This window comes from Carya illinoinensis, chromosome 16 (assembly GCF_018687715.1).
Source record: "Carya illinoinensis cultivar Pawnee chromosome 16, C.illinoinensisPawnee_v1, whole genome shotgun sequence".
Taxonomy (NCBI): Eukaryota; Viridiplantae; Streptophyta; class Magnoliopsida; order Fagales; family Juglandaceae; genus Carya; species Carya illinoinensis.
This window is the reverse complement of record NC_056767.1, coordinates 11,482,108-11,600,219: the sequence shown is the minus strand read 5'-3', so window position 1 is coordinate 11,600,219 and position 118,112 is coordinate 11,482,108. Positions and strand designations below refer to the sequence as shown.

The following is a 118,112-nucleotide window of genomic DNA, read 5'->3' as shown; positions in this document are numbered from 1 at the left end:
GGGAGCTTTCACTACTAAGAAATCGGTCATTGTAGTTGCCGTCCAAGCTCCAATTCCTATTGTTATTGGGAGGGTGATTGCCCTTACGGGCTGGATGGTATCTCCTAAAAAAACCCTTTAATGGTGTTGGGGAGAGCCTTAACTTGCCAACATCGATGCCCATCTTAACGAATGCCTCCCAGAATAATATATCGGCAGAGCTCCCATTGTCAACTAGCACTCGCCTTGTTATGTAGTTGGCTATTACGAGGGTGATTACTAAAGCGTCGTCATGCGGGTATAGCACTCATTGTCTATCCACCTAATCAAAGGATATTACCATCCACTCATTGCTAATTTTTGGTAGCTTGTGTGCCCTATCTGCTAAAAACTCATCTTCATACCTTACCTTTCGTGCATACGCTTTCCGATTGGAAGCGGAAATACCTCCCCCAGCAAAAACCCCTGCTATGGTCCTTATCTCTCCTATGGGAGCCCTGTTTCCGTTACCTCTTGGGCGTGTTCTATCCCTCTCATTCTGGCGGCCACCAGCTTGGCGACTTTTTTCTGGATTACAACTTCACCGAGTTTCTTGCCTAAACTCCTGGCACCTTCTGGGCTTCGACTGCTTTGCGACCATTTGCTCCAACGCACCGGTCTCTGCTAACTCAGCTACCCTTTTTTTCATGGTCGTGTAGTCTTTAGTTCAGTGTGAGCTTGTCCGGTGATATTTGCAATATCGACTGCCCGTCTTGATAGGGCAACAACCTCCTCTCTCCTTCTCTTCTTCTCATATGCCTAGATTATTATGCTCCAGCATAGGGTTGTGATCTACGGGCCCCTCCTGCGCTCTTTCTCGTCTACCTGCCTTAACTTTCTTGTCAACTTGCCCACTCCTTCACTCGACTCCCCTATCTTCCTTACCATGATCCACTAATGCTTGCAGAGTATCCTCTGCATTAACAAAGTCATCAGCCCTGTCCATGAATTCTCTGAGGGTGGAATGAGTCCTTCGGGCCAACTCTACCATAAAAGGACTACATAGCCATATCCCTCCCAGAAGGGTGGCCAAAGTGATCTTTTCATCTTAGTCATCCGTTGTTAAGCGTTCCTTGTTGAAACGGGCCAAGTAAGCCTTCAAATTCTCATCTTCCCTTTGATTGACCGTTAACAGGTAGGCGGCTAGGCATCGACGTCTCCTGCTAGGCATAAATTGGGTTAGGAACTGTTTTTCCAATTCTTCAAAAATGTCTATTGATTTTGACTTGAGAGTTCCGAACCACCCCCTTGCCGTCCTCTTCAAGGTCAAAGGGAAAGCCTGTCAAGCAATCTCCCCTGGGAAACCGTGGAGCGTGATATGAGCTTTAAAGTTTTCCAAATGATCTACTGGGTCTCTAGACCCATCATACATGTCTACTTAGGGAACCTTGAACTTTGGCGGGAGCGGCATGGCCATAATCCGTGCACTGTATGGCAGATCTATCTGGTGTAGCTTTTTACCAGAGTTGGCATTCTTTTGTTTCAAGTCATCGTTTTCTTTTTGCAAGATTTCCATGGCCTCCAATGCCTTTCTTAATCTTTCCTCCGCTACCGCTAGTCATGCTTCCATAGATAGCGGCAATGCATCCATTGCTCGGCTTGCTACTAAGTGTGTTACAATTGGCATGTGAGAACCATGCTAAATCACAGAGATCCCACATACGGTGCCAAATGTTAAGGATGTGTCCCACTGCCAATCTGCAACCATTCACCTTTGAAACGTCAAGGAGCCTTGCGGAGCTTTGGCTGAAAACACTCCGATGCTTAAGTCAATGAAAAGAAAATCATAATGAATCTTAATTTTTTACTTGCCTTTACTATTAAAGGTTACCTGGTGTATATATATAGGCTCGCTTGCAATACTTATCTTACCCATAACTTATCGATGTGGATCACTATTTAGTATTTTGAGTAATCATGTAACTTCCCAACGTCTCTATCCTTCCGTCAAAGGTGGCGCGATATACATCTTCTTTAGATTCTCCTTATTTTCTCACATTGGCCCCTGGACCTATCCTTTGGGCTTTTATAGTATAATGGGCCTTTTTAGGTGTTTATGGCAGAATGGGCCTTCCGGTTCAAATAGTCCCTCTAGTATGCATGAAAGGTTTTAGTTTTATGAAGGAAAGTGCAAGGTAGGAAAATGTTTCGAAGAATGAAAACCTTTTTTTTAAATGAAAAAATCTCAGCTTGTAATATTCTAAAGAAAAGAAAACATTTAACGTAAAGTATGTATAGGAGTGAGAATGCATGAATGAAAACATATGTTCTTATATTTTTATGGCATAAAGTAATACTTATTGAGTATTCGAGTCATTTTATTTTTATATGTGCCCCACCCAGGAAGGAAATGAGAACGATGCATCAAGACAGACATGCCCAAGGAAAGGGTGATGGAAGCTTAAACCCCTTTGTAATCTTTGAAACCCATTTCGTAAAAAGACTTTATATTTTTAATCTAATGATTTTCTGCTGCAAACTTCTCTCTTAGATTTGTAAATTTGAGTTTTTATTTTTAACTAAGGAATATTTTACATCCTAGGAAGGGAAAGAAATGTTATTTTTTTTTTTTAAATGTAAGTACTTCTCGTCTTAATTTCTAAAATTATTTTCTAAAAATTTCACCATAAGGACAGGTGTTACAAGATGTTGCAATTCTTTTCGTATAACTTCTATCTTATTGTCGAAGAGATTAAATATTTTTAATTCTCATAATTTTGTTTTAAGGATGTTGTGTTGGGATCTGGATGATTTTTTTGTTGGGAGTTTTTGTCCACTCAGGAAAGATCCAACTCTATCCAGACCAAATCTGACTTATCGAAAGGGGGTGTCCAATTTTAAATGTTTGAAAGTGGCTTCGGATGATTGAGACAAGTATCGTATTTTCCATAGATATAGATAAGAATGGTACGTACGCTGATAATATTGGCACCTTTTGATTTTTCCTGTACATGAGATTCAACAAATGGTCCAAAAGAAAAAATAATTATGGTAGTTCACTTACGGGCAGTTTTTTTTTTTTTTTTTTTTTTTGGGGAAGCAGACCAAGCAAAGTGGAAGATAATCTATAGGCAATACTACAGTTGTTCCTATATAGTTTATAAAAGAATATTGTCAATATTATAAATTATTCGTATTCAACGATAGTCTTATTTAATATTTAATCAATTTTTTATTTTTAATTTGAATTTTGAATTTTAAAATTTTTATACTTTTCATTATTAACATGTCAGTACGTAAGATTATGTGCCTAAAATTATAAATATAAACAATATTTTGTTTTATAAAATTTACATTATTCCCATTATCATGCGGATCTATTCTTTTCATCAGTGTTAAATCGTTACAAAAATGAATATCTATATTTACCATTTAACTGTATCAATAATTGTATCATCAAATAATGGAAAAGTATTTTGCTGGACGCTGACACTAAGGGCTGCTTTGGGTGACGAAGTATCTTAGAATACTTTATTATTATTTATTATTTTATCATTATTTTTATCTGCTTTTTACTATTTTGTATTACTATTTACTACTATTTAATATTTTTTATTTTTTCACTATTATTCATAGAATATTTCACAAAAGAAAGTGGGATCAAATACCGACAACATTATCTGAATTATCAAGTCCTCGTCCTTTGCTTGACTGATCGACAAAGGGGTATGACATGTATATTTGATTGATTGTATGGATATGCTCGGTTGGCTTGTGTTATGCATTTGAATGTGAAAAAATGAATTGAGACTTTGGATTAGTGTTGGATTGGATTATGTATGATGGAAGAATGTTATTTAAAAAGCTGTTATTGTGACTGCAATTGGGTTGCACAGTAAAGTGAGGTTCAATTACAAGCTAATAAATAATGATTGGAGATTAAAGTGAACCATGGAAGCTCACTTTATGAGCTAGAAAATGAAGTTAGGATTTTTAGATTATAGTCTAGGTCTAAGATTTATGGCAAGGGTTATACCTCAAGGATTGGATGATGATATGTTTACATGAAATAAACGGATATTTGGAATACGTAGAGATATAAGTTTGTACAATTAGGGATGTTATGAAGAAACATGCGACTAAATGGTTAAGAGATAAATTGGACAATGACTAGTCTAAGTGAATGGAGAGAATGGACTAAGAGTTAACGCTAGCTTATTATGTAAGTTTTATGTTTAGTGTTCTTTTAAATGGAAAATAAATGACGTGAGGTTACAAATGTATTTAAGTTGCCATCTGACACACACATGAACAAATTGGACAAAATGTGTTTGGCATGGAGTCTAGGTAAGTATTACGTTCATATTTTTTCAGAGTTTTTTAAAAGTATGAAAATGAAAATCAATACTTTATGAAATGCTTTTATAAAAAATGTTCTTTTATGAAATGAATAAATATGAAGTGTATTGGGGGGATTTTTGTCTCAAAGGGGTTTCAAGACCCAGCCCATCAAAGGACTTGAGCTAGAGGGCAAAAGAGAGGAAAATGAAAGAGGACGGAGAAAGGAGGGAAGGCAAAGTGATGTTAGGATGGCAAGAGGAAAAGAGTGGAGGGGACATAAATGAGGGTGACATGACATAAAGCAAGTGACTGGAAGAGATAAAAGGGAAGGGACTGACAACTTGAGGGGATCTTCTGATAGTACTTTTGATAGGCATCTAGGGAAAGCCTTCTCAGGAAGGATTCTTCAACCTCTAGACATGGGTTCCAGCTATGAAGTTGAGATCGGGAAGAGAGATCTACGAAATATATTGTACAATGAGAATGAGAGACCTTGGGAGACTGTAAATCAAGCTTATTATAGTGGATTCTTCCCTCCTTAAGCCTCCCGTGGACGTAGGCCCAGTGCTGAACTACATAAATCTGCATTTCTATCTCTCTTTATTTTCCTTATATTTATTTACTATTTACCACTATAGGTATACTCACTGATACCGCACAGCCGCACCATATCAGCCGAGGCCCCACATAGCACCGAGGGCCCACATAGCACCGACCCAAGCCCAACACACCGCAGACAGCACTGATCTAGACCCAACATCACCTCAGCCCGATCAGGGATGGATCCTTCCACTCGCCCGTCTCTAGATATAAGACCCCAAGCTACTGAAGGCCTGGTCCAAGAGCATATGAAACACATTGTCAACAAAGTATTTTCTTTATGAATCTAAGCTAAGGTATAAGTTTAAGTATACGTATGTACTAACCCTCTTTGAAAGTCCCTTTTTACGCACCCAAAGAATAGTTATATGTATGTGATTAGATAATATACGTAGTATGTATTGTATGTATGTTTTATGAAATGAACAATGAAGTCTTATGTTATGAGAAAGGTTTTATGAAATAATTTGATGCACCTAGGAATGAAAGGAAAGGAGAGGACTGAAATGAATGAATGTTTTAATATATGAATGTACGAAACAGCCACAACTAATAAATGATGTACCAAAGGATTGGGCAGATTACAAAGTCAGGTAAGTGGCACTGGTAGTGCACCAAGTGCTGCCTCCTGACTGTGGGATTTCCAACCCAAAACCATGGGCGGAATCAAATCCAAAAGACCACTAACCTCAACACATGGGGTGTAATAGTGTGTGTCGGCTATATGAAAGTGATAAGATAATTGTATGCATCAAAGGTTCTAGTTTTATGAAGGAAAGTGCAAGGTAGGAAAATGTTTTGAGAAATGAAAACATTTTTTTAAAAGAAAAACCACATGTAATAGCCTTTTTTTACGTGCATTTTAAATGAATGATTATTTAAATAATTATAAATATTAGTTTTCTTGTTCTAAATTTAATGTGTTATTTGATTGATTTATTTTATGATTTTTAAGTTGTGTAATTTATTTTAAAAGGCTTTCTTGATATTATTTATTGTTTTACATTTAAATTGCACTTTGCTTTAATTTATTTTATTTTTGGGCTTTAGATATTTTAATTTATTAATGTTTAGTTATAGTGTTTTTATTGGGCCTTGGTTTTGTGGGTTTTCTCTTGTTGTTGGGCCAAAAATTCTTCTCAATTCGGGCCCAGCCCGTAGCCACTTAAGCCCAGCCTCTCGTCTTCACTAAACGGCGTCATTTTAGTGTTTTTGCCCTAAGCGCTTAACTTCTTCTTCCTTTCTACCTGCGACGCTGCCCTTCTTCTCTATTTTCATTTCCGTTTTTTCTTCTTCTCCCTTCGGCTGCTGCTGCTTCGCCTTTCTTCTTCTCTTCGTTTCTCAGTTTTCTCTCATTTTCTTCTCCTCTTGTTGCGCCGATTGATCTTCTTCTCCCCTGCGAATTTTCTGCATCGCCTTCAACCTGTGAGCTGAACTCCTTCTCCATATTCGTTCTGTTGAGTCTGAGAGCTTCTATACTCGATTTTTCCTCTGTTTTTCTCTGGTTTTTTTCGTAATCTTGGTTGTGGGTAAAACCTTGTAATTTTTGGATGTTTTTCTCTCCAAACAGTGCTCTGTACTTGGTCTTTGCTGTGCCCCTGTTTTGCCCTTGTAGCTGTGGCCTCCATTTTTATTTCTTGTGAGTTTTTAGTTCGAACCGTGTGCTACATTTCCAGCCATTTACCTCAAGCCCTATTCATAGAGCACCCTATTGAATGGCTCCATCTAAGTTAAAAGAATTAAAAGTTCAAGTAGAAGAATAAATGGAGAAGGATTTATTTGTCTTAGTTTTTCACCTTGGGCAACACCAGTATTGTTTTTTTTTTTTTTTTGAAAAGAACACCAGTATTGTTTGTTAAGAAAAAAGATGTGTCAATGAACTTTGCATTGATTATAGGGAGTTAAATAAGGTAACAATAAAGAACCAATACCTTTCCCATATGAATGGCTCGGCGAATGCGAGTGTTAGATCACTCAGCTTTGCTGTTAGCTAGGAGATGTGCTCGACCGTCCTAATTGACAAGGAGTTATGCACTTACGGAAGTGGCATCCCCCTTAATAGCTGGATGCGAGTGTTAGGACACTTGGTGATGTGCTCAACCGCGCTAATTGGCGATGAGTTATGCACTTAAATAAGTGGCATCCCCTTTTAATTAATTGCCGGTTGCGAGTTTTAGGACACGCAGATTTGATGTTAGCGGGAGATGTGCTAGACCCCACCAATTGGTGATGAGGAAGTGGCATCCCCCTTTATCACCGGATGCGAGTGCTTGGACACTCAGCTTAGATATTAGGCAAGAGATGTGCTCGACTGTGCTAATTGGGGAGGAGTGATACAATTAAGGAAGCGGCATCATCCTTTAATTTGTGGCGTGATAGACAATATTTGGGAAGTGGATAACTTCATTGCAATGACGATTTTACATGAGCAACTTCAAACAAAATACTTTCTAAAATGTTCAACATTCCACAGAGGAGACAATTCCTTCCCTTCTGCGTCCTTAAGATGGTATGATCTTGGTCAAGGCATTGTCGTTGGGGTATGGTACGCCTTCACATTCCTCCTCACTGAATGAAATGGGACTGGTCTGGATTCTCGCCTGCTTAGGTGCCCTTTCAAAGATTTCTTCGTTTCTTGGTTTCTGGGCATAGGCCTTCCTACTAGATGAGTTAGGTTCTCAACCGGAATATCCTCCAACTATAGTTTGGATCTTGCCTAGTGGCGCGTTGTTCTCGGTCAGGCTGTGGCTAGGATTGTCTCTCACATTGTTTTGCGTTGTCCTTCTTCTCTTTGGGCTTTCACTCCTTAGGGGTTCTCTAGATCGTGGGCAAGTATCACGTTGAAGCTCATTGACTTCTCTTATCCTCCATTACATCATTTATTCCTTATTAATGACAGCTACATTTAAATTTTGCATTTTGGTAGTTCGCAACCATAGTCTCTGTTGGACAGGCTTATAGTTTTCGAGCGTATGGGCCTCTATATTGCAGGCTCCGGTCCAGCTCCCTTGGAGGAATATTCGGCCTACCATTTTGGGCTAAAATGTTGCATTTCTTTGTCTCGTCTTGTCATATAGTTGTTATCTTATGCATTAAGTTCAATAAAATAAATGGACCATTTTTTGCCATTCAGGATTTTATTAAGTACAAATATGTAATCAAAGTTGAAATACCATGACTTTTTTTTTTTTTTTGAGTTGTAGCGTTAATTTTAATTTTTCTAGTATAACCTCTATCTTATTGTCGAATATACGAAATATTTTTAATTCTCATAATTTTGTTTTATTAATTTTGTAAGCATGTTGTGTTGGGATCCGGATGATGATTTATCCGTTGATATATTTGTTGAGAGTTATTGTTGACTCAGGAAAGATCCAACTCTATCCAGACCAGATCTGACTCATCAAAATGGGGGTTCCAATTTTAATTGATTGAAAGTGGCTAATTTTGAGACTTAATCCAATTTTGAATTTTATCAAAAGATTTATAAAATTATTTTAAGAGTTATTTGTGAGCTTTTCCCTTTTCTTGCTCATGCTTACTTCGTTGATGTGTTTAGTTTTATTGTATAGAAAACTTGAATTTGAAACTCTTTTATGCTTAAAATCATTTGTTATTATCAAAATTCATACGTTAAAAATTTTTGTCGACAAGATCTAACTCTATCCAGACTAGATCTGACTTATCAAAATGGGGGGTCCAATTTTAATTGATCGAAAGTGGCTAGTTGGAAATTTTTGTCGACAAGATCTAACTCTATCCAGACCAGATCTGACTTATCAAAATGGGGGGTCCAATTTTAATTGATTGAAAGTGGCTAATTTTGATACTTAATCCAATTTTGAATTTTATCAAAAGATTTATAAAATTATTTTAAGAGTTTATTTGTGAGCTTTTCCCTTTTCTTGCTCATGCTTAGTTTGTTGATGTGTTTAGTTTTATTGTATAAACACCTTGAATTTGAAACTCTTTTATGCTTAAAATCATTTGTTATTATCAAAATTCAAAAATTTTTATCAACAAGATCTAACTCTATACAGACCAAATCTGACTTATCAAAAGGGGGGGTCCAATTATAGTTGATTGAAAGTGGCTAATTTTGAGACTTAATCCAATTTTGAATTTTATCAAAAGATTTATAAAATTATTTTAAGAGTTTATTTGTGAGCTTTTCCTTTTTCTTGCTCATGTTTAGTTCGTTGATGTGTTTAGTTTTATTGTATAGACAACTTGAATTTGAAACTCTTTTATGCTTAAAATCATTTGTTATTATCAAAATTCATGCGTTTGAAATTTTTGTCCACAAGATCTAACCATCAAAATGGGGGGTCCAATTTTAATTGATTGAAAGTGGCTAATTCGGATGATTGAGACAAGTATTGTATTTTCCACAAGATATAGATAAGAATGCTATGCTGATCTAAAATATCGGCACATTTTCATTTTTCCTGTACATAAAATTCAACAAAATGGTCCAAAAGAACAAATAAATGTAAATAATTATGGTAGTTAACTTGCGAGGAAAAGGAGGTGCGGTGGTTCTTCTTACTTTTATTGCTATGGCTTGGGGAGTGTGGTATAGGAGAAATCAATTTATTTATGAGAAATCAATTTACTTTTATTGCTTTACGGGAAGGCTTTTTCAACATCTAGATGTGGGTTCTAACTATGGAATTGAGATCAGGAAGAGAGATCTATGAAATCGATTGTATAGTAAAGATGTGAGACTCTGAGAGAATGTAAAATCAACCTTATTATAGTGAATTTTTCCCTCTCCAAATCCCATGGACGTAAACATAGTGCCGAATCACGTAAATCTATGGGTCTATCTCCCTCTATTTTCTCTGTATTTATCTATTGTTCACCACCATGGGTATACGCACTGATACTGCACAGCTACACTAGATCAGCCGGGGGCCCACACAACACCGACCCAAGCCCAGCACACCAAGGCCCACATAGCACCAATCTAGACTCAGCACCACCTCAGCTTGGTCAAGGATGGATCCTTCCCCCTGCCCTGCTCCAGATCGAATCCTAAGCTGCTAAGGGCTTTGTCCAAGAGCGTACGAAACACGTCGTCAACAAAATATTTTCTTTATGAATCTATGCGAAGGTATAAGTTTTAAGTATACGTATGTACTGGCCTTCTTTGGCAACCTCTTTTCACACACCCCAATAATAGTTGTATGCATGTAATTGGATGTTATACGTAGTATGTATTGTATGTATGTTTCATGAAATGAACGATGAAGTTTTATGTTATGAAAATAGGTTTTATGAAATGAATTGATGCACCTAAGGAATGAAAGGATTGAAATGAAAGAATGTTTTAATGTATGAATGTATGTAACGGCCACGACTAATGAATGATGGTACCAAAGGACTGGGCGGATTACAATGCCAGGTAAGTGGTACCAGTAATGCACCCAGTGCTGTTCCATGACTGTGGGATTCCCAATCCAAGGCCAATAGCAAAATCAGGTCTAAAAGACTGCTAACCCCAATACACGGGGTGCAATAGTATGTACTGGCCAGAGGAAAGTGATAAAATAATTGTATGCATGAAAGGTTTTAGTTTTGTGAATGAAAGTGCAAGGTAGGAAAATATTTTGAGGAATGAAAACCTTTAAAACATTGTAATATTTTAAAGAAAAGAAAGCGTTTTATGTACATAAAGTATGTATATGAGTAAAAATGCATGAATGATCATATGTTCTTATATTTTTACGGCGTAAAATAGTACTTACTAAGTATTTGACTTATTTTGTTTTTATATATGCCCTACCTAGAAATAAAATGAGGACGAAATATCAGGACAAACATGGCCCAAGGAAAGGGTGACAAAATCCTAGGCCCCTTTGGAATATTTGAAACCTGTTTTGTAAAAAGACTTTATATTTTTAATCTAATGATTTTCCGCTACAAACGTCTCTATTAGATTTGTAAATGTGAGTTTTTATTTCTAACTTAGAAATCTTTCATATTTTGGGAATGGAAAGAAAAGTTTTTTATTTATTTATTTTTTCTAAAGTCATTTTCTAAAAGTTCCACGACGGTTGTTACATGATGCCATCAAAGCAAAACTTAGTTTATGAGAGATTTTATATACTTTTCTAAAATAAGAGCTGAAATTTTTCAAAGAAATAAAACTTTTTGAATGAAAATGAAAATAAGAGCTGAATATGCATATAGTTGTTATCTTATGTGTTAAGTTCAATAACAAAATGGACCATTTTTGGCCATTCGGGATTTATTCAGTATTTTTTTTTTTTTTTAATGAAATTTGAGTTGTAGCGTTAATTCTAATTTTTCTCATATAACCTCCATCTTATTGTCGAAGAGATGAAATATTTTTAATTTTCATAATTTTGTTTTATTAATTTTTTAAGGATGTTGTGTTGGGATCTGGATCGGATGATTTATTTGTTGGGAGTTACTGTCGACTCAGAAAAATCAAACTCTATCCAGATCTGACTTATCAAAATGCGGGGGGTCCAATTTTAATTGATTGAAAGTGGCTAATTCGGATGATTGAGACAAGTATTAATGTATTTTCCATAAGAAATAGATAAGAATGGTATGCTGATCTAAAATATCGGCACCTTTTGATTTTTCCTTTACATAAGATTCAACAAAATGGTCCAAAATAAATAAATGTAAATAATTATGGAAATAATACAAATTTTATAAAATAAAATATTGTTTATAGTTATAATTTTACGCACATAATCTTACGTGCCCATATTAATCATGAAAAATATAAAAATTTTAAAATTTAAAATTCAAATTAAAAATAAAAAATTGATTAAATATTAAATAAGATTGTAACATATAATATTGATACTATTATTTTATAAACTATATAGGAACAACCGTAGTATTGCCTATATATTATCTTCTACTTTGCTGAATTGGTCTAGACTCCTCGCAAGTGAACTACCATTATAACGTTACAAGAATGAATATCTATATTTACCATTTAATTGTATCAATAATTGTATCATCAAATAATGAAAAAGTATTCTGCTGAATGCCGACACTAAAAGACAAAAGAAAATGGGGTTAGATACCCACCACATCCTCTGAATTATCAAGTCCGTGTCCTTTGCTTAACTGACCGACAAAAGTGTGGCTAAGAAATTTATTGTGTATTTCATCATTAAATTTTTGCCGATTGTGGGCTCGGTGTTACTGCAACATGACTACACCCTTAGAGTTAGACAAAAGTGTCTTTACTTTTGGCAGAAGATAGATTGGCTGAGGTTGTGCGTTTGAGAGCATTGTTAATACATTATCTATATGTAAAGGATCATTTTAATTAATATAAAATGAATTTAATTTTTTATTATTTTATTTATATAAATTTTTATATTAAAATATTTATTTATTAATATAAGATAAATTTGATTTTAATTATTCACGTCAAAACTTTACATTAGATTATTCATTTATTTATTATATAGTAATAAATAATTAATAATTTAAAAATATTTAACTTTTTAATAAAAATATTTAATTTTTTAATTATTAATTAATTTTATTTTATTATATTTACTATTTAATTTAAAGAAACTAATTGAAGTTTGTGGATATAGATGAAGAGAAGAGAGAGTATTATAAAAAATAATCAAATAAGTATTTGATATATGTACAATATCTATGAAATTTGATTTTAATTTTAGATTTACTGTAGCTAAAAGCTACTGCAGCAAATATTTTGGATAATCAAATGTGATAATTTTTTTTGTCCTATTATGCATTTAAAGATATTTTTTGATGTTTGGCTATTCCAGTAACAATGCTACGAGAAAGGAGGAATGCTGAAAACTCATAAGAGTTGAAAGAAGTCATTGATCTTCCAAAATTAGGAGGTTCTTATTAATTTCTTCCAAAATTATTATTGCATCCAATAAATTACTTTTAATTGGTCACAAACTTTTCAATAACTTGATATTTAGGGAAAATACTTTTTAAAAATGTGTTAATTATTAGTAAATGAATGCCAAAAAACAAAAAATACGTTTTAAAATTGGTCGCAAACTTTGTAAAGGCCTCCTTGTTTAGTAACTAGACGCTAAGCAATTACAAACCCTGCGTTTGCTTTTCAATCCACATGATAGTTTATATTTCAACTTACAATCTCATTTAGCATACAGATCTTAATTTTCATCTAACACTTATTACATATCTTGAAGTCTTTCCATCTTGATTCCATGTAGTAGTTTAAATTAGCCGGAGCAGCATAAACTACACATTTGAAGTACAGGTCACCAGGCCCTTTATCCTTCACCTCAAATTTTTGAACTCCATCAATGTAAACAGTCACCATTTTTTTTTTTTATCCAAACCATGAATGATTTTGTAGACAATAATTAGAGCAGCCTTACCTCAAAGATTTTTAGGAATAGAAGCATAAATGAGAATGACTCTTACAATATCTAAAATGTGACAGTATTCCTATTTGTCCATTTTGTTGCGTAGTATATGGGCACGAATAATGTGAGAGTATTCCTTTTTTATCAAGAGATTAAGAAAATATTTTTCATTATATTTCATGACATTGCTTGAATGAAAGGTTTTGACGTTACGAGAAAACTAATTTGGTACCATTTTGTGAAAGTCTTGACAAATGTGAGCAAATTCAAAACGATCATATAAAAGATATATCCAAGTATAGGGATAATAATAATAATCAACAAAAGTAACAAAATGACGAGATCCCAGCCCCCTATGTGGAAATGAGAGCGGGTTTCCAAATACCAAAACATATCGAATCAAGAGGTGTAGAAAACAAAGTCACTTTTATTAAATAAAAAATGTGTTTATTTTTCAATTAAATTGGTATGAAACACAATCAAAAGACTCAAATGCACGGCCTGGATGACCTTGAGAGACTAAAGCTTGAATACAAGGAAAAGAGGCATTGCCCAATCCATAATGCCATAAATTGGAGAAAGTAGTGAGAGTAGTAACGTGTGTAGATGCATGGGAGGGAATCTGCAAAAAAGAGAGATTGAACATATGTCCAATCTTACGATTAGTCCCAAAGAGCTTGCCTGTCTAAAGGTCTAGTAGATCAGTACCATAATTAGCATAAAGCCTAATCCACAGAGGTGATAAATCCTTTTCCACATAGGAAATATGGGGCAAAAATATTTTGGTTTTATTTTTTCGTTTGTTATTATATTTTGCATTGTAACTTATTTATTATATTTTAATTGTGAACTTGTCATCTAATGTCATGATATTATGAGATAATGACATGATGACGAGAAAAGAGATGATGAATAGATTTTTTTTTTTTTTAATGTTGAGATCCCCCACCCCCCTCTTACCATATTTTTAATTTTAGTTAATTTTAACTTATTCAGAAAAAGAAAGAAAAATAAATAATTAAAGACAGAAAGTTTGAGAAATAGCCAATTAAAAACATAAAAACTAGTCTTCTTTCAAAAACAAAAATAAAACAAAAAAAATACCAAGAGCTATCTTTTTTTGGCTATTTTTTTAGATGAAATTTGAGTTGTAGCGTTAATTTTAAATTTCTCGTAAAACCTCTCTTATCGTCGAAAAGATAAAATATTTTTAATTCTCCTGATTTATCTGCTGATATATTTGTTGGGAGTTATTCAGGAAAGATCTAACTCTATTCAGACCACATCTCACTTTTGATTTTTCCTTTACATAAGATTCAACAAAATGGTCCAAAAAATAATAATAATTATGGCAGTTCACTTACGGGTAAGTCTTCTTTTTATTTTTTATTTATTTATTTTTTGAAGCAGACCAAGCAAAGTGGAAGATAATATATTGGCAATATATACTACCGTTGTTCCTATATAGTTTATAAAAGAATATTATCAATATTATATGCTATTCTCCGATTCAACGTACGATAGTCTTATTTAATATTTAATCAATTTTTATATTTAATTTGAATTTTGAATTTTGAAAAGTTTTATATTTTTCATGATTAACATGTTAGTATGTAAGATTATGTGCATAAAATTGTAAATATAAATAATATTTTATTTTATAAAATTTGTATTATTCCTTTCACCAGTGTTAAAACGTTGCAAGAATGAATATCTATATTTACCATTTGACTATCAATAATTGTATCATCAAATAGTAGAAAAGTATTACGCTGGATGCCGACACTAAAAGACAAAAGAAAATGGGATTAGATACCCATTACCCACCACATGATCTAAATTATCAAAGTCCGCGTCCCTTGCTTGACTGATCCACAAAAATTGTGGCTAAGAAATTTATTGTTTATTTGTCGTCATTAAAATTTTGTAAACTGTGAGCTCAGAGTTACAAAAACATGACTACAACCTCAGAGTTAGACACTTGTGTCTTTCTTTTCGCAAAGGATAGATTGGCTGAGGTTGTCCGTCTGAGAAAGGAGGAAAGCTGAAAACCCAGATCAAGAGTTGAAAGAAGGAGCTGATCTTGCAAAATTAAGAGGTGCTTACTAATTTCTTCCTCACTTATTAATGCATGCAAAAATTATTTTAATTTTTTTATGTTTATTGTATTTATAACAAATTAACAAGTTATTTTTATTTATATCTTTCTTGAAAAATATTTTAAAAGATTTTCATGATTGAGCTTTATTTTTTTTTAAGAATCTTTTAATTCTCTTTGTTATCATCGAAACTTCTTCGTCTTTTTCATCAATTTCCTCATTTTCATCATTTTCCCTTTTATGAAGAACAACTTTAGGTGTCAATCCCTTTTTTGGCTTTTTTTCATCTTCACTTCGTTTCAGTGTGTACTTATGGATGATAAATGACCCGATAAGTTCATTTATTTCGAGTTTCTTAAAGTCTCTAGCTTCAAGAATTGTTATCACTTTTGATTCCTAATATTTTGGCAGAGAATTAAAAATTTTTCTTACTATCTTCACGTTAGAATAGATTTTGCCAAGAGTTGTCAAGCTGTTTATGATGTTAGTGAAACGAGTGTATATACTAGAAATAGATTCATCATCATTCATTTTAAACATTTCATAATCATGAGTAAAAATATAAATTTTTGATTTTTTGACTTACAAAGTTCATTCATAAGTAACTTCCAATGTATCCTAAGTTTCCTTTGCCGCCTTGTAAGTCATTATTCTATTGAACTTGTTCCTGTTGATATAAAAGATTTATAGCCATTGAATTCAAAGTTAAAATTCTCTGATCTTCACGATCCACCTCTTCTTCTTCTTTTTTGACCTTTACTTTTGTTAGGATATAAGGTTTATTTACAACGCATTTCCAAATACTTGACCTTGAGCTTGAAAGAAAATTCTCATTCTAATTTTTCATAATATGTAATTATCTTTGTAAAATAGTAGATGCCACCTGTTAGATTGGCTTTTACCAAATGTACCTGTAATGTTAGATATAAGATCTTAACTCAAAAGATAGTCTTACAAAACAGTCTTTGCTCTGATGACTAACACAAGAGGGGGTGAATTGTGTTGGTTTTAAAAATTCACAATTATAAACCAAATATACAATATAAAATATGAACACAATACGAAGTAACAGTAAATAAAACGAGTAAGGGTATGAGAGAAGCAAACTCAGTATTTTAACGAGGTTTGGTCTCACTGCCTATATCCTCGCCTCAAGCTACCCCTTGAGGACTCCCAAATTCACTATTCAACCTCTTTCAGGTGGAGATAGAAACTTATTACACTTTTGAGCAACACCACTACAAAGAATCTGTGTAGAACACCCTCTACACTTACAATCACTTTACACATAGTGATTCAATTATTTCTTGTGTAGAATACATTCTATATGCACAAGGATTATGCACACCTTTTTACTAATACAAAAGCAGATAATTGATAAGTTATCAGAAAATATTATTCAATGAGTGAAATAAGAACACTACAGTGCAAACTATATCTCTTTGTGACGCCACCGACCCCCTAAATACTGAAACTCGGGAATCGAGACATCCTGGATGATGACAATACCGGTCACACATCTCATCGCCACGTGTTAAGTGTGTGTAAATACAACACGTGTACAACAAAGAACGCAGCAAAATAATAAAGTCAGTCGACTAAGTATCAGAATTTATTTAAATACAAACTCGCTTAAAAACAAACGTAATATAAATATTACAAATAACAAGTAAAAATATAATACAAACCAAAAGTAATAACTAAAGTTGAGAAATAAGTCACAACCCATAAGAGAGTAATCCCCGATCACTCCTCCAGCAAAGCCGCATCCTCAAGTTTAACTTCCTCGTCGTTTGCATCAAAATCTAAGGTACAAAAGATGGTACCATAGATAAGTAATAATCCATACAGCTCACAAGATAAAAATACATTAAGCAACAACAATATGCATGAACATGATGCTATATATATGAGGTTCGAAAATCCACATTTTCCACACACACCAAAATCTCATTTTGGCCCAAAAATTCAATCTCGACATTTTCCTAGAAAATTGCCCATTAACCAAACTATCAGAGCACTGTAGGTGAGAATCACAGGCATGACTCTATCACCATCCCTACAACTTCGCCTGTAGATGGGAATCATAGGCGGGACTTTACCACCATCCCTGCTTACCACTATCCCTACGCTTGCACTGTATGCAGGAATCGCAGGTGGGACTCTATTACTGTCCCTGCTTACCACCATCTCTACAGTATCTCTGACTCAAATCGTTCAATCCATTCATTTCAAATATACCCAAAATCATTTATCACATGAAAATCCAGTTTTCATTTCCAACACATGATCATGCATGCAATTATGCAAAAACTCACTTTTCATTTTACAAACATGAATATGCGTGCACTATGTAATGTATGACATGAAACCAATATTTAATAACCAACAAATTCCAACATCAACCAATCACACAAATATCTTCATCCTCCAATCCAACCAACCCCTGACTCCTCGAACTCAACCCGGCATAACCAACTAAAACACAACAAAATACAATGTATTGTTAAATCAAAAATATATTTAAATCTTAAAGGAAGTTTGGAAAATATTTATAGTGTTATAAAATATTTTTCAAAGGATCAGGCAAGGCAATGTAATAGTGCAAATCACACTAAGGCCTTGGGTCTCAAAATACCAACTTTTGATAGGGACAAACTAAGACTTGGAATTGATAGGGAAAAGTTTAGAGATGTTGGTGAAGCTAGTAGAAGTGGTGGTTGGTCGTGGGTGGTGGTGAAAATGGCAGTGGAAGTAAAAAATGGCCCAATCAGATTTTAGCTCGCGATGGTTGCTTCGACGACGAATCATAGCTAGAAATAGATGGGTTAGGGCAGCAAGAGGTTAGTGATGAAGTGGTGAAGAAATGTTAACCAGAGGTGGAGCGACGGCAACGCTAGAGCAAATGGACGCCTCGGCTTGGAGAGGCTCGTGGTGGCTATCGGCGGCACTGGGTGGTCTGAAAATGAAAGAGGATGGATGCCGGTAGGTGGGGAAGAGGATGGGAGGGGCGGTGAGAAGCAGGGCCGACGGACGGCGGCGCTCCGGTGGGACGAAAAAAAAAAGGGGAAAAGAGGAGAGAGCTGTCGCGCGGGAGGAGAGAGAGAGAGACTGGAGAAAATTGAGAAGAAAGAAAAGAAAGAAGTAAAAAAAAGAAAAGGGGGAAAAATGAAAAGAGAAAAAAGAAAAGATAAGGAAAAGAAATGAGGTCTAATCCTCACATCTTAGGTCATGAAACTCATCCAACGAAAAACAATTTTAAAAGCAGTAAATTGAATAAAAGAATTTAAACACAGTATCTAGCTAAAATAAAAGAAATAATTAGTAAAAATTAACAACATAATTTAAAATCCAAAAATAAACTAATTAAATTAAAAAGTAATTTAAACACAAAACAATAATTAATATTAAGAAAGCACATCAAAATAAATTTCACAACTTAAAAAAATCATAAAATAAATCCAATTAAAAATCTGATAAATTTAAAACAAAAGTATCAATATTTTAATTCAATTAAAATACTTCTTCAATAAAAATATACTAAAATACGGGGTATCATTCTTAAAATGAACAAAGGTTAAGGCTAAATACTTAGAGAAAAGATATTGAAAGCTTTCAATGAATGTTGTAAAAATTACAATTTATGCGTGTATGTTGTTGTTGTAAATTTGAAGATTTCAATTGAGCTATTTATAGGCATATAAGACCTTATTTTCAAATGTAAAAAGATTTACAGGTCAAAAAGAAGCACTACTCATTTTTCAAAATTTCAAATAAAAGTTTCTCATTTTTGCAATTGTCAAAGAAAACATTATTCATTTTTCAAAATTTTTAAATATAATCTTTTTACTTTTCACATATAACAAAATGAGTACTATTTACTTTTTAAAATTTTCAAAAAAAAAAATATATCTTTTGTATATGTCAAAAAGAGTATAATCACTTTTCAAAATTTTCAAACTTAATATTTTACTTTTCGCATATGACAAAAGGAACATTATTTACTTTTCAAAATTTTCAAATAAAATCATCGATCTATACCTTTTCATATGTCAAAAAGAGCATCAATCATTTTTGATAATTTTCAAACAAAATAAGCATATGTGAAATATGACAATCAATCATATTTTAAATTTTCAAAATTCAATTTTTTAATCATGTCATGTACATGTGAAAGATGACAATCAATCATCTTTAAAAATTTCAAATTTCAAAGTTATAACTTTCAAATATATCATGCACATGTAGAAAATACAATTTGATACTTTATGAGAAAAGATTAATTTTGAGTCTCAATTCAATTTTGAATTTTATCAAGAGATTTATAAAATTAATTTAAGAGTTTTATTTGTGAGGTTATTTCCTTTCTTGCTCATATTTGACTTGTTGATGTGCTTGATTTTATTATATAGACAACTTAAATTTAGAACTCTTTTATATTTGAAATAATTTGTTATTTTTAAAATCTATACGTAAATATATAATTATATAAAATTTGAAACTTTGAATTCAATAATAGAATTTGGAAAAGCAACTCACATTAGAAGAGCAGCTATTTAGTTGCTAAGAATGCTCTAGGCTTTTATGAGGACATGATTGATTTGGAAAGCTGTCCTCCTTGTATTCTCTCTCATTTGAGAAAACTTTTTTTTTTTCTTAATGAAATTTGAGTTGTATTCTTGTATAACCTCTGTCTTATTGTCGAAGAGATGAAATATTTTTAATTCTCATAATTTTGTTTTATTAATGTTTTAAGCATGTTGTGTTGGGGATCCGGAGATGATTTTATTTGTTGAGAGTTTTTGTCGACTCATGAAAGTATTCCGCTGGACGCCGACACTTAAACACAAAAGAAAATGGGATTAGATATCCACCACATTATCTGACCGACAAAAAGTGTGGCTAAGAAATTTATTATGTATTGCATCATTAAAGTTTTTTTGCAGATTGTGGGCTCGAAGTTACACTTTTTACCTTTCTTTTTGCAGAGGATAGATTGGCTGAGGTTGTAACAGCCCGCTAGAAATTCAATTGTGAAATTTCTATTGACTTTAGGAACCTCGTAAAGACTTTATAAGCTTTCACGAATCCATTAATCATATAGGTTTTTGTCTAACTACATAGTTAGTGTTATTATTTACTATAGTGTGTTTTTGATTATTGGAGATAGTTAGAAGTGTCAAAATGTATTATGGTTTGTGCCATTAGACTCGGAAGGTTATTTAAGGTCTTATGGCGCAATAACACTTTTTCATAATTTCGGGCGAAACGTCTTTTCAAAACTGTAGATATTATTGGATAAAAATATCTTAAGCTAATTTTGTGGATTATTGGATAAAAATATTTTAAGCTAATTTCGTGGATATTATTGGGTAAAAATATCTTGAGTTGATTTTTGTAGATATTATTAGGTAAGAGAGTCCTACACTCCACTCTCACTCCGGTAAGAGAGTCCTACACTTAACTCTCACTCCAGCCTCATCTCTTCCATATCTCATCCACAAGTATCTCCAGCCATCCCTCCCCACGAAATTATCTTCATTTACACGTTTCTTTAAAAGAATATCAAACACTTTCTCTTGGACAGCTTTTAGGAGTTCTTTTACACGCCCATTTCAAAGCTGTTGTAAGTGTTTTATCGTAAAGTATCCTTCATATAAGTTGTTCCTTTTTGAGTCTAGTTTACATGGATATCTTATTTGCCCCATTTGAAGATCATTTGGTCAGTCAAATATTGTGTAAACTATAGAAAGGTCATTCTGGGAGATAAACTGGAGAATATGTTATAGTTTGGAGTTTTTGACCAAGCTAATGGATAGATATTGGTCCGAAATTTTTATGGAGTATTTTTAACATGTATATATGACTATTGGTTGAGGATTTTTTCATGATTAAAGGTTTTGATGAAAGATTTTCTTAGATTTAGAAACTTAGAAACTGGAAGAGGAAAAACAGTTTCTGTTTTGAGAAAGTTTAACTCTTTGGTGGTCTAAACCTATTCTAATGACTTTGATAATTTTATTGGAGGATCCTAAGCATATTATATACATGTTATATTATTATTTTGAAGATATTTGATGTTAGTTTCAAAGATATGAAATTTTATGTAAAGAGATATTCAAATAAGCCAAAGTGTGGATATTCTTGGCTAAATTTATATTTTGGTTAATTTTTAACCATGTGATCTTGAATTAGAAGCTTATATATGTTTTAGGACATCTTTTTAAACCATGTGATGGTTTGGTTTGAAGATCACATATTTATAAGTCATAGATCAAAAGGTTGATCAAAACAAGTTGGAAACAAAAAATAATAGAAATAGCATATGAGAATTTCGGCCCTATGGAGTTTTAATAGTTGTGATTAGTTTTAAATTTTTCTAAATTGATATTTGAATTGAGGATAAAATTTACATGAGGCATGTAAATTTTGGTGACTTTTGGAGTTAGTATGCAAAATCCTTAAGTTATGGGTAAAACGGTCATTTTCCCACATGTAGAGAGAAAAATGGAAATTTTACTATTTAAGTTAGTATTTTCCATATTAAGAAACGCGGAGATCGAGGTAAGTTAGCTTTTAACTTACTAGCAGTCTACTGTATATGTGTGCTAAGTAAAAGAACTACAGTGTATGTATGTATGTTATCATTTATGTCATGCCATGCCAAGTTATCACGTAATTGTCTATTATACAGAATTTATTCTGTCATAATTTTTATCTGTTACATAATATATTCTGTCATGTATTACTATACATTACAAGTATGTCAGGTTAAATATGTTGTCTGTTATATGTTATGCCATGTTATGAAATGTTTCTATCTCAAGTTGGTCATGTATTTCAAGTTATGTTCAAGTCAAGTTTGTGTAAAATACATGGGGCCACAACAACTGTGGAGTATGTATTTTTCATGTTAAGTGAAGTTTGTGTAGAATACATGGGGCCACAACAACTGTGGAGTATGTATTTACACGTAAAATACATGGAGCCACAACAACTGTGGAGTATGTATTTTTCATGTTAAGTCAAGTTTATGTAGAATACATGAGGCCACAACAACTGTGGAGTATGTATTTAACTGCATAATGATGTGTAGAATACATTGGGCCACAACAACTGTGGAGTATGTATTTACACATAGAATACATGGGGCCACAACAACTGTGGAGTATGTATTTTTCATGTTAAATCAAGTTTATGTAGAATACATGGGGCCACAACAACTGTGGAGTATGTATTTAACTGCATTGTGATGTGTAGAATGCATGGGGCCACAACAACTGTGGAGTATGTATTTACACATAGAATACATGGGGCCACAACAACTGTGGAGTATGTATTTTTCATGTTAAATCAAGTTTATGTAGAATACATGGGGCCACAACAACTGTGGAGTATGTATTTAACTGCATTGTGATGTGTAGAATGCATGGGGCCACAACAACTGTGGAGTATGTATTTACACATAGAATACATGGGGCCACAACAACTGTGGAGTATGTATTTTTCATGTTAAGTCAAGTTTGTGTAGAATACATGGGGCCACAACAACTGTGGAGTATGTATTTACACGTAAAATACATGGGGCCACAACAACTGTGGAGTATGTATTTTTCATGCTAAGTCAAGTTTTAGATCAAGTTCATGTCAAGTCAAGTTCAGTTCATGTTTCAATTTAAGTTATGTCAATTATGCTATGTTGTACGCCAAGTTATGCTTTAATTACTTATGAATTTGATTTTGCATTTATGCTTTTACTGTCATCCATGCATCATTAGCCTGTGTGAAAGTTTTTGTTAACTTGCTGAGATTTGTAATCAAATCTCACTGTGGTAGTCCCAACTACCATTCCCCCCGAATGGTAGATCTTGTTACAGGACCTGAAGGAGTATCAGGAACTGACCAATTAGACACAGTCGACTGAACGACGGTGCGTCGTTAAATGTTAATATAGTAGTTAAATTACTACTTGTACGATGGAGTTGCATCTCCAGTACTTTTGGATCATAACCATTTTGGACTAGTGCTGTGATCTTAGTTATTCAATGGATCTTTATATATAAAGTATGTTTTAAGTATTTGAGATATTTTTAATTTGGTGCATAGTATTGCTGAAGAAAAAAAAATTATCCGCTGCGAATATTGCATAATGTTAGATGCATGTTAGGAATATTGCATCTTATATGTCATGAACGGGGGCAGGTAACCTTGTGTTGCATGTCTCGACGCTTCGAATGTCCGTTCGATCCCAAACGGAATTTGGGGGCGTCACAGGGTGGTATCAGAGCAATACATCTCTGGGCAGTAAATCCACATGTCCTTAGGAAATGCACCAAATATTAGGCTTAAAATTTTTAGTCGTCAATAGGCTTGAATTTCTTAAGGTATGAAAAGTAGTATGTGGTTTTAATATATATACTCGTGTGTTTCAAGAAGGGACACATGACTCATGGTAGAATACCTCGGAATCGTAAGGGAGGTAACAATCAAGAGGATCAAAATTCCCCGATGGATGAAGGATTAACTGAGGTGGTAAGTTTGCTGACCAACGTGTTTAGACATCCACAACTACGGCAAGTGCACATACCCATTAGAGTATATGTTGTCACTCAGAGAGATGTAGATGCTGGGGCTCCAGGAACTGCAGGAGCTGGTATCGTCACTAGTATTTTACTAGGACCTATGTGTGGTTAAACATAGTTAAGGTTGATCCGATTGCAATTGATGGTAGTATTGCATTTTGGTTATTTTGGAGTATGTCAAGTCATTGGGGTTGGTAAATTGTACATTGTTTGATTCAAATGAGTCATTGTTTCTATTAATTGTGATAATACTTGAGAATTCAGTTTGGAAGCTGAATTGTTACCCTAGTGATAAGAGTAACAATTTTCATTAGAAGTATTATTGTTCATACCAATGTAGATATAGAATACCTTTTAGTAATATGAGAGAGGATATTTAGGATTGATGAATGGTATTCCACATATTTGGAGAATTGTTTTGATTCTGAGAATACGATGGGAATTGTGTTTGGAAGAGTAATTTGATTAGGAGAAACTTTAGCCTTAGTAGGATTCATTTATGATAATAGTATTACCACGCCGCCAGTAAATGATTTCTGGCAAACCACTATCTTTATGGATACATAGATCGATCTTCTTTTGGAGACTATTATATGGGGAGTAAAATCTTGGTCTTGAAGATTTATGTGAACATTAGGAACAAATCATTTAGAGTTAGAATAAGTGATAGCTCATGATGGATATAAGAGTTATGACAATCATAAGAGAGAAAGTCTCAAGTTTAAATTATTAACTGGTCAGTTATCGAAGTACTACCTAGGAAGAGGACTGATTGTTGCGATTATAAAGAAGTAAGTTAGTCCTAAACCAGTAGAACTCCTTGAGGTTTTTATTAACTTGAAGATTACTGAGAGTTTGGATATACATAATTAAATGCATATTTATATGAGTTATTGGATCATGTCATATATATGAAAATCCCTGAAAGAAATAAAATGGAGCACATAAAACATCTACCAGAAGATAGAAATACAAATATAAATATTTGTGAAGTATTATTTTATTATCATAAAGCAAAATTACAGAAATTTAAGGCTCTTTGTCTCAATCCTTAAACGCTCTTGCTCTTCAAAAATCTGCATGCCTTTCCTATCTAAAGGAGTAGCCACTCGAAAAGAAGATTTAAGCAAGGATTTTAAATCTCGAAAAGAAGATTTAAGCAAGGATTTTAAATCTCTGTTATCTCGCTTTAGTGCTTCTATCTTCATGTTGGACTCCATAAGAAGCCGTTGAAGGATGGCAATATTCTCGTGGAGTTTGTCAACCCCACCAGTCCTGGATTGTAGTCGCTGAGAATATGCGACAATGACTGAAGAGTATCGGGTACCGAGACTCACAAGCTCGTAAATAAGTTCATTATCTGACTTATTAGTCAGATCATTATTAGATTGCATAATAGCACCTACGGAAGAAGCAGAAATAATTGGTGAACGCGGTGCAGAATACCTCATGTATTGGTGATGAGAAGATTGCTGAGCCATTGCAAAATGAGAAAGCAGAAAGAGATTACAGAGTAAGAATGCAGACTAATTTCAGAAAAAGTGAAGAAGATGAGATGCGAAAGAAGATGAACTGAATAATTCTTTTATAGAGAAAATTATGACGAATCATCTCTCGTGAAGCAATTCTCTACAACAGACAAGAGCAATGTAGTATCATAGCTGCGGTGCCTGACAACTACAGAAGAACATAGTAGTGTCATAGCTATACGGCGCCTGACAACTACAGAAGAGCAAAGTACTGTCATAGCTATGCGGTGCCTGACAGCTACAGAAGACCTATAAAAATCATGCGGATCAGAGTTGTCTGGTCTAAAACAGAGGACCACCGATTTGGTTAAAAAAAAAAAAAAAGAGAAAGAGAGAGAGAGAGGTTAACGGCTTAATTTTGATGAATTCTCTACTAACTATGGTATTTACAAGAACACTTAAAGTATATCGCCTATGTCTTTCTAAAGAAGAGTTTCGGAAGATTATTTACTTGAAGTTTTAGGTTTGGAGAGTGTGTCGATACAACTTGGCCAATCTTGTGGAAAGAAGTATAATATAATTGTTGGTTAAAGTAAGAGAGTTAAAAAAAAAAAAATGGCATAATCTCAAAGGTAGATATATACGGGATAGACAGCAGGTTGGTAAGCAATATTCCTTAACTTGTTATTTCTTACTTACTTCGATTTCGAGGACGAAATCTTTTTTTTTAGGAGGGGAGATTGTAACAGCCCGCTAGAAATTCAATTATGAAATTTCTATTGACTTTAGGAACCTCGTAAAGACTTTATAAGCTTTCACGAATCCATTAATCATATAGGTTTTTGTCTAACTACATAGTTAGTGTTATTATTTACTATAGTGTGTTTTTTATTATTGGAGATAGTTAGAAGTGTCAAAATGTATTATGGTTTGTGCCATTAGACTCGGAGGGTTATTTAAGGTCTTATGACGCAATAACACTTTTTCATAATTTCGGGCGAAACGTCTTTTCAAAACTGTAGATATTATTGGATAAAAATATCTTAAGCTAATTTTGTGGATTATTGGATAAAAATATTTTAAGCTAATTTCGTGGATATTATTGGGTAAAAATATCTTGAGTTGATTTTTGTAGATATTATTAGGTAAGAGAGTCCTACACTCCACTCTCACTCCGGTAAGAGAGTCCTACACTTAACTCTCACTCCAGCTTCATCTCTTCCATATCTCATCCACAAGTATCTCCAGCCATCCCTCCCCACGAAATTATCTTCATTTACACGTTTCTTTAAAAGAATATCAAACACTTTCTCTCGGACAGCTTTTAGGAGTTCTTTTGCTCGCCCATTTCAAAGCTGTTGTAAGTGTTTTATCATAAAGTATCCTTCATATAAGTTGTTCCTTTTTGAGTCTAGTTTACATGGATATCTTATTTGCCCCATTTGAAGATCATTTGATCAGTCAAATATTGTGTAAACTATAGAAAGGTCATTCTGGGAGATAAACTGGAGAATATGTTATAGTTTGGAGTTTTTGACCAAGCTAATGGATAGATATTGGTCCGAAATTTTTATGGAGTATTTTTAACATGTATATATGACTATTGGTTGAGGATTTTTTCATGATTAAAGGTTTTGATGAAAGATTTTCTTAGATTTAGAAACTTAGAAACTGGAAGAGGAAAAACAGTTTCTGTTTTGAGAAAGTTTAACTCTTTGGTGGTCTAAACCTATTCTAATGACTTTGATAATTTTATTGGAGGATCCTAAGCATATTATATACATGTTATATTATTATTTTGAAGATATTTGATGTTAGTTTCAAAGATATGAAATTTTATGTAAAGAGATATTCAAATAAGCCAAAGTGTGGATGTTCTTGGCTAAATTTATATTTTGGTTAATTTTTAACCATGTGATCTTGAATTAGAAGCTTATATATGTTTTAGGACATCTTTTTAAACCATGTGATGGTTTGGTTTGAAGATCACATATTTATAAGTCATAGATCAAAAGGTTGATCAAAACAAGTTGGAAACAAAAAATAATAGAAATAGCATATGAGAATTTCGGCCCTATGGAGTTTTAATAGTTGTGATTAGTTTTAAATTTTTCTAAATTGATATTTGAATTGAGGATAAAATTTACATGAGGCATGTAAATTTTGGTGACTTTTGGAGTTAGTATGCAAAATCCTTAAGTTATGGGTAAAACGGTCATTTTCCCACATGTAGAGAGAAAAATGGAAATTTTACTATTTAAGTATGTATTTTTCATGTTAAGTCAAGTTTATGTAGAATACATGGGGCCACAACAACTGTGGAGTATGTATTTACACATAGAATACATGGGGCCACAACAACTGTGGAGTATGTATTTTTCATGTTAAATCAAGTTTATGTAGAATACATGGGGCCACAACAACTGTGGAGTATGTATTTAACTGCATTGTGATGTGTAGAATGCATGGGGCCACAACAACTGTGGAGTATGTATTTACACATAGAATACATGGGGCCACAACAACTGTGGAGTATGTATTTTTCATGTTAAGTCAAGTTTGTGTAGAATACATGGGGCCACAACAACTGTGGAGTATGTATTTACACGTAAAATACATGGGGTCACAACAACTGTGGAGTATGTATTTTTCATGCTAAGTCAAGTTTTAGATCAAGTTCATGTCAAGTCAAGTTCAGTTCATGTTTCAATTTAAGTTATGTCAATTATGCTATGTTGTACGCCAAGTTATGCTTTAATTACTTATGAATTTGATTATGCATTTATGCTTTTACTGTCATCCATGCATCATTAGCCTGTGTGAAAGTTTTTGTTAACTTGCTGAGATTTGTAATCAAATCTCACTGTGGTAGTCCCAACTACCATTCCCCCCGAATGGTAGATCTTGTTACAGGACCTGAAGGAGTATCAGGAGCTGACCAATTAGACACAGTCGACTGAACGACGGTGCGTCGTTAAATGTTAATATAGTAGTTAAATTACTACTTGTACGATGGAGTTGCATCTCCAGTACTTTTGGATCATAACCATTTTGGACTAGTGCTGTGATCTTAGTTATTCAATGGATATTTATATATAAAGTATGTTTTAAGTATTTGGGATATTTTCAATTTGGTGCATAGTATTGCTGAAGAAAAAAAAATTATCCGCTGCGAATATTGCATAATGTTAGATGCATGTTAGGAATATTGCATCTTATATGTCATGAACGGGGGCAGGTAACCTTGTGTTGCATGTCTCGACGCTTCGAATGTCCGTTCGATCCCAAATGGAATTTGGGGGCGTCACAGAGGTTGTCCGTTTGAGAAAGATGGAATATTGAAAACTTAGAAGAACTGAAAGAAGTAGTTGATCTTGCAAAATTAAGAGGTTCTTACTAATTTCATCCTCACTTATTAATGCATCCAATAAATTACTTTTAATTGGTCACAAACTAATTTTTAATTACTTATTCTATGTGTGTTAACGTTACCTTGAAAATACTTTTAAAATCGGTTCCATAAATTAAAGTGTATCATGCATCAAACTCCGATGAAAATATCGAAAAGTGGCATTGAACACTCTCGACAAAGGTATTCTGCAACCGACACTATAAGACAAAAGGAAATGATTCGTCATGAAAACTCGTCATTAATTTTCAATTCAACTTCTTCAATGAAGTGAAAAAAAAAAGAAAAAAAAAAGAAAAAAAAAGGGTAAAAGAAAGTTTGAATACATGTACAATCGGTACATGAGGTTGAAAAAGTATATAATTTAATTTTTTTTTAAAAATTTATCTTAGAAAGTAAGGTTGTCTGAAATTGACTATCTAAAATAGTAAAATACCAAATTGATGCTATTTTCAGGGTCACGCTTGTCCATATCAAGTTTTGATTTATATTTGCAGACAAATATAAATCCTTAAGTTATTATTATATTTCCCATGTTCTTCAATGAATACAGCAAAGTAAAATACTTTGCTGTATTCATTTTTGTTTGGGTCTTTTGTTGAATGAGGATGAGATGTTTATGTTGAATAAATGATGACCTTGAGTCTATATATGGACCTTCCTTCAACTTTTGTGGTGTGTTAAGATGATCTATCTTTTCATGATAGATTGGTTGAGGTTGTCTGTATGAGAAAGGGGGACTGCTGGAAACACAGATCAAGCGCTGAAAGGAGGAGTTCTTCATGATCTTGCAAAACTAAGAGGTGCGTACTAATTTCTTCCTCACTTATTAGAAATATTAATCACAGTGATGATTCTAGCCACAACTCTAGAGCTTTTATTTGGAATACATAACTTGTTCTTTCACAGTTAAAGTTTTGGGAAGCAACTCACATCAGAAGATCTGAGAAGCTAATGTTATTATTATATGTTATTCATATTAATTCATACTCTCATTTAATCAATTTTTTATTTTTAATTTGAATTTTGAATTTTTAAAATATTTATATTTTCCATGACTAACATTCCAGTATGTAAGATTATTTGCGTAAAATTAAAAATATAAATATTATTTTATTTTAAAAACTTGCATTATTCCCATTATCACGTAGATCTATTCTTTTCACCACTGTTAAAACATTACAAGAATATATCTATATTTACCATTTAACTGTCAGTAATTGTATCATCAAATAATGAAAAAGTATTCTGCTTGACGCCTACACTAAAAGACAAAAAGAAAATGGAATTAGATACCCACCACATGATCTGAATTATGAATATAATGAATCGTATATCGACGAGAGAATTTTATACAAAAAATGTGTTGGTAGTTGAGATGTCCCCTGCCATAATAGCCTTCTTTTCTTACAACGTGGTGACATCGATCTACTAGCTTCTTTTTCTATGATATTCCAATTTTTGACTTGCTCTTTTTCTGTTTTGCTTCTTTGATTGGTAAATGGGCAGGAGGCATATTTGGTCTTGTGCTTTTAGAAGGAAAAAAAATACAAAAACAAAAAAACTACTTTTGAAAAAATGGAGATCATTTCGTTAATCGTGGGAAAAATAATAGACTACTCAGTTGGTCCAGTCGGACAACAGTTTGGTTATCTTGTTTTGTACAAGAGCAGTATTGCAACTCTTAAAGAGAAATTTCAGAGGATACTTGAGAAGAAGGAGGCAGTGCAACAATCTGTTATTGGAGCTCAAAGGAATCAGGAAGTAGTCGCAAGTGAAGTTAACACCTGGCTAACAAGTGTGGAGAAAAAAATTGAAGAAATCGAGAAATTCCTTGAAGAAGATGTCAAAGCTAATACGAAGTGCTTGAATGGTTGGTGTCTTGATTTGAAGCTACGCTATTCCTTGGGTAAGAAAACTCAGAAGAATATTCGAGCTATCGTTGAGTTACTAGATGAAGAAGGTGGAAGATATGATAGGGTGTACAACCCTGCACCTCCAAGGGAAGTAAGATCATCATCTACAGATCAATGGTTTAAGGATTTTGAATCACGAAAATCAACGATTCAAAATGTTTTGAATGATCTAAAGAATGAAGATATCGACATGATTGCATTATGGGGTATGGGAGGGATTGGCAAGACAAAAATGGCCAAAGAGATTGAGAGAAGAGTGAAATCTGAAAATTTATTCCATAAAGTTGCCTTTGCAACGGTGTCTCAAAGTCCAAGTTTGACAAAGATTCAAGCCGAACTTGCAGAATCGCTAGGTACGAGACTTCAAGTAGAGTTTTTACATGGAAGAGCAAATGAATTATATTCAATATTGACTGAGAATGAGAATGAGAATGTTCTTGTGATATTGGATGATGTTTGGGAACCACTTGATATTGAGGATATTGGAGTTTACCAAGCAATTAAAGAAAAGAGCTGCAAAATCTTGTTGACGACAAGAAACAAAGAAAGTTGCAATGGGATGAGGATTCAACCGAAGATTTTTCCAGTTGAACTTTTATCTGAGGAAGAAGCGTGGAATCTTTTCAAAGAAATGGCTGGTGATTGTATCAATTCCTCTGATCTAATCTCAATAGCAAAAGAAGTTGCGAAGGAATGCGCACATTTACCCCTTGCCATTGTGATAGTTGGACGTCTTCTTAGCAACAAAAGCGACAAAAATGAGTGGAAAGCCGCACTTCAACAACTTAAAATGTCTAGGCCACTAGATATCAATGGTCTGCATTCAAAGGTATATTCCAGCATAGAGCTCAGTTACAACTATTTAAAAAGTGACGAAGCCAAATCATGCTTTTTGCTATGTTGTTTGTATCCTGAAGATCATGATGTTCCGATTGAACATTTAGTCAGGTATGGAGTTGCAAAACGGTTTTCTAAAGGCTTGGATACTGTGGAAGAAACAAGAGTATATGTACATGCAATAGTTAAGAATCTTAGAAGATTATATCTCTTGTTAAATAGCTACAAGTACGAATGCGTCAAAATGCATGATGTTGTACGAGATGTTGCCATATCAATTGCATCCAAAGAAGAAAATGGTTTTATGGTAAAGTTGGACAAAGGACTCAAAGATTGGCCACCGACGGATAGATCATATGACAGTTACACCGCAATGTCTCTTTTACTTGAAGAAATGAAAGGGCATCCTACTGAGTTGAAGTGTCCCAAACTTCAACTTTTGCAACTATCATGTTTAAACCATTCAAAAACGTTCCCAGACAATTTCTTTAATGGCATGAAGGAGCTGGAGATGTTGTCTATGAAAAAAGGTTGCTTCTCCTCAACATCTTTGCCACTATCAATCAAGATCCTCAAGAACCTTCGAATGCTGAATCTGCAAAGTTGTCGCTTAGGAGATGTGTCGGCAATTGGAACTCTTGGAAACCTAGAAATTCTTGGCTTTCCTAATTCGGAGATTGAGGAATTGCCGTTGGAAATAGGAAAGCTTAGTCGATTAAAATTACTAGATATGGAGCGATGTGGATCTCTAAAAAGAATTGCAGCTGGTGTATTATCTGATTTATCTCGACTAGAAGAATTATACGTGGGAGGATTCAAGAATTGGGGATGTACGACTATGATGGAGGGAAATGGAGAAGTAACAAATAATAATGCAAGCCTTGTTGAACTAATACATTATTCCAGTCAACTGGTGGTTTTAGAAATCAGTGTACCAAGTATCTTGTGCTTGCCAAAAGATTTGCACTTCAGTCACTCCGATTTCAGATTTCATATAGAGATTGGTGATATATATCGTTCTTTAGGAGATACGAGATATTTCTTTAAAAATACTTTGGAACTCAAAATGGAGGATGCAAGTGATCTTGAGGAACACCAAACAATTCGTTCACTATTGAAGAAAGCTGTAGTTTTGCGGTTGGATATTGCAAAAAATTCAAAACACATTCGGTTTGAGAAAGAGCAAAAAGGAATTTTACCATGCAACTTGAAGCGTCTAGAGATTTGTGGATGTGAAGATTTAGAATATCTACTCGAAGCCACATCGGATAGTTCTCCACCTAATACCTTCCATCTCCTGGAGTCACTAGAATTAAATGGCTTACCAAGGCACATGATTGGCATATGTAATTCCACGGATTCAATTGAGGTAGGTTCTCCCAATTAGCACTACATATACGATTCACTTTCTATATGGATTATTATTCTTTTCATTTATAACTTTTTTGAAACACTTCTATAATAGCATTAATTATTTTTATTCTTGTTATTTCTTTTATATATATATATATATTTTTTTTTTTACTAAAATTAATTTAGGCCTCATTTAGATGTTGAAATAAGATGAGAAATATGTGAATAATAGTGAAATGGTTTGTAAATAATAGTAAAATAGTTTGAGTTAAGATATTTTATGGGATTTTGAAAAATGAAAAAGAAAATGTTGAATAAAAATATTATAAAATTCAAATATTATCAAAATATTATTTTTTTAATATTATTTTTATTTTGGAATTTTAAAAAATTGAATTTTTTGTGTTTTGTTTGAAAATTTAGAAAATTTGTAATAATTAGGTAATGAATAGTTGGAAATTTAAAAATTAAAAATTATGTGTTTCAGTGATGTTTGGATATTGAGATGAGATTGGATGGGATGAGATGAGATGAAACTATCTCAACATCCAAATGAGGCTTAAAGATCCTAGAGTTCCACTAGACTATAAATAAAAGAGTAAGTTATTTGGACACTTCCTTATACAATTGCATTAATTATTATTTATTATTTATTTTTTTATCAATATTTTTACTAAAGCTCCAGAAGGAACTTTGGACAATTCATTTAAATATGTCAGACTTCCATTAGACTATAAATAAAATAAAAAACGGTTATTTGCAATAACAAAATATTGATTTTGCTAGTTTGGCCTTGTAATTTAGAAAATGTGGTCATTTATGTTCTCAAATTGAAGTTGAACGTAAAAATATCCTCCCACGACTACGTACGAGCCTACTTGAAAGTGTCATTTTTTTAAATATTATATATACTCCTTCACACTTTTTGATGTTTTGGTAGATTACATTGACAAAGCAAGATCAGAAGGAAAATGTGAGTGAGACTGAAAATCAAACGAAGATGTTGTCTCTGTTTCCACACAACTTGGTTGAAAGTTTGGAAAATCTACAACAACTTCTTGCAGTTCGATGTGATTCATTGGAAGTGATATTTGAACTTGAGGGGCTAAATGCTGAAGAAAGCAATATCTTCAATAACTTGACAAAGTTGGAATTAAGGTATTTACCGAAGCTGTTGCATATATGGAAGAAAGGCCCACGAGAAATTAAGGGATTCAATTACTTGAGACGTCTAGAAGTATGGACATGTAATAGTTTGAAATGTTTATTCACACCATCCATAGCAAAACTTCTTGTGAAATTAGAGCGCATAGCCGTATGTCATTGCAATGAAATGGAAGAAATCCTTGCAAAAGAACCGGGAGATGAAGAGAATAGAGATGTGATTGCATTTCCTCTAGTGAAGGTCCTCACTCTCCAGCATTTACCAAAGTTGGAATGTTTTTACATAGAAGATAATCATGCTTTTGAATGGCCATCTCTGGAAATAATACAAATAAATGAATGCCCCAAATTAAAAATGTTTGTTTCAACAAGTACAAAAACACCTATGCTAAAGGGAGTGCGTACGGGATACAAAGTTTTTCAACCAATGGTAGAAGGAGACCTCAATGCCACCATACAACACATCATCAAGGAAAAGGTATGTTACAATTTATAACAAACATTGCTTAATGGTAAAGTCTTTACTTGAACTATTTGTTGATCATCTTACAGTAATAGTAGAGATGCATATAATTAATTATAAAACTAAAATATCATTCACCTCGTAGTAACGTAGTTTTTAGATACCCAAGAGTACTATCAATCAATTTTCCAATTGCTAGGCGTCTTATGAGTTAATAATTGAGTTTCACGACGTGGTTTTGATATATGGATTCTCTTTGCTTTTAGGGGTTCAATCACGTGATTCAATGTTTTTGTTCCTTAAAATTATTCTTTTTGAATTTCAGTTTCTTTACAATTTAGTATACTTCGCTTTTTGGATTTCCTACCTGCATGGACAGAAGGGTAAATTTCTATATTTGACCGATTCCCAAATTTTGACTCTTTTTTTTTTTTTTATTGAATTTCAGATATCTTAGATTTCTGATCTTCTCAATATCTTGGTCGGCAGTCTTGGTCCTCTTTACGAGGTGAATTTTCTATTAATTCTCTACTTCTCCTGTACATTAGAAATTATGTATTATTTCTCTCTTTTTAATTTTATGAGGTAGTTATTTGTACCAGTTGGAAGAAATTTCAAATATTCAAATAAAGATCAACACAAGTATTATAGACCTAATTCCTAATGCATGTATGAACTTTCCCCTATCTAAGAAGACACATGTAGCCTATTCTTTAAGGGAAGACAGAGATTATAGTAACCTAACTACACACTATAATATTTATTTCTCGCTCCTCTCAATTTCGCGAGAAACCCTCCCGCTATTGAGACCCTCCCATTCTCACTGTATTCTCTCCCATTCTCTTTACTGAACCTTCTCTCCATTCTCTCCCTCACTCTTGTAACTCTCCCTCGCTGTATTCTCTCCCATTCTCTTCACTGAACCTTCACTCACTCCGGTAACTTTCCCCATTCTCTCCCTCACTCTCGCAACTCTCTCTCACTGCCATAAACCTTCACTTCCATAACCCAACGGCTGAGCCTTGTGAGAGAGATAGAGAAACTCCCACTCTCTCCAAACTTGCCACCAGTCTTACTCCCCAAATTCCTCTCTCCTTCCTCTCGCTCACTCTCGAAATCCCTCTCTCCATTTTTATTCTCACTCCCGAAACCCCTACCGATCGACATTCACCACACCCTCTCCATGACTGACCCCTCCTCCTCGACGACAGCTTGATTGTTAATTTCTTTGGTTTATCTCTTCTCCTAACTCTCTCATAATTTCTAGCAGTCGTTTGCCCTTATTAATGTGATTTGTAAAATTTCTCTCAAGCATGGTTATTGCTGTGATTTGGAAATTTTTCTTGATTATTTTCTTACTGTTGAGCATGGTTCTTTTTTTTTTTTTTTTTTTTTTTTTTTTTTTTTTTTTTTATAATTTGCGATTTGAGGGAGATTTCTTGATTAATTTCTTACCGTTGAACATGGTTATTGTTGACTTTTTGTTTGAAAAAATAGTAAGAGGGGAAGAATGGGGACGTCTTGATTTTGATGGAGATTTCTTGATTTTTTATTTTTATTTTATTTTTATTTTTTTTAACATGGTAGTTTACGTTGTAGCCATTACCTTTGCCATAAAAGTCCTGTTATTCCTCCCAGAATAACTAGACTGAAATCTGAGTACTGCTAGGGAACCAAAAATTAAATTCATTCAAAAAAATGAAAAAAAGAGGGAGAGCTTAGAAATTCTATTTTATGTATCCTGTATGTGTATATGCTTTAACAGTTTTAGTTTTTCTTTTCCCGTGTTATTCCTTATGGGTTATTTTGGAGTTTGGGAGAGAACTCTTAGTTTTTGTTATAAAATGGTTGAAGTGGACAAGAGTTATGCATGTGCATTATCCTTCTACTAGCCACTGGTTACTTAAATGTTCTTGAGCTACCTATTTTTCATTAGGCTGAAAAAGAAGGAAACCTCAACTAGGAAAGTGAGCGGGATGCTTAAGATTAAGATTAAAAAAATACAATAAATATGCATGCTTAGCCTTTAAAATATAGAAAAGACAGCCTCTTATTTTCGATTAAGTTGAGCTTTTTCCGTGATGCATTAAGTTGGGAAAGTTTTTGGGGTCTTGAGATGATCTTAATGCCATTGGCAGCACTATACGAGATGCCCATACTTTCAGTTTGAGGCTGCGATATGTTTGAGATCATCTTAAATTAAGTTTCATGTTGGAGCATAACAATTAGAAGTGTTGCTTTGACTTGCTTGTATTTCCCACCTTTGCCTGGAGAGCATCACTAGTCTCAAAATTCCTTAGATTGTTTGAGGGATAAAATTCTCCTTTAGTTTCAGAATTCTCTTACATGTATAGGAACCGTACATGTACCTGCACCTTGATATGTGACTGATTCTACTTATGTGCCTGCACCTTTATATGTGCCAATTCACCTTGATATGTGCCTGCACATGATTTGTGTAATCTAACATGTTAAAACAACATTTGTTGCAAAGTGTGATGCACACTGTCTAGTTGTTTTCTGAACACATTGTCTGTAGTTGAAGAATTATTGATGTTGGGAAATCAACACTGCTAAAGATTGCAATTCTTGTTTTGTTTGTAAAAAAATGAGATATAATATTCTGGGTTATTTTGTTGGTCATCTTGGGTAATTTGTAATGTTTTGGGTCATTCTCTCATTAGTTTTGTAAATAGTTTTGTATAAATACAAACCTGAAATAAGACAATAAATCAACTTCTGGTTTGCTTCTATTGTCAAGGACAGAGTTGCAAAGTTTCTTTTCCAAGGGGTGTGTGTTTCTTCACATTTTCGTGGTTGTTCTGAGGATGGTTGTTGGGGATATTGCATTGGCACTTTCATGGGTGTTTTTTCTTGTATACTCATAGAGGGAGAAGTATGATTAGATTTGCCAAAATCACAGTTTGCATTTTTTCTGCTCACAATTGCAAGAAGCACAGTTTACATTAGTTCTGGTCTTAATATTGCAGAATTTATATATGTGGCTATAAGAAAATTAATAGTTAGAAAACTATTAAAGTCTGTCTCATTTAGTTTATCTTGTTTATCTTATTAAAGTCTGCATACTTTCTACTGTGTCAACATTTATGAATGGCTGTGTTTTTGCAGGTACTACTCAGAACACCCTTTGTGGCTTGGTCGACATTGCTGAAACTCTATGAAAACTGTGTTTTGTGATGCTATTATGTGTTGTTGGAATTGCAGATTTTATGTGGATGGTTTTTGTAACTTATTATATGGATGATTTTTGCAACCTAGTATGATAGATCTGAGTTTTTTTATTTAGCATAAAAGATGTGTGTATTGTACGAATTGGGTTGTAATCTGGGTGTTTCTTTTTGTGCTGTTGTTATGTGTTGTTGACATGAGCACAAGTATGTTGCTAGACATGGTAATTTCTTGTTGGAAGTGCAGATTTGTGTAGGTGTTTTTTGTAACTAGTATGTTGCTGTAATTGATAGATGAAAGTTTGCGAAGAAATTTTGGTAAAAGAATATAATTTGATGGAAAATGTAGATATTTGGTTAGTAATTAAGAAATTTATATGGAATTTTAGATGAGGTTAATCAAAGATTTTTAGTTATTAGCATTAAATGACCTTAAAAAATATAAGTTTTTAATATTAATTTAATTAGAATATAATAATTATTATTATTAACATTTAATTGGTAGAACTACAAAATGTGATAAAAAAATTTATTAAATTAATAATATTTTATTATTATATAGAGAGTAAATGAATAATTCAATGTGGGGATTAAATTAGAAAGGAATAGGCAAATACAAATTCAAGTGATATTAGTTAAAATTTGTATTTACATTTAGCCAATCCAATAAGAATTCTCTTAGCCATAATGATCTTAGTTATCATCTAATGCTTTTATATATATCTTGAAGTCTCTCTACCTTGATTCCATGTAGTAGCTGGAGCAGCAGAAATTACACATTTGAAGTATAAGTCACCAAGCCTTCAATCCTTCACCTCAAATTTTTGAACTCCATTGATGAAAGCAGTCGACGTCCATTGATGAATAATATCATTATGGACAGTAAGAGAAGGCACATTGATTGTACAGACAACAATTAGAGCAGCCTTACCTCAAAACGAGAATGGCTCTTAGGATGTCTAAAGCGTGACGATTTTTTCTTTCTGTTTGTCTATTTTGTTGACCAGTATATGGGCACGAATAATGTGAGCATTCTTTGTTGACTCAAGAAATCGAGAAAAGATTTGTAATCATATTTTAAAACATTGTTTGAACGAAGGATCTTGATTGTACGAGAAAATTGAATTTGTATTATTTTGTGAACATTTTTATAAATGTGAGCAAATTCAGAATAATGCTATAAGAGATATATCCAAGTATAGGGACAACAATCATCAACAAATGTAACAAAATAATGAGACCAAATGGGAGTGGGTCGCCAAATACCAAAATGAATCAAATCAAAATGTGTAGAAGAAAATGATTACTTTCATTAAACAAAAAATGTGTTTATTTTTCAAAGTGGCATGAAACACAATCAAAAGACTCAAATTATACGGATCCTAGATAACCTTCAGGTTAAATGTTGAACATAAGAAAAAGAGGCATGCCCAGTCCATAATGCCATAAATGAGAGGAAGTAGTAAGAGTAGTAACATTTGTAGATGCATGGGAGAGAATTTGCAAAGAAAAGAGATGTCCAATGATCTTACGGTCGATCTCAAAGAGCTTGCCTGTAAAGATCTTGTACATCAATACCATAATTAGAAAATGTTAGCTTAAAACCTAATCCACAAAGGCAATGCATCCTCTTCACGAAGAAATATAGGACAACAAATATTTTGGTTTTATCTTTTTGTTTGTTTTTATATTTTGCATTGTAACTTTTTGTTTTGGGGTATATGTTGAGAACCCCATCACCTCTTACCATATTGTTAATTTTAATTAATTTTAACTTATTCAGAAAAAAAGAGACAAGTGAAATAATAAAAGAGAGATCAGGTTTGAGAAATAACCAATTAAAAACATAAAAGATAGTTCTTTAATCATACTGATCCAATTGAGCAGTTGTCATGTAACAAAAATAATCTTCATATTGAATACTCCAATACATGTAGAGAATTAAAGAGTACCACTCCTACTGATCTAATATTTACTATCTTAGTATATAATCATATTTGTTAGTAATTTAAATTCGAAAGTAACGAACGACATTTAAAGAAACTTATGTCGGGTAATTTTTAAAAGAAAAATGATATTCATCATCTTTTTAAATTTTAGCTATCATTCTCTCGCCATCTTTTGAAACAATATTAAATCATGAGTAATGCTACATACAATCTTAGAGTGTGCAAATTCTGCATATTCTCTTTAAAAAAGTAGGTCCGCCATTAAAAAGAAGTGGGAGAAGCTTGCATATTCTAGAATTGTAAATATCATTTCTCTTAATGATCGGCAAATAAGTAAACAGGTTAATGATATCCATTCAAATTTCAACTCCTTTTACAACTACATTTTACATGGAAGGGAAAATATGAAAAATCTGAAATTCAAATAAAAGATTTCAATCATTTTTATAGGGTAATACTACCATATTTGAAAGTGTGATTTTTAAAAGAAAAGTGTTATTCATCATCTTTTCATAATTTCCTGATATAATATCAAATAATTGGAAAATAAGTAGAAAAATTACAGATAAACATACAACATTAAACTATTTTTAAAACTCTCTTTTAAATGATAAGAGACTATAGATGAATGGCATTTGATAAATAGTATTTCTTTCTCAAATATTGTCTACTTCGACGGAGCCCATACATTTGGAGAGAAAAGTGATGTGATCTGTTTGGGCCTAAATTTATACATTACTCATGAGGCCCATGAAGAATACAAAAGTCCAGTTGGATAACAAAGCCCACAGGGCCCACTCTCTTTTGAGTGCCAAACCGTTGTCGTCTTCATGTTCTATATGCTCTTCCAGTCTTCCTACCTCTCGAAATCTTAAACCTCCCTGAGCTCTAAGAACATGAAGTCTGCGACAATTTGCCACTTTTCCTGAAAGGTTAGAACCAGAGGGTTAAATCCCCACCATGTCCCTCTCCTCTGTCCCTGCTTGACTCACCCTTCTCGCCCTTCTTTCTCCTTCCACATTCTATTGCTTCTACAAGTCTCGCTGCCTCAGACAACTTAAATTCTGCTTAAACCCTATCCCTAACACTAACCCTAATCTCTCTCATTCGAAAGCCAAGATCTTCTTTGTTTCTCAAACAGGTACCTCGGAAGCCCTAGCTCGCCGTCTGTTCGATCTTTTATCGTTAAACAATCTTTCGTTCGATCTTGTCGATCCCAAGGACTACGAGCCTGAGGACCTCTCGAAAGAATCACTAGTTTTAATCATCGCTTCCACCTGGGAAGATGGCAAGCCCCCTCCAAACGCCAAGTTCTTCTCAAGTTGGCTCTCCGAGAGCGCAAAGGACTTTAAAGTCAGTTGCAGCTGTCTCAATGTAAATTCGTGATCTTAGGTGTGGGAAGTTGTGCTTACGACGCGACATTCAATGCAGTTGGGTGCTAATGTGATTTTGCCAGTCTGGGAAGTGGATGTGGATAAAGGTGATTTTGATGAGGTATTTGAAGCCTGGAGTGCTTAGGTGGTGTAGATGAAGAGTGAAATTGTCGTTAGTATGCCATGTATTGAATATGGTCTTGCCTATTTTGAGGGCGGCTCCTCTAATATGTCACTTTTTAAATGTTAGAGATAAAAGTTTCTTGCAACAGATTAGCTAATATTAAATTCTCTAGTTTTTAGTTACAATAAATATAAAGATAAAATCAAATTTAGTTGTTACTGTATCCGGAGTAAATTTTTATTTTATTGTTTTTATGTAACTCTTTCTCTCTCCTCTGGATATTTTTAGAACGTTTGGTAAAAAAAAATATGGTTGGATTGGAAATTAGAGTACATATAATTGAAAAATATAATTTTTTAACCCATAATTTAATTTGAATATGATTACTAATTAACATATAATAGGTAGAATAATAAATTATGATAAAATAAAATAAATTAGTAATTAAAAAAATTAAATATTTTTTAATTATTAATTACTTGTTATTATATAATAAATAAATAGATAATTCAATATGAAGATTTGATGTGAATAGTCAAAGTTAAATTCATCTTATATTATTTTATTGTTATATAATAAAAAAATAGTTATTTCAATATGGAGACTTACGTGAATGAAATAGACAAAATTTAAATTCATCTTATATTCATCAAAAATGTCATTTACATATGTATAATCCATTAATAATATTTTAATTGTGTAGACACTTCTAGGAATATTCTGGATAATCCTTACATTCCTACACTACAAAAAAGAGCAGATTTGCCGGCGTTGGTTATACGCCGGCAACTATCCCAAAAAACGCCGCTAATTAATTCGCGGCGTTTTTCTAACGGCGCAACCGTCTGCCGGTAATGGAGGGTCGCTATTTTCATTGTTCCGGCGTTTACGCAAACGCCGGTATTTGTAAATCTCATTAGTGGCGTTTGGATCAATTTAGCGGCATTTCATGAAACACCGCCACAGTACCTACATTAACAGCGTTTCTCGAAACGCCGCCAATTTATCGTTGCCATCCTTGGCATATACTAGCGGCGTTACCATATACGCCGTGGCTACTACATTGCCGACGTATCATATAAATTAGCGACATTTATTTAAATGCCACTAATAGTACATTGGCGGCGGCACATTGAATTTATTAACGGCGTTTATATGACCGCCACCAATTTTTAAAATAGCGGCGTTACAATAAATGCCGCTACTAGTAATGTGCCGACGCATCATATAAATTGGCGACATTTATTTAAATGCCACTAATAATATGTTGGTGGCGGCACATTGAATACTTTAATAGCGTTTATCTTTACGCCACCAATGACCTAATTTAATGGCGGTTATCTAAACGCCGCTACAAGTAAACTGCCAGCTCGTCATATAATTTGGCGGCATTTCTTTAAATGCCACTAATAGTACATTAGCGAATTTTGTAACTGCGTTTATATAAGCGACGCCAATTATAAAAATAGCGGCGTTAGCATAAACGCCACCACATTACGTTGCCAGCACATCATATAAATTAGCGGCATTTATTTGAATGCCACTAATAGTACGCTGGCGACACATTGAATTTATTAATGGCGTTTATCTAAACGCCACCATCAGTTTGTTTTTCCTGTATTACGGCTTATTGTAAACGCCGCCACTAATTCGTTGCCGGCATATTTTTTAAATTAATGACATTAATATAAACGCCGCTACAAATACATTGCCAGCGCATTGCATTAATTAACGGCATTTAGAACGTACCAATAATATGATAATATCTCACAATAAAAAATATATATAACATATCAATTAATAATAAATATGATATAATGAGTCATTATTCATCTAATAAAAAAAATTACAAATCAAAGCACGTGAAAGTTCTTCATGGATAATTCTTCTTCTTCACATCGTGTTTGTCATTAGCTTTAGGACCATTTCTTTCATGGGTAGTTCTTCTTCACACTTATCCAATGGTTCTTTGAAATTGTTATGCAAATGTTGAGCCTGGAAAAGACCAAAAAAGCTATACTAAATTAATAGAGAGAGTAATATAAACACAATGTGAAGAACTAAAGGTCATAAAAGGCTGAGGAGAAACCGTGGTCAGAAACCATGGAAATGACAACAGAGCAAATCGTATCTCATTTGTCCAGTCTGCCTTGAAAAAGAGAGGAAAAAACAAAAACCATATGCATACTCATACAAACATTCCAGGATATACATTCGAAATAAAAAGAAAACTATTACAATTTATATTATTTTCTTTCTTTCTTTTCCCTTTTCAATTAAATTGCATCTCTGTATTCTATTACTTTTGAGATAGATTAACAAATAAAAGAAGTTGGCACATGCGCTTTTGCTTGTTTGTCTCTGAATTGGGTTGTAGAATGCTTGCAAGGCTGCTTCTCTCCTTTGTATGTCATAGAACCAATTCAAAAACAAAAGGCCAATAGAATTTATATGTTTGATTGATGAAAAACCTCCAATTATGAATACGTGTTACAGCATCCTTTGTAGTCTTGTAGAGGAGCACCTTTCCTCTTTTAGCACAACCCACCCTGCCAAGTCGCATAATTCTCAAACCAAATCGATTTCTCCTTCCTGTACTCGCTCCCTTATTGACTTGTAATGTATTATGCATAGATCGTCAGGCTTCATCTCCAGGAGTTCATCACTGCCAAAAATGAGATCCGGTTCGGTTAAGAAGATGATGAAATATTTTAAAAGCCCAAACTAGAAAATTGCACGAATGATGGATTACCTGCCATCAAGTTGGAAAGGACCAAGAAATCTCCTGCTTTTGCAGACAACGAATGGGTCCAAATGTGGCTCTGGTAAAAGGATTACGCAAGTAATTTGGTGAAAGTCTCCGATAAATATTTTGCATTACAGCTATTCTTAATATAATACAAGACTACGTCTACTTAAGGAATATACAACGATGAGCGTGATTTACGTGCTTCTTGGTGATCTCGTGCTTCTTCTTCTTTGACTTCCCAGCAGCTTCTCATATAAATATGGCAACAACTAAATTATCATGACTGTAACCAATGACAATTCTCAACGCTAGAAAATCAAACCAAAGACCAGAGTGCAGATTAACAGGACAAGTAGCTAGCATGAAGAGATATCTAACCCGATCATATATATAAGATAGACTTTAGGAATCAAACATTACCCGATAGCAATCGCCAATCAAGCAAGATAGACCCATTCTTCTTCTTTGACTTCCCAGCGGCTTTAACCTACAATAGAGATTCACTTAAAATAATTACAGGCTATAGAAAAATAATTGCAAAACAGAGGCCACGGTAAGCATAGCAAAACAGATTTACATTGGACTGGATTGCTCTGTTTTTTGCACAGCAAAACAGAGTTATGTTGCCGGCTTTACGTTGGTTGGGAGGGATGGACGAGTTGCAGCGGGTTAGGGTTAATTAGCAGTGAGAGGGAAATTCAAGTTTTCTGAAAATTTGACAAAAGTTTGAAGTTGGCGCTCAATTTTGGAAGACCCGCTTTTGTTGTGGAAAATTTTTGAGGGAACTCATATATGGCTATATATATGTACACATGATGCCCCACGTTTATTAGACTTAATACCAACCGAACTACTCGTGGTCAAGTTTATGTATCTTTTGAATGTGAATTATAATTAGTTTAAGAGATAAGTCGATATATAAGGCAATTTTTAATATATTGAATGTGAATTAATTAAAAAAATGATACTTCAAAGTGAGAAAACGTGTTTTTACCACGTTTATTATTATTATAAGACTAATCCTCGCCATATTATTATTAAAATATGACATTACAATTTGCGTGGGTAATATAAAATAGAAATTATTCATCATCATGATCGGAAGATTCACAAAATAAACTCAACACGTGATCAACAAATATATATTAAACTGGATTAAAGAGTTAATTAAAGTGTCATTCAGTTCTTCTTTCTTTTTCGGAAAATACCCTTTCGATTGTGAAGAAATCTGGAATCCTATCCAAAAGAGACGTGAGACAGCAATATGTTCACCCATCAAAATGTTTAGGTTGTGTTCTTTCCAACATATGTATAATATGGCCAAATGTGTATAATGTTGTAACTATAATTCCTATACTTCAATCGAAAGCATTAGCATTTAGATCAGAGCTTTATTTCTGTTCTTCCACGTAATTATAATTTTCTTCATTTCAATTATAAAAATCTTGTACGTAGTTTTGGTAATGTGTTTGTGGTTTTCTCAACTCATGCATGCGCGCCTTTCTAGTTTTATTACTAATGAATTCATAAACATTATTACATTTTGGAGAATATTATTTAAGAGCTTGTAATAATTAAGTTATGATTATTAATTAATTATAAATTTCTGAGGCTTTGCATTTGACGTACAAACGTTTTTTTTTTTTTTGTCAAAAAATAAGAAGAGCAAGGACTAGGAGAAAGAAAAAACAAGGTGCTCAAACAAAGTTTGACGATCAAGTAAAAGTTATGTTTTTCCTTCCAAACATTAAGCAAATAGCCTATGGAATTCAAGTTAATGTCAAACATATAAACTCCTGATTGGAAGACTTGTCAGCCATCTGGCATGAGTATCATTAAGTTGATCAGATGGTCAAATTTTCTTGAATAGCTGTAAATGTCCCTGTAATAGTCCCGCCCACGTCAGGGAATGTCTCAGAATCAGGAAGAGGTTTCACCTTGCTTGTTCGATCAACTTCAAGTGGATACTGTAACAGGTGGCCCTTCATTTCCGTTACCTCATCAGCTGCATATTGTCTCCAATTGCGCTAGCTCATGGATCGTACCTGTCTCACACATTCAAGGCTCTATGGTTGCTTGAAACTTCATCCGGTTATAACAGATGCAAACAAGACATATTTGCCTCCTGCTATTTTCACAATGAGTAACAAAGAAAAAGAAGACTTGTTGAAGGTTATACAAAATGTAAAAGTACTGGACGGTTATTCTTCAAATGTTTCACGTTGTGTCAAGCTTCAACACCGTACTATAGTGGGCATGAAGAGTCATGACTGCCATATACTGATGCAACAGCTCCTGCCAATTGCATTGCGTGGGTCATTACCTAAGAAGGTAATAGAACCATTAATCGAGCTATCTGGATTCTTCAGGGGAATTTGTTCCAAAATGTTGCGGCTTGAAGATTTGGACCGATTGGAATCTAGAATACCTTACATATTGTGCCAATTAGAAATGATATTTCCGCCATCATTTTTCACGGTTATGGTTCACTTGACTATACATTTAGTTGCAGAATGTAAGCTTGGAGGACCTGTTCATTATCGATGGATGTATCCCGTTGAAAGGTATGCTATAGTTATTGAATTAGAAACACATAAATCTATTAAAGTAAGAACATATTTTTTAAAAAATAATAAAAGTCATCTAATGATTTATGTGGTAGGTACCTACACCGACTTAAGTTTCATGTGCGTAACAAAGCTGCGCCAGAAGGTTCCATTGCTGAAGGATATTTGCTGGAGGAGTTATTGACGTTTTGTTCTCGTTATTTAGAATCCGCTCGAACTGTTTTCAATAGACCATCTAGAAACCCTGATGATTCTAAAGGGAAAGTTGTTGACGTTCGCCTTGATTTTACATCGTGGACCCAAGCACATCGCTATATTCTCTTCAACTCTGACGATTTCACTCCATTCCGCATGTGAGTTGCAATGCTTGATACGTACGAATTAAATTATATTTAATTTATATTTGTGTAATTGTAACAGACATTTGTGATGTCATGAACATATAATAGGATGCACTTGGAAATAATGAGGAATACAGTTGATGGGAATCATTTATCGAATGATGAACTACAGAAGAGGCACGAAGACCAATTTTGTAATCGGTTCCAAGACTATGTATGGATTACACCCCATTCAATATTGTATCACAATATTAATTTATTATGCCTCTGTAGCTAGTTTCTGTCATTTATATCAATGCTAATAATCCAACCTTTCAGGTAATGAAAATGGATGACAATGGAAGAAGCAAATTGGGCCATAAAGTCGTAATGCATTCTAAAGGTCCCATGCGAGTTGCCAAAGAATTTAAACAAATTGTCATCAATGGCACAAAATATCGTACTAGGAATCACGAAAATGGGAAGAAAACTCAGAATTGTGGTGTTAGTGTGTGTACTGATCAAGATGGCCCTGTTTGGTATGGCCAATTAACACGCATAATTGAGGTTATGTATTATGATGGGTCCCGATATGTGTTATTCAAATGTAATTGGGCAGACGTTGCTCGGGGTAGAGGTTTCAAGGAGGATGAGTTTGGCTTTACTATTGTAAATTTTTCTCATCTAGTACACACTGGTAGTCGGATAACTGATGATCCCTTTGTTTTATCTTCCCAAGTATCTCAAGTATATTATGTGGCAGATGAAAGATGTCCAAATTGGGTCGTCGTCGTTAAGACAAAACCAAGAGACGTGTATGACACTGGTGAAGAGGAAGTGACTGACGACGATGAGGATGAATATTTAGTCAATGAATATTGTATTAACACTTCTAACGATGAAGCTATTGAACTTGGTATTGACGATGTTGTGTGGACGCGAAATGACATAGATGGAATGACAATCGAAACTCGCTAATAGTGTTGAGGCTTCATTTATATTTCTATAGGCTTGTTTACATCAATTTTCTTTTATATAGGCCTGTTTAGTGGTACTGTTTTTGCTATAGCGTTTTGTTGGTACATGGGTTTTTTAATTTTGTTCTATATTTTTGTAAAATCCAAGTACTTTGATTGTTACTACGGTATTCCTCCGCCACAAGTGAGGGTTTATTAATAAATTTGGGCGGGGGTCACTAATGGACATGTGACTACCCTCTCTTTAATTTAAAAAAAAAAACATGATATCTCTTATCACATAAATCTATCTCATATCGTGCTCAAAATATTATTATTTCTATTGATTTACATATATGCAATTTTTTATGTCATTTTTTTTATAGGTACAATGGGTCCAAAAAAGAAGGCAAAGACTACCATACCACACTTGCGAAGACAATCTACAAGACTACAAGCTGTCCATAATGAGACACAATCTGATAGGGTGGCCCATTCATTACCCTCTGTCGATGAGCCACTCCTTTCCGTTAATAGGATGGTGGAGTCATCACCTTCTATAGATTGTCCTTCACAGCCATCATTCTCTTCACAACAAGAGACCCAACCTTCTACATCTAGCCAAATGGGAGGACAACTATCCACACATATGGAGATGAGCAGAGAGACTGAGCCATGCACATCTGTACCAATAGCAACTAGTTCAGAAGCAGAAAATGTCGACTCGTGTTCCGACATTGGAGATCGCTTTGTCGTCGTCGTAGGTATGTTTCTGTTTTTCTTACTTATTATTTATTTAACTATGAATGAAGATTTATAAAATACTAACAATGTAACTAAATCCATTTTTGCAGATAGTAATGGTGATCGAGTAAAGAGACCATTGCACTTGATTCCTGACATTTGGCATCTTCCAGAAGGGGAGCGAATTGAAATAGAGCTCAATCTTCTTGGTCAACCTATAAAAAAGCAAGACTCAAAGGTGGTAAGGTTTGGTGGTCTGATAGCGAGAAGTAATAAGTTGGTTCCAATAATTTACAAAGATTGGAGGTCGGTGCCTAAAACCGTGAAGGAGGAAGCGTGGGGTCTTATAAATGTATGTTTTTTTTATAAAATCATATTAAAACATTATTATTAATTAATAGGTATATTTTGAAATTTGTTTTAAGAAAGCTACTCACACACTTGTGTAAATTTATTTTGATTGTAGGGCAAGTTTAAAGTTCCTGATGACAAATTGGATGTATTCAAAAAATGGATACTAAAGGACTTGGGGAAGAAATGGAAAGACTACAAGCATGAGCTGAAGAAGAAGTTACTTAATGAAAAAGACACATCTGCAGCACAAGTTGTGGCAAGGGCAAGTCCCGATATGGTGGACTTAGAGCAACTGGCAGAGTTGGCCAATCTTTGGTTCGATCCAGAATATATGGTAACAATGCGCACATTTTTGTTATAGATTTATAAAGTCAACTAACTAGTTATTTTCATAATTCTCATAATCTTTGTGATGTTGTAGTCAAAATGTAATAAAAACAAGGAGTGTCGTAAGAAGCAGGTGATTGTTCACAGCGGAGGATCGAAAAGTTTAGCAAGATATGCCCATGATGTGGTATTTATTTAATTAATATTTATTTATTGTTGAATATTTGTTAATTCTTTGTTTTCAATATATGTGTTTAATCTAAAATATTGAAAGCAGAAAAAATCAACTGGGGCATTGCCAAGTCGAGCCCAGTTGTTTGTCAAGACCCATAAGAAAAAGGATGGCACACACTACAATGATGAAACGAGAAAGAAAGTGGTATGTTTATTTTCAAATTTATTACTTTTTAATTTTAATGGATTTATAAGATGGAGAATAATGTGTATTTTTTATTGTCTATTACAGGTTGAGATGAAGCAACTTTTAACACAGGACACAAATCCTATAGAAATGGGGTCTGGAGGAACCATGACTTGGAAATCAGATGATATTTATTCGAAAGTTATGGGCCTAGAACGGCCTGGACGTGTGCGCGGTTTAGGGTTTGGGCCAACCCCTACAAGGCAAACTTGTCAACATTCACTACCAACTTCAAACCAAGAAGATGGTATATCAAAGGAAGAGTTTGATAAAATGCGGAACGAATTAACTGCATTGCGGAACTTAGTAAACACATTCATGCATGCGCAGGTGAGCACTCTACATATGTTTAGTTGATATCAGTCAACCTTATTTTGAAATTTTTGGCCTCTCATTTGAATTTATATTCAGGCTTCAGGACAAAATCAAAATGAGAATGAAGAGGAAGAGAAAGATGAAGAAGAGGAAAATGCTGAAGAGGAAGAAGATCAAGAGGAAGATGAAGAAGAGGAAGAGAACGATGAGGACAATGATTGAGGGTTAGGATTATAAGTTAGACTATAATTGAGACTATATTTATGGTATTTGTCATATATCGACGTTTGCTCTGTTTAATGGTATTTGCAACTTTCCTTAATTAAGACTAAATTTATGGTTATGACATATATCGATGTTTGCTCTGTTTTGCTAAGTTGGAATTAGGACAGATTATAAAAGGATAAGTGCTGGATTATGCATTAGTTTTAGTACTTTTTTTGGAAATTGTGAATCTTAATATAATGTTTAACATATTTTGTCATAAAGTTCGCAAATGCCAAATTCTTTTTTAAAAAATTAGAATAAATACGAGATCCATATTAAAAGATTAAATTTTTAATAATAGACTATTTTTTTCAAAATGAATATTGTACGACACTTGCACAATTTTTAAAAGGAATGCACAATACTTACATTACTGTATTATACATTACTTATTAAATATTAAAGGAAAGAAATTAAACGGCATCACATTAAGAACTTGACGCGCGAACTCTCTTCTTTAGTTCTATTTAACCTCCCTCCCTCCAGAACTGGAATGCGATATATGGCATTTACAAGTAGGGCATCCTAGAAATTCAACTAAGATTTTGTGGGTATTTTCGTATCATTTAAATAAGTTTTTTTATTATTTTTATTGTTTATTTTACTATCAATAAATTTATAATAGCCTTCATCGCTGACGCTATATATTATTACCGGCGTCACAATAAATACTTCGGCGCATTTATCAATTATTGGCGTTTCATTGATCAATTTTCAGTATTTGGTAAACGCCGCCAATGCTATATAATTATTACCTACGTAACAATATAAACGCCGAAAAACTACTTATTTACCAGCGTAAAATTAATCAATGGCCAGCATTTGTTCAAATGAAATAAACGCCAAAACACTCAATACTTTATCGGTGTAAACTCTATCAATTGTCGGCGTTTTGTGAAATGCCACTGATGCTATATATTATTACCGGCGGTATATTAAAGACGTCGGCAAACACCGGTAATATAACGGCGTATAATTAATAAAGTATTGGCGTTTGTGTAAACGCCACCAAAAATATATATTATTACCGGCGTAACAATCTAAATGCCAGGAAATTACTAATTTCCCGGCGCATAATTGCTATCTTGGCGGCGTTGTTATAAATGCCGCTAAACCTATACATTATTATCGGCGTAAAAATTTAAACGCCGGGAATCTCAATAATTTACCGGCGGAAACATTAAGCACCGGTAAAGTTTTATATCTACCGGCGCATAAACAAACGCCGCCAACACTAGGCAAAGAGTCATTAAATTCGTTAGTATAAAACCTCGCCTTAGCATAAAAACTCACTTCTATTTTTGTTTTTCTCTCACTTTTGTCACTTTTGCTTTTCTTTTCACCCTTTTTTTTTTTTTTAGATTTCAACCTCACTCTCACTTCTTTCCTCTCTCATATTTGTCTCTCTCTCATTTTCTGCCTCAATATTTCTTTCTTTTTTGCTCAACCTCACTTTTACTCTCTCTCTCTCTTGATCAATCTCAGTTTCCCTCTTTATTTTTTGATCAACTTCACTTTCACTCTTTCTTTTTTTATCAATCTCAATTTCTTTCATTTTGTTTTATCAACCTCACTTTCACTCTTTCTTTTTGATCAACTTTACTTTTCAACTTCAATTGGTTCTCATGGACCTGTGTTGGAGTTAAAGGAGCAAATTTGATTGTTTTTCCATCCTTTTCAAAACTGTACATGTTTCTAAACCCATCATGGACCACTCTCCTATCACATTGCCACGGCCTCCCCAACAAAATATGGCCAACATGCATAGGCACTACATCACAAAGTACATCATCCTTGTACTTTCCAATTGAAAAAGAAACTAACACTTGCTTATTTACTCTAACCTCCCCATAATCATTCAACTACAGCAACTTGTATGGTCTAGGGTGTTTCAAAGTAGGTAAATTCAATTTCTCAACTAAAGTAGTGCTAGCCACATTAGTACAACTTCCCCCATCAATGATCATACTAGATACCTTGTTGTTGATGTGGCATCTGGTATGAAAAATGCTCTCTCTTTGCTGCTCTGTATCATCCATTTTACTTTGTGTATTGAGAGCACGCCTAACAACAAAAGACTCACCATACTCCTCATTCTTATACTCATGTTCAATACTAGGCTTACGTCTCCTCCTATCTTCCCCACTTTGCAGATTTCTAATCAATGCACCTTGTTGATCCATCATGCTCCTCAGTTTCTCCAATGTCAAATTTAACCTATCAAACTTTTGTTGCATAGACTGCAACACAAAGAATGAATTTTCTACCACCCCCTTCAGTGTTAAGTCACTATTGTGAGACATAGTACGCGCTGCACAAAAGAGAATGTTAGTGGAAAAACCCTCACACGCATCCTTACGTGTTTACACTCGAATAATAGCACTCCACTCATGTTTCACTCTTAATTGGATTTTTTTTTTTCGATAATGATCTCTCACTCTCTTGCCTTTTACCTCGAGTTTTCCCACTCAAGTTCTTTAAGAACTAATTAAACTAAATCAAGATAATACAACCTTGTTTTATTCCAATTAATAATTAGGTCCTAGAAACAAGAACAAGAAAAACACAGAAGGAATAAAATGACAAGGGAATCAAGAAAATTATTGGAATGGAAGGATAACTATAAGACAAGATACCAACTAGAAAGATGTATTCAGCCCCTTTAAAGATAAGGCTCAATCAATGCCAAATCAATTTCATATGGCAAAGTATTTCAAACAACTATACCCAAAATCATTTTCTTTTCTTTTCTTTTTTATTTTTATTTTTTTTAATTTTTTTTCCTTTCTTTTCTTTTCTTTTCCATTCCTTTCTTTTCTTTCTTTTCTTTTCTTTTCCTTTCCTTTCTTTTCTTTTCTTTTCTCAACAATTCAACCACAAAAAGAAATATTCAATTGTGATAATCAAACAATTGAATTCAAACACATACAAATTGACAAGGAATATAGAAGGGAATCAATGAAACCCTATAAATTTCAAACCCTAGATGACGCAAATTTTGGGAACCCTAGGAAAAACAAATTCTGCACCTTTTTTTTTTTTGGCAACCCTAGAACATTGAAGTCCTAGAATTAACAATACAATAAATAAAAGATAGAATCAGACCTGATTGGAATCCGAGCTCTGAATACCAAATGATGTGAACCCCAATCGACTCGCTTTTAGACCCAACAACAATATTGGAAAACCAACCTAAGAAAGCCAAACTCAAGTCTATGGATGGAGAATCTAGACCAGCTGAGAACTCATTTCAAGAATCTAGATTATATAAAAATCTAGACCCATTGAAGAACTCTTCTCAAGAACCCAGATTACAAAGGAGGGACGCCACAAAGGTTGTGATTTACCTTTGATAAATTCAAACATGCAATCAAGAACAAGAGGAGATAAACTCAACTCACAATGAATAAAATTCATCAATTTCAATAATGTCTTATCTCCTCAAATGAGACTACAAGTGGTTTATATAACAATCCCTAAAAACCCTAAGTGAGCCGCGGTACTGTAGCGTGAACAGTGCCCCGCTACAGTAACTTCTAAAACCCTAGTTCACATAAAATAATAACTTTCCAAATAAACAATTGGCCAAAATACAAGACATTCCCAAAAACCCTAATTCATTAGAAATATGACATGTGTGGGCTGACATCCTCAAGCCCACTTATTCTAAACTAATAAAATAAGCTCTTTTAATGAAATAAATAAGTCCAAGGCCTTCAATAACAATAGGCCCAAGTCGTGTCTTCCGTAGCGTATCACATGGATGAAAACTGGATCTCCTCCTCTCAAGCCCATCTTGAATGTTGGGCTTTTGCTAAACACGTCTCAAGTGGATTGCACCCTCATCCATGAATAGCTTCCTTGATCTTCTTAGCTCTTGAACTTGTAATTACCCCATCTGAAACTTGCAAAGGATCTTTACGACTTGGTCTACCTTGGGGCCCATCACTCACTCACACAGATGGCACAATCCCTTGCCCTCTAGCAAACCCTCACTTTCACTCACCACCTCCATAATTCCAGAAGAACCACAATCTTACATTGAAGCTTCCAAATTTCATGAATGGCGTGAAGCCATGAAAATTGAATTTCAAGCCTTGTTACAAAATCATACCTGGGATCTAGTTCCTCCTTCATCTTCCTTTAATGTGTTTGGGACCCAAGTGGATCATCAAAACAAAAAGGAAGGCTGATGGATCCTTGGAAAGGCGCAAGGCTCGCCTTGTAACCAAAGGTTTCCATCAGTAAGAAGGCCTAGACTAGAATGAAACTTTTTTCCCCGTTGTCAAACCAGTTACTATTCGGATTCTACTCTCACTGGCTATTTCCTCAAATTGGCTATTACATCAACTAGATATAGAAAATGAATTTTTACATGGTGATCTGGAGAAGGCCATGTATATGTGACAACCACAAGGTTTTGTAAATCCTGACTTCCCCACTTATGTATGCAAACTGAAAAAGGCAATTTATGGCCTTAAACAGGCCTGTCAAGCCTGGTTTTCAAAATTGAGCATCAAACTGTTTTCTTTAGGTTTTATTGAGTCTAGATCAAATTCTTCATTGTTTATCTTTCGTAATTCATCACATGTGGTCTTTGTGTTAATCTATGTTGATATTATAGTAACAGGTTCTAGTTCTTCTCTTATCTATGATTTTATACTTGCTCTTGGTGCATCATTTCTGGTCAAAAATCTTGGTCAGCTTCATTATTTTCTAGGTATTGAGGTTTCTGAAATTCTCATGGTTTGTTCATGTGCCAATACAAATACATTACTGATCTACTGCATCGCACAAACATGTCCAATGCAAAACCAGTATCAACCCCAATGTCTACTTCTACTAAACTTACAACTCTTGATGGATCCACATTTGTGGATCCTCATCTCTATCTTAGTGTCTTAGTGTAGTAGGCAGCCTACAATACCTAGCATTCACTCTACCGGATATTTTTTTCGTTGTCAACAAAGTCTGTCAATACATGTATTGTCCATGACTACCTCATTGGTAGGTAGTCAAAAGAATCCCCTGTTACCTTAAACTCACTCACAACTTTGGTCTTCATTTTTCTCCATCATCCTTATGCAATCTTTCAGCTTTCTCAAATCCTGACTGGGCCGGCTATCTTGATGATAGAAAGTCCACTGGTGGGTTTTGTGTCTACTATGGATCGTATCTTGTGTCATGGGGTTCCAAAAAGCAACCACAATTGCTAGACCATCCACGAAGGCTAAGTCTAAAGTTGTTGCCAATACAACTTGTGAGCTTATATGGATCCAATCTCTCCAATCTCTCTTAAAAGAGCTTGGAATATTTGTCTAAACCACCAACGTTGTGTTTTGATAACTTTTGGGCTACCTACCTATTGGTTAATCCAATTCTACACTCTTGCACTAAACATGTAGAATTGGATTATCACCTTGTGCGAGATTGTGTAGCTGCTAAAACTCTTCAAGTATCATTTATTTCTAGCAAAGATCAAATAGCTGACATTTTAACAAAACCACTGTCCACTTCTTAGTTTTTGCCAATGCCGCTTGAATTGCATGGAGCTATTAAAGAAAGAAATTGCTCAACCACACAAGAGGAATGCAACAACAATACATGTGAAGATGCAAGTTTTGATTCGGTTACACATTAGAATGATCTAGAATGAATGAGAAGGATGAGATAATACCGTGTATCTGAGAATACCGTAAATTTTGGAAAGTTGTTATTTGAAGTTTGTGTATATAAGTTTGTAATATGGCACAATACCATGTATCTGAAAATATGAATGAATTGAAATCCTTTGAGGCACTTTGTCAAACATTTGTTTAACACTCTGTTATTTACTTTAATGTGATGCTCACAAATTTCGTTTGGGATCAGACAGATATTTGGAGCGTTGAGACATGCAACACAAGGTTACCTGCGACCGTTCATGATATATAAGATGTAATGCTCCTAACATGCATATAATATTATGCAATATTCACAGTGGATACTTTTTTTCTTTAGCATACTATGCACCAAACTATAAATATCTCAAATGCTTAAAACATACTTCACACATAAAGACATATTACATAACTGAAATCAAAACGCAAGTCCAAAATGGCTATGATCAAAGGAGTATTGGAGATACAATTGTACAGTACAAGTAGTAATTTAAGTTAACTACTATATTAATATTAACGCCGCACCGTCGCTCAGTCGACCATGTCCAGTTGGTCAGATCCCAATTCTCCTTCGAGTTTGGTAACAAGATCTACCATTTGGGGGGAATGGTAGTTGGGACTACCACAGTAAGATTTGATTACAAATCTCAACAAGTTAACAAAAAACGTCCATACAGGTTAATAATGCATGCATGGTAAAAAAAGAATAAATGTATAATCAAATTCATAAGTAATCATAGCACAACTTAACATACAACGTAGCATAACTGATTTAACATAAACTGAAACGTGAACTAAACTTAAACTTAGTCTTGACTTGATCTAAACTTGATATGAGACTTGACTTACATGAAATTGATCTGAAACATGACTTAAAATGAACTTGATCTAAAACTTGACTTAACATGAACTTGATCGTTAATACATACTCCAAAGTTGTTGTGGCCTCATGTATTCTACGTGTCACAATGGTTGTATCTCATGTAGTGTATGTGCCATAATTATTGTGACCCCATACTTCATACTCCACAGTTGTTGTGGCCTCATGAATTGCTAAAATGAAATGTGTTTCCATCAACGTTAGTGTATCTCACACTCCGATGACTAGCTAGTTAGGCCCCCGCCCGCTACCCATTGACAATATTTCGTCAACTCAGATAATTTCACACCTATTTAGACACTCCAGCCTGAACAAAAGAGTTTCACTAGGATATTACCCCATCCTAGCACTTAGGGTTGTGATTGACATATAGGAGTTTCACACCTATTTAAACAGTAAACTGCTAGTAAGTTAAAACCTAACTTACCTCTATCTTCACGTTTTCTAAGCAAATCAAGTGCAATCACGTGGAATTGAAAAATGTGATTTCTAGAAGTTAGAAATTAATCACTAACTATTAGAAATAGAGAAAAATTACTAACTTAGAGAAAAATTACCATTTTACCCTTTATATGTGGAAAAATAACAATTTTACCCCTAACTTAAGGATTTTGCATCTTAACTCTAATAATCACCAAAATTTACATACCTCATATAAATTTTATCCTAAACTCAAATATTAATTGAGAAAAATTTAAAACTAAACATAACTATGAAAATGCTATAGGGGCCGAAACTTGCATAGGCTTTTTCCTTGGCATTTGTTGCAATTCTTCCAATTTCAAAACTCATGATCAAACCAAATTTTTGCAACAAAGATCTTTCCATCCTATGTTTACTTAAAACATCCACTAAAAATATGCTAATCATCACCACCAAAATTTTTAGAAAAAGGATTCAAACTTTTGAACTAAAAAAGCAAACCCTTGAATCAAATGATTTAATCTATTTCAAAGCATCTCCAAGAACTTCAAAAATTCAACTCTTACTTCTAAAATATTCATAACATATTCTTAAGAATAACCATATTTTGCATCATGAACAAAAGTCATCAAAATCACTCAAACCATATTTGAACTTTTCGGTCTCTCTCTAAGTTCAAAAACAGATTTTTGTTTCTAACTTCTTTTGATCAACCTTTTGATCCATGATTTATAATGATGTGATCTTCAAACCAAAACATCATAGTTTAAAAAGGTATCCTAAAACATATCTAAACTTCAAATTCAAGATCACATGGTTAAAAATCAACCAAAACATAAATTTAGCCAAGAACATCAACACTTTGGCCTATCCGAATATCTCCTTGCATAAAATTTATATCTTTGAGTCTAACATCGAATGTATTCAAACCAATATTCTAACATGTAAATATGAGGCTTATAATCCTCCAATAAAATTATCAAAGCCATTGGAATAGCTAGGTTTAAACCACAAAAGATTTAAACTTTCTCAAAACAGAAACTATTTTTCCTCATCCAGTTTCTAAGTTTCTAGATCTAAGAAAATCTTTCATCAAAACCATTAATCATGAAAAAAATCCTCAACCAATAATAATATACACATGTTAAAAATACTCCATAAATATTTCGCACCAAGATATATCTATTAGCTTGGTCAAAAACTTCAAAATATAACAAACTCTCCTGTTTATCGCCCAGAATGACCTTTCTGGGGTTTAAAGAACATTCGACTAAAAAAAGTATCTTCAAATGGAACAAATAAGGTAATCACGGAAACTCAACTAAAAAATGAACAATTTTCATGAAGGAAACTTTGTAAGAACACACTTCCATAAGTTTTGAAATGGGCGTGTAAGAGAACTCTGAAAAACTATCCGAGAGAGTCTTTTGTTTTCTTTCTAGGAAATGTGGGAAAAAGAGATGGAATGAGTGTGAATTGTGCTGGAAGACTTCTTGGACAAGTGAGGGATGAAAAGAGGGCTGAGAGTGAGCTTGAGTGTTGCTCTTGACAACCCAAAAAGTGGACAAAATTATCCCAAGATATTTCCTCATGGTGGAGTGTTGAGTTGAAAGAGTGAGATGGCCACTTTAGCTTATCCCTTCTAGAACCTTCTAGGCTCCTTTTTGAAAGATTTGGTCAGCCAAGTGGAAGTGCAAAACTTAGCCAAAAAGCAATGTTAATGTGGCCAAATTCGTGGGCCTTAATGTGCATTAACCGAATGGGCCTCAATTTAGTTTTAAGAGGGTTTGGGTTGCTACCAAGTACAAATCCAAGAGTTAAAAAGTTGGATAATGATTTTCTAACATAAATTTGAAGGATCAATAAAATATGGAAGTAATTTAATTAGGCGATTAAACACAATGCTATAAACCTATTCAGTTAGGTTTTTGGAGGTCAACTTTATGGTTTAGATAAAACCGTTTAGGATTTCGGTTTCAACTATGGTTTTGGATTCTCAATTGGATTCCAACCATGAAGTGTTTTACTAGGATGTAAATCCTATTTGGTTTGGCACAATTTGATTGGTCGGATGGAATAGAGTTTTTGCTTAGGTGGTATGATCTCACACATTGATTCCTTCAAATCCATCAAACGTTCCTCATGGTGCCAAGTATCTAATATTATTCATTATGTGTGACTAAAATCTTGCCAAATATCCAAATAAAAATTCTCTAACCTAATTTAGATATTCCATACTGTGATTTTGAAAACACTGTATTTGGTGTGCTTATCAAGGTTACTATTCACTCCAAAAAAGTGCGCAATAAACTTAGTATTGAAAAAATCCTAAATATTCATATGAACCTACAATGAAAAATTGTTTGCCGAAATTCAACCCCGAAGTAACCCTAGAAATAAATTCACAGTTTCCAACAGACATTTCGTCTAAAAATATGAAAATGGATTATTGCGCCATAAAATCCTAAATAATCAACTGAGTCTAATGGCGTAGACCATAAAGTATTCTGATACTTCTAACTATCTCAAATAATTAAAAATAGTATTTTTTGCACCTTAGTGACTGATAACACTAACTATGTTGACAAACTAAAACTTATGTGATCAGTCAGTTCGTGAAAACTTATGAGGTTTTCACGAGATTTTTAAAACTTATAGAAATTTTACCATTGAATTTCAAGCCGGTTGTTACATATAAAGTGGCGGTTTAGCATAGGAATAGGTTAGGGGAGGCTCATGATGGCCTCGTGGTGGCTGGGGTGGTGGAGCACAATGGAGTCATGGGTTTCAAGGGCCTGAATATGGGCTTCAAGATAGGGAAATGGAGGGGGAAGCTAAGGGGAGGCCATGGCTGGGCATGGAAGAGCTTAGGGAGGTCGGTGGAGCTAGTGGTGGCAGCTGGAGGCCGTGGCAGCAGATCTGGGCCGTGAGATGCAAACCCGTGTGAGAGAGAGAGGGCTGCATTTGGGCTAGCTACGGGATACGTGAGGGAGGGGGAAGTAGTAGGGGGCTCATCGACGACGTCCTATTGGTTCACAATGGGGCTGGGGGCTAACGACGACAGCACAAGAGTGGACAACCCGTGTAGAGGGCTACGTGCGATACCCATTTTGGGAAGAGAGGGAACTACGTATTGGGGGGTTGGGGTCGCCGACAAAAGGGGGAGCCGATGATGGTGGCTGGTGGGACTATAGGTGGCGCATGACGAGGCAGTTGAGCTGAGAGGGGGAATCGCCGCCCACAGACGGACTTGTAGGGATGGTGGTAAGCATGGACGATGGTAGAGTCCTGCCTATGGTGCACACACAGGGATAATGGTAGAGTCTCGCTTGTGATTCCCGCCTACAGTGCTCTGATAGTTTGGTTAATGGGCCATTTTCTGGAAAAATTGTGAGATTGGATTTTTGGGCCAAAATGGAATTTTGGCGTGCGTGGAAAATGTGGATTTTCGGACCTCATGCATATGGCATCATGTCCATGCATACTATTGTTGCTTAATATATTTTATCTTGAGGTTTGTTTGGTTTATTACTTACATGCGGTACCGTCTTTAGTACTGTAGATTTTGGTGCAGGTGAAGAGGTTGAGCCTGAGGATGCGGCTCCGCCGGATGAGTGATCGGGAATCACTCTCTTGTGGGTTGTGACTTATTTCTCGATTTCAGTTATTGCTTTAGGTTTGTATTATATTTTTATTGGTTATTTGTAATATTTTTAGTATGCTTGCTTTTAAGCGAGTTTGTATTTAAGCAAATTCTGATACTTAGTCGACTGACTTTATTATTCCGCTGCGTTATTTTTGTTATACACTTGTGCTTGCGCACACACTTGGCATTTAGCAATGGGATGCGTGACCCGTGTTGTCATTATCCCGAAACCTCGATTTCTACGTGTCTGTATGTGGGAGTTGGGGGCGTCACAGAGGAGGTGTTGCCCGCGTGAGCTGAGTGAGAGGGAGGAGAGAGAGGGGAAAATAGAAAGTGAAGGGGAAAAGCTAGGGGTTTGGGTATTTAATCTAGGCCTTTCATCTTACGGTCTCAAATTTGATCTAACGGTGAGGGTTAAAATAGAAATACTATATCATAATCTAAACTTACTTTAGTTTATAAAATAATATTATTTCACCATTAAATAAATGATGAAATTTTGCTAAATATCTTTAAGAGAATAAAATCATCTAATTAATTAGAGTTTTCAACATAATTTAAATCTCAGAATATTTTTAAAAAACTAAAATCATTTAGATAAAATGATTTTCTACAATTATAATATTTTTGAAGCTCTCAAAATATTATTATTGTCCTTTTTTAATTCAGGCTTGGTTCAATAACACTAGAAACATCCTATTTAAAATATTTTTCGGCATTTAAAATACACGAGAGCTTTAAAACACTGGACTTGCTTTAAAAATCACTTGATATTTTTAAAAACACACCATCGAGATTCAGCATGTAGAACGAGACTCATGACCATTCAAGAGAAGAAGGGGCAGGTTGTTACATCAGTTGTCTTGGAACCTCTAGCTAATCTGAGTATTAACTAGAGCTAGTGGAGATGTTTAGGTTTTAATTAATACTCCATGTAGAATTTCTGGATATTTCATGAATTTCTTTCCCTGGATAAAGGCATCAGAGATATTTTTATTAGATAATCGTGGCTTTTTATGTTAGAGCCTTTTATTATATGTTTTTTTGTAAGATATTCCTGGATATTCATGGCCTTTTTTTTGTATGTTTTTATATCAGTTCTCAACCCTTTTTAAAAGACAAATGCATCTTACCTGAAATTGAGTGGCAAAGCTATTTTTCTTCCAGTTCGTGCAGTACTGAAGCAGGTTGAGTTTTACAAGTACCTGTGCCAATAGTTTTTGCAGTACCAGTAGTCAAATTCTGTCCGTGATTGAAGAAACCTGCAAAGTGTATGGAATTGTGAAGCAACTCTTTTAGGGACAGAGAGCCTGCAATTGGAGGTTACATGGCCGTCATGTGGCAGGTTATATCATTTTGTAATAAGTTGATGTTATGGGTCTAAAGGTAATGCTACAGTTAAATTGTTGTATACTTGTAGCTCCCAGTGAATTTGATATTGTTATGGCATGATATTTTTTGGGTTAATTTATTGGGTTTTAGAAAATGAGAGAAAAAGTTGAATAAAAATATTATAACGTTAAAATATTGTTAAAATATAATTTTTTAATAATTTTTTTATTTGAAAAAATTGATTATTTTTTTTTTTGTACATTGAGAAGTTTGGAAAAGTTATAATAATTAGATAATATTAGATAAAAAAGTTGAATATTTGAAATTAAAAAGTACTTGTATTTAATAAAGAGATGAAATGAGATGAGATAAAATCATCTCTATTCCCAAACAACTCCAAATTTTCCTATTCATTGAGAAATTAAGCAAAATTCCTAAAAGCAGGATTGATAAAATCTAGTTTAATCTAAAAGAAAAACCTTACATCTCGGTCATACGAGAAAGAAACGGGCCTAATTGATCTTCGTGAGCTTAGTCTTGACCTCGTTGCAATATAAATTTCAGTTGTCTTCAGTACAAAATGCAAACTCTATGTCTTCTCTCTCCCACTTGAGAATTTCAAGTTCGGGCAAAAATTTTGGAGGAGGATTTTGTCAATTTCAAATTTTTTATATTTTCATCTAACGATTACCTAATCATTGTCCAAACACAAAACTTAATACAATTTTTTAAAAACTTACAAACAAAATCAATAATAATAATAAAAAAAAAACAGTACAGTTTTGTCAAGTTTCAAAACAAAAAATATATATATATTTTAAAATTATATTTAAACAATTTTTTAACTTTATAATATTTTTATTCAATTTTCTTTCTTTTATTTCTCAAAACTCAATAAAAACATCTCAACTCAAACAATTTTACTAATATTACTAAACTATTTATCTACTGTGTATTGACACTTGAAAGAGTAATCACTCTTACATTGTATGTCAATGCGCTATGCATCTTTTTGAGAATTTCCTCAGTGCTCTACTATGGTGAGTTCCACCGTTCGTATAAGAAAACATTTGGATGTGGGTAATCTAATTATTAAGCCACGATTAAGTAGAGTTTAAATAATTTTACACACTATATGTCTTGTAACTACGCACAGACTAACTGGCCGAGAACTATTACTTTGATTGTTTCCTTTATGATAGTAGAGAAATTTATCATTTTTTCTTGAGTTTAATTTGGGTTGCAAACCATGTGCTTTGATATCAGTTAAATGTTGAAAACCACCATTCCTATCAGCTAATGTTTTTGGGATGGTTGGTAAGTTTTCAATCATTTAAAAGTTGAGAAATGATATTACAGTCGTGAATTGTGCAAACGCCATGCAGTTACTTTGAAAAAAGTGAATTAATACAGGACCCACATGAAAAAAAACTAACTTTTTAATCGGAAACCCCATTTTTTTTTTTAAATGATTACATGGTACTTGTACACTTCATAACTTTATGTAACATAACTCCAAAACGCAAGCTCTCCATATTAAAAGGAAATCCCTCTAGCTTGCTTGCTTGCTGTAATTTTGGGAGGTCCTCTCTCTCTGTCTCTGTGGGTACAGGTTCTTACCTCCCGTCTTCTTTCCCTTTCTCTTTTGTTTTTGAGTTTTGCTACGTACAAACAAAGTCGCGTATTAATATGTGTACCAATACTAATACCTTTATATTTAAAATATAAATTAGCACTGTTTTCAATAAAATCTATTTTTTGACCAATCTCATTAGATTAATGCACATATTAGTACACAATTGTACTTGCAACTAGATTTTTCTTTTATTTTTTAACAATTGTAGACTTCTGCCACATCAGCAATCGAGTACGCATTTCATCCACAAAGTTGTCGTAGCATTGTTGTTTTAGCTATTAGTCATTTTGATTTAGAAGTAAGAGTGAACAAATCAAATTATATGATGTTGTTGGGAATCAAATTGAATTATACAGTTGCTTCCTATTTCTGAGAACATGATTCAACTCCACGTAAACTCGAATGATTTTTTAAATTTCTAGGTGTATCTAATGCCTACCCAGCTTATGAGTTACAATATTTGACAACTATATTGATGCAAACTCAACCTAATATGGCATATTTGAGATCATATTATATACTGATAGCGTTGAACTATTTTTAAAAAGTAGATTTGCATAAAGAACCACAGCCTTGTTTGTTTTCACAACTCCTTTCAACTCATTTTATCTTATCTAATCACTACAACTTTTTTAAAATTCTACACAAAGTAAAATAAACAATTAAACTTTTTCAAATCTTAAAACAAAAATAATATTAGAAATATATATTTTAACATTATTTTATTTAACATTTAACTTTAATCTTAATTCAACTCATCTCATTTCATCTCCAAAACAAACAAGGCCGATTTATTGAATTTACGTTCATTTTTTAAATAATATGTAGAAGCCAATATCGGGACAATTAAGCAATTCCCTAGTGGTATTTTCTTTAGCGAATCATTCAGTTGTTACTTTTTGTAAAGTTTAATCCATTTTCAGCTCGATTCCATGTAGTTACTCAAACCAGTTGGCGCATAATAAACACCACATTTTAAATACTTGTTGCCTGCCCCTCCATCGTTTCCCTCATACTTTTGGATGGCCATCAATAAAAACTCTCATTTCTCTTCTTCCCCCACATCATGGATAGTGAGTATTTAATCTGCACCACTTATCGTACAGATTGGCAGCCACCAGTTAAGAAGTATAATATCTCTTGTCTCCGTTGTAGATCCTAGTTGCAGGGTGGTGGCTGCCTGAGTACCACCAAGAGCCTAATAGATAGGTCAATACCAATCACCATTACTTGTGATTATGTGACATCAGCATTTATCCCAAAAGTTTAAGTTGTTTAGAGGAAATAGATTTATTTATTTATTTATTTTATATTCTTAACACCACATCACGTGTGGGTTAGACTCATTCTCAATGAGTAGACCCGATAGGATAGAGTGTAGAGTCAGGATTCGAACTCAGAATCTCTACTTTAATATCATATGAAATAACCTCATCCCAAAAACTTAGAAATTGGTATTCATTTTTATTTTATATCTTGTCTTTTCTAAATATTGGAGTTATAAGAAGCTGAAGTTGTCATGAAAATAGCCACCTTAATAGCTCCTTTTTGTGGTTTCGATTACCTATTCAATGATTACTACTTCTTTTCTTTTCTTCCTCCACAACCTAACTAGCTCATTTTATATAGAGCTGGTTAGCTAGAACAACCTCCTCCACACGGCAACAGAGTATGTTAAGACTTCTAAAAAGTCAAAGTCAAACATTGATGAACTTCATCCCACCAACAGCAATTCAAAGAAGGCAAGACAGTTTTCCAAATCAGAGGTTTGAAATTCATAACATAGCATGGACAGCAGGATAGTATGTACCATTTTTGAGATGTATATCATAAATTACTGAGAAAGTTGAATAGGGACCATAAACTACAGAACCGAGCGTGCACATTCAAGTTGAAGATAATTTAAGGTGAATATTGTGACTTTTTCTCATCAGCAAAAGGGGGACCCATTTTGCAGCCAATGCATATGGTGTTGCAGCACTTCAAGTAATTAAAAGATTCAAACCAAGTCTGGCTAATCTCACTACTAATTCAATATTAATGGTAGCTTGGGGAAAGAGAAATATATCTTGGTTTGCTACCGAACTCTCATCTCTCTCTCTCTCTCTCTCTCTCTCTCTCTCTCACACACACACACACATTAAATAACTTGCATCTCATTTCAGTTTCATCTGTTATAGAACGAGGCTATGATCATGATGCCAACTTGGAATACATTAAACTGAAATAGATCCTTCTACAAGGACTATATTGATCCCCCTTTTAAACTTTGAACTGATCAGTACAGTTGAAAGTTTTTAGCTCTCATAAGGCATCCCAAAAGAGGTTCTAGTCGTTTGCCAAGCCCGACCAGGTGTACCCAAGTTTTCCTATGTGGGTACAGGCCTGGATTGTTTCGAAAAAATCCAATCCGGATGAACAGCACTATTATTTTTCAATGATCTGTTTTAAAAGATGTGCTTTCCTATATCAATATTGTGTCCTCCTTCAGAAGATCGATGACCACATAAATGGTTTATGGCCACCATCACTGTGCCATATGAAGAACATTGTGATTGGATGGCCGGCCTGCAATTGACTTGCTCTTGGTACTTTTTAGCAAGTCGAGGGGAGGGGTAAACAAAAGATTAGCTTGATCTGATGGTGATATCAATATAATAGCAAACGTCAAGCCCACATAATGCATTTATGCATTTTTTTTTTCATTCATATTGTTGATATACAAATTCCCAAAATATAATTTGAACACAAAATATTTTCTAAGAAACACACATCTACTAAAAGAATCATTAGTTAAACCGACTTTGATATTTCTACATTCTACGTATATAATTTGCAAGTCTCAAATTGCAAATTCTCATAATTGATATTTGCAAGTCTCAAATGTTTTTTTTAAAGAAATAGGTAAAATTGAGACTCACATAAAAAATTATATTTTTTAAAAGAAATATTATTTGCAGTCTTAAAGTATGTAATCTCTGCATATTCTTTTTAAAAAAAGTAGATATATCTGGTATCACATAAAAAAATTATTTTTTAATAGTGACTCCACTTCTTTTCAAAAAGAGTAAATAGAAACTACATACTTCGAGGCTATATGTATCATTACCATTTTTTAATAATAATTCTTATTTTTTTTATAGTAAAACTTATACACCTTAAAATTATAATGACGATTTGAATTTCGTATCCTTGTGTTTTGGCAGTTTGCAGCCTTAGTCTCTGTTGGACAGTCTTATAGTTTTTGGGCTTATGTTCCTCTATATCGCGGGCTCCGATCCAACCCTTCGGAGAAATATTCAGCCTACCATTTTGGGCAAAAATGTCGCATTACTTCGTCTGGTCTTGTAATATAGTTGTTAAACTACGTGTTAGAGTAATTTTATATATATTTATTGAGTGTGTAAGTATCGTAAAATCTTTTTAAAAAAGAGTAAAATTTATTATTAAAAAATTAATTTTTTTTAAAATAATTATACGGTATTTGCACGCTCATAATTACAACTATCATTTCTCCGGCTAACATATCATGAGCTATTTTGTTTTTCGCTATATTTTGAGATAAAATTTGAGTTGTGGATCTAAAAATATAGCGTTAAGCTTAAATCTGATTTTAAGTTTCTCCTATAACCTCTATCTTATTGTTCCATTATTTTTTTTTTAATATCTCATCCGTCGGGAGCTGATGTCGACTCAAGAAAGATGCAACTCTATCCAAACCATATCTGACTTGATTTATCCGTTGATCTTTCGATTAAGTGGCCTTGAACACAGACGGCAAGAATATTTAAGTCATTCGGCCTGTCCAGCATCTTTTGCACTATATGCACCGTTTTTATTTTTTAAATTCAGATATGAAAATAATCAGCAAATATCTCTAACTACAACATAACTCACCTGCAATTAATCAATAAATATTCATCAATAAGTGAGAAATAGATATAGATATATATAGAACACGATCAGGTAGTGCTCAAAATCATTAATATCCATAAATTAAAGTGTATCATGCATCAAACTCCGATCAAATAATCGAAAAGTGGCCTTGAACTCAGTCGACAACAGTATTCTGCAACCGACACAACAAGACAAAAGGAAATGACTAAGAAATCTCGTGTATTTCATCATTAAAGTTTTGCAGATTGTGGGCTCCAAGTTGGTAAAACATGACTTTCATTGATTTTTTGCGGAGTATAGATTGGCTAAGAGATCTTTTGTGTATTTTCCTCAACTTTTTGCAGATTGTGGGATCAGAGTTACTTGTCTTTTTTGCTTTTTTTCTCGCGGTTTCTGTAACGGCAAACGTAAATGGAAAACATGTTTACAAGCTGGCCCGAGCATTATGAATTGAATTGATTGAATAAATTATGTGAAATTTATTTAAAATAAGTTTAGATGTATTTATATATTAAAATAAATTTAAAAATATTTATAAAAAATTAAAAAAATTATAAATCTCATATATAAAGAAGTATTAATTTGGAAAATATTATAAATTTTATATATAAAAATGTTTTAGTTTAATAATTTAAAAATTAAGTGTTTAAATATTAAATTCAATTTAAAAATAAATTAAATTAAATTGATGTTAATTAAATTTAACTAGCAAACAGAACTTAGGCACTTTTCTTTCTTCTTTTTCTTCTTCAGACGATAGGTTGTGTACTTGTTGGGAGCTGGCGTCCACTCAAGAAAGATCCAACTCTATCCAAATCAGATCTGACTTGATTTATCCGACGTCTTTTATAGCCTAAGAAACGACAATCATAGCTGTAATCCTTTCCCACATCTTCAACCGTGCTTCAATCTCACAATGGCAGTAATACTCAGTCTCTAGTCGTGATCTTATTGTGAATGAGTTAATCCTACTACTTAAAAAGCTGAGATTGTGCTGCAAATTGTCTATATGGCCGTGGGGCGGTTAGAGTTTGCCCAAGAATCACCAAACACCAAACAAATAATACAAAAGCTTCAATCGAGGTAGTAAAAGATTCATGAAAGAAATGACAAAAGCGCATTTTAAGTAACTAGGTTGGAGGTTATGATGATTTTTTTGTAAGGAAGATGAAATAGAACATATCGGGTTGGGGATTCTGGTAGGACTTATCAAAAAAGGTTGGGGATTATGGTAGTTTACCACATATGCAAGGCCTTTTTGCATGATTTCCCGGAGCATTAAATCCAGAGCAGCTAAAAGTAAAAAACTTTTTTGCATCAGGAAAACAAAACAGCTGGCCAAATGGGTAAAGTTGCAAGGAATATGAATAAAGAAATATATTCTACTATGCCTTGCAGCCTTTGCATATCAGATCGATTGATTGCGTGCGTTGGCATGGAACTTTGGTGGGATATGATCGTGATCGATGAGATGTGTCTGTATGAAAAAGTGTTCTGAACATATTCAAATGGGAAATTAAAGCAAGTGCCATAATAGTTATTTCCTTAAAGCGAGTGCCATAATACATACTGATATGCCAATACATGGGTGAAGGTTTATACTTTATACCACAAAAGTAAATATTGAAGGTTTAACATTATCTGTAAACTCAACGTGATGAATAAAACACAAAATTAGAAGATTTGGGATGATGTCAAGTGTTAACGGGTTATTGTCAAAATTAGTCGACAAAAGTATTCTGCAACCGACGCTACAAGACAATTAACTTTTGCAGAGGATAGATTGGCTGAGAGATTTTGTGTAGTTTCCCCATTAACTTTTTGCAGGTTATTTGTCTTTTTGGCTTTTTTCACGCGGTTTCCTGTACAGTCAAACGTAAAAGGAAAACATGATTGATTACCACCTGGCCGATACCATAGAGCATTATCAGGAGAGGACAGAGTTAGGCACTTTTGTTTTTCTTTTTCAGAGATAAAGATTCGTTGAGGTTGTCTGTATGAGAAGGGGAAATGCTGTAAACTCAGATCCAGAGCTGAAAGAAGTGGTTCATCTTACAAAATTAAGAGCAGCTTACTAATGTCTTCCTCACTTATTAATGCATGCAAAAATTACTTTTAATTGGTCACAAATTTTTTAATTACTTGTTCACGATATATGCATGTTACCTTGTAAAGGAATGCCAAAAAACAAAAATACTTTAAAATTGGTCACAAACTTTGTAAATAGTTGTTATGTTTATTAATATAATAAATCGTATTATATAGAGTAGAGAATTTGATACAAAAAAACGTGTTGGTAGTACTTGAGTTGTCCCCTGCCATAATAGCCTTCTTTTCTTACAACATGGTGACATCGATCTACTAGCTTGTGTTTATGTGATATTCCAAAAACTTTTCCTTCATTTTGGTGTTTCTTGGATACATGTATCTTTTAGCCCCAAATTGCAACTGACTTTTTTTTTTTCTTTGATTGGTAAATGGGCAGTGGCAAATTTCGTCCCATTCTTTCGGGGAAAAAAAATTACAAAAACAGAAAATTACATTTGAAAAAATGGAAACTATTTTTTCAATTATTGGAAAAATAGAAGAATACACTGTTGGTCCAATTGGGGAACAGTTTGGCTATATTATTTCCTACAAGAGCAATATTGCAATTCTCGAAGAGAAAATCCAGAAGCCACTTGAGAAGGAGGCAATGTAACAATATGTTGATGGAGAAAAAATATGGAGAAAAAATTGAAGAAACACAGAAATTCTTTGAAAAAGATGTCAAAGCTAATACAAAGTGCTTGAATGGTTGGTGTCCTGATTTGAAGCTACGCTATTCCTTGAGTAAGAAAGCTCAAAAGAATACTTGAGCTATCGTTCAATTGCTAGAAGAATGTGGAAAATATGATAGGGTGTACAACACTCAACCTCCATTGGAAGTAAGATCATCATCCACATATCAACAGTTTAAAGATTTTGGATCATGAAAATTGATGACTCGAAATGTTTTGGAAGCTCTAAAGGATAAAAATATAGATACGATTGCATTATGCAATATGGGAGGGATCGGCAAGATAGAAATGGCCAAAGAGATTGAGAGAAGAGTGAATCTAATAATTCATTCCATAAAGTTGCCTTTGCGGGAGTGTCTCAAAGTCCAAGCTCGAGAAAGATTCAAGGCAAACTTCCAAAAATGCTAGGTCTCAGACTTGATGAAGAGAGTATTCAAGATTGACTGAGAATAAGAATGTCCTTGTGATATTGGATGATGTTTGGAAACCACTTGATATTAAGGCTATTGGAGTTTATTATGCAGTTCAAGAAAAGAGCTGCAAAATCTTGTTGACATCAAGAAACGAAGAAACTTGCAATGCAATGAAAACTCAGAAGATTTTTCCAGTTGGACTTTTATCTAAAGAAGAAGCGTGGAATATTTTCATAGAAATGGCAGGTGATTGTGTTAATACCTACGATCTAATCTCACTTGGAAAATAGGTCTTGGAGGAATGTACAGGTTTACCCCTTGCTATTGCGAGAATTGGAAGTGCTCTTAGCAACAAAATCTTAAAAAATCAGTGGAAAGCCGCGCTTCAGCAACTTCAAATGTCTAACTCACAAAATATTTATGGTTTTCATGCAAATGTATATTCCAGCATAGAGTTCAGTTACAAATATTTAAAAAGTGATGAGGGAAAATCATGTTTTTTGCTATGTTGTTTGTATCCCGAAGATTATGATGTTCCAGTTGAACATTTAGTCAGGTATGGAGTTGCAAAAAGGTTTTTTAAAGGCTTGGATATTGTGGAAGAAATAAGAGTAAATGTCCATGCAATAATTTGGAATCATAGAAGATCAAATCTCTTGTTGGATAACAACAAGGACTAATGCGTCAAAATGCATGATGTTGTACGAGATGTTGCCATATCAATTACATCCAAAGAAGAAAATGGTTTTATGGTAAATTTGGACAGAGAACTCAAAGATTGGCACTACAATAAAAGTAAGAATTGCTGGTGTTTATATTATCGACGGTTGTTTATGCACCGGTAAAAATATATTATTGTTGGCACTTATTGTTTACGCTAGTAAATAATTGAATGTTTCGGCGTTTATATTGTTATGCTGGTAATAATACCTATCTTTGGCAGTGTTTAAAAAAGGGCTGAAAATATATCAATTTTACGCCAGTAAATTAGCTGTTTCTAAGCGTTTATATTATTACGCTGGTAATAATATATTGCTTTGGTGGCGTTAAAAAAATGCCAAAAAGTGATCAAATTTACGCCAGTAAATTATTGAGTTTTTCGGCGTTTATATTGTTAAAAAAATGTCTACAATTAATCAATTTTACGTCGGTAAAATTGGGGATTCTTCACTTATAATATAATTTGAGATTCTTCACTTATAATCCCCTCAATCCTCATCCTCGTCGTTCTCTTCCTCTTCTTCATCTTCCTCTTCATCATTCCCCTCTTCTTTATCTTTCTCTTCCTCTTCATTCTCTATTTGATTTTGTCCTGAAGACTGAAAATAAATTCAAATGAGGGTCCAAAAATTATTAACTAAGGTTGATTAATATCAACTAAACATATATGGTGTGCTCACATGTGCATGCACAAATGTGTTTACTAAGTTTCACAATTCAGTTAATTTGTTCCGCATTTTATCAAACTCTTCCTTGAATATACCATCTTCTTGTATAGAGGTTGGTAGTGAATGTTGACAAGTTTGACCTCTAGGGGTTGGCCCAAACCCCAAACCACGCACACCTCTAGGCCGTTCTAGGCCCATAACTTTAGAATAAACATCATCTAATGCCCAAGTCATGGTTCCTCTAGTCCCCATTTCTATTGGACTTGTGTTTTGTGTTAAAAGTTCATCCATCTCAGCCTATAATAGATAATAAAAAATACACATTCTTCATCTTAAAAATCTATTAAATTTAAAAAGTAATAAATTTGAAAATAAACATACTACTTTCTTCCTCATCTCATCATTGTAGTGGATGCTATCCTTTCTCTTATGGGTCATGACAAACAACTAGGCTCGACTTGGCAATATCCCAGTCCATTTTTGCTACGTTCAATATTCTAGATTAAACACATATATCAAAAACAAAGAACTAAAAAATATTCAACAGTAAATAAATACTAATTAAATAAATAGTGAATCATGGGCATATCTTGCATAACTTTTGATCCTCTGTTGTGAACAACCACCTGCTTCTTATGACACTCTTATTTTTATTACATTTTGACTACAACATCACAAAGATTATGAGAATTATGATTAAAATAACTAGTTGATTGACTTTCTAAATCTATAAGAGAAATGCGCGTGTTGTTACCTTATATTCTAGATCAAACCAAAAATTGGCCAACTCTACTAGTTGCTATAAGTCCACCATATTGAGACTTGCTAGCACCACAACTTGTGCTGTAAATGTGTCTTTTTCATGAAGTAACTTTTTCTTCAATTCGTGCTTGTAATCTTTCCATTTATTCCCCAGGTCCTTTAGTATTCATTATAAAGTATATTGGCCATTGGTTGTCAATATAAGATCATAAAGTATAAATTGTAATTAATATACATTATATACTAATGTATATTAGTATTACTAATTTACTAATATAATTATTAAAAGGATTAATATATTGAGAATTTATTAAGCCATAAAATTTTATTAATATATATTTTATTTAAAGCTTATGATCAAATAAATATTCATATTTAAGATTATAATAACATTATTATATATATAGTATATTAACATAAAATTATAATAACATTATCTTATATATAGTAAAATATTATTATATATATTATAGAATATTATTATATATAATATAAAAAATATTATATAGTATGAAGCGCCACTGCCTAATGAAAACTTAAGTTGGTGCCTCCCCTCAAATTTTCATAAAATTCAAACTTCCCTCTCACGGCTTGCAGCCCTACAAATTATAGTATGAAGCGCCTTTTATTCCCTCGTTTATCAGCCAACAAGTTTACACATGCCGTCAACCAATGAGATGCAGCCCTGCCCACGCACACGTCTACCTTCATCGGAGGAGAACCGAACAAGACCACCCACTGCCACATGAGATTCTCCACTCCACTGCCTCCGTCTCATGCCGTTACTCCATGCCGCTGCCTCACGATTGAGAGAGGCCATGACAGATCACAGCCGTGTATGACCACCACCCAATGCAGCCGAGTCCTCTCATGCACAACAGAAGTCCCTCCAACCAACGCCACCACGTGCACCCTCCGCACTTGGAAAGTTGCTTCGGAAGCTACATGTGAGACGCGAATTAGATCAAACCAGCAACCACGTCCTACATATAATATCGAACCTGTAGCCTCTATTTTAAGCAAGACGAATGGAGCATTGTTCTCCAAACTGAGGGCCATGTCTTGCTGTAGTTGGGCCACGAAGCCACCACAAGCAGCAACAGAAGACGCCAAAAGCCAAGCCTTCACCGCCCAGTTGATATTCAGCACCACTGTTTGCAACTCCCACGCCGTTTTATGCGTAAACCCCCACTCAAATCATGCTTTCTCTCTCCATTCTCTCTCTTTTTCATCACATTAATAATATTTCTCCCTTCCACAGTACAGTACTGCCGCCTCCCAGCCACCTTGGGCCCCTTTTTGGTTCTTCTCTCATTTTTCATCTTGTTGAAAACCACCTAAGCGTGAAACCAAGAAGTCCAAAGACTAGTCTGCACCGTCCAAGCTTTGCACCGTCCTATATAGTTGCAGATTGAAGATAGTTGTTGTAGCTCACCATTTGTTATCAATATTGGTTGATATTTAGCAGAACTTCTCCTATAAAATGAGAGCTCTAATGTGTTAAAGGTGTGTGTGCAAAACAGATGAGAGAAGAGAGTTTATGCTGAGTGTTATAAACTTGTGTAAACTTAGTGAATTTTACTCCAGTGGATGTAGGGATGTTGCCGAACCATTTTAATATTGTCTCTATCGTCTTGTGTGATTCTTGAACAGTTTTTTGTGTAACAATTGGTATCAGAGCCATTGGTTCGGGTTGTCCAGAGATCAAGTTGACCGAAATCAACTTTTGACAACTCCAAGGAGTTCCTCGTGTTAAAATGAATCCGTTGTCGCAAACGGAATAAAAAATAGACATCGAAGGAGCCCGCATGGCCGCTAGAAGGTTGGAGCGTGCACTCACGCGCCCCACTCGCAGCTGGAGGTTGAAAAAGATTGAACATCACGTGCTCACACGCCCCCATGCGCAATTGAAGGTTGAAGGTGCGTGACATACACCCGCCCCCATGCACCCTACTTACTCTGCGCATGCATCACACATGCCTCACACACCCCAGATGCCCTGCCTCAACGCGTGTAGCACACACACTAGACGATCTGGACCGTTCAAATTTTAGATCAATTTTGGGCTTGATCTAAGTCATTTGGAGTCCGATTTCAACGATCAAATAGTATTTTCCAACTATTTAGATCATTTCAGACTCATATGTATGGTTAGAATTTTGAAATTTATTTTCTAATTTTTTTCAAAATTCATATGGAAGGTTCTAGGGGAGATAGAAGCTCTAGAAATGCTAGCAACTCTGGGACTAGGTCCACAGTTTCGAATACCAATTTTGAAGTTGAGAAGTTCGATAGAAGTAACAACTTTGGCATGTGGCAATGCAAAGTGACGGACGTTTTGATCCAATAAGAGTTGGATATCACGTTAGAGGAAAAACCAGATGATCTGACCAAGAAGGATTGGAAAAAGTTTAATAACTAAGCTTGTAGTACAATCCATTTATCCCTGGCCAAAGATTAGAAGTATTTTATCATAAGAGAGACAAAAGCAAGTGAACTTTACCCGAAATTAGAAGATAAGTTCATGAAGCAAAGCATTGAGAGCCGTTTGCACTTGAAGAAAAAGCTCTTCATATTCCAATTACGTGAAGGTATTTCTATGTCTGAACACCTCAATAGTTACAATCAAATTCTTGCTGATCTACTAAAGTTGGATGTTGAGATCCAAGATGAAGATAAGGCTTTATTATTATTAAACTCCTTATCTGATACATATGAGCATTTAATTACTACACTATTATATGGGAAGGAAAAAATCATTTTAACGATGTATGTAGTTCTTTGATTAGTAATGAGTACCGCAGAAAAGATAAGTAGGTACAACTAGATACATAAATTGATGCATTAACAGTAGGAAGGAGATCACGATCAAAGTATCCAGCAAAGCAGAAAGGTTTTCAATCGAAAACTCGGGCCACATCACGTGGTTCATCAGTCGGGAGAAAACTCGCCAAAGGGCACTGGAAGAATGATTGTCCCAAACTGAAGGGACAACAGAAGAATCAACCCACCACAGCCAATATCGTAGACAGAGATGAAGATTCAGACATTGCCTTGTCAAGTTCATCATCCATTTGTCATTTTGATGAATGGATTATGGATTCTGAATGTAATTATCACATGTGTCTGGTTGAAGCTATGTGATGAACCACGACAGTGCCTGTAATTATCACATGTGTCTGGTTTACTGATTTCACAAATATTGATAGTGGAGCAGTACTTATGAGCAACGGCAGTGCCTGTAAAACTCAAGGAATAGGAAGCATTCAGTTAAAACTACACAATGGAACTATCAAGACTCTAACAATAGTAATGGGAGTTCAGGTGGCTATAAAGGGTTTGAGGCTATGAAACTTGTACTTCTTGCAAGGAAATACTGTTGATGGTAGAGTTTCCACAGGTTGTGAGAAGCTAGATAAGCTCTACAAGCTGTGAGAAGTTAGATGAGACTGATGCTAACACTACCAATCTTTAACATATGTGTATGGGCATGTCGGAGAAAGCTTGGCAAACACTGGTGAGGTAAGGCTTACTCAAGGTGCCAAGACTGGTAAATTGTCTTTCTGTGAGCACTGTGTATTGAGGAAGCAGACGCAGATCAAGTTCAGAATCACAATACACAAGAGATACTTGACTATGGACACTCCGATGTTTGGGGACGTACCAAGATTGCATTTTTGAGAGGTAAGCATTGGTTTGTAACTTTTGTTGATAATTATTCTCATTGTGTGTGGGTGTATAATATATAAGAATAAAGATGAAGTGCTGAATATCTTCCTTATTTGGAAGAAAATGATTGAAACTTAGATTGGCAGAAAAATCAAGTGACTCGGATCAGATAATGAATGGGAGTACACTTTAGACCCCTTCATGGAAGTATATCGGAAAGAGGAAATTGTCAGACACTTCACAGTACGAGAAATACCACAATAGAATAGTGTGGCAAAACGGATAAACCGTACTTTGCTAGAGAAAGTGCGATATATGTTACTGAATACTGGATTTAGTAAACAATTTTGGATTGAAGCTGTGACATATGCCTACCACCTCATCAACCGTCTACTCGCAACTGTGAATGGCGGGAAGACACCAATTGAAATTTGGAAAGGTACACATGCTACTGATTATGACTCTTTACACGTTTTTGGATGTCCTGCTTACTATCATGCTAAAGAAAGCAAGCTTGATCCTAGAGCCAATAAAGTAAAATTTTTAGGCTTTAGTACTGGTGTAAAATGGTATAGACTCTGGTGCATAGAGTCTAAGAAGGTAATCATTTGTAGAGATGTTACATTCAATGAATCTGAGATGCTTAAGTCACATAAGCATAAAGATTCCAATGAAGGCAGCCAAGATGGTGAAACACCCAGTGATTCGAAAAAGGTAGAGTTTACTACTTGAAAGGATTCAGGAGACACAGATGGACAGCATGGATAAGATGAGGTTCATAGTCTAGTCATAGTACCTCCAAGTCAAAACAGAATCAATAGCAACAAACAAGTCGAGACGAGAGAAACGTGTACTGACACACGTTATGCAGACTTCGTGACATATGCACTACAAGCTGAAGGGGGTAAGATCTCAACCACTTACAAAGAATCCATACAGTCTAGTGAACAAGTTGAATGGACAAAATCAATGAATGAGGAGATGCTGTCTCTTCACCAGAACCAGACTTGGGAACTTATGCCGCTTCCACGAGAAAAGAAGTCAATTGGCTGTAAGTGGGTTTTCAATTAGAAAGATGATCAAGCTGCTAAAAATGGAGTACGATACAAAGCAAGATTGGTAGCCAAGGGCTACTTTCAGATAGAGGAAATTGACTACAGTGAAGCATTTTATATTATTGTGAAGCATTCATCCATTCGGATATTGCTAGCTTTGGTTGCACAAAATGATTTTGAGTTAGGACAACTTGATGTGAAGACAGCTTCTTACTTGGTGATATGAAAGATGAGATTTATCTGTCTCAACCAGAAGGTTTTAAAGTAGTTGGAAAAGAAAAATGGGTTTGCAATCTAAAGAAGTCTCTCTATGGATTGAAACAGTCACCTCGGTAATGGTACAAGCGTTTCGACCGCTTTATGATGGACCTGAAATATACTCATTGCCAATATGATCACTATGTTTATTTCAAAAAATTTACAAATGGATCTTTCGTATATTTACTTTTATATGTAGATGATATGTTGATTACAAGTAAAAGAAAGGTGGAGATAAATCGTTTAAAAGCTCAGCCGAGTCATGAGTTTGAAATGAAAGATCTAGGAGAAGCACGAAAAATATTGGGGATAGAAATTAACAGAGATAGGATGAATTTTACAGCTCAACTTACTCAGAAGCAGTATCTGAAGAGAGTATTACAATGCTTCAACATGGACTTGAAAACGAAGCCGGTGAGTACTCCAATGCCCCCAATTTCAAGCTCAGTGCATTGCAGTCTCCTAAAGATGATGAAGAGCGAGACTACATGAAGAATGTCTTGTATGCAAGTATTGTTGGAAGCCTAATGTATGCCATGGTGTGTATACAGCCTGATATATCCTAGGCCGTCAGCTTAGTCAGCCGATATATGCATAAACTTGGAAAGATACACTGGCATGCAGCTAAGCGGATTTTAAGGTATATTCTAGGGACCATAGATTTTAATTTGAAGTTTGAGAAGAGTGAAAATAGTCTAGTAACTGGATATATTGACTCAGACTATGCAAGTGATCTTAACAAATGCCAATCGACAACTGGATATGTGTTTGCTATGGCTGAAGGACCAGTTAGTTGGTGATCAAATTTGCAGTCTACAATTGCACTATCATCCACGGAGGCTGAATACATGGTTGTAATAGAAGCCGTGAAAGAAGCCATTTAGTTACAAGAACTGGTAACAGATTTGGGCTTTAAATAACAAGAGATTACTGTTTACTGTGATAGCTAAGGTACGATATATTTGGCCAAGAATCAAGTGTATCATTCTCAAACGAAATACATTGATGTCTGATTTCACTTTGTATGTGAGATATCAGAAGAAATGGACATTCTAGTTCAGAAGATTGGCACTGAAGACAATCCAGCAAATATGTTGACAGAAGTTGTCACAGGGATTAAGTTCCAACACTACTTGAACTTGATCAATATCACACACTACTAAGCACCTTCGGGGTGCATTAGCACCGGTGCAATCACTTGAATGATGCAATAGTTTGTAAGCAGCCTAGTATTAGCACACTTGAGTGGATGTGGTGATTGTTAAAAACCATCTAAGTGTGAAACCAAGAAGTCCGAAGACTAGTCTGCACTGTCCAAAGTAATTGCTCTACACCGTCCAAGCTCTGCACCATCCTATATATTTGCAGATTGAAGATAGCTACTGCAGCTCACTATTTGTCATTAATATTGGTTGATATTTAGCATAACTTCTCCTATAAAAGGAGAGCTTTGATGTGTAAATGGTGTGTGTGCGAAACAGAGGAGAGAAGAGGGTTTATGCTGAGTGTTTGTAAACTTGTACACGCTTAGCGAATTTTGCTCCAGTGGACATAGGCAAATTGCCAAACTACTTAAATATTATCTTTATCGTCTTGTGTGATTCTTGGACAGTTTTGTGCACAACACATCTGTCCATGCTCTTCATCAAGCTTTGCTTCTTCATGTCCATGCTTGTTTGTTGATGTAGTTTTTTGAACTTTCTGGGGGACTGCATGCACTGGAGGATCAAAAATCCTGATCTCAAGTTTATTACTTATTTCAAGCTATGAAGTATTGCTTCAATAATATTCATATTTCTTCTTATATTATTTTATATAACTTGCCACCCCATACGACATACACGTTGACATGAAGAAATGCAGAAAGTCATGGGGATTAACATTTCCCTCAGTCCCTCTGATCATTATTTTTTTGTGTTGTTTTGAGCGTATCATAGTGAATTAATTATATTAAATATATGTATCTAATTAACATAGTGAATTAATTATATTAAATATATGTATGTTTGGAAAAGGGAAATAAAAAGATCATTGCTTCTTATTTTGCTAACTTTTTTCCACTTTTCATCTATATTATCTGACAATTTCTAATGTCCCTCGCTCATGCATAGGGAAGTTATGGTAATAGAAGCACTTCTGCAATATTGTTTGTGAAAGGAAGAGATGAAGTAGACTTTTACAAGAGGCATGTGGAAAGCCGTGCAAATTCTGTTTGGCCAATATCATATATATATGTAACAGAGTTTCAAAATGGTCCATTAATGATTTTATATATAGTTGTTATTAAATCACTTTCATGTGATTTGATTTGTAATTTTTTTTCATTATAGGAATAATGATCCATTATATCATATTTATTATTAATTTATATATTATATTTTTTTATTGTGGTATATCATATTATTGGTGTGTTTTAATGCAATGCATCGACAACGAACTAGTGGCAGTGTTTAGATAAACATCGTTAATTTATTCAGTGTGTCGCCAACGTACTATTAGTGACATTTAAATAAATGTCCACAATTTATATGATGCGCCAACAATGTAATAGCAGTAGTGTTTATGATAATGCTGCTATTTTAATTAGTGGCGGCGTTTGTATTAACGTCGTTAATTTAATAAATGTATCACAACGTAGTATTGATGGCATTTAAATAAATGTTATCAATTTATATGATGCGCCGACAACGTACTAGCAGCGGTGTTTATGGTAACACCGCTATTTGAATTAGTGGCAGCATTTATTTAAATACCGTTAATTTATTTAATGTGTCTCCCAACGTATTGTTAGAAACGTTTAAATAAATACCACTAATTTATATGATACGCCGACACCGTACTAGCAACGGTGTTTTTTGTTAATGTATTCAATGCGTCGCCAACGTAATATTTGTGGCATTTAAATAAATGCTACCAATTTTATATGATGCGCCAGCAACATACTAGCTATTTTATGCAATGGGATGGCCATGAACTAATGGTGGCGTTTCAATAAATGCCATTAATTTAGGAAAGCTGGCGGCGTTTAAAGAAATGCCACTAAATTATATACAAATGCCGCTAATGAGATTTTCACGTACAGGCGTTTGAAAAAATGTCGAAATGGAAAAATAGCCACTATCCATTACAGGCGGATGTTTACGCTGGTCATTCTATCTTTTTTTGTAGGAGAACTTACAATCAATTAATTAACCCTATATCACAATCAATTAATTAACTATGGTCGGGGAATGCTCTAATAAACAAGTTCAGAAGCAAATTCGGGAAGGGGTTTGGAGACTAAATGTCCCTAATCCTACAAAACAATTTGTGTGGAAGGCTCTGAAAAGCATATTACCAACAAGACAAAATCTAGTGCAGAGAAAAATAATTGAAGATGCTACATGTCAGATCTGTTAAAGGGGTGAAGAAACAATATGTAATGTCCTATGGTCCTGCCCAGCTGCAAGTGATGTATGGGCAGAGAGTGGGAGTGGTCTTCAAAAATGGCCTAGTGAAGGAAAAGATTTTTTTGTGATATGGTCTGAAATGCAAACTAGATTGCAACAAAGCAAATTAGAAGAAGTATCTATGATACTGAGAGGACTATGGACAAGGAGAAATATGATGATTTTTGAAAGGAAGTTTGAGAGTCCAAGGAAAGTGCTTACTGCAGCAATGACCAGCCTCCAAAATTTTCAAGGTGCTCGTGCTGCACTGAACCAGCTGAAGGGGCCTAATGTTCAGACAAGAAAGGACACCAAATGGAAGCCAACAGATGAGGGAGTTTCTAAGGTAAACTTTGATGCGGCTATAGATAAGAACAATTATAAATTGGGTTTGGGTATAGTGGCAAGGAATCATGTGGGAGAGGTTCTGTTTACCTTAAGTTCTTCTAAACTGTTTAGTGGCAACTCTGATATGGCTAAAGCAGCTGCTCTTTGGAGAGCTATGGAGCTTGTTTTGGAGCTTGATGTCAGGATGGTGGTGTTTGAAGGAGATTCTGACAGGGTGATTAAAGGGGTAACAGATGTAGGGGGCAACTATGCATGGATGGAGCAGCAGTATGCAAATATACGTGGCAGGATGTTACTAAGGCTTGACTGGTCAGTGAGCTTCATTCATAGAAAAGGAAACTGTGTGGCCATGCATTAGCTAAGAGAGCATTGAGAATGGAAGGGGAGTGGTGTTGGATTGAGGATGGACCTCCATAAATTACTAGTATAATTGCTAGAGAAATGTCTTGTAGCAATGAAGGGATTTAAGTGAGTGATAGTGTATTGAGAGTTTAAGTGAGTGTTGCTATCTTGTAACACATTTTTATGAATGAATGAATAGTATTGATGGATGTTTAAAAAAAAAAAAAATTAGCTACCCGTCATGAGTGGTTAATTAACTTCCACTACTAGCAATTAATTAACTAACCAATCAACAGACTCTTTAAATGAGATTTTATGTATGTTAGTTTTGATGAGTTTGGAAAAAGTGAAGGTACGTACAAGCAATGGCCTCTCTATCTATTTTTACAATTTCCTAGGATAACTATTTAAACTCTTGATATTAAAGTGTGGAATTATTTTGGGAGAGCCTAGTGGCATCTAAGTAATGTAGAAGTACAATCATAACAATTTAGCATGGATGGTAAGACAAGCAAATATTAGAACTTGTAAAAATTTCGCTCCACTTTAGATAATTCGAAGTAAACTTATCTAATATTTTACTATTATATATTATTTTTTAATATTTTTTATTATTATTTATTATTTTTTTACTATTATTTACGACTATTCTCTATACTTCTCACTGCCGTCAGTATTATACAACATTCCTTACAACAAAAAGTTGCCTAGGCTTCGAAATGATTTGACGTTATCTGTTATTGTTACTGCGGAAAAATAAAATAGGAGAAGAAGACAACTTTAATTTAACGCACAGGGAATGAAGGGTGAGGCAGCTGAGAGTCTAAGATGTGGCTACCATTCTGATAAGAGGAATGATATTTATAATTTTAAAATGTATAAATTTTATATATATTTTTTATTTTTAAAAAATAAATAAATTTAAAATTTATAAGAAAAAATTATTTTTTAGTAAAAGATTTCAATTTTTTTTTTTATCAAGTTAACTCTACAAAATTTCATTACTCTTCTAATTGAATACGTGCAAGAAACTTGAGACGTATTGAGGATCATATATAGCGGATGCAAGTCTCATGAAGTTTCCTAATTTAGTATAAATTAATTGCTTAAATTTGTTTCACGTTTTTGGTATTTGATAAATGGATCTAAGAAAAAATATTTATAAACGTAAATTATATAATTATTATGTAATTGATTTAAAAAAATTGAATAAAATATGAGATTTATATTAAAAAATTAATTTTTTAATAATAAATTTTATAATTTTTTAAAATAATTACGATATGTTTACGTATTTTATAATTATACTTAAAATTATCCGATCAATATATAGCTAACTCGTAATTCAGAATGATGGGGTTGGAGAATCTTTTACTTATTAAAGTTAAAAAGAAAAAACTAGCCAAAAAATAAATGTCATTATTTATGTTTATGACTGACAAAGCAAAAGATTCCTACAATAATAATTTAAAAGCCAGCACAATTATGAAATGACTCGTAAAGCAAGTCTCCCATTAGTACTGAGGCAGCTTGTAAATCACGTGGCTAATATTCTAAAGAGGTGCTCAAGAGCGGAATCCGAGGATCACTGACCTACTCATATGATGGAAGTCAGTGTTCCTCTTGTGCAATATGCATATAATTTTTCATTTCAGTGCAATTTTTCAATCTCAGTCGTATCATGATATATGGAAATCTTGTGCTTATTTAAAATTATAATAATAAAATAAAAATTTTGAGTTGAAAAGATGAAAATTTTGAATCGACAGATATTTACCAAACCTGCCCTAAGGTTTCGGAGGACATTATTGATTAGGAAAGCTGTAGTCCTTGTATTCTCTCTCATTTGAGCCATTTTTTTGGGATAAAATTTGAGTTTTAGCTTTAATTTTAAATTTTCTCCTATAACCTCTATCTACTATATATCTACAGTATATAGACGACACAATTTAATATAAAGAAAAAAGAAAAAAAAAAACATGTTGGTAACTTGGTACTTGTTTTTTATGCTTGATATTCCTTCATTTTGGTGTTTTTTGGATATATATCTTTTTGCCCCAATTTTCGACTGACTCTTTTGACTCCATAAATTAAAGTGTATCATCAAACTCAGATCAAATAATCAAAAAGTGGCCTTGAATACTGTTGACAAAAGTATTCTACAACCGACACTACAAGACAAAAGAAAATGACTCGTCATGAAAAACTCGTCTTTTATTTTCATGAGACTTCTTCAATGAAGTGAAAAAAAAAAATTAGGTTCTATTTGGTAAATGGGATAAAAATTTTAAGTTTAAAATAAAATATTAAAATATATTTTAATATTATTATTTTTTTAAAATTTAAAAAAGTTAAATTATTTATTATATTTTATATGAAGATTTCGAAAAATTGTAATGATAAGATGAGAATTTTAAATTTAAGATAAAAATTTTTTGTTACCAAACCGAACCTTAATGAACTGTGGGTAGTAAGCTTGTCTGAAAATTTATCTAAAAGCATAAGGTTGAAAAAAATCTAAAATTTAATTATTTTTTTAAAATTTATCTTAGAAAGTAAGGTTGTCTGAAATTGATTATGTTTTGCATACATCTAAAATAGTAAATACCAAATTGATGCTATTTTCAGGGTCACGCTTGTCCATATCAAGTTTTGATTTATATTTGCAGTATTAATTGTCTTTTTGGTTTTCAATTATCAGACCAAATACTTTAGCTTAAAAATACTTTGCTGTACGTATTCATTTTTGTTTGGGTCTTTTATTGAATGAGGATGAGATGGTTATGTTGAGTCTATATATGGACCTTCCCTCAACTTTTGAGTCTATTTATTTTTTCGATGATTAGTATATTACAAAACAGTGTCTACATGAAGTTTTCATGAGATTTTTTTCTTTAAATAAAAATATGTTTTATTATATTCATTCATTAAACGAAATTATAACTATGATTTATAAATTAGAAAAATTAGACTATAAAATTAACTAACGTAACTGCTAAGAAACTTCCTGAAAAAAAATTTTTGGAGTTGCATTGTTGTGATTAGCTTTGATCGATGTTTATCATTATCAAAGCAATGTCTACATGAAGAACATTTGGTGATTTGTCACCCCCGAAAGTCCTGTGGCTCTCGTCCATTGGATGGCCAGCCTGCAATATTTGACTTGCTGATATTTTTAGTAATATATGACACTATTATTACTAATTTACTATTTATTTACTACTTATTTTATATTTATTTTTTTTAATTTTTTATTTTATTTACTGTTAAGGAAGTAACTATTATTTAAAAAAATGACTCACCCTAAAAAGTAGATTTAAAATATATATATATATATATTAAGTGATCTCACACGAGACTCATTTTTGTTAAAGTGATTGTGAAGTTTGCACATCTAAAACAATACAAATTATTTTTATTTTATTTTGATGGAATTAAGTTATTTGCTTAGCCAAATCATTCCTCATTTTTGATTAAAAAAAAAAAAAAAAAAAAAAAAAGTAAATGAACATCCATTTGTGGATGGTTAAAGAAATTTCTTTGAATGCATAACAATCACTACACAATGAAATTTGAGTTGTTGGATCTAAAAATATAGCGTTAAGTTTAAATCTAATTTTAAGTTTATCCAATAATAGAAGAGATGAAATATTTTTAATTCTCATAATTTACTTTCATTATTTTTTTTAGCGTGTTGTGTTGGGATCTGGATGATTTATCCGTTGATCTATTTGTTGGGAAGTGGTGTCGATTCAGGAAAGATCCAACTCTATCCAAAGATTCCAAACCAGATCTCACTTGGTTCATCCGTTGTTCTATTTGTAAATGAAAAATTCTAAACATATGTTCTTACAACACTTGACACTTTTTTTTTTTTAATCAAATATTGTATATAGATAATAGTAAAATAATTCAATTTATTTAAAAAGAATAAATTTTAAAAAAATTTTTTAAAAAAATATAATATATAATGTGTGGACTAATAAATAGTTCTTTTCAATTCAGCAAATATCTCTAACTACAACATAACTCACCGACACTACAAGACAACTGGAAATGGCTACAACGTCATACTTGGACACTTTTGTCTTCCACTTTGCGGAGGATAGATTGGCTTTAGAGATCTTTTGTCTGTTTTCTCCATCAACTTTTTGCAGACTGTGGGGTCAGAGCTATTTATCTTTTTCACTTTTTTTCACGCGGTTTCCTGTACAGGCAAACGTAAATGGAAAACATGATTGATTACAGCCTGGCCGATACCATAGAGCATTATCAGGAGAGGATAGGGGAGAGTTAGGCACTTTTGTTTTTCTTTTTCAGAGATAAGATTGGTTGAGGTTGTCTGTATGAGAAGGGGCGGGGAATGCTGGAAACTCAGATCAAGAGCGGAAAGGAGTTCATCCTACAAAGTTAAGAGGTGCTTACTAATTTCTTCCTCTCACTTATTAATGCATGCAAAAATTACTTTTAATTGGTCACAAACTTTTTAATTACGTGTTCACGATACTTTAATGTGTGTTACCTTGTAAAGGAATGCCGAAAAACAAAAATACTTTAAAATTGGTCACAAACTTTATAAATATAATGAATCGTATAATGAATCGTATTTATTAATATAATGAATCGTATTTATTAATATAATGAATCGTATTATATAGACTATATAATTTGATACAAAAATACGTGTTGGTAGTACTTGAGATGTCAATATTATATGTTATTCCTATTCAACTATAGTCTTATTTAATCAATTTTTTATTTTTAATTTGAATTTTGAATTTTTAAAAGTTTTATATTTTTCATGATTAACATGTTAGTATGTAAGATTATGTGCATAAAATTGTAAATATAAATAATATTTTATTTTATAAAATTTGTATTATTCCCATTATCATGTAGATCTATTCTTTTCCCTAGTTTTAAAACGTTACAAGAATGAATATCTATATTTACCATTTAACTGTATCAATAATTGTATCATCAAATAGTAGAAAAGTATTATGCTGGACGCCGACACTAAAAGACAAAAGAAAATGGGATTAGATACCGACCACACGATCTAAATAATCAAAGTCCATGTCCTTTGCTTGACTGACCCACAAAAATTGTGGCTAAGAAATTGTTTATTTTTCATCATTAAAATTTTGTAAATTGTGCGCTCGGAGCTACAAAAACATGACTACAACCTCAGAGTTAAGCACTGGTGTCTTTCTTTTTGCAAATGATAGCTTGGCTGAGGTTGTCCGTCTGGGAAAGGGGGAATGCTGAAAACTCATATTAAAGAGCTGAGAAGAGGAGTTGATCTTGTAAAATTAAGAGGTATTTACTAATTTCTTCCTCACTTATTAACGCATACAAAAATTATTTTTAATTTGTCTATATTTATTTGTATTTATAATAAATTAAAAAGTCAAGTTATTTATTTTTTTCGCTTTTTTTCACGCGGTTTCCTGTACAGGCAAACGTAAATGGAAAACATGACTGATTACAACCTGGCCGATACCGTAGAGCATTATCAGGAGAGGAGAGGAGAGAGTTAGGCACTTTTGTTTTTCTTTTTCAGAGATAAGATTGGTTGAGGTTGTCTGTATGAGAAGGGGGAATGCTGTAAACTCAGATCAAGAGCGGAAAGGAGTTGATCTTGCAAAATTAAGAGGTGCTTACTAATTTCTTCCTCGCTTATTAATGCATGCAAAAATTATTTTTAATATGTCTATATTTATTGTATTTATAATAAATTAAAAAATCATTTTTACTTATATCTTTCTTAAAAAATATCTTGAAAGATTTCATGAATGAGCTTTATTTCTTTTTAAGAATTTTTTAATTCTATCTTTACATCTTTTTAGTGTGTACTTATTGGTGGTAAATGAGTCGATAAATTCATTTATTTCGGATTTCTTAAAAGTTTTTAGCTTCAATAATTGTTATTACTTTTGATTCTCAATATTTTGGGAGAGAGTTGAAATTTTTTTTTACTATCTCAACGTTGGAATAGACTTTGTTAAGAGTTGTCAAATTATTTATGATGTTAGTGAAACAAGTCTATATACTATAAATAGATTTATCGTAATTCATTTTAAACATTTCATAATCATGAGTAAAAATATAAATTTTTGATTAATTGACTTGCAAAGTTCATTCATAAGTAACTTCTAATGCATCCCAAGTTTCCTTTGCCGTCTTGCAAGTCATTATTCTATTGAACTTGTTCCTATTGATATAAGAGATTTATAGCTGTTAAAATTCTCTCATCTTCAAGATCTACCTCTTATTCTTCATTTTTGACATTTATTCCATCGACAACTTTTGTTAGGATATAAGGTTTGTTTACAACGCATTTCCAAATGCTCGACCTTGAGCCTAAAGAAAAATTCTCATTCTAGCTTTCCATAATATGTAATTGTCTTGGTAAAATAGTAGATGTCAGCTGTTAGATTAGCTTTTACCAAATAGCTGTAATGTTAGATATAAGATTTTAACTCAAAAGATAGTTGGTCTTACAAAAGAGTCTTTGTTCTAATACCTATTGTTGCCTAGATAACTGACAAAAGAGGGATTGAATTGTATTTGTTTTAAAAATTCACAATTATAAATCAAATATACAATATAAAATATGAACATAATACGAAGCAACAGTAAATATAACGAGTGAGGATATGAGAGAAGTCAACTCAGTATTTTAACGAGGTTTGGTCTCACTACCTATATCCTCGCCTCAAGCTACCCCTTGAGGACTCTCAAATTCACTATTCAATCTCCTTCAGGTGGAGATAAAAATTTATTACACTTTTGAGCAACACCACTATAAAGAATCTGTGTAGAACACCCTTTACACTTGCAATCACATTACACGTAGTGATTCAATATTTCCTGTGTAGAATACATTTTATATGCACGAGAATTATACACTCTTTTACTAATACAAGAAGAGATAGTAAATAGGTTATCAAAAAATTCTATTCAATGAGTAAAATAAGAACACTACAGTGCAAACTATATATCTCTTTGAGATGCCCCCGACCACCAAATATTGAAACTTGGGAATCGAGGCATCTGGGATGACGACAATACGGGTCACACATCCCATTGCAACGTGTTAAGTGTGTAAATGTAACACGTGTACAACAAAGAATGCAGTGAAATAATAAAGTCAATCGACTAAATACTAGAATTTGTTTAAATACAAACTCGCTTAAAAACAAATGTACAAAAATATTATAAATAATCAGTAAAAATCTACGATACAAAAGACGGTACTGCAAGTAATAATCCAAACAGTCCACAAGATAAAAATATATTAAGCAATAACAATATATATGAACATGATGCTATATGCATGAGGTCCAAAAATCCACATTTTCCACACATACCAAAATTTCATTTTGGCCTAAAAATCCAATCTCGCTATTTTCCCAGAAATTGTTCATTAACCAAACCATTAGAGCACTGTAGTCGGGAATCACATGCAGGACTCTACCACCGTCTCTGCTTAACATCATCCCTACAACTCCGTCTGTAGGCAGGAATCGTAGGTAGGACTTTACCACCATTCCTGCTTACTACCATCTTTAAGCTTGCATCGTATGCGGAAATCGTAGGTGGGACTCTACCACCGTCCCTGCTTACCACCATCCTTACAGTACTTCTGACTCAAACCTTTCAATCCATTCATTTCAAACATACCCAAAATCATTTATCACATGAAAATCCAGTTTCCATTTCCAACACATGATCATGCATGCAATTATGCGAAAGCTCACTTTTCAATTTACAAACATGAATATGCATACACTATGCAATGTATGACATGAAACCAATATCTAATAACTAACAAATTCCAACATCAACCAATCACATAAATATGTTCATCCTCCAATCCAACCAACCCCCGACTCCTCGAACTCAGTCCGGCACAATCAACGAAAACACAATGTATTGTTAAATCAAAAATATATTTAAATCTTAAAAGAAGTTTGGAAAATACTTAGAGTGCTATAAAATATTTTTCGAATGATCACAGAAGTGCAAAAAGCAACGGCAATGCAACGTAATAGTGCAAATCACACTAAGGCCATGAGTCTCAAAATACTCATTTTTGAAGGGGGACAAACTAAGACTTGGAATTGATAGGAAAGGTTTAGATGTGTTAGTGAAGCTAGTGGAAGTGGTGGTTAGTCGTGGGTGGCGGCGAAAATGGCAGTGGAAGTAAAAAATGGCCCAATCAGATTTTAGTTCGTGGTGGTTGCTCCGGTGATGATCGGAGCTGGAAATGGGTGGATTAGATTAGTAAGAGGTCAGTGATGAAGTGGTGAAGAAATAATGGCCAAAGGTAGAGTGACGGCGGTGCTAGAGCTAATGGACAACGCGGCTTGGAGTGACTCGTGGTGACTATCGGCGGCACTAGGTGGTTTGAAAATGAAAGGGGATGGATGCTGGTAAGTGGGGAAGAGGATGGGAGGGGGGTTGAGAAGCATGGCCGACGGACGGCAGCGCTACGGCGGGATGAAAAAAAAAACAACGGGAAGAGAGGAGAGAGCTATCGCGCGGGAGGAGAGAGAGAGAGAGATTGGAGAAAAATGGGAAAAAAGAAAAGAAAGAAGGAAAAAAGAAAAAGAAAAAGATAAGAAAAAGAAATGAGATCTAATCCTCACATCTTAGGTCATGAAACTGATTCAACGAAAAACAATTTTAAAAGCAATAAATTGAATAAAATAATTTAAACACAATATCTTGCTAAAATAGAAGAAATATCTTATTTTTTTTTTATTTTTTTTTATTTTTATTTTTAGTACCTATCAAAAAAAATAGAAGAAATAATTAGTAAAAATTAACATAATTTAAAATTCAAAAAAATAATAATTTAAATTAAAAAGTAATTTAAACACAAAATAATAATTAATATTAAGAAAATACATCAAAATAAATTTCACAACTTAAAATAAATCATAAAATAAATCCAATTAAAAATATGATAAATTTAAAACAAAAGTATCAATATTTTATTTAAATTAAAATACTCCTTCAATAAAATTATGATAAAATACGGGGTATCACACTCTTAAAATGAATAAGAGTTAAGGCTAAATGCTTATATAAGAGATATTGAAAGCTTTCAATAAATGTTGTAAAAATTGTAATTGATGTGTGTATGCTCTTGTTGTAAATTTGAATATTTCAATTGAGCTATTTATAGGCATATGAGACTTTATTTTCAAATGTAAAAAGATTTACAAGTCGAAAAGGAGCGCACTACCCATTTTTCAAAATTTCAAATAAAAGTTTCTCATTTTTGCAATTGTCAAAGAAAATATTATTTACTTTTCAAAAGTTTCAAATATAATATTTTTACTTTTCACATATGACAAAATGAGTATTTACTTTTCACAATATTCAAACAAAATCATCTATACATTTTGCATATGTTAAAAAGAGCATTAATCACTTTTGATAATTTTTAAACAAAGCATGCACATGTAAAAGTGTGGCTAAGAAATTTATTATATATTTCATCATTATAGTTTTTTTGCAAATTGTGGGCTCGGAGTTACACTTATATCTTTCTTTTTGCATGGGATAGATTGGCTGAGGTTGTCCGTATGAGAAAGAAGGGAATATTGAAAACTCAGAAGAGCTGAAAGAAGTCGTTGATCTTGCAAAATTAAGAGGTTCTTACTAATTTTATCCTCACTTATTAATGCATCCGAAAAATTACTTTTAATTGGTCACAAACTTTTTAATTACTTGTTCACGAGATATGTGTTAACGTTACCTTGAAAATACTTTCAAAATTGGTTGGAAACTTTATAAAAACTTGTTCATGATGTTCATGAATATAATGAAAATATCGGCATCTACTATATATCTACAGTTGGTTAAATCAATCGTATATAGACCAGACAATTTAATGCAAAAAAAAAAAAAAACATGTTGGTAACTTGGTACTTGCCCCAATTTTCGACTGGCTATTTTGACTCCATAAATTAATGTGTATCATCAGACTCCGATCAAATAATATAAAAGTGGCCTTGAACGCTGTCGACAAAAGTATTCTGCACCCGACACTACAAGACAAAAGGAAATGACTAGTCATGAAAACCTCGTCTTTAATTTTCTACTCAACTTCTTCAATAAAGTGACAAAAAAAAAAAAATTAGGTTTTGCTTAGTAAATAGAATGAAAATTTTGAATTTAAGATATTATTATTATTTTAAAATTTAAAAAAGTTGAATTATTTATTATATTTTATATGGAGATTTTAAAAAATTATAATAAGGAGATGAGAATTTTAAATTTAAGATAAAAATTTTTTGTTACCAAATTGAACCTAATGAACACCATAATTGTGGGTAGTAAGCTTGTCTGAAAGTTTATCTAAAAGCATAAGGTTGAAAAAATTTAAAATTTAATTTTTTTTTTAAATTTATCTTAGAAAGTAAGGTTGTCTGAAATTGACTATCTAAAATAGTAAATACCAAATTGATGCTATTTTCAGGGTCACGCTTGTCCAGATCAAATACTTTAGCTTAAAAATACTTTGCTGTACGTATTCATTTTTGTTTGGGTCTTTTATTGAATGAGTCTATATATGGACCTTCCCTCAACTTTTGAGTCTATTTATTTTTTCGATGATTAGTATATTACAAAACAGTGTCTACATGAAGTTTTCATGAAAAAATTTTTGTTTTTGTTTTTGTTTTTTATTTTTTTATAAAAATATGCTTCATTGCATTTATTCATTAAATGAAATTATAATTGTGACTTATAAGATTAACTAACGCAATTACTCAAGAACTTTTCCGCACGTGAGAAAATTTTTTTGGAGTTAGCATTGTTGTGATTAGCTTTGATCGATGTTTATCATTATCAAAACAATGTCTACATGAAGAACATTTGGTGATTTGTCACCCCCGAAAGTCCTGTGGCTCTCGTCCATTGGATGGCCAGCCTGCAATATTTGACTTGCTGATATTTTTAGAAAAATGATAGGATTACTACTAATTTATTATTTATTTACTACTCATTTTATATTTATTTTTTTTAATTTTTAATTTTATTTACTGATTGAGGAAATAATTATTACTTAAAAAAATGACTCACCCTGAAAAGTAGATTTAAAAAATATATATATATATATATATATATTAAGTGCATCTCATGCAGGACTCACTTTTGTTAAATTGATTGTGTGAAGTTTACACATCTAAAATAATACAAATTATTTTTTGTTTTATTTTGATGGAATTAAGTTATTTGCTTAGCCAAATCATTCCTCATTAAGTAAATGAACATCCATTTGTGGATGGTAAAAGAAATTTCTTTGAATGTATAACAATCACTACACAATGAAATTTGAGTTGTTGGATCTAAAAATATAGCGTTAAGTTTAAATCTAATTTTAAGTTTATCCAATAATAGAAGAGATGAAATATTTTTAATTCTCATAATTTACTTTCATTATTTTTTTTAGCGTGTTGTGTTGGGATCTGGATGATTTATCCGTTGATCTATTTGTTGGGAGGTGGTGTCGATTCAGGAAAGATCCAACTCTATCCAAAGATTCCAAACCAGATCTGACTTGATTCATCCGTTGTTCTATTTGTAAATGAAAAATTTTAAACATAAGTTCTTACATCACATGTGACACTTTTTTTTTATTTATCAAATATTATATATAGATAATAGTAGAATAATTCAATTCATTTAAAAAGAATAAATTCAAAAAAAATTAAAAAAAAATGTGATATATAATGTGTGAGTTAATAAATAATAAATTTCTTTTCAATTCGGCAAATATATATCTCTAACTCTAACATAACTCACCTGCAATTGATCAACAAATATTTGCATTAATAAGTGAGAAATAGATATATATATATATATAGAGAGAGAGAGAGAGAGAGAGAGAGAGAGAGAGAGAGAACATGAGGCAGTGCTCAAAATCATTATCATGCATCAAACTCCGATCAAATAATCGAAAAGTTGCCTTGAACGCAGTCGACAAAAGTACTCTGCAACCGACACTACAAGACAACAGGAAATGGCTAAGATTCAGGGAAGGTGTGGCTAAGAAATCTGTTGTGGGCTCGGAGTTACTAAAACATGACTACAACGTCATACTTGGACACTTTTGTCTTCCACTTTGCGGAGGATAGATTGGCTAAGAGATCTTTTGTGTATTTTTTCTATTAACTTTTTGCAGACTGTGGGGTCAGAGTTATTTATCTTTTTCGCTTTTTTTCACGAGGTTTCCTGTACAAGCAAACGTAAATGGAAAACATGATTGATTGCAGCCTGGCCGATACCATAGAGCATTATCGGGAGAGGAGAGGAGAGAGTTAGGCACTTTTGTTTTTCTTTTTCAGAGATAAGATTGGTTGTCTGTATGAGTAGGGGCGGGGAATGCTGGAAACTCAGATCAAGAGCGGAAAGGAGGAGTTGATCCTGCAAAATTAAGAGGTGCTTACTAATTTCTTCCTCTCACTTATTAATGCATGCAAAAATTACTTTTAATTGGTCACAAATTTTTTAATTACGTGTTGACGATATATGCGTGTTACCTTATAAAGGAAGGAAAATGCTAGATCCCCCGCTGGGGGATCCCGCTGGGAGCTACCGCTCCCAGTTTTTTTTTTTTTTTTTTTTTCTTAGTGATTAAGTAAAAATTGTTTAATATTATTATAAATTTTTTATATTTTTTTAAATATTTAAAAACATTAAAAAAATGATGTGAAAAAAAAAAAAACAAAAAAAAAAAATTTTTTTGGCCTAGCGGGAGCTCCCAGCGGTGGCCCTAGCACTACCCATAAAGGAATGCCGAAAAACAAAAATACTTTAAAATTGGTCACAAACTTTGTAAATACTTGTTCATGATGTTTATTAAAATAATGAATCGTATTATATAGACTATATAATTTGATACAAAAATACGTGTTGGTAGTACTTGAGATGTCAATATTATATGTTATTCCTATTCAACGATAGTCTTATTTAATCAATTTTTTCTTTTAATTTGAATTTTGAATTTTTAAAAGTTTTATATTTTTAATGATTAACATGTTAGTATGTAAGATTATGTGCATAAAATTGTAAATATAAATAATATTTTATTTTATAAAATTTTTATTATTCCCATTATCACGTACTAGATCTATTCCTTTCACTAGTGTTAGAACGTTGCAAGAATGAATATCTATATCGACCATTTGACTATCAATAATTGTATCATCAAATAGTAGAAAAGTATTACGCTGGACGCCGACACTAAAAGACAAAAGAAAATGGGAATAGATACCGACCACACGATCTAAATAACCAAAGTCCGTGTCCTTTGCTTGACTGACCCACAAAAATTGTGGCTAAGAAATTGTTTATTTTTCATCCTTAAAATTTTGTAAATTGTGCGCTCAGAGTTACAAAAACATGACTACAACCTCAGAGTTAGACACTGGTGTCTTTCTTTTTGCAGAGGATAGATTGGCTGAGGTAGTCCGTCTGAGAAAGGGGGAATGCTGCAAACTCAGATTAAAGAGCTGAAAGGAGGAGTTGATTTTGCAAAATTAAAAGGTACTTACTAATTTCTTCCTCACTTATTAATGCATACAAAAATTATTTTTAATTTGTCTATATTTATTTGTATTTATAATAAATTAAAAAGTCATTTCTACATATATTTTTCTTAAAAAATATTTTGACAGATTTTCATGAAAATTTTATTTGTCTTTAAGAATCTTTTAATTCTCTTTATTATTATTGAAACTTCTTTATTTTTTTCGTCACTTTTTTCATTTTTATCATTTTCTCTTTCATGAAGAATAGCTTTAAGTGTTAATCCATTTTTTAGCTTTCCTTCATCTTCACCTCTTTTCAGTGTGTACTTATAGATGATAAGTGACTCGATAAATTCATTTACTTCGAGTTTCTTAAAGTCTCTAACTTCAAGAATTGTTTGTTCACTTTTGATTCCCAATATGTTGGCAGAGTTGAAAATTTTTCTTACTATCTCCTCGTTGGAATAAACTTTGCCGAGAGTTGTTAAGTTGTATATGATGTTAGTGAAACGAGTGTATATAATGGAAATAGATACATCATTATTCATTTTAAACATTTCATAATCATGAGTAAGAATATAAATTTTTGATTTTTTGACTTGCAAAGTTCTTTCATAAGTAACTTTCAATGTATCCTAAGTTTCATTTACCGTATTGCAAGTCATTATTCTATTGAACTTGTTCATGTTAATAGGAGATTTATAACCGTTGAATTCAACATTAAAATTCTCTCATCTTCACGATTTAACTCTTTTTTTTTTCTTTTTAACATTTACTCCATCAACAACTTTTTTTTAGGATATAAGGTTTGTTTATAATACATTTCCAAATGCTCGACCTTGAGTCTGAAAGAAAATTCTCATTCTAGCTTTTCATAATATGTAATTGTCTTTGTAAAATAGTATATGCCAGCTTCTAGATTGGTTTTTACCAAATGTAGCTGCAATGTTAGATATAAGATTTTAATTCAAAAGATAATTAGTCTTACAAAAGAGCCTTTACTTTGATACCTATTGTTATCCAGATGACTAATACAAGAGGGGGTGAATTATGTTGGTTTTAAAAATTTACAATTATAAATCAAATATAAAATATAAAATATGAATTAGGCGGGAATCACATGTAAGACTCTACCACCATCCCTACGCGTGCACTGTAGGTACGAATCACATGCGAGATTTTACCATATTCCCTACTTACCACCATCCCTACAACTCTGTCTGCAGGCAGGAATTGCAGATGGAACTTTACCACTATCCCTGCTTACCACCATTCCTACAATACCTCTAACTCAAATCGGTCAATTCATTCATTTCAAACATATTCAAAATTATTTATCACATGAAAATCTAGTTCCATTTCCAACACATGATCATGCATGCAATTATGCGTAAATCCAGTTTTCATTTTACAAACATGAACATACGTGCACTATGCAATGTATGACACGAAACCAATATCCAATAACCAACAAATTCCAACATCAACCAATCACACAAATATCTCCATCCTCCAATCCAATAAACTCTCGATTCCTTGAACTCAGTCCGGCACAACCAACCAAAACACAATGTATTGTTAAAGAGAAAATACATTTAAATCTTAAAGGAATTTTGAAAAATACTTACAGTGCTATAAAATATTTTTCGAATAATCACGAAGGTGCAAAAAGCGACGACAAGGCAACTTAATAGTGCAAATCGCGATCCCTGGTTACGATTTCCTCTCCTAGGGTTTTCCCTATTTAGAGGTTTTTTCTCCTGGCTTAGTGCAGGTCTTTTGAGTCATTTAGTCTCGTTTTCGTTCACTGGGGTACTGTCGGCGGGGTGCTTGGGAAAGGGCTTCGATGGGGGTCAATCTGGAGGAAATGTACAAGAATCTCTCTCTCACGGAAGCTGAGAGTGAGGAGATCATTGTTGATGTAGGGAAGCTGCAAGATGCCGTTCTAAGTCGTGGAAAATGTTTGGTAGTCAAATTGCTCACTCATCGTCATTATAATCGGGAGGCTTTCAAACATACTATGAGGAGAGCTTGGAGGCCGGTTAGGGGTATAAAATTCAGAGATCTAAATTCTTCTATCATGCTAATCGAATTTGATGATGAATGTGATAAGGACCGAGTCATTAGAGATGGTCCCTGGTCTTTCGATAAACACTTGGTGTTGGTTAAGGAGGTGGAAGGTCATCAACAAGTGCATCAAATCCAGTTCACCGAGGCGTCTTTCTTGGTAAGATTGCATGATTTACCTTTCATTGCTCGAAATGAGTATATGGGAAGTCTGTTAGGTAGCAAGATTGGCAAAGTCATTGAAGTGGATATTGTAAAAGGAGAAGTAGCGTGGGGTGAATTTCTGCGTGTAAGGGTTGCCATGGACATTTCAAAACCTCTACTACGTGGAAAACTGGTGAATATTGGCCTTGAGAAACCTGTGTGGATTCGATTTTCTTATGAAAGGTTACCCAATTTTTGTTATTGCTGCGGTCTATTGAATCATAGTCATTCGGAGTGTGTGAAATGGAAAGATCAACAGCACAGCGTTGGGGAGGAAGGATTCCCTTATGGTAACTGGTTGCGTGCTGGAATACAATTTACAAGACGCGGGCATCGCCGGGAAGTTGCTCAAGAATCTGATAAAAATAAGGCGGATGCCTCGGTTCCTCTGGATTCACAAAATAGGAAGGATGGTTCTTCCGGTTTAGATCCAGGCGAAAATCTTGGGACAGTTTGTGTAGCTTCAGTGACTGTGACGGAGGTCCACGATTCCGTGATTCCAACGATGGTTGCTGATTCGGAGAAAGCGGTTACAAAGGTGGTTATCAAGGAAACAGAGGCGGATGATATGCATGTGTTGATATCAGTGGATAAAGAATTACAGAGAGAGGATTCGGTTATTCAAAAGGTGAGCCTAGAATCTTCACTAGACTCAGGTAATGCTGTGGAAATGGGCTTAAACAATCCTGGCACTAAGGTGGATTTCATTAAGCCGAAGGCCCAGGAGGTTCCAGCGGGGTCTAGACGCAGTAAGCCCAACGTCTTGGAGGGTCGTAAGTGGAAATGTCTTTCTATTCTTGACAAACCGAAGTCTCCAATTTCAGTATCCCCCAAACATCTGCCTTCGGGAAGAAAAAGGAAAGTAACGGTGAAAGATGGGGAAACAGAGGTTCGAGATGCTAAGAGGACGATGGTGTCTCCTCTTCCGATCATTGAGTCGGAGGTTTTTCATGATTTCCCAACGGCGGTGGTTGGGTCCCAGCACCGCCGAGAGCCATGAAGTGCCTCAGTTGGAATGCCCGTGGGCTTAGGAACCCACGCGGCATTTAGGTCCTTCGCGACTTAATAAAGAAGGAAGCTCCCGATATAGTGTTTCTCCAGGAAACACGTTTGACGGTACGTGATTTTTACCGGTGCAAGTTTTCTCTTGGTTTTGTGAATTGCTTAGCAATTGATAGGGAGGGTAATAGTGGGGGTCTTGCTCTGTTGTGGGGCAAGGATTTTAATCTTTCTATTTTGAGTTACTCAAAGAACCATATCAATGCTTGTGTTGAGGAGAATGTTTCTAAGTCTTTGAAGTATTTTATTACCGGTTTTTACGGTAATCCTGATGCTTCTCAGAGATGGAGATAGTGGGATTTACTATGCTCTTTGTGTCGCTGGGATGATGAGGCTTGGTTGGTTTTTGGGGATTTTAATGAAATTCTATTCAGTCATGAGAAGTTGGGGGGAAGGGATAGGTCGCAGAGCCAAATGAATGATTTTAGGCAGACGGTGGATGCTTGTTCTCTTCGGGATATTGGTTTTAGAGGTCCTAAATATACCTGGTGTAATGGGCGTGACCTAGAATCTAGAGTATGCGAACGGTTAGATCGTTTCTTTGGGAATTCCTGATGGTGGGTGTTGTTTCCGCAAGCTGAAGTGGTTCATGGAGGAGCAGCCTATTCAGATCACATTCCAATTAGTTTGGTTTCTGATATTCGTAAAACTGAGAGGAGGACTAATAGAGTGTTCAGATTCGAGGCTATGTGGATTGGGGAATCAGGTTGTGATAAAATTGTACAAGACACATGGGTTCTCTCTGCTGGAAGAAACAAGATGGAAGATGTGATGCAAAAAATAGGGGTATGTGGGCAGAGACTTAAAGCATGGAACCACACAGTTTTTGGGAATGTTCAGAGACAGCTGAAGCAGGCGAAAGAGCATCTTCAATTCCTTCAAGATGGTGATCCAATGGGTTTGAGTAAAGCAGCTCATAATCATGCCAGGAATGAGGTCCATAAATGGTTAAATAGGGATGAAATTATGTGGAGACAGCGGGCGAAAGCTTTATGGTTGAGAGAGGGGGACCAAAACTCAAAATTTTTTCATTCAAAGGCCTCTCACAGAAAGAGAAAGAACTTTATTGAGAAGCTGCAGAATGATGCTGGAGAATGGAAGGTTGGGGAAGAGCGAGACCAACTGATAGTCGAATATTTCAGGAATATTTTCTCAGCTTCTTTTCAACGAGAAACGAGTGATTTCCTGGGGGATTTGGTAGGGAAAGTGACAGGTGAGATGAATGAAGAATTAACCAAGCCGTATACTGAGTTTGAGGTTTTTTCAGCCTTAAAACAAATGGAACCTACTTCAGCTCCGGGACCCGATGGGATGGCACCTTTGTTTTATCAGAACTACTAGCCTATTCTAGGTAAGTCAGTTTCTCTCGCTGTTCTAGATGTGCTACACTCTGGTATGATGCCCCCCTCCTTAAACCATACTTTTATCATGTTGATTCCTAAGATGTTGCATCCAACAAAAGTGGCTGACTTTCGTCCTATTAGTTTATGTAATGTGCTTTATAAGCTTATTTCAAAGGTCATTGCTAATAGACTTAAGAAAGTCTTGCCAAGGATCATTTCAGATTCTCAATGTGCGTTTGTGCCTGGTCGTCTCATCTCGGACAATGTGCTTATAGCTTATGAATTAGTCCATTTTTTGAGAATGAAGAAGAAAGGAAAAAAAGGCTTTATGTCTCTCAAACTCGATATGAGTAAAGCATACAACCGAGTTGAATGGGGTTTCTTAAAGGAAGTGATGGGTATGTTGGGGTTTAATACTCGGTTTGTTGATTTGGTCATGTCTTGTGTTGAATCCTCCTCTTTTTCAGTCTTAGTGAATGGAGCATCAAAGGGTTGTATAGTCCCAAGCAGAGGGATTCGTCAGGGGGATCCCTTATCCCCTTATCTCTTCTTGTTTGTTACTGAGGGTCTGATAGCTTTGTTGAAGGCTGCAGCCACTCGCAAGGAGATTTCAGGCATCAAACTTTGTAGGAATGCGCCCTCCATTAATCACTTGTTGTTTGCCGATGACAGCGTTATCTTTTGCAAAGCTAATGTTGCTGAGAACAGAAAAATCAAAGCGCTGCTGGAGAAGTATGAATATGCTTCGGGCCAAAAAATTAATATGGAGAAAACTTCCATGATTTTCAGTGGCAATGTGTCCAGAGATATTAAAGCTGAGTTGATGAACCTATGGGGTGTATCGGAAGTGCAAAATTATGAGAAATATCTGGGCCTCCCTCCTGCCGTTGGTCGAGCGAAGTCTAAGGCTTTTGATGAAATAAAACAAAGGGTTTGGAAGAAGCTTCAGGGTTGAAAGGAGTCTATGTTATCACAGGGGGGCGTGAGATTTTGATTAAGGCAGTAGCTCTTTCGATCCCAACCTATTCTATGAGTTGTTTCCTTCTCCCTATCTCTCTTTGTTCATATTTAGAGTCTATGATGTCCAGATTTTGGTGGGGCCAGAGAAAGGAGGAACGGAAAATTGCTTGGATGAGCTGGAAAAAAATGTGTGAACCAAAAGGGAAAGGGGGTCTCGGTTTCAAGGATTTACGGGTGTTCAATTTGTCTTTGTTAGCCAAACAAGGGTGGAGGATTTTGAATGAGACAGACTCTTTGCTTCACAAAATTTTTAAGGCAAAGTATTTTCCCCAAGGAGATTTGTTAGCTGCTGGTTTAGGAAGAAACCCTTCTTTCACTTGGCGTGGTATTTGGGAGGCGACGAAGTTGATGAGTCATGGATGCTCTTGGAGAATAGGTGATGGTAAAACCACTAAACTTTGGAAGGACCCCTGGATTCCGGGCCATCAATCTTTGATGAAGGAAGCTGTTTTAGTTCCAGAAGTTCTTCAGGATGCGTCTGTTGATAGTTTATTTGATGATGCTCAGCGAGGTTGGAATTTGAGCCAGCTTCGAGCTCTCTTCAATCCAAGATTAGTCTCAGATATTTTAAAAGTTTTGATCTTCCCAAATGAGCAACCTGATAAAATGATTTGGTCCTGTGAAAGAAATGGTAGATTTAGCGTTAAAAGCTGCTATAGATTTTTCAAAACTCAACTTCAGGGCTGTAGAGGCGAGTGCTCTAATGCTAGGCAACAACAATCTTTGTGGAAGGCCTTGTGGAAGATGAGAGTCCCCAACCAGATAAAGGTTTTCGCGTGGAGGGCGTGTAGGGATATTCTTCCCTCTAAACAGAACCTTCTTCGGAAACACATTCTTATTGAAGGCCCATGCTGTTTTTGCACCCAGCAAGTTGAGACAACATCACATGCCTTAATTTTTTGTCCTATAGTTTCCCCATGCTGGTCTTCTCTTGTTCCTTTAATTCAGCATCTTGAGACTGATCTGACAGTTCAGCAAGTAGCTTTGGCTCTGTTGCAACATGGTACGGGTGTTGAACTGGATGTGTTTTTTGCGATTATGTGGGGCTTCTGGTGGAGAAGAAATCAGATGGTTCATGAGCAGAAAGTTGTTGCAGTTCAACAGGTGATTGATCACACTTTATCTTTGTTAAAAGCCTATTCTGATTTGAAACAATGCTCTAGGCTTTAAATACGTGAATTCTATGATTGGAAACCCCCTCCTTCTGGTTGGTTAAAACTTAATGTCGATGGTTCTTTATTTGCGAATATTCATAAGGCTGGAGTGGGTATGGTGCTCAGGAATGCCAAGGGTAATGTCATTACAGTAGCAAGTAAGGTTGAATATGAAGTTCTTAATGCAGAAGCTATTGAACTCTTGGCCATTTTCCGTGCGTTACAGCTATGTGCTAGTAGGGGAATCCAAAGATTGTTGGTGGAATCAGATTGTTTGATGGCTGTTCAGGCGCTAAACAATGATGTGGAACCAGATGCTATGCTCACTCCTTTATTGATTGAAATTAGAAAGTTGTGTGGTTTGTTTGTTGAATGTATTTTTCAACATGTTTATCGAGAAGGTAATCGGGTAGCTCATATTCTTGCCCGATATGCTTGGAATGTCGAGAATATCTCTATGTGGGATGACTGTTGTCCAGACTTTATTTCTCAAGCTATTTGGCTTGATAAATGTCTGTAGTTTCTTTTAATGAAAGGTTGATATTTCCTATATAAAAAAAAAAAATAGTGCAAATCGCACTAAGGTCGTGGGTCTCAAAATACCTACTTTTGAATGGGCACAAACTAAGACTTGGAATTGATAGGGAAGGGTTTAGAGGTGTTGGTGAAGCTAGTGGAAGTGGTGGTTGGTCGTGGGTGGCGACGAAAATGGCGGTGGAAGTAAAAAAATGGCCCAATTGGATTTTAGCTAGTGATGGTTACTCCGAAGACGGATTGGAGCTGGAAATGGGCGGGTTAGTTCGGCAAGAGACTGATGATGAAGTAGTGAAGAAATGGTGGCCAGAGGTGGAGTGATGGCGGCACTAGAGCAAATGGACGCCGCGGCTTGGAGGGGCTCGTGGTGGCTATCGGCGGCACTGGGTGGTCTGAAAATGGAAAGGGATGGACGCCGGTAGGTGGGGAAGAGGATGGAAGGGGCGCTGGAGGGGCTCGTGGTGGCTATCGGCGGCACTGGGTGGTCTGAAAATGGAAAGGGATGGACGCCGGTAGGTGGGGAAGAGGATGGAAGGGGCGCTGAGAAGCACGGCCGACGAACAACGGTGCTACGGCGGGATGAAAAAAAAAACAACGGGAAGAGAGGTGAGAGCTGTCGTGCGGGAGGGGAGAGAGAGACCGGAGAAAAATGGGAAGGAAAAAAAAAAGAAAAGGGGGAAAAAGGAAAAGAGAAAAAAGAAAAAATAGAAAAAAGAAATGAGGTCCAATCTTCACATCTTGAGTAATGAAATTGATCCAACGAAAAATAATTTTAAAAGCAATAAATTGAATAAAATAATTTAAACACAGTATCTGGCTAAAATAAAAGAAATAATTAGTAAAAATTAACGACATAATTTAAAATCTAAAAATAAGCTAATTTAAATTAAAAAGAAATTTAAACACAAAACAGTAATTAATACTAAGAAAGCATATCAAAATAAATTTCACAACTTAAAAAAATCATAAAATAAATCCAATGAAAAATACAATCAAGTTAAAACAAAAGTACCAATATTTTAATTAAATTAAAATACTACTTCAATAAAACTATACTAAATACAGGGTATCAGTCTTAAAATGAACAAGGGTTAAGGCTAAATGTTTAGAGAAAAGATATTGAAAGTTTTGAATGAATGTTGTAAAAATTACAATTTATGTGTGTATGTTGTTCCTGTAAATTTGAAGATTTCAATTGAGCTATTTATAAGCATATAAGACCTCATTTTCAAATGTAAAAAGATTTACAGGTCAAAAATGAGGACTACTCATTTTTCAAAATTTCAAATAAAAGTTTCTCATTTTTGCAATTGTCAAAGAAAACATTATTCACTTTTCAAAATTTTCAAATATAATCTCTTTACTTTTCACATATAACAAAATGAGTACTATTTACTTTTCAAAATTTTAAAAAAATATATATATCTTTTACATATGTCAAAAAGAGTATAATCAGTTTTCAAAATTTTTAAACTTAGTATTTTACTTTTTGCATATGACAAAAGGAACATTATTTACTTTTCAAAGTTTTTAAATAAAATCATCTATACCTTTTGTATATGTCAAAAAGAGCATCAATTACTTTTGATAATTTTCAAACAAAACAAGCACATGTGAAATATGACAATCAATCATTTTTAAAATTTTTAAAATTCAAATTTTTAATCATGTCATGTACATGTGAAAGATGACAATCATCTTTAAAAACATCAAATTTCAAATTTATAATTTTCAAATATATCATGCACATGTAGAAAATACAATTTGATACTTTATGAGAAAAGATTAATTTTGAGTCTCAATTCAATTTTGAATTTTATCAAGAGATTTATAGAATTACTTTAAGAGTTTTATTTGTGAGGTTATTTTCTTTCTTGCTCATATTTGATTTGTTGATGTGATTGATTTTATTATATATAAGACAACTTAAATTTGAAACTCTTTTGTACTTGAAATAATTTGTTATTTTTAAAATCTATACATAGATATATATATATATATATATAGGGGTGGGTCCAAAGGGCCCTGCCTTGGAGAGGTTCCCCGACATAAAAAAAAAAAAATTATATAAAATTTAAAACCTTGAATTCAAAAATAGAATTTGGAGAAGCAACTCACATTAGAAGAGCAGCTATTTAGTTGCTAAGAATGCTCTAGGCTTTTTATGAGGACATTATTGATTTGATTCTCTCTCATTTGAGAAACCATTTTTTTTTTTAATGAAATTTGAGTTGTAGCATTAATTTTAAATTTTCTCGTATAACCTCTATCTTATTGTCGAAGAGATGAAATATTTTTAATTCTCATAAGTTTATTTTATTAATTTTTTAAGCATGTTGTGTTGGGATCCGTATGATTTTATTTGTTGGGCTTGGGAGTTTTTGTCGACGCAGGAAAGTATTCCGCTGGACGCCGACACTAAAACACAAAAGAAAATGGGATTAGATATCCACCACATTATCTGACCGACAAAAAGTGTGGCTAAGAAATTTATTATATATTTCATCACTAAATTTTTGTAGATTGTGGGCTCGGAGTTACACTTTCATCTTTGTTTTGCAGGAGATAGATTGGCCGAGGTTGTCCCTCTAAGAAAGACGAAATATTGAAAACTCAGAAGAGCTGAAAGAAGTAGTTGATCTTGCAAAATTAAGAGGTTTTTACTAATTTCATCCTCACTTATTAATGCATCCAATAAATTACTTTTAATTGGTCACAAACTTTTTAATTACTTGTTCACGATATATTTGTGTTACCTTGTAAATGAATGCCAATAAAAAAAAAAAAAACTTTAAAATTGGTCGCAAACATTGTAAATACTTGTTCATGACGTTTATGAATATAATGAATCGTATATAGATTAGAGAATTTGATACAAAAAACATGTTGGTAGTACTTGAGATGCCCCTGCCCTTCTTTACTTACAACATGGTGACATCGATCTACTAGCTTGTGTTTATGTGATATTCCAAAAACTTTTCTTTCATTTTGGTGTTTCTTGGATATATATATATATATATATATCTTTTTGCCCCAAATTTTGACTGACTTTTTTTTTTTTTTTTTGTTGTTTTGCTTCTTTGATTGGTAAATGGGCAGGTGGCAGATTTCGTGAAAAAAAAAATTACAGAAACAGAAAATTACATTTGGACAAATGGAAATTATTTTTTCAATTGTTGGAAAAATAGGAGAATACTCGGTCCGTCCAATTGGGGAACAGTTTGGCTATATTATTTCCTACAAGAGCAATATCGAAAATCTTAAAAAGAAAATTCCAATGCTAGCTCAGAAGAAAGAGGAAGTGCAACAATCTCTTGATAGAGCCCAATGGTTTCAAGTAGTAGTTCCAGGGGATGTTAAGCCGTGGCAGACAGATGTGGAGAAAAAAATTGAGGAGGTGCAGAAATTCCTTGAACAAGATGTCAATGCTAATGGGATGTGCTTGAATGGTTGGTGTCTGGATGTGAAGTTACGCTATTCTTTGGGTAAGAAAGCTCAAAAGAATACTCAAGCCGTCGATGACTTGCTAGAAAAAGGTAAAGATTATGCTAGGGTGTGCACTGATAAAACTCCATTGGAAGTAAGGTTATCATCCACAGATGAACAGTTTAAAGATTTTGAATCACGAAAATCGATGATTGGAGATGTTTTGGAATCTCTACAGGATGAAAATATCGACATGATTGCATTATACGGTATGGGAGGGATCGGCAAGACAAAAATGGCCAAAGAGATTGAGAGAAGAGTGAAGTCTGATAATTTATTCCATAAAGTTGCCACTGCGGTTGTGTCTCAAAGTCCAAGTTTGGAAACGATTCAATGTGAACTTGCAGAAATGCTAGGTTGTAGTCTTAATTCAACGACTTCACGTGGAAGAGCACAAGAATTATATTCAAGATTGACTGAGAATAAGAATGTCCTTGTGATATTAGATGATGTTTGGGAACCACTTGATTTTGAGGCTATTGGAGTTTATCATGCAGTTCAAGAAAAGAGCTGCAAAATATTGTTGACATCGAGAAATGAAGAAACTTGCAATGTGATGAGAATTCAGAAGATTTTTCAAGTTGGACTTTTATCTGAAGAAGAAGCGTGGAATCTTTTCATAAAGATGACAGGTGATTGTACGAATACCTCCAATCTAATCTCAATTGCAGAACAGGTTGTGAAGGAATGTGGACGTTTACCCCTTGCCATTGTGATAGTTGGAAGTCTTCTTAGCAACAAAAGCGACAAAAATGAGTGGAAAGCCGCACTTCAACAACTTAAAAGGTCTAGGCCACTAGATATCAATGGTCAGCATTCAAAGGTATATTCTAGCATAGAGCTCAGTTACAACTATATAAAAAGTGACGATGCCAAATCATGCTTTTTGCTATGTTGTTTGTATCCTGAAGATCATGATATTCCGATTGAACATTTAGTCAGGTATGGAGTTGCAAAAAGGTTTTTTGAAGGCTTGGATACTGTGGAAGAAACAAGACTACAGGTCCATAAGATAGTTGAGGATCTTAGAAGATCAAATCTCTTGTTAAATAGCCACAAGGACGGATGCGTCAAAATGCATGATGTTGTACGAGATCTTGCCATATCAATTGCATCCAAAGAAGAAAATGGTTTTATGGTAAAGTTGGACAAAGGACTTAAAGATTGGCCACCGACGGATAGATCATATGACAGTTACACCGCAATTTCTCTTTTACTTGAAGAAATGAAAGGGCATCCTACTGAGTTGAAGTGTCCCAAACTTCAGCTTTTGCGACTATCATGTTTAAACCATTCAAAAACGTTCCCAGGCAATTTCTTTAATGGCATGAAGGAGCTGGAGATGTTGTCTATGCAAAAAGGTTGCTTCTCCTCAACATCTTTGCCACTATCAATCCAGATCCTCAAGAACCTTCGAATGCTGAATCTGCAAAGTTGTCGCTTAGGAGATGTGTCGGCAATTGGAACTCTTGGAAACCTAGAAATTCTTGGCTTTCCTAATTCGGAGATTGAGGAATTGCCGTTGGAAATAGGAAATCTTAGTCGATTAAAATTACTGGATATGAAGGGATGTGATTATCTAAATAGAATTGCAGCTGGTGTATTATCTGGTTTATCTCAACTAGAAGAATTATACGTGGGAGAATTCACAAATTGGGGATGTACGACTAAGATGGAGGGAAATGGAGAAGTAACAAATAATAATGCAAGCCTTGCTGAACTAATTCATTATTCCAGTCAACTGGTGGTTTTAGAAATTAGTGTACCAAGTATCTTGTGCTTGCCAAAAAATTTGCACTTCAGTAACTCCGATTTCAGATTTGATATAGAGATTGGTGATATAGAGATTATTGGTGATATAGAGATTATTGGTGATATATATAATCGGAGAAATGGGAGATATTTATTTGAAAATACTTTGATACTCGAAATAGAGGATGCAAGTGATCTTGAGGAACACCAAACAATTCGTTCACTATTGAAGAAAGCTGTAGTTTTGGAGTTGACTATTGCAAAAAATTCAAAACATATTTGGTTTGAGAAAGAGCACAAAGGAATTTTACCATGCAGCTTGAAGGATCTAAAAATTTCTAGATGTGAAGATTTAGAATATCTACTCGAAGCCACATCGGATAGTTCTCCACCTAATACCTTCCATCTCCTGGAGTCACTATCATTATGTACCTTACCAAGGTTCACTGGCATATGTAATTCCACGGATTCAGTTGAGGTAGGTTCTCCCAATTAACACTACATATATGATTCACTTTCTATATGGATTATTATTCTTTTCATTTATAACTTTTTTGAAACACTTCGATAATAGCATTAATTATTTTTATTCTTGTTATTTCTTTTATATATTTTTTTTACTAAAATTAATTTAGGCCTCATTTAGATTTTGAAATAAGATGAGAAATATGTGAATAATAGTGAAATGGTTTGTAAATAATAGTAAAATAGTTTGAGTTAAGATATTTTATGGGATTTTGAAAAATGAGAAAGAAAATATTGAATAAAAATATTATAAAATTCAAATATTATCAAAATATTATTTTTTAATATTATTTTTATTTTGAAATTTTAAAAAATTGAATTTTTTGTGTTTTGTTTGAAAATTTAGAAAATTTATAATATTTAGGTAATGAGTAGTTGGAAATTTAAAAATTAAAAATTAAAAATTATGTGTTTCAGTGATATTTGGATATTGAGATGAGATTGGATGGGATGAGATGAGATGAAACTATCTCAACATCCAAATGAGACTTAAAGATCCTAGAGTTCCACTAGACTATAAATAAAAGAGTAAGTTATTTGGACACTTCCTTATACAATTGCATTAATTATTATTTTTTATTTATTTTTTTATCAATATTTTTACTAAAGCTCCAGAAGGAACTTTGGACAATTCATTTAAATATGTCAGACTTCCATTAGACTATAAATAAAATAAAAAACGGTTATTTGCAATAACAAAATATTGATTTTGCTAGTTTGGCCTTGTAATTTAGAAAATGTGGTCATTTATGTTCTCAAATTGAAGTTGAGCGTAAAAATATCCTCCTACGACTACGTACGAGCCTACTTGAAAGTGTCATTTTTTAAAAAATATTATATATACTCCTTCACACTTTTTGATGTTTTGGTAGATTACATTGACAAAGCAAGATCAGAAGCAAAATGTGAGTGAGGCTGAAAATCAAACGAAGATGTTGTCTCTGATTCCACACAACTTGATTGGAAGTTTGGAAAATCTACAAGAACTTTTTGCATGTCAATGTGATTTATTGGAAGTGATATTTGAACTTGAGGGACTAAATGCTGAAGAAAGCAATATCTTCAACAATTTGACAAAGTTGTGCTTAAGTTCTTTACCGAAGCTGCTGCATATATGGAAGAAAGGCCCACGAGAAATTAAGGGATTCAATTACTTGAGATGTCTAGAAGTATATGAATGCCATAGTTTGAAATGTTTATTCACACCATCCATAGCAAAACTTCTTGTGAAATTAGAGCGCATAGCCGTATGTCATTGCAATGAAATGGAAGAAATCCTTGCAAAAGAACCGGGAGATGAAGAGAATAGAGATGTGATTGCATTTCCTCTAGTGGAGTCCATACAGCTCAGAAATTTACCAAAGTTGGAATGTTTTTACAACGAAGATAATCATGCTTTTGAATGGCCATCTCTGAATACAATAACAATAACTGGATGCCCCAAATTAAAAATGTTTGTTTCAACAAGTACAAAAACACCTAAGCTAAAGAGAGTGTTTATGGGAGACAGAGGTTATCAACCAATGATAGAAGGAGACCTCAATGCCATCATACAACACATTAGCAAGGAAAAGGTATGTTACAATTTATAGCAAACATTGCTTAATGGTAAAGTCTTTACTTGAACTATTTGTTGATCATCTTACCGTAATAGTAGAGATGCATATAATTAATTATAAAACTTAAATATCATTCACCTCGTAGTAACATAGAATTTAGATACCCAAGAGTACTATCAATCAATTTTCCAATTGCTAGGCGTCTTATGAGTTAATAATTGAGTTTCACGACGTGGTTTTGATATATGGATTCTCTTTGCTTTTAGGGGTTCAATCACGTGATTCAATGTTTTTGTTCCTTAAAATTATTCTTTTTGAATTTCAGTTTCTTTACAATTTAGTATACTTCGCTTTTTGGATTTCCTACCTGCATGGACAGAAGGGTAAATTTCTATATTTGACCGATTCCCAAATTTTGACTCTTTTTTCTTTTTATTGAATTTCAGATATCTTAGATTTCTGATCTTCTCAATATCTTGGCCGGCAGTCTTGGTCCTCTTTACGAGGTGAATTTTCTATTAATTCTCTACTTCTCCTGTACATTAGAAATTATGTATTATTTCTCTCTTTTTAATTTTATGAGGTAGCTATTTGTACCAGTTGGAAGAAATTTCAAATATTCAAACAAAGATCAACACAAGTATTATAGACCTAATTCCTAATGCATGTATCAACTTTCCCCTATCTAAGAAGACACATGTAGCCTATTCTTTAAGGGAAGACCGAGATTTAGTAACCTAACTACACACTATAATATTTATTGGAAAAGTATTGGGAACAGCCCCTGCACACCTTAGGTGTCATAGTGTAAAATGATCAAAAATACCCCACAACAAAACCTCTCCTCTCTCTACCCCGTGTGTCGCCCAAGCCCCCCTTGCCCCCGCCCCTCCTCTACCCCCACCCCACCACAATCCGGCGTCGGCATCCTCTCCCCCACCCCAACCCGGCGTCGGCATCCCCACCCCCACCCCCACCCGGCTTCGGCATCCTCTCCCCCACCCCCACCCGGCGTCCATCTAGGTCAAATGAGAGATGCGATGGAGAGACCCATTTCGGGTTGTGAGATGCGATGGAGAGGGAGGAGAGGGTTACCGTGACTTGGGTTCGACGGTGGGGGTTAATGGGAGGTCGTGGGGCTCGGTGGTGGTGGCTGGGCTGGCATACGGCGGCGGCATGGTGACTAAGACCCATTTTGGGAGAGGATAGGGGGGGCTGCACGTGGGGGCTGCCGTGGACGGTCGAAGGTGATTGGAGGGTTGCCGGTGTGAGGGAGAGCCAGTGAGGTGGTCGGTGGCGCTGCAAGTGGCGCACGGCGGTGGCGCACGGCGAGGTTGGGTGAGTTGAGAGAGGGAATCGGGTAGGGGAGGGAAAAACGACGATGTCGGCTGTGTTTAAAAAAAATATATATATATATATATTTTACACGTAAGGTGTGCAAGTGTGCATCTGCTACAGTACTTGTTCCTGTTCCGTAGAACGACTCATATTTATTTCTCGCTCCTCTCAATTTCGCAAGAAACCCTCCCGCTATTGAGACCCTCCCATTCTCACTGTATTCTCTCCCATTCTCTTCAGTGAACCTTCTCTCCATTCTCTCCCTCACTCTTGTAACTCTCCCTCGCTGTATTCTCTCCCATTCTCTTCACTGAACCTTCACTCACTCCGGTAACTTTCCCCATTCTCTCCCTCACTCTCGCAACTCTCTCTCACTGCCATAAACCTTCACTTCCATAACCCAACGGCTGTGCCTTGTGAGAGAGATAGAGAAACTCCCACTCTCTCCAAACTTGCCACCAGTCTTACTCCATAAATTCCTCTCTCCTTCCTCTCGCTCACTCTCGAAATCCCTCTCTCCATAAAAATTTTTATTCTCACTCTCGAAACCCCCTACCGATCGACATTCACCACACCCTCTCCATGACTGAGCCCCTCCTCCTCGACGACAACCACAAAACGCTCAACGACAGCTTGATTGTTAATTTCTTTGGTTTATCTCTTCTCCTAACTCTCTCATAATTTCTAGCAGTCGTTTGCCCTTATTAATGTGATTTGTAAAATTTCTCTCAAGCATGGTTATTGCTGTGATTTGAAATTTTTCTTGATTATTTTCTACTGTTGAGCATGGTGTTTTTTTTTTTTTAATTTGCGATTTGAGGGAGATTTCTTGATTAATTTCTTACTGTTGAACATGGTTATTGTTGACTTTTTGTTTGAAAAAATAGTAAGAGGGGAAGAATGGGGACGTCTTGATTTTGATGGAGATTTCTTGATTTTTTTTTTTTTTTTTTTTTAACATGGTAGTTTACGTTGTAGCCATTACCTTTGCGATAGAAGTCCTGTTATTCCTCCCAGAATAACTAGACTGAAATCTGAGTACTGCTAGGGAACCAAAAATTAAATTCATTCGAAAAAATGAAAAAAAGAGGGAGAGCTTAGAAATTCTATTTTATGTATCCTGTATGTGTATATGCTTTAACAGTTTTAGTTTTTCTTTTCCCGTGTTATTCCTTATGGGTTATTTTGGAGTTTGGGAGAGAACTCTTAGTTTTTGTTATAAAATGGTTGAAGTGGACAAGAGTTATGCATGTGCATTATCCTTCTACTAGCCACTGGTTACTTAAATGTTCTTGAGCTACCTATTTTTCATTAGGCTGAAAAAGAAGGAAACCTCAACTAGGAAAGTGAGCGGGATGCTTAAGATTAAGATTAAAAAAATACAATAAATATGCATGCTTAGCCTTTAAAATATAGAAAAGACAGCCTCTTATTTTCGATTAAGTTGAGCTTTTTCCGTGATGCATTAAGTTGGGAAAGTTTTTGGGGTCTTGAGATGATCTTAATGCCATTGGCAGCACTATATGAGATGCCCATACTTTCAGTTTGAGGCTGCGATATGTTTGAGATCATCTTAAATTAAGTTTCATGTTGGAGCATAACAATTAGAAGTGTTGCTTTAACTTGCTTGTATTTCCCACCTTTGCCTGGAGAGCATCACTTAAGTCTCAAAATTCCTTAGATTGTTTGAGGGACAAAATTCTCCTTTAGTTTCAGAATTCCCTTACATGTATAGGAACTGTACATGTACCCGCACCTTGATATGTGACTGATTCTACTTATGTGCCTGCACCTTTATATGTGCCAATTCACCTTGATATGTGCCTGCACATGATTTGTGTAATCTAACATGTTAAAACAACATTTGTTGCAAAGTGTGATGCACACTGTCTAGTTGTTTTCTGAACACATTGTCTGTAGTTGAAGAATTATTGATGTCGGGAAATCAACACTGCTAAAGATTGCAATTCTTGTTTTGTTTGTAAAAAAAAAATGAGATATAATATTCTGGGTTATTTTGTTGGTCATCTTGGGTAATTTGTAATGTTTTGGGTCATTATCTCATTAGTTTTGTAAATAGTTTTGTATAAATACGAACCTGAAATAAGACAATAAATCAACTTTCTGGCTTGCTTCTATTGTCAAGGACAGAGTTGCAAAGTTTCTTTTCCAAGGGGTGTGTGCTTCTTCACATTTTCGTGGTTGTTCTGAGGCTGGTTGTTGGGGATATTGCATTGGCACTTTCATGGGTGTTTTTTCTTGTATACTCATAGAGGGAGAAGTATGATTAGATTTTGCCAAAATCACAGTTTGCATTTTTTCTGCTCACAATTGCAAGAACCACAGTTTACATTAATTCTGGGCTTAATATTGCAGAATTTATATATGTGGCTATAAGAAAATTAATAGTTAGAAAACTATTAAAGTCTATCTCATTTAGTTTATCTTGTTTATCTTATTAAAGTCTGCATACTTTCTACTGTGCCAACATTTATGGATGGCTGTGTTTTTGCAGGTACTACTCAGAACACCCTTTGTGGCTGGTCGACATTGCTGAAACTCTTTGAAAACTGTGTTTTGTGATGCTATTATGTGTTGTTGGAATTGCAGATTTTATGTGGATGGTTTTTGTAACTTAGTATATGGATGATTTTTGCAACCTGGTATGATAGATCTGAGTTTTTTTATTTAGCATAAAAGATGTGTGTATTGTACGAATTGGGTTGTAATCTGGGTGTTTCTTTTTGTGCTGTTGTTATGTGGTTTTGACATGAGCACAAGTATGTTGCTAGACATGGTAATTTCTTGTTGGAAGTGCAGATTTGTGTAGGTGTTTTTTGTAACTAGTATGTTGCTGTAATTGATAGATGAAAGTTTGCGAAGAAATTTTGGTAAAAGAATATAATTTGATGGAAAATGTAGATATTTGGTTAGTAATTAAGAAATTTATATGGAATTTTAGATGAGTTTAATCAAAGATTTTTAGTTATTAGCATTAAATGACCTTAAAAAATATAAGTTTTTAATATTAATTTAATTAGAATATAATAATAATTATTATTAACATTTAATTGGTAGAACTACAAAATGTGATAAAAAAATTTATTAAATTAATAATATTTTATTATTATATAGAGAGTAAATGAATAATTCAATGTGGGGATTAAATTTGAAAGGAATAGGCAAATACAAATTCAAGTGATATTAGTTAAAATTTGTATTTACATTTAGCCAATCCAATAAGAATTCTCTTAGCCATAATGATCTTAGTTATCATCTAATGCTTTTATATATATCTTGAAGTCTCTCTACCTTGATTCCATGTAGTAGCTTAAATTAGCCGGAGCAGCATAAACTACACATTTGAAGTATAAGTCACCAAGCCCTCAATCCTTCACCTCAAATTTTTGAACTCCATTGATGAAAGCAGTCAACGTCCATTGATGAATAATATCATTATGGACAGTAAGAGAAGGCACATTGATTTTGCAGACAACAATTAGAGCAACCTTACCTCAAAATGAGAATGGCTCTTAGGATGTCTAAAGTGTGACGATTTTTTCTTTCTATTTGTCTATTTTGTTGACTAGTATATGGGCACGAATAATGTGAGTGTATTCTTTGTTGACTCAAGAAATCAAGAAAAGATTTGTAATCATATTTTAAAACATTGTTTGAACGAAGGATTTTGATTGTACGAGAAAATTGAATTTGTATTATTTTGTGAACATTTTTATAAATGTGAGCAAATTCAGAATAATGCTATAAGAGATATATCCAAGTATAGGGACAACAATCATCAACAAATGTAACAAAATAATGAGACCAAATGGGAGTGGGTCGCCAAATACCAAAATGAATCAAATCAAAATGTGTAGAAGAAAATGATTATTTCATTAAACAAAAAATGTGTTTATTTTTCAAATTGGCATGAAACACAATCAAAAGACTCAAATTATACGGATCCTAGATAACCTTGGGGTTAAAAGTTGAACATAAGAAAAAGAGGCATGCCCAGTCCATAATGCCATAAATGAGAGGAAGTAGTGAGAGTAGTAAAATTTGTAGATGCATGGGAGAGAATTTGCAAAGAAAAGAGCTGTCCAATGATCTTACGGTCGATCTCAAAGAGCTTGCCTGTAAAGATCTTGTACATCACTACCATAATTAGAAAAATGTTAGCTTAAAACCTAATCGACAAAGGCAATGCATCCTCTTCCTCGAAGGAATATAGGACAAAAAATATTTTGGTTTTATCTTTTTGTTTGTTTTTATGTTTTGCATTGTAACTTTTTGTTTTGGGGTATATGTTGAGAACCCTATCACCTCTTACCATATTGTTAATTTTAATTAATTTTAACTTATTCAGAAATAAAAGAGACAAATGAAATAATAAAAGAAAGAACAGGTTTGAGAAATAACCAATTAAAAACATAAAAGATAGTTCTTTAATCATACTGATCCAATTGAGCAGTTGTCTTCTAATAAAAATAATCTTCATATTGAATACTCCAATACATGTAGAGAATTAAAGAGTACCACTTCTATTGATCTAATATTTACTGTCTTAGTATATAATCATATTTGTTAGTAATTTAATTTCAAAAGTAATGAATAACATTTAAAGAAACTTATGTCGGGTAATTTTTAAAAGAAAAATGATATTCATCATCTTTTTTAATTTTAGCTATCATTCTCTCGCCATCTTTTGAAACAATATTAAATGATGAGTAATGCTACATACAATCTTAGAGTGTGCAAGCCCTGCGAATTCTCTTTTAAAAAAAGTGGGATCCGCCATTAAAAATTTATATTTTTATGTGAGACCAATATTTCAACTTTTTTAAAAAGAAGTTGGCGGAAGAGCTTGGATATTCTAGAACTGCAAATATCATTTCTCTTAATGATTGGCGAATAAGTTTACAGGTTAATGAAATCCATTCAAATTTCAACTCATTTTACAACTACATTTTACATGAAGGGAAAATATGTAAAATCTGAAATTCAAATAAAAGATTTCAATAATTTTTATAGGGTAATACTACCATATTTGAAAGTGTGATTTTTAAAAGAAAAATGTTATTTATCATCTTTTCATAATTTCCTGATATAATATCAAATAATTGGAAAATAAATAGAAAAATTACAGATACACTTACAACATTAAACTATTTTTACTATTCTCTTTTAAATGATAAGAGACTATAGATGAATGGCATTTGATAAATAGTATTTCTTTCTCAATTTTATCTCCTTCGACGGAGCCGATACATTTGGAGAGAAAAGTGATGTGCTCTGTTTGGGCCTAAATTTATACATAACGCATGAGGCTCATAAAGAATACAAAAGTCCAGTTGGATAACAAAGCCCACCGGGCCCACTCTCTTTTTGAGTGCCAAACCGCTGTCGTCTTCTCGTTCCAGATGCTCTTCCAGTCTTCCTACCTCTCGAAATCTTAAACCTCCCTGAGCTCTAAGAACGTGAAGTCTGCGACAATTTGCCACTTTTCCCTTCTCGCCCTTCTTTCTGCTTCCACATTCTATTGCTTCTACAAGTCTCGCCGCCTCAGACAACTTAAATTCTCCTTAAACCCTATCCCTAACACTTACTCTAATCTCTCTCTTTTGAAAGCCAAGATCTTCTTTGTTTCTCAAACAGGTACCTCGGAAGCCCTAGCTCACCGTCTGTTCGATCTTTTATCGTCGAACAATCTGTCGTTCGATCTTGTTGATCCCGAGGACTACGAGCCTGAGGACCTCCTGAAAGAATCACTAGTTTTAATCATCGCTTCCACCTGGGAAGATGGCAAGCCCCCTCCAAACGCCAAGTTCTTCTCAAGTTGGCTCTCCGAGAGCGCAAAGGACTTTAAAGTCAGTTGCAGCTGTCTCAGTGTAAATTCGTGGTCTTCGGTGTGGGAAGTTGTGCTTACGATGCGACATTCAATGCAGTTGGGTGCTAATGTGATTTTGCCAGTCTGGGAAGCGGATGTGGATAAAGGTGATTTTGATGAGGTATTTGAAGCCTGGAGTGCTTAGAGCATTCACATTGGTTTAGGCATATGCATATGTAAAATCACATCTTTTGGAGATCTAATTTGCCATACAAGCAAAATTTTCACATTGGCTTATGCAAATTTGAGACAAAATAATAATAAAATATTATCATTTTATTTTTTTTTTTTACTTTTTTTTTAATAGGGTTTGATATTCAAATATGTAAAATATTTAAGTAAAATATTTTTTGGAGAGTGAATGAGTAAAATATGTAGTAAAATATTTAAAGGTAAAATATGTAGAAAGAGAGTGGGAGGAGAGAAAAAGAATGAATAAAATATGTTTTGGAGAGTGAATAGTAGATCTTTAAACATGTAAATGTACTGTT

At 34.0% G+C, this 118,112-nt stretch overlaps 5 protein-coding genes and 1 long non-coding RNA gene across 12 annotated transcripts; 5 read left to right on the top strand and 1 right to left on the bottom strand.

The window, feature by feature from the left end:
* Positions 1 to 15,131: 15,131 nt before the first annotated feature.
* Positions 15,132 to 94,478, top strand: LOC122299080 (probable disease resistance protein At4g27220). 7 transcript variants are annotated; one of them, XM_043109004.1, is made up of 6 exons: positions 15,148 to 15,375; positions 28,329 to 28,393; positions 29,544 to 29,639; positions 30,346 to 32,958; positions 33,883 to 34,584; positions 37,699 to 38,027. In XM_043109004.1, the coding sequence occupies exons 4-6, from the start codon at positions 30,415 to 30,417 to the stop codon at positions 37,765 to 37,767; spliced, it is 3,315 nt and encodes a 1,104-aa protein (XP_042964938.1). In that variant the 5' UTR covers positions 15,148 to 15,375; positions 28,329 to 28,393; positions 29,544 to 29,639; positions 30,346 to 30,414; the 3' UTR covers positions 37,768 to 38,027. The 7 variants fall into 7 exon arrangements, 3 of the variants coding, with proteins under 3 accessions (XP_042964938.1, XP_042964936.1, XP_042964937.1); XR_006239572.1 differs by lacking the exons at positions 28,329 to 28,393; positions 29,544 to 29,639; positions 30,346 to 32,958; positions 33,883 to 34,584; positions 37,699 to 38,027 and adding exons at positions 86,356 to 86,557; positions 87,369 to 87,459; positions 87,599 to 87,796; positions 91,721 to 91,808; positions 94,388 to 94,478 and having other exon boundaries at positions 15,192 to 15,375; XR_006239571.1 differs by lacking the exons at positions 28,329 to 28,393; positions 29,544 to 29,639; positions 30,346 to 32,958; positions 33,883 to 34,584; positions 37,699 to 38,027 and adding exons at positions 86,356 to 86,557; positions 87,369 to 87,459; positions 87,599 to 87,796; positions 91,721 to 91,808; positions 94,138 to 94,304 and having other exon boundaries at positions 15,192 to 15,375.
* Positions 30,415 to 41,224, top strand: LOC122298812 (probable disease resistance protein At4g27220). The gene is made up of 5 exons (XM_043108666.1): positions 30,415 to 32,958; positions 33,883 to 34,584; positions 34,895 to 34,952; positions 40,848 to 41,059; positions 41,138 to 41,224. The coding sequence occupies exons 1-5, from the start codon at positions 30,415 to 30,417 to the stop codon at positions 41,222 to 41,224; spliced, it is 3,603 nt and encodes a 1,200-aa protein (XP_042964600.1).
* On the bottom strand, positions 43,040 to 44,860 carry LOC122299090. The gene is made up of 5 exons (XR_006239577.1): positions 44,373 to 44,860; positions 44,151 to 44,197; positions 43,956 to 44,025; positions 43,675 to 43,868; positions 43,040 to 43,198 (listed from the first exon to the last, which is right to left on the bottom strand). It is a non-coding gene; the product is annotated as an uncharacterized LOC122299090 (long non-coding RNA).
* LOC122298811 lies at positions 81,551 to 82,156 on the top strand. The gene has a single exon (XM_043108665.1). It carries the CDS (start codon positions 81,551 to 81,553, stop codon positions 82,154 to 82,156), a length of 606 nt encoding a protein of 201 aa, XP_042964599.1.
* A 1,111-nt stretch (positions 94,479 to 95,589) lies between the features above and the next one.
* LOC122299081 (probable disease resistance protein At4g27220) lies at positions 95,590 to 114,574 on the top strand. Its single transcript, XM_043109005.1, has 5 exons — positions 95,590 to 95,706; positions 105,634 to 105,727; positions 106,171 to 108,787; positions 109,707 to 110,408; positions 114,247 to 114,574. The coding sequence occupies exons 3-5, from the start codon at positions 106,226 to 106,228 to the stop codon at positions 114,286 to 114,288; spliced, it is 3,306 nt and encodes a 1,101-aa protein (XP_042964939.1). The 5' UTR covers positions 95,590 to 95,706; positions 105,634 to 105,727; positions 106,171 to 106,225; the 3' UTR covers positions 114,289 to 114,574.
* LOC122298810 lies at positions 97,537 to 98,961 on the top strand. The gene has a single exon (XM_043108664.1). It carries the CDS (start codon positions 97,537 to 97,539, stop codon positions 98,959 to 98,961), a length of 1,425 nt encoding a protein of 474 aa, XP_042964598.1.
* Positions 114,575 to 118,112: the final 3,538 nt, after the last annotated feature.

Bases quoted from the DNA above. Each gene is read 5' to 3' on its own strand.
- LOC122298812 (XM_043108666.1), top strand. From the start codon at position 30,415: ATGGAGATCATTTCGTTAATCGTGGGAAAAATAATAGACTACTCAGTT. The intron at 34,953-40,847 runs GTAAATTTCTAT...TTTCTCAAACAG, and splicing joins CTACCTGCATGGACAGAAGG to GTACCTCGGAAGCCCTAGCT. The intron at 41,060-41,137 runs GTCAGTTGCAGC...CATTCAATGCAG, and splicing joins AGAGCGCAAAGGACTTTAAA to TTGGGTGCTAATGTGATTTT.
- LOC122299080 (XM_043109002.1), top strand. From the start codon at position 30,415: ATGGAGATCATTTCGTTAATCGTGGGAAAAATAATAGACTACTCAGTT. The intron at 32,959-33,882 runs GTAGGTTCTCCC...ATGTTTTGGTAG, and splicing joins ATTCCACGGATTCAATTGAG to ATTACATTGACAAAGCAAGA. The intron at 34,585-37,698 runs GTATGTTACAAT...GTGTTTTTGCAG, and splicing joins AACACATCATCAAGGAAAAG to GTACTACTCAGAACACCCTT.
- LOC122298811 (XM_043108665.1), top strand. From the start codon at position 81,551: ATGCAAACTAGATTGCAACAAAGCAAATTAGAAGAAGTATCTATGATA.
- LOC122298810 (XM_043108664.1), top strand. From the start codon at position 97,537: ATGGGGGTCAATCTGGAGGAAATGTACAAGAATCTCTCTCTCACGGAA.
- LOC122299081 (XM_043109005.1), top strand. From the start codon at position 106,226: ATGGAAATTATTTTTTCAATTGTTGGAAAAATAGGAGAATACTCGGTC. The intron at 108,788-109,706 runs GTAGGTTCTCCC...ATGTTTTGGTAG, and splicing joins ATTCCACGGATTCAGTTGAG to ATTACATTGACAAAGCAAGA. The intron at 110,409-114,246 runs GTATGTTACAAT...GTGTTTTTGCAG, and splicing joins AACACATTAGCAAGGAAAAG to GTACTACTCAGAACACCCTT.